This window comes from Hyperolius riggenbachi, chromosome 9 (assembly GCF_040937935.1).
Source record: "Hyperolius riggenbachi isolate aHypRig1 chromosome 9, aHypRig1.pri, whole genome shotgun sequence".
In the NCBI taxonomy this organism is placed as follows: domain Eukaryota; kingdom Metazoa; phylum Chordata; class Amphibia; order Anura; family Hyperoliidae; genus Hyperolius; species Hyperolius riggenbachi.
In genome coordinates, this window is record NC_090654.1 from 136,424,734 (window position 1) to 136,568,912 (window position 144,179).

General features: G+C 43.1%; 1 protein-coding gene across 1 annotated transcript; it reads left to right on the forward strand.

Moving 5' to 3' along the window:
* Positions 1–16,712: 16,712 nt before the first annotated feature.
* CRABP2 (cellular retinoic acid binding protein 2) lies at positions 16,713–93,904 on the forward strand. Its single transcript, XM_068253561.1, has 4 exons — positions 16,713–17,039; positions 63,971–64,149; positions 81,053–81,169; positions 91,602–93,904. Exons 1-4 carry the CDS (start codon positions 16,970–16,972, stop codon positions 91,650–91,652), a joined length of 417 nt encoding a protein of 138 aa, XP_068109662.1. The 5' UTR covers positions 16,713–16,969; the 3' UTR covers positions 91,653–93,904.
* The last annotated feature ends 50,275 nt before the right edge of the window (positions 93,905–144,179 follow it).

Here is a 144,179-nt window from a genome sequence, read left to right on the forward strand (position 1 = left end):
TGCATGGGGACAGCCGCCTCAGACTGAGTGGAGGCGGCTGCCTCCCCGTGCTCTGCCCTGCCGTGCGCGGAAAGAGCCGCCTGCTGCTGACTCATGGCGGCGGCTCTTCCACGCTTCATCACACCGACGGAGTGTTAAGTGGGGTGCCAGAATCAGAGCAGGAGGAAGAAGATATGTCCCGCTTCAGTGCGGAAGCTGAGGAAGATGAGGTGTTCTGTGTTAGTCAACGACATCCTGACAATATTGGGGGTTGATGGCACGTGCCTTCTTCTGAACACTGTACTTTGGTCGAGGGCCGCACAAAATCACGACAGCGCTACCTCGAACAGACACAGGTGCAGTGAAAAGGTGACTGCTGGTACAACAATGTGTGGTTACACAGGTGCAGTGAAAAGGTTGCAGTGACTGCTGGTACAACAATGTGCAGTCATACAGGCACAGTAAAAGGTATGCAGTGACTGCTGGTATATAATACAATGTGCGGTCAGTCACAGGTGCAGTTACAGGTATGCATGGACTGGTATTACGTAATACAATGTGCAGCTGTCACATACACAGGTGCATTAAAAGGTATGCAGTGACTGCTGGTATATAATACAATGTGCGGTCAGTCACAGGTGCAGTTACAGGTATGCACGGACTGGTATTACACAATACAATGTGCAGCTGTCACACACACAGGTGCAGTGAACAGTTATGCAATGACTGGTATTATATAACACTGCGTGCTGTCACGCAGGTGCAGTGAACATGAACAGGTATGCACGGTCGGACTGGTATTATAAATGTGCAGCTGTCACACACAGGTAGAGTGAAAAGGTAAGCACTGAATGTGCTGGGCCTTGCACAGTATAGCAATTAGCAAGGGACAGCTGTGACACACAGGGCTGTATAATGCAGTGTCAGTGGCACACACAAAAAAAAGGTGAGAGCAGCTCATTAAGGACCCGTTTCCACTACACGTGGTGCGGTGCGGCTACATAGACGCATCGCACCACGGCTGTACTGAAACCACTGCACTGCAGTGGTTTCCATTGTGTGTTGGTTATGCTGAGTGATTAGACAATTTGCAGCATGCTGCAGATTCTCGCACGGCCATATCCACCTGCACTGCAGTGGTTTCCATTGTGTGTTGGTTATGCTGAGTGATTAGACAATTTGCAGCATGCTGCAGATTCTCGCACGGCCATATCCACCTGCCATCTCCTCCTATACACTTCTGCATCAGGAGATGCAGAAGTGACGCAAACGGGAGCGGAAATGATGCAATGTGATGCAATAGTCGCATCGCATCCCTTCAGCCAGTGGAAAGGGGCCCTAAGTGTAAAAGGACCCTAAGTACTCAGTGGGACAGCATGTTTTTATCTGTGAAGAAGCCCTTTGATCAGGTGATTTTCAAATGAATCGCCTGGTCCAATACCATTAAAGAAGTGTGTATTTATGCACAATCATTTTAGCTTGTAATGATCTGACTTGATCATTATGGAGACATTAAAGGGGAATGGCGCTATTCACATGATACTCTGTTATAGCCGAACAGTGCCCACTGTTCAGTAGAGAGGGGAGGATGGACACACAGTGGAGCAACTTCCAGCAGGTCACAAGTGGGATAAGCTGAAGAATGATACACTCGTTCTTTGCTTGTTTGTCGGTGTAATTTAGAAATCTGATGCAGAACCGGATCATCCACAAGGCAAAACAAGGCACTTAGTGCCTGGAGAGAGTCTAGGAGCCTGGTGGACACTAGTCCCCACCAAATCTTACTAAAAAAAGGCAGGTGACCATCGGAGGTGGGCAAAAACTGCTATCTTGCCTTGGGCCCCATTTCTGATCTGATGTACCAGCGCCAGATTTCTTAAGGCCCATACAAACGGTGTACAAATGTCTGTACAGACGCGTGTTGAGCAACGGTTTGTGCGACGGTTTGTTCGTGTGGACACGGCAAGCGACAAAGACTGTCAGCAGACTATCTGCAGACACAGCCATGTTTGAGCGATTCAGCTGGTGCATTTCTTGTGACTTTTGTCTCACCAACCATCGCTTAGTCTGTTGGTGTCCTGTTGTGTGTACGAAAGTCTTCTACAGACAGCAGAGTCACTACCATAGTACTACTACTATATGTAGTCTGTGGCAGACATCTTCCGTCGTGTCTTCACTCTTTCTGTTGTTACGTGTGTACTACTGTCGCAAACTCGAATTGTTGCTGCCATAAATATGCTGTTGTCTCTTGTCTGTTTGTCGCTGCCTTACAACTACGGACAAATGTATGCCGTGTGTATTGGCCTTAGGTGATATCGTGGGACACACAGTATATACATACTGTATACTAGATTTCCCGCTGAGACAGCCCTAAAAGACAGCCTTAGCAAGGTTCCCTCTAGCATGTGCATGAGGCTAAAGTCACAACTTACATCATTTTCCCAAATCTAGATTCTTTAGCTTATTATTGTGAGTATCCTCTCTTTTTCTTTAGTGTAGTTTATGCTCTCTTTATCTTCAGTTCTTCAAACACCAAGCGTGCGCGCATTGTGACATTTGCTATGGATCTTATATTTAGAACTATTCCCTATCCTCCACTTCTGTTTAATTTTCTGGTTTTAGTTGAGCTAACAATCATTCCATTACCTACGTTCTTTACTATTTTTGTTTCATTATTATTGATTTACATATACCATTAAGATTCATCTTGTGTCACACTTTACAACTATATTTGGCTTATAGTTGTAGCATAATCATTATCTTTAATCTTAATAAAAAAAAAGTTTTGCGATAAAAATTACCTTACCAGAAACCCAGACACTGGCCACTTCTTGCACCATAAACTGTCATTGCTAAAGGCAGTAATATTACCAGAAAGGTTCAGTCTTTGCCTTTCCCACATTGAATTCTGAACAGCAAGATGATGCAATCAAGGCAGCAACAGCAGAATCACCCACAAAGCCTGAAAATGGACTTTCTTTACTCATTGCTTCTGGTAATATGACCCAAGATTCAAACAAGGTTTATAGTTCCAGAAGTCTTGTTTCACACAAAAAAGTACCATGTGAGCAATCTGATTACCAAGCTATTAGATGGTATTTTTAGATATGTGCCCGGAGGTAGGATTTAAACTAACTGGGCTTTCTTCTTTTAGCTCAGTTGCAATGTCTTCTGATTTGCCTTAGCAATTTGATGATTGCCCCTTCCTCTTTGCCTGGAGCTGCTGTTTCAGATTGGCATTTTCCGTTAGCAAAACTAACAGAGAAAATTAGTCTTGGAGGGAAAGCTTCAGCTAATGTGCTTGGAAGCATTTCCTGCTTGTAGTGGTTTATAAGAGGGGATTAGGTTTGACAGATTGTGTGACTATTGGGAACCGTTCACCCCGTATGACAGTGGTGTACACATGTTCCTTTCCCCGGGGATGTGTCTGGGCAGCACTCCATCATAACACAATGAACAGCCATCTCCCCGCAGCCGCTTCAAATATTTATATAGGATCCTCAAAGCCTGCTGAGGTTCAATGGGAATAAACTATTTTGGTGGGTTATCTCCAATTACCCCCCACCGCCTGTAGCCTTGGGACATGCTGCACATTAACCCTCTCATAGTTGTGATAGAAGCCTCTACTGAAAGACCCAGTGAGTTTAGATGTTAAAGGATAACTGGATGTTTACACAGTTAGATTTACTGAAAAAGAGACATGTATAAAGAAAAGGAAACACTTAATCCTGCGGCCTCATAGATGTCAAATAGGGATGGAAAAACTGTTGAAAAGAATGTGGCAATCTGCTTTAAAAGGGAAAAAATCTTCCCGACTCCACTTGGCAATTTAGGTACATTTCTGGGATAATTTTTTTACTGATCAGTGACGTCATTAGGCCAAAAGGTTTGGCTTAATTGCCTGCCTCCTCCTCCTCCTTAGTGTTATGGCCCATACTCACGAGGGACTTTTGTCGCCTCAACACGCGGCGCGCGCGTGTTGCGGCGACAGGTCGCCCGTGAGTGTGGGCCGCACGCACCCCGAACTGTCGCCCGCAACGTGCGCGCACCCCGAACTGTCGCCCGTCGCTGATGTCGCCAGGCGATTGAAAAGTTCAATCGCCTGGCGACAGTCGCCGCCGCAACTCCGCCGCAGCTGTCGCTAGTCCGCGTGAGTACGCGGACTAGCGACAGCAACCTCCATTGAGGTATGAAGAGCTTCCGGCGGAGGGAGGAGGAACGTCGGCGACAGCTTCCGTCATGCCGCTGGTCCCTCTTCCGCGTGTGTACGCGGAGGGACCTGGCGAGGAGCTGTCGCCGGCCTGTCGCCCACACGCTCACGTGTGCTGGCGACAGGCAACATTTGCTGCCCGTGAGTATGGGCCATTAGGCAGAAACAGATAGGGAGCGACAAAGTGCAGCTAACCAGGAGGTGGGCATACCTGATCCACCATCCCACACTGCTACGCTGCACTAGTGCAGAGCTACCATCTTATTCCTTCTCCACATGGTGTGCACTGCTGGTACTAGAGCCTTGTCCTAACCTGATGATGTGGCTGCTAAGAATATTTATCATCAGGACTATTACACAGAGGAACTGGACTACCCTTCAGTATATACAAGGTTATAAATACAACAGAAAAACAAACGTGTTATACAGGCCCAGTGTATAATAAAACATTTAAAACATAACTTTTAATGAGGTATCAATTATTTAGCAAAAGGACGGTATACATTATACTGTAAAATTGAGTCCATCATGGTTGAGTGTAGTGATGCTCATCTAAGCTTGGATATCCGAGATACTCGGATATCCTAGCTCTTTTTTCACTATTCGAGCTCGAATACCGAGCTCGAATAGTATTAGCTACCCGGGCTGTGCTATCAGAGCGCACTCGGATAGCAATCAACTATCCGGAGATATCCTAGCTATCCGAGCTCGGATAGCGTCATCCGCTCGGATAGCGTCACGTCACCTAGATTCCTCACAAGCGAATCAGAGGGCTCCAAGCCCTCTGACTGCAGCCAATCACAGAGGGGGAGCCTGGCCAAGCCCCCCTCTATAAATAGCGGATGCCATGTTGCCTCACTCGTCCTGCTTGCAACTTACTGACTGACTGTACTGAGAGATTGCTCCAGTGCTTTTTGTCTGTGCAAGTGCATTTATTGTTCAATACACCTAGCATTTTTACACTCCGACACTTGATATTCACCTTTATTGCTTTGTATTGTAGATAGATTGTATTTTAGGCAGTTTAATTTGTGTGATTAGGGACTAGGGAGGGAGACTGTCACTGGTGCTGCTGCAGCTGCAGCCAGCAGCTAGGCCCTGTGCCTAGGCAAGGCAGCCTGCCCTGCTCTGTGCTCTAGTCTCTAGTTACCTGTGCTCTCACCTGTCCTACTCTACTGTACTACTTCTGTGTTAGGCCTCTTGCACACTGCAAGTGATTCCGATTCCGCTTTTTTTTTTTTTAAAGATTCTTTTATTTAGAATTGTTTTTCAACATATAAACAGAGAATAAACAGTCAAATACAAAGAGTAATATCAAAGCACGAAAATGTCATAGCATGCATGGTAACACTGGGATACCCAATAGCAGTTAACATTTAACGGTGAGAATCGGTACAATAACATCCTTATGAGAAAAATAACATGGTCCAACCGCAGGCCTGCGCGGCTATGAGCGATCTTGTTAAGTACCTAAGATAAAATATAGGCAACGATAGGTTATAGCATGTATCTAAACTCTGGTGGGAACATCCATTATCCTCCAAGCTGTAAGAGGCAGGTAGCCCTGAGCCCAATGGGAACACACATCAGGAGCTACCTGGGAGCTTCATCATAGAGGAAGGGAGTGGACATAACCCCTATTATATAACCAGAACTTGGTGTTGCCAAGCTAAGCTTAGGTGTGAGATGTTGATATAGAAAGGACAGAGAGTCCCTATGGAGGGTAGGTATCTAGGTATCCCCTTAGGCTTTTGGGATATAAGAGGTATCCATGACCGTAAGAAAGTATCTAAGAAGAAGGAAGAGAGAAATAGCAAGATAGGGAAAGAAGGAATAGAAGTTAGAGAGCATGTCAGGAGATCCCCCCAAGAACCAGCCCACTCCCCCCGAACGCCAGTGGGGTAGGAATATGAGTACCGGATGGGAACTACCACGAAAGAGGGTAGATTGGTTTCCTGTGTTCCCAGTTTGCAGGCAAGTAAGGTCTCCCCGCATGTTTTATGTAGCGCCCTGGGAGTGCACAAGGGAACGATAGTGTTCAGACTCTTTGAACTCAAACCAGCCAAACCAAGTCTTCCAAAATTGTTCGTGTTTGTCGTGTATGGTTGCCGTGAGTTCTTCCATATATCTAGTTTGGTCCACTTCTCGTATCCACTCTATAATTGTAGGTGGATCCGGGGACTTCCACTCCGATTCCGCTTTTTAATCAGTTTTTACATCCGATTCAGATTCCGATTTGCAGTTTGCTCCCTGCACACTGCAAATCGGAATCTGAAGTAAAAACTGATAAAAAAGCGGACTCTGAATCGGAATCCCTTGGAGTGTGCAAGAGGCCTTAGATAGATTATTGTACTATTTTGTAGCTAGCAGGCCCAGCTTTACTGCTATACCTGTCCTGTATCTGCTCTCTGTAATCTAGTCACACCTGTTCTATTGTTTAGCTAGATTCTTCTATTGTTTAGTTAGTACTGTAGTACTGCAGTTAGTGCTAGTAGTTGTTAGAGTAGTAGTACTACTGTGTTAGCTTTCTACAGAACTGCTGTGCTGTGAGCAGTGCCAGTGTGACAGTTAGTGTGCACTAGTGTCTTCTCCTTTGCTGTCTGACTGGCACTTGGCACGTGCCACATCCGGCATGCTTCTGGCACACGTTACACCTGCTGCTGCTGCTGCATTGCCCTGCTTCTGCTGCCTGTGCAGCTCCCACCGCCAGGGTGCCACAGGCCACTGATACCACCTATATTTAACCCAAAACACAATTGCTGCGTAATTTTTTGGAGGTGTCTGGGGTGAAAACTGTCATGTCCCAGTTGTGCAGTTGGACTTTGGACACAATGTGGGCTGCATGACTGCTGTCTGGAACCTTTGGGGGGGGGGGGGGGGATTTTAAGTCCCCACATCATCAGTGTCCCCCTTTACAAAATAATGATGCTACATGCCTCACATACCCTAAAAACGTTTTTAAAGCAATTTAAAGGCCACTTCCGGTTTTTCTATCCGGATATCCGAATTTGCCCGGATAGCCCGGAGACTGTGGTCAGATATCCGATTTACATTTGGACGGAAAATTTTGAACTCGGATATCCGACCCGGATCGGATATCGGGGTATCCGGATCCGAATCGGATCCGGATTTTGAAAAGGGGTATCCGAGCATCACTAGTTGAGTGTGCACATATACAAAAAACAGCTTGACGCATGTTTCATGGCCTTGAAAAAGACACTTCCTCAGAGGCAGAAGCTTGCATTACATGGTCTGTGATGACAAGAATAAAAACACAACATCATAAGCATAACATGGCAACTGAACTGAATGTATCAATTATTTAGCAAAAGGACAGTATACATTATACTGTCAAATTAATAATAAAAACATAACACCATAAGTATTACATGGCAACCCCTGTGTTATGTTCAAGGTATCTCCAAAATGGTTCTTTACAACTGAATCCTAAATGACAGGAGTAAGGTTATCCAAATATGGTAGAGAGTAAGTCCTGAAGCATCCCGACCATTTGTGCTGATGAATCAGAGGTGGCCAAGTGTTACTGCCAAAGCAACAGTCAGGCATATACTGGCGCTACTGGCCAGAAGAAGCCTATTTGACCTCCTGCTTGCAGCATGAACCCAACATTGCAATGTGCCCCTTCAATGTGTGAGCCAGAGGGTGACAGCATGTGGCTGCTGAGAAGAACTGATGCAGCCCTGGATCGGGAAAATATTACACTGCTCCCTGTGTTGCCCTGCAACATGTAGAGTAAGTGCCAAGGGTAAATGAGGGGGAAACTATCATAACTTTAAGGAGGGAATCGGATCCTAGAGAGGGGGCCCCATCATGCTATTTTACCCTAGCTGAGGCCACATGTTCTAGCTACCCTCCTGTCTTGAAATATGCATTGAAAATGTTAAATACTGTAAATGTATAATGTGAAAGTCAACTCACTTTGATGCAATCGTTATAATGACACAAAAGACAATGTAGCATATGTACCAGAAACTGGGTTTATCCAGCCCAATCCTAGCATAATTATCTGGCCACACCCTATGTTCCTGTTTCATAGTTTAATGACATTAAGGGACTGTTAGTATCCTTAAGCTAGTTGGACTCTCTGACCCCAAATTATGAAGAGGCAGGTTCATTTCCACAGTTCCTGCAGGCCCACAAATACTTGGGCAGGATGCCATATTTCAAAACTACTAAGACACGTGAGCAGTCAGAATTAATGATAGAGCACATGCTGGGTGGCAAAATCAGGAATTTGGCATAAAAGTCTTTCAAATGAAGGTGCTGACTATTTGGAGGACCCTTATGAAGGTGTTTGATTAGTTGAAATAAGGTTACTTTAAGCCAAACCCAACAAAACACTTGCCATCTTCAATTCTCCCACAATACCTTCACTGACTTACTGGGCACTAGAGATGGTCACTGAGATGCAAATAAGTTCACCTAATATTCAAATTTCATGTAAATGATATGCAGCTTGAAATAGGACCAATACAAACTGGCAGGAAGTTATTCTGATTGGTCCAATTTCAAGCTGCATATAATTTACATGGAATTCGAATTTTAGGTGAACTTAGTTGCATCTCATTGACCATCTCTACTGGGCACACATTCTTTTTTTTCAGCTTATATGTTATGCCTACCCTTCAGCTTTGGAATTTCAGCATTTGAGTCATCCTGATTCATACTTTTACCATCTCTAACCTTCTGTTTTACATTTCTAGAACTCTACACTTCCTGCTTTAAGGTTCGTTCATCCCAGTTTTCCTGATTCAGAGTTCTGGCAGCCTGGGCCAGGGTTATAATACAGGCAAAGGGGGCAATTGCCCCAGGGCCCCAGAGTGCATAGAGCCTCTCAAGTGTATCCCATTAGCCCTCTCAAATTAAGTGTATCGCATATGGATTTGCAGTGTGTGGACCTTGTCAGGAGATAGGACAGAGCACTTGGCAACAGGCAGGGGAACATACATTACATGGATTCAATCTTGCGCCCATTCCTGCCTCCTGATCCAGCAGTGCGGTGATGACACAACCTGTTACCCTGGTTCCCTGGATGGCCACAGCTGCATTTTGTAAGTCAAGTGTGACCTTGTGCTCTGATGTGCTGACTATTCTCTGCTGCCTAGATGCAATTAGTTTATGCATGAGGGGGGAAGAGAGACACCAACCTCTGTTGCCATTATGCTGAGACCACTTGGCCTGCATGTGTCAGGGGGTAGGGGTGGGTGGGCCACTAGGCTTCCCGGGAATAAAATACTTTGGAGGGGATGGGTTTTACCATTAGGCTACAAGTTCACTAAATTAATACTGTGGGGGTGTGAGGGGGCACAAGACTTCCAGAGAATACTGTGGGGGGCACACTACTTTTAGCAAGTGTCATGTAGGGCCCCCTTCTTATTTTCTGTCCTAGGGCCCCATTTCACTTAGAACCGTTTCTGTTCGGGCCTAAAGCCAAAGAAAACCCTGGCTCAAACATCAAAATCCTTTTACACCATCCAGCCCAGCAACCAGCCAAAGTCTTCCATTGAAAAATATTTTACCACCAAGAAGCAAAGGACAAGCATCATCAATAATAGCCAAGGCTTATTTATAACTAATACAGTAATTGTGATTGTGTGCTGAAAGGCCAATAAACACAGGAGATCACATACAAAGGAAAAGGACTGGCCCTAAGAAGACTTGTTTAATTATGTTCATTATTGGGCCTTATATTACAGTGCAATTGTTTTTATGTTTTTATTCTTTATGTGATTACAATAAAGGCTTTCTACATTGTTAATACGGTTGTGGTGTGGTTTTCTTAGGGTCATTCCTTTTTTCTTTGTATGTGATTTACATTGAAAATTATACCTGCTATGTGTTTTCCAGACAGAAGTGTTTTCGGGAATCAAAAAATTGTTAAAGTCTAAGCAGATTTTTGGAAATGCTTCCATCAAGCTTTTTTAGTCAGCTCTGTTTCCAGCACTGCTTGCTGTGGCTCTGTCCCCAGCACCTTCTACAGTAGTCCAGCCTGCCTCTCTCAAGACCAGCTGCCCAGCGTAATTCTAAGTTCAAGCCCATTATCCACCCGAAAAGGAGGCCACACATCATACAATGTTTTATATTTCTTTTCAATCCAAGAATTACAATAATTGATTATATCATTTGAAAAATCTTACTAATTTATAACTCACATGATTATTTTTTCCCCACTGATTGAAAACTGGCCTATACCATTCACTTTTCATAAAAATTTACCAGAAAAACTATCCACTTTTGATTGACGTTTAGCAATAAAAACAGGAAAATAAGATTTCTCTTTCAAATAAAAAAAAAACGAAAAAAAACCCTACAGATCGTTTTTATCGAATTTCTGTAAAATTGAATCTTTTTATTGTAACGTGTGTGGCCACCTTTACTATGAGGAATCCAAGTACCCTGCCCAACCTTATTCTGAGGAATGTTACCTAACTAGCTTGCTGCCTAGCCTGACTTTAAGAAATCCAGTGCTACTACCCAGCCTGATTCTGTGGAAGTCTAAGCCCTTTCACAAGCTTGACTCTGTGGAGTTTAAGTCTGCTACCAGCCTGCCTCTGAAGGGTCTCAGTTGACTGGCCAGCACTTGTCCCCACCATCCTTTCTGAAACAGGTCTGTGTGCTTGCTGATGGTGGTTCCACAACTGTTTATGCAGCAACAACTAAACATTTGTAAAACGCTTTTCTCCCATAGGACCCAAAGCGCGTAAGCTTGTCTCAGATTAGTACATAGTGATGTGTAGCAGGAGAAAACGTTTGTGATTATAATTGCCAGACAAAATAGGTGGCTGTTCAATTTTGATTTAAACGCCTCCAGGGTTGGAGCTGTCTTTATTAGATGTGGCAAGGCATTCCAAAGGATAGGGGCAGCATGACAGAAGGTTCTGGACAAAGATTTTTAATTGGACTCTGGAGATGGTCAGGTTATGAGATCATTTATATTGGATAGGTTGTGGGAGTTGTGAAGCAGTTGCAACAAACCGTTTAGGTATTCGGGGACTAGCCAAGTCGTGTAGGGATTTGAATGTTAGTATGCCAATTTTAAGGAGGATTCTGTGTTATGTGCAGATTTGCCTGCTCCACCATCGATTTCTTCTTTACTTCACACTGATTTCTCCTTCACTTCAGTCTGTAACTTATCAACTCTGTGATTTGAAAAACTGCTTGAAAGTGTATGACCCCCAAGCTTTCTTCCAAACCAGTGGTTACCAGGTTAGTTACAGCACCAGCAGCAGCTCTGTTGTTGATTCCATGGCCAGTGGTTATCCAAAGACCTCAGTGGTATCTCTTGGATGTGTGCCATGAAAAAAAAATGAATTGACATGCAGGGTGCCTGTGGAGTTTCTAATGTACTTCAGGGACACATCTGAAAATATGTGAAGAAGGAATCTTTATTGCATTGCCTTTTGCAAACTCAGCTCTCATATTTGCTATCATCACCAGAATTGCTACATATGTTAAGCAGAATAGTGGGAATGAGTCAAAAAAAGACCTAGTCGTTTTTGAGAAAATAGATTTTAAAAGTGCAAAGGAAAAATGTTTTTTAAGCGTAATTTTTCTGAGTTTAAAAACCATTTATCTTTGCATTTTTAAAATCCATTTTCTCAAAAACTACAAGGTCTTTTTGAAAAATTATTTTTGTAACTTGTACCCACTATTCTCCTTAACATAAGGTGTCAATAGCATGTATGGGGGCTTTGCTATTCACTGCTAATGTCGGCACGGAATTATGAAATAGTACGTTAAAATTTACTTGAAATTACAAATTATTATACAAAATCAATTGAATTTACAAATTGTATTTACGCATAGGCATAATTGTGAAAATTTGCATGAAATTGTGCATCATCTTAATTAGCTGATTACTATCATTTCTAGTCATACTGCTAAGATTTTGTTGTGTTGCTGATAATAAAAGCCATGGACCTTTCTTTGAATCTGGTGTTCCATATTACAGTGAAATATTTAATAATAATTTTTAATGTTTCTGATTTACAGTTTCAATCTATACCAATATGACCTAAATCTCTTGTATGCCTTCCTTTAGGTGCAATTCCACATTCATCAATACCTACCTATCTAACACCAACCCAACCTTGCTTCGTCTCGTGATTTCTCCGGCTCTTAACCTGGATTCAATTGTGGTCTTCAGTTCGGTGTACAGTAAAACCTTGGAATGCAAGTAATTTGATTTAAAGGACACACGAGGTGACGTGACATGATGAGATAGACATGTGTATGTACAGTACCAAGCACATAATTAACTAGGCTCTGTTGCTTTTTTACTTTCTCTGCCTGAAAGAGTTAAAAATCAGGTATGCAAGTGACAGTTTCTGTCCGAGTCGGGACCGGGTTGGACTATAGCGTAACCCTCACTGATAAGGAATTACAGTCATAAAGCACGTTCCTGGCAGAAAATGGTTTCTGAGAACAGGAAATAGATAAAAAGGGGCAATAGTTCATAGATTTTAGCTCTGGCATACTTCAATTAATGTCAGTGAGAAGAGGCCATGAAACAGTAAAAACTTAAAAATTAGGTTTAAATTTAAAATAAGATTGTAGGATAGCTAAAAAAAAGTCCTTTTTAGGAGAAGGAGGAAAGATACAATTGTTTATCTCATCATTTTTTTTTTCACTTTGGATGTCCTTTAACCATTTCAGCCGCCCAGACGTGATCCTCACGTCTAGGCGGCTGCTCTGCCGCGGTGCCGCGCTTCGGTGCACTCATGGGCGTGCCCCCGTGCTTCCCCCCCCCCCCCGGTAGCCCTGGGATCAGTGAATGGGAACATGGTTCCCGTTCACCGATCCATGTCCCCAGCAGAAAAACTGATGCTCTCTTACCAGAGGCTGCAGTCTTTCTGCAACAAAAAGTTTCCCCATCCTCCTTGTGCTTACTGTTAGCGAGAAGCACAAGATCATTTTTGAAGGGAATTTACACAGATTTTAACATTTAAAATTAACTGTTTATTTCAATTACAATAAAAAAAAATAAAAAAAACATAAATAGTTACCTAAGGGTCTGAACTTTTTAAATATGCATGTGAAGGGGGTATACTACGAACATTTTTTAAATTATAAGCTTGTAAATAGTGATGGACACAAAATGGAAAAAATGCACCTCTATTTCCAAATAAAATATTGGCGCCATACATTGTGATAGGGACAAAATTTAAATAGTGTCATAACCGAGACAAACAGGCAAATAAAATACATAGGTTTTAATTATGGTAGCATGGGTTATTTTAAAGCTATAATGGATAAAAACTGAGAAATAATGATTTTTTTCCATTTTTTTCTTATTAATCCTGTTAAAATGCATTTATAAAAAAATAATTCTTAGCAAAATGTACCACCCAAAGAAAGCCTAATTAGTGCCGGAAAAAACAAGATATAGATCAATAACTTGTGATAAGTAATTATTAGCAAATGAATGGGAGGTGAAAACTGCTCTGATGCATAAGGTGAAAAATCCCAGCGGGCTGAAATGGTTAAGAACGCTTTGTAAGACTTGATAAGCAAGCAACATCTTCATATAAAAGAACTGAAGGTATACCAGCACCACATCATCACAACTGAACTGAGTCAATGGTTCTTCTTCTCTTCAATGCTGCACTTAATCTAAGTGTAGGGACTGTCACATTTTTTTTTACATTCTCAAAAGTAGTCAAAAGCAACTATCACTGAATACGTTCCTTGTTAAAGCCATTAAAATAAATAAAATAAATAGATAAAAAGGTTGTTGTGAGGCTTTCTTACTTTATACAATAATTTGTATTATTTTTATAAATGTTTTTGGATTGTGAAACAAATCATCTGAGTTTCCAATTTAATCCTTATAGGGAAATTTGCTTTGATATAAGAGTGCTGTGGATTACAAGCATGTTTCTGGAAGGAATTATGCTCGCAAACCAAGGTTCTGTTTGGAACTTTAAAACTCTGCCCAATGTAACTAAATTGGTGAGTCTGCTCTTTCAGTTTACTAGAACTGCAGTGAAAACTCCTGGAACCTGCTTTGAAAGATGCAAAGTGTTGTGGAATAAAGTGGCTGTAAATTTAGAACTTGTGTGTCTCTGCATCCTTGCTCACTGGTGGTAAGTGAAGCCCATGCATCTGTATGTTCAGTAAGGATGGATGGATTTACTGATTGTAGGTTGGCCTCATTAGCCTCACACCTCCTCCCTTTTAAGTTGGGAATACACGGGTCGATTATGCGCTGGCATTGAGCCAGCGGCTCGATACCGGCGCGTCCCCGCTCGTCCCTGCAGCTGCCCGGATTGATTCCCGCTCGTCCCCGCGGGCATTTCTTATCTACCGTACGTTTATTCTTTTTTTCTCCCTGCCGGTATCGAGCACGGAATCGATCCGGCGGGGTATCGGACAGGTCGGAAATTATTAATCGAGCCATCAGCGGCTCGATTAATAATTTCAAACGAACCGTGTATTCCCAGCATTAAACAATCCTTCAGTCTATATAAACATTTTACTATGTTGCCTGCTGCCTGCATTGACCTCAGCTTGCCTACCAATGGCTTTACTGGGGGACCTGGCTAAACTATACTGGGGAAACCTACCTAGCTAACCTATACTGGGGCAACCTACCTGGCTAACCTATACTGGGGGCCACTATACCTGGCTCTCTATACTGGGGGCAACTATACCTGGCTAACCTATACAGGGGGCACCTACCTGGCTAGCTTATACTGGGGGCAAATATACTTGGATATCTATACTGGTGGCAACTACCCCTGGCTAGTCTATACTTAGGGCAACTATACCTGGCTAGCTATATTGGTGGCAATTATACATGGTTAACCTATACAGGGGGCACCTACCTGGCTAACGTATAGGGGCAACAAGAGACAAGACAAGACAAATAACATTTATTGGGGAGGGGGGGAATCAGATAAAGTAGGCAATCTGTCTGATCCCCCACTTTTTTCCTGGCGGACTCAAAGTGCTTGAGCTGCAGCCACTAGGACAGGCTAAGTAGGCAGTAGCAGTGTTAGGGAGTTTAGCCCAAGGACTCCTTACTGAATAGGTGTTGGCTTGCAGAACAGGAAGAGACAGGATTTTAGCTCAGGTCGCCTATCGCATCCAGAGATGGTGTGTAGGGTGCCTACAGTTTATTAATAATAGTCATTAATTTTACTGAGTCATAAAAAAATGATTAGCATAACCACTCTAAGAGCAGAAATTATGCATTGTGGGAAAACCTTTTTCTCCCTGCAAGCAAAATCGCACCAGATGTGACAGCCCCTAGTAATGAATGGGCTGGTTTACAGGGGCGTAGCAATAGGGGTTGCAGAGGTAGCGACCGTATCGGGGCCCTTGGGCCAGAGGGGCCCCGAAGGGCCCTCCCTCAACTACAGTATTAGCTCTCTATTTGGTCCTGTGCTCAAAATAATAACTTCAATAGATACTTTGAATAGTGATAATCCTTAACAAACTGCTTCCCATCCTTTTCTTGCACCTCTGACACTGTAGTTGCCCTTGGCAGGTTTTGGTGCGCCGTATCAATTGTTACGTATAGAGTGCTTGGGGGGGCCCCATTGTAAAACTTGCATCGGGGCCCACCGCTCCTTAGCTACGCCACTGCTGGTTTACATCTAATGTGGCTCCTGCAGGCTGGAACAAAACTTGCTCAATGTAGCACATTGCACACTGTGTACGGTTCCTATTATGTGCTGGAGACAAAAAAAACATATTACAAACAAAACATCTTAGCAGAAAAATGCGGTCGTTTCTAGACAACATAAGTGTGAACCCTCCCTTTTCCACTTAGAAACGCAATATCGATATGATGACATCATGTTTCTTTGTAATATCCACCACCACAAGCCCACTGCGATTGGGCTGCAAACCATCAGGTGTATTGCGCAATTGTAGTGCATTTGCAGTACAAATGTTTTTGATTGCCAAATTATGGATAAGATTCCATAGCGATGCAATTGCTATAGAGTTTTCCTGCATTTCTATACAAAGTATAGGTGCTGAATGAAAACAAAAATGCAGCAGGATGATTGCATTCAGGCAAAAATCGCGTCACAAACGGATCACACTAATGGAAACGGTCACTGCAGTTTCAATTTGTTTTATTGTACCTAGCATTCTGGGGTCCGCAAGCCATCATAATTGGATAAAAAAAAACGCTGGTAGCGGAAATTGCTAATACTTTTCTGTTATAAAAAGTCACAGTTATGTTAAGCTACTTTATAAAAAGTCACAATTATGTTAAGCTACTTGAAGGTACATTCAAGTTTATATCTGGAGTGAGGCTTTAAGTTTATAGGCAGTTGTATTCTCTACAGTGAGTTGTTTTTTTGCTTTTACTTTGCAAGTTGGTGGTATGTGAGATAAAGGCTCAGGTGGGACATATGAAGGTTTTGTTGTAAGGCTCCTCCCAGGGGAAGCACAGAAGGGGGGTGTGAATAGTGGAGGAGGTTTGGGTTCCAGCAGCAGCAGCAGCAGCAGGAGGCGGTGAGTATATATAGCCAGGGCGCACACTGTAAATTGCATTAGCTTTAACCTGCAGAGATTGTGCAGAGAACTAGCACAGGGAGCTACTATTGTATGTGCAGTGGAGGAGCTTTCCCAGTGACACATTCAGACTTGGTTGAGCTCATCTAGACTTGAGCTGATTCATTCTTGCAGAGAGGTGACTGTACAGCCTGCGTGCTCTCCCTCTTCAGCCTCACAGGAATCACATACAATAAATAGTTGTATTCTTCTTTTCTCTTTCGTGTGATCCTCCGGTTTCATCCAAAGATGCCAAACTTTGCTGGAAATTGGAAGATGAAACATTCAGAGAATTTTGAGGAGTTGCTGAAGACTCTTGGTGAGTGACTGAACTGTGCTTTGCATTGATAGCTGGATATACAATGCTGTTTTAAGTTACAGTGTCTTTTAAGATTTTGAGCTTTTAATCCTGAAAGCCTACTGGTAAAGGTACCCATAAATGGGATTCTTTGCAAAGCCGAATTGGCGAGTACTGAGCTCTGCGCGCATTATCGTTTGCCACACCTGACAAGCAATCGTTATCTGCCAAAAACATAATCCATCAAGACAGATTGTTTTTTTTTTTTTGTAATATAAGAGTGGAGATAGCACCGTGTGTGTATAGCGACAACTGATACCGAATAGAATTCTTTCCCATTCACCACTTCACACTCAGCTGAAGTTTCCGCAGACTGTTTTCTGCAATGTCTGGTTAATTTGCAGATGGCAAGTTGGCCAAATGTGCTTGCCAGCCTGCCATCTGCAAGGTAAAGTATCAAGTCATTGGCTACCTACAGATGTAAGCTAGCAGAACACATTTTGATGTCTATCCTTACTACAAATCAACATTGCAAGAAAGATGAAACACTGCAGGATTGGGTTTTTTATTTAAGTGGACATGCAACTTTGTATGGAATGCTAAACTCTAATGGTGATAAATTCGGTGCAGTGGACTGGTTGCTTTAGTTTTGGTGTTCCTTTTAAACTGTATGGTATGCAAAAAAAAAAAACAACAATATGATATGCCTAACCTTGTTCTTTAAATATTCCGTAATATTTTAACTCTAGTCTTCCTAATTGAGTTGGTACTATTATATCCTACTAAGGAATGTCCACAAAAGATCATATCACCCAGATTGTTATGGTGATAACTGATCCTTTTCCATATACGGTAAATTGTTTTATCATAGTAGGGATGCACAGTTCCTGCACCTGGAGGCATTGTGGTAATATCAGCTAGTCCTATTTTCTGAGCATCTAGCAATCTTATTTTTTTTCTAGTGAAAGTTCTTACTGTTCATAGAACAATAGTTATAACAGGAGAAATAGTCATAAGTCTGACAAGCACTTAAAATACCCCAAAACAAAATGACAGTCATCACATCTGGTGACATTCAATGCAGTGTGGACAATGCCAGGCGAGTAACATTAAAGCAACATTTATCAGCAACGTGAAAATTGCTTTTGATCACACCTGTATGTTAATGCTTCATGGATAGTCTGATCACAACTATATGTTCATGCTTCATAGTAGACTGATCACACCTGTATGTTCATGCTTCATAGTAGTCTGATCACACCTATACAGTATATTCATGCTTTATAGTACTCTGATCACACCTGTATGTTCATGCTTCATGGATAGTCTGATCACACCTGTATGTTCATGCTTCATAGTAGTCTGATCACACATATACAGTATGTTAATGCTTCCTGGATAGTCTGATCACACCTGTATGTTCATGCTTCATAGTAGTCTGATCACACCTATACAGTATGTTCATGCTCCATAGTAGTCTGATCACACCTGTATGTTCATGCTTCATAGTAGTCTGATCACACCTATACAGTATGTTCATGCTTCATAGTAGTCTGATCACACATATACAGTATGTTCATGCTTCATGGATAGTTTGATCACCCCTGTATGATCATGCTTCATAGTAGTCTGATCACACCTATACAGTATGTTCATGCTTCATAGTAGTCTGATCACACCTATACAGTATGTTCATGCTTCATAGTAGTCTGGTCACACCTGTATGTTCATGCTTCATAGTAGTCTGATCACACCTATACAGTATGTTCATGCTTCATGGATAGCCTACAGTATATGTTCATGCTTCATAGTAGTCTGATCACACCTGTATGTTCATGCTTCATGTATAGTCTGATCACACCTATATGTTCATGCTTCATGGATAGTCTGATCACACCTATATGTTCATGCTTCATGGATAGTCTGATCACACCTGTATGATCATGCTTCATGGATAGTCTGATCACACCCATATGATCATGCTTCATAGTAGTCTGATCACACCTATATGATCATGCTTCATGGATAGTCTGATCACCCTGTATGTGCATTCTTCATGGATAGTCTGATCACACCTATATGTTCATGCTTCATAGTAGTCTGATCACACCTATATGATCATGCTTCATGGATAGTCTGATTACCCCTGTATGTTCATGCTTCATGGATAGTCTGATCACACCTATATGTTCATGCTTTATAGTAGTCTGATCACACCTATATGGTCATGCTTCGTGGATAGTCTGATCACCCCTGTATGTTCATGCTTCATGGATAGTCTGATCACCCCTGTATGTTCATGCTTCATGGATAGTCTGATCACCCCTGTATGTTCATGCTTCATGGATAGTCTGATCACACCTATATGTTCATGCTTTATAGTAGTCTGATCACCCCTATATGTTCATGCTTCATGGATAGTCTGATCACCCCTGTATGTTCATGTTCTATGGATCTGACCACACCTGTATGTTCATGCTTCATGGATGGTCTGATCACACCTGTATATTCGTGCTTCATGGATAGTCTGATCACACCTTATGTTCATGCTTCATGGATAGTCTGATCACACCTATATGTTCATGCTTCATGGATAGTCTGATCACACTTGTATGTTCATGCTTCATAGTAGTCTGATCACACCTGTATGTTCATGTTTCATGGATAGTCTGATCACACTTGTATGTTCATGTTTCATGGATAGTCTGATCACACCTGTATGTTCATGCTTCATGGATAGTCTGATCACACCTATATGTTCATGCTTCATGGATAGTCTGATCACACCTATATGTTCATGCTTCATGGATAGTCTGATCACACTTGTATGTTCATGCTTCATAGTAGTCTGATCACACCTGTATGTTCATGCTTCATGGATAGTCTGATCACACCTATATGTTCATGCTTCATGGATAGCCTGATCACACCTGTATGTTCATGCTTCATGGATAGTCTGATCACACCTGTATGTTCATGCTTCATGGATAGTCTGATCACACTTGTATGTTCATGCTTCATAGTAGTCTGATCACACCTGTATGTTCATGCTTCATGGATAGTCTGATCACACCTATATGTTCATGCTTCATGGATAGCCTGATCACACCTGTATGTTCATGCTTCATGGATAGTCTGATCACACCTGTATGTTCATGCTTCATGGATAGTCTGATCACACCTGTATGTTCATGCTTCATGGATAGTCTGATCACACCTGTATGTTCATGCTTCATGGATAGTCTGATCACACCTGTATGTTCATGCTCAGGGCTGTGGAGTCAGTACAAAAATCCTCTGACTCCAACTCCTCAGTTTAGGATTCCACTGACTCCGACTTCTTGACTCTTCTAATTTGCATATAACAATCTTGTTGATTGAAAGTATGTAACATAAAAGACATTTCATCACTGCCAAAGCTTAGGAATTTTAAAGCTCTATTAAGATGGCATCTGCTTTTAGGAACAAAAAGCCCATAGCCAGGAAGCTGACACTCTACCCTCTCTGCCATCCCGGCCTTTCATTGCAAATGTTAATGCCCCAGCATGTCATCTGTATATTAAGATTCACCAAACTGGAGCCCCATATCAGCCAGATTCCAGTGTGTAACCCTGCCACCTTGCAGAAAAAGGCCTCTGCCTTTTCTATAGCTGATAAAGGAAAGGCCATATTCTAGGGCTATTTTGTGTGGGAGAAAACCGTAGTGCCTGGAGGAAACTCACACAGACACAGGGAGAACATACAAACTGTAGTTCTAGTGCCCTGGCTGGGATTCAAACTGGGGGCTCAGGGCCCAGCGCTGCAAGGCAAGTGTGCTAACTACGCCACCATGCTGCCCATGCTCCATGGATTGCCTGAACACTCCTGTATGTTCATGTTCCATGGATCTGATCACACCTGTATGTTCATGTTCCATGAATTATCCGATGTATGTTCATTTTCCATGGATTGTTTGATCATGCCTGTATGTTCATGCTCCATGGATCTAATCACACCTGTATGTTCATGTTCCATGGATCTGATCACACATGTATGGTCATGTTCCATGGATAGTCTGATCACACCTCTATGTTTAAGCTCCATCTGACTTGTAAAGGTGGCATTTTTTTCTGCTGATTTCCTATTTTTGGGGGGCTTTAAAATTGATTGCAATTGAGTTATAGGGATGCAAAAGATTAGAGATAGTTTTAATCAAAATGATCAGTGTGTGCCAGTCTCAGTAATGATTGTGTGACACCTCTTGATGTAACTATTCGGTAACGGTCCTCCTGATACTTTTGTGAATAGTTCTGGCTGCTAACAATGGACATTTAACACTTCTTATTTCATTGTAATGAACAGGCCTGAAGATACACGTATAACCAAGTAGCATAATATTGTTGGCAGTTGGCTGATGGTGTAATGGTTAAGGGCTCTGCCTCTGACACAGGAGACCAGGGTTCGAATCTCGGCTCTGCCTGTTCAGTAAGCCTGCACTAATTCAGTAGGAGACCTTTGGCAAGTCTCCCTTACACTGCTACTGCCAATAGAGCGCGCCCTAGTGGCTGCTGCTCTGCTCTGGCGCTTTGAGTCCGCAAGGAGAAAAGCGCAATATAAATGTTATTTGTCTTGTCTTGTCTAATATTCATTTCTTTCTTATTCTAAAATAAATTTACACCTGTATTCTGTTATGTACACTATTATTTTACACACCACTAATCTGTACTCTATTATTCTGAACACTTGCCTGTTAGCAACGATATAATTTCTTCTCCAACAATAACATAATTGAGACATCCTTTATTATAATAAAACACCTGGTCTGGATTGGGAGTTATAAGGATTTCTCTGTCATGTCTCTGACAGGATTTATTTACATGACGCTCTCACACAAAGATGTTGAGAGACAGATGCCTCATGCTTTGTCTTATTATATACATATGGACCAGGGTTGAACTTAAACTTGTGTAATATTGAGATTTCAAACTATTGTTGGCCTGATATAGTAATGAAACTGTAAACTGATGTTCACTTAACAATCAGTCATATGAAATAAAACTTATTTTCATATACTTTCTTGTTCAAATGGTCTTGCCTATGATTGTTTACTAGAAGTTAACAGTGTAATTGTACTGCTCTCCACTGCCCATAAACCACCTCCATACTTTAGGTTCCTTTCATACTATGTCCGTTGTGTCGCAATGGACAATATAAACGCTTCCCAACGCGATGCCTATGGTACATTTACAATGGGGCATCAGCGGTGCAGTGGGTTTTGTCGGGATAATGAACAGCGTGTAGTGCATTTACAAGGAAATGCTTCACTGTATGCGTTATATCAGTGTTTCTCAACATTTCATTGGAATGTACCCCTTTTAAAACCCTGTACTCACCAAGTACCCCCTAGCATAGTAAAAATTACCACAAGTACCCCTTGACAAATATATGTTTAATCATAGTACATAATTGGTTCTAAACAATGTTGAAGCATTTACGATTGCTTTTAATTAGCTAAAACAGTAATTTGGTGTTGTTTAAATAAGAGGTATCATTTTCTAAAACTCTACATTTGTTATTCTTGGTTAAGTATATCAAGCCCGAGTACCCCCTGGAACCATCAGAAGTACCCCCTGGGGTACGCGTACCACACGTTGAGAACCTAGGCGTTATATCACACTTCTAACGTACCATGCAACTTTTTGGCAATGTTATGTTGCGGTCTTATTGCAATGCAACATGCATAGAGTGAAAGGAGCTACAGTCTCACTGGGTTTGTGTGAGTTTCTTTTCATTGCCCCAAAATACTCTGGTAGGGTAGTTGTTTTACCCTGACAGCGTCTTGTCTGCCTTCTGACTGGAAATAAATAAGGTAGTGATTGATTTTCTACCATATTGTCTGGAAATCAGTCAGGTAGTTGACCATTTACTGACAGACTGTTCTAAATTAGTAGGTAGTGATGGCTTCCTCCACAGTGTCCACTCAGTCTCAATTAGATATCAGCAGAAATGTTATTGAGAATCAGTCGAACTGGTAGCATGGTACTACGTGATGCAGTATAGAGCTATGCAGCCTCAATTCCTTGTAGCTTCTCCCCAAATATCAATCACCAAAATATCCAATCATCCTTTTAGTTGGTAAAGTGCCCAAACTGCTTGAAAGGTGATTTATCGGTCATAATGGAGCAGCAATTTTCTGACATATTCGATCAAATAAATCATGGCTGGAGAAAGCTTATATGAATATAGCTGATATTCATATAGTCAGTCATTGAGATAACGTAAGCATGCCCCTTATGTCACCAAAATAAAAGTCTGTACTAGATAGGCTATCTGTCTTAAAGGGAACCAGAGGTGAACCTGAGATGGGAAAATGAAAAAGATGTTATACATACCTGGGGCTTCCTCCAGCCCCATACGCTCTGATCGATCACACGCCGCCGTCCTCCGCTGCCTGCATCTACGAGAACCGGGTCCCGTCACTGACATCATCGGAGCCAGGCTACGCAGGAGAAGTGCGCCCTCTACGTATCTTTCCAGCGGCTGCTGCAGAGATATGCAAACAGCGCACTTCCCTTACACTTAGAATGGCAATTGGCGGGGAGGGGGTGGGGGGTGTTTGGTTTGATTAAGGCTAGGCATGGGAGGAGTTAAGGTTACGCATGGGAGGTGGTGGTTATGGTTAGGCATCAGGTAGGGTGTTTGTGTGTGGGGGGGCGGCAGTTATACTTAGGCTTCAGGAAGGCAGTCCATGTGTGTGTGTTTGTGGGAAGGGGGGGGGGGGTGCGTGGTTAGGCGTCAGGGGGGTGGGTTCTGTGCGAGAGAAGGGTTAAGTTTAGCTGTAGTAAAATATCTGTATTTAATACCAATGTTTTACGATCCTTCTTTACACTTCAATAGCAGAATATCGGTAAATTTACAGATATTCTAATATTGGCTTTCCTGGGCTCCCAAATGTCCAGGCGCCCTCTACACAGACATGGCCCTGCAATGTGTGTACAAGCCTTTATTTCAGATTGCCTTTCATTTTGCAGATATTAGGGGTGAGCAGCAAATAACTGCCGTCAGGCTAATGTCTGTTGATTTTTCTACAAACACGTAGGAGACCCCAGTCATTCTGTGTGACAGTATGTTACATAGTATGTAAAAGTATGTGCCTGTGCCACTCCAGCAGTGCACTGAATTGGAAATGACTCTGCCCATTTCTACTGTCATCAGGACACCTCTTGCTCATTCTTCCCTCTCTATGGGACAGAATAAGCCGCCTGGTAGAGGCATGTCTGCACAGGACAGCAAAGCGTTGTCACACAAAACAATCACAAGCAGAGGCGGGACAAGGTCCTCCAGCACCCAAGGCTGAGACACCAAAGTGCGCCCCTCCATCCCTGCCACCCCAGCCGTCACACACTGATTGCTATTAGACTAAGAGGTGCCACAGGGCCCACAACCTCCCCAACACCTTAATATCTAGTTATATGGCTTGCAGTCACTGCTATGTACCCCTTTTCTTATTTCTTTCTGCTTCAAACACAATTAGGAATGACAGCTGAATGAATTGTGCGCCCCCTCCTACACTGCGCCCTGAGGCTGGAGCCTCTCCAGCCTATGCCTCGGCCCGGCCCTGATCACAAGAGCCTCATTCAGGCACCAGAAATCTAGGTGTACTTTGCTTTACCTATAGACAGTACCCATAGACACTGTCTTCTGAAACAGGACCTACTGGCCTAACAAACTTCAGATTAAGCTGTTCTATACTTCAGTGAAGGCAGTCATCCATATGCTACCAGGCGACTTTGGCATTGACATAAAATTAATTCGGAGCTCAACTGAAATAATCCATTCAAGCACAACAAGTTTTCAGCCAAGAAATCATCATATGCTAAGCCAATAAAGATCTTTTAGTGGTTGATGTGTGTCCAAGATTGGGTGTATCTGCAAACCAAAGTATCATGCCCATGGGCACCTTCATACACAGACTGCTTCTCTCCATATACATAGCAGAGCTCACAGCTCCTCCTGCATTGTCATGTAATGTGCTTTCTCACCTCCACCTGAACAAAAGCTACTATGTTTTCGCACTGTTAAATTGCTAATGAGTTACATTGTCACAGAATTCACCCATGCTAATAGCACTGCCCCTCCCGCAGTCAGGAAAATCTGGATATGTACAAGGAACATTGTAAACATGTGGTGTCACATTCCCTGCACAGGAAGCTTGTGTCACTCCAGTACAATGCAGCATATCTTTCTCTGCACACACTGAGGGCCCTTTTCCCGTAGGTGCGACTGGATCTGAAAAATCCGATCGCGCCCCTTTTTCCGATTCCTTCTGCACCATAATTAACATGTAAAGGGCTTTTTTCATTGCAATTTGATTTTCTCTGAATCTCAATCGCCAGCTTGCAGCATTTTTTTGCGCTTTTGTGCTCCTATAATTTGTTAAAGAGCGCAGGAAAATCGGATAGCAATCGCGCTATTCGCCTGATAGTCAATTCAATATATTTTCCTGCAGGGATTTTTGTCCCTCCTATTGGAAAATGCAATTGTGCCACACACCAATCACATCCAATCCTGGGCAAATCAGGGTAGTGGAAATAGAAGGAAGCATGATCGCTTTGCGATTTTGCATGCAATCATGTTTCCTAGTGTCAAAGGGCCCAGAGATATGTTTAGTATGTACTCTGATGCAAAACTGCTGTAGGTGTATGCGGACTTTGTATTCAACTGCAAAAATCAGCCTCATAGACCACAAAGTGGCACATTTTAGCTGAAATTTTGCTAAATGTTTAGTAAGCGAAAATTAGCTACATCTTCAGAGTCAAGGTTGGGAATTTAGGCTGCTCGTGATGGTCTACTCTTTTAGCTCTTGGCAAATGATCTGTGGGCTAGCTTTTTCTCCTTTCTGCCCCTGCATTCTACCTAAATGCTTCTCCAGCAGCCAGGAGCGCGTTGTGCATGCGTATGACGCCACTACGTCATACGCATGATGTCATATGCATGTGCAGTGTGATCCTGGCCACAGGTGTGCGCTGTAGGACGCGCGCAGCATGGCCAGCACCTGCACAGTAGTGCCAGACTCCGGTGAGCTGAGAAGAGGCTGCTACAGGGGCATTTAGGCAGAATGCAGGGGCAGAAAGGAGAACGGGGGAGCGGTAGGCATCAGAACAGGTGACAGTATATGCCTGCTCCCCCTGTTTCTCTAGCTTGTTTCACATCTGGTATCCTTTACTAAGTGGAAAGAATTTTCAGCGAAAAATCGCCCAATCAGATAAATTGGAAATACAATGTCATAATATATCGATTAGTTCACCATTCACAAACCAATCTGTACTTTTCATCCACCACAACCGCTTATAAAAAAACGAAATAGTTGTCAAACCAGTAAAATTGTTCATAGTTCATTTGGAACATCATCAAGGATTATTTTCTGCCAAATTTATCACTTGGGCGATTCTTTGCTGAAAATTGTACAGAATTGTAATTTGTAAATTGTAATTGCCTGGCACACACCGTGCACATTTTCCATCAGGGTGATGGGAGATTTCCCATTGTTTGATCATTTCCAGCATGTCCGATCTGCTTCCGATCAAGAAAGGGATCGATTTTGTGCAGTACTAATCTGAAAATCGGAAGCAGTTCAGACATGCTGGACATTAGCAAACAATGCTAAATTTTCCGTCAATCTGATGGGAAATTGCATAGTGTGTACCAGGCATTAGGCCTCTTTCAGATGGGCAGCTGACAGACAGCGAATTTACCACCTGTCAGCTGCTCTCCTGTTCCGGCTGGGCGCTTGTTAATGCTCGGTACTGGCGATAGACAGATGGTTCCCTCCCACCTCCCCCCCTTCCTCATGGAGTCACATCTGAGAATGGCCAGACGCGCGTGGTGTTACAACCGCTGCAATTCGGCTGCATTTACAGGTGAAACTGAAAATTTAGGATATTGGGCAAAAGTTCATTTATTTCAGTAATTCAACTTACCGGTAAAAGGTGAAGCTAATATATAATAGGAACCTTTTGCAGGTGTTTTGGATTAATAACATGGTTAGAGTCTGTCACTTTGGGTTTGATTCACTAAGACAAATAGCGCACCTTATCAAAGTTAACATGCCTTATCAGAGTAGCGTAGCGAGCACTACGAACCTGCAGGGACTCAGGGCAGGACGAGTGGATTGTCAATTAGCAGGCATAAGTTCGTAGCGTTCGCTATGCTACTCTGATAAGGCGTGTTAACTTTGATAAGGCATGTTAATTTTGATAAGGCGTTGTATTTGTCTTAGTGAATCAAGCCCTTTGAGCCTAAAATATTGAATAATTACACTATATTTTAATATTCTGAGATTTTGATTTTGGGATTCTCATAAACTGTAAGCCATAATCATCAAAATTATAACAAATAAAGGCTTGAAATATATAGCTTTGCATGTAATGCAGGGGTCCCCAACCTTTTTCGGCCCGGGGACCGGTAACCGTCCAAAATTTTCTCTGGGGCCCGCGGGGGTTGGGGGGGGGGGGGGGATATTCGCGGCGGCACAGCAAGCACAGTTGTCCCAGTATAGGGAGCTAGTATAGAGACCCAGTATAGCTAATATAGTGCCCAGTGTGCCCCAGTATAGCTAGTATAGTGCCCCATGTGCCCCAGTATAGCTAGTATAGTGCCCCAGTATAGCTAGAATAGTGCCCCATGTGCCCCAGTATAGCTAGAATAGTGCCCCATGTGCCCCAGTATAGCTAGAATAGAGCCCCATGTGCCCCAGTATAGCTAGAATAGTGCCCCATGTGCCCCAGTATAGCTAGTATAGTGCCCCATGTGCCCCAGTATAGCTAGTATAGTGCCCCAGTATAGCTAGAATAGTGCCCCATGTGCCCCAGTATAGCTAGTATAGTGCCCCAGTATAGCTAGAATAGTGCCCCATGTGCCCCAGAATAGCTAGAATAGTGCCCCATGTGCCCCAGTATAGCTAGTATAGTGCCCCATGTGCCCCAGTATAGCTAGTATAGTGCCCCAGTATAGCTAGAATAGTGCCCCATGTGCCCCAGTATAGCTAGTATAGTGCCCCAGTATAGCTAGAATAGTGCCCCATGTGCCCCAGTATAGCTAGAATAGTGCCCCATGTGCCCCAGTATAGCTAGTACAGTGCCCCATGTGCCCCAGTATAGCTAGTATAGTGCCCCAGTCTAGCTAGAATAGTGCCCCATGTGCCCCAGTATAGCTAGAATAGTGCCCCATGTGCCCCAGTATAGCTAGAATAGTGCCCCATGTGCCCCAGTATAGCTAGTATAGTGCCCCATGTGCCCCAGTATAGCTAGTATAGTGCCCCATGTGCCCCAGTATAGCTAGTATAGTGCCCCAGTATAGCTAGAATAGTGCCCCATGTGCCCCAGTATAGCTAGAATAGTGCCCCATGTGCCCCAGTATAGCTAGAATAGTGCCCCATGTGCCCCAGTATAGCTAGAATAGTGCCCCAGTATAGCTAGAATAGTGCCCCATGTGCCGCAGTATAGCTAGAATAGTGCCCCATGTGCCCCAGTATAGCTAGAATAGTGCCCCATGTGCCCCAGTATAGCTAGAATAGTGCCCCAGTATAGCTAGAATAGTGCCCCATGTGCCCCAGTATAGCTAGAATAGTGCCCCATGTGCCCCAGTATAGCTAGAATAGTGCCCCATGTGCCCCAGTATAGCTAGTATAGTGCCCCATGTGCCCCAGTATAGCTAGAATAGTGCCCCATGTGCCCCAGTATAGCTAGAATAGTGCCCCATGTGCCCCGTATAGCTAGAATAGTGCCCCAGTATAGCTAGAATAGTGCCCCAGTGTAGCGCCCCATGTGCCCCAGTATAACCCCCCACGTGCCCCAGTGTAGGCCACCCTCCGCCCCGCGGCCGCCGCTCCTGTTACCTTATGAGCTGGCGGCCACTTCCTGTCACAGATTCCCGTAGCCGCTCTCCTCCGTACAGCATCTTCTATTTACAGCAGCGCGTGGCACGGCTGCTGTAAGGAGGGAAGGAGGCGGGCAGCGGTTCCCATGGTAACGGCGAACGCCACTACAGGAAGCCCCGGGCCCCGCCTCCTTCCCTCCTTACAGCAGCCGCACAGGAAGCGCTGCTGTAATAGGAGATGCTATACAGAGGACAGCAGCTACGGGGAATCAGTGACAGGAAGCGGCCGCCAGCTCATAAGATGACAGGAGCGGCGGCCGCGGGGGGAGGAGGGGCGAGAGGTCAGACTCGCCGCGGCCCAGCTGGCAACTGCCCACGGACCGGCAGTGGGCCGCGGCCCGGTGGTTGGGGACCCCTGATGTAATGGGCTTGATTCACTAAGACAAATAGCATGCCTTATCAAAGTTAACCCACAGCGTGATTGGTTAATTCCAATGGTGTGTACTATATAAAGAGATGAATGCATGATTTTTGTTAGACACTGACAGGAACTTGAGAAAGGAGGATCATCCTCCGAAACGTCGTTTTGCATGTCAAAGATGTCTTGCCAATAAATTTGAAGAGCTATTTATACTGGATGGTGCCGGTCTTCATCTTTCCTTTATCAAAGTTAACACGCCTTATCAAAGTTAACACGCCTTTTCAGAGTAGCATAGCGAGTGCTACGAACTTATGTCTGCTAATTGGCAATGACGAGAGCTCAACTCGTCTTGTCCTGAGCCCCTGCGGGTTCGTATATGCTACTCTGATAAGGTGTGTTAACTTTGATAAGGCGTGTTAACTTAAGCATGGTATTTGTCATAGTGAATCAAGCCCATTGAGTCTATTTCACATATTAGTTTCACCTTTTAAGTTGAATTACAAAAATAAATGAACTATTCACGATATTCACCTTTTTCTACTTTCACCTGTAAATTGCATCGGTATTGCACTGGCAGACAGCACACATCACCCTGAACTGCTTGGCAAGAGCGCAGTTCAGTCGTAAGTCTGAAAGAGGCCTCAGTAGACCAGTGACAGGAGCAGAGAAAATTAGGTAATTATCAGTTGGGAACTCATAACAGGGGCTCCATTAGAACAAGGAAGCAGGCTTTTTATGATCAAAGGTAAACCCTTGATTGCTTTAAGCAGGTTATATCAAATTCCTTTTGGCTGCCTTACATGTGAATACCAAGTCATTTTACAAGGTTTGGTTACTGGGAGTGATTGATTGCAAATATTAATATTCGTAACTCGCAAAGCTAGCTAGCTAGAATAATTAGCTAGAGGGATACATTTTTGTCAGGCTGCCTGGTGTTCAGCTTTAAATAAAGCTGATTTCATCGACACCTGCAAGTAATTGCTTCAAAAATTGTGTCCCTTCTTCCCTCTTTCACACTGAAATTATTATGACTTATCCTGAACTGGCCAGACTGCAGCTTCAGTAAATATTCAGAAGGTTTAAAGCGCTCCTAAAAGTCTTAGATATCAAAGGAAAGCGTACGTTTCATTTTAATAAGATTGTAAGAATTGGCAAGCTCAGGAAAGTGTCTGGGGGATTATGGGAAACTTCTGATCTTGGTTTACGGCTTGTCTGTCCTGCAAACTGTCTAATAACCTCGAGGCTAAGCCAATTCTTAAAACAGAATGAGAGCCTGGCATCATCATTGGCAGAGAATAGGAACAGAGCTGGCGTGCCTATAACATTAATCTTATGTCAAGACTTTACAATAGCTTGCAGAGGGTCACAAATCCAAAGCAACCTATCAAAAATCGGATTCAATACCTTGTGTGTAGTACGGTAGCTGGTATGTGATTGGCTGCTGTGGAGTAATGTACATAATTACACTCTTGGCAGCTAAAACCATGTTATGAATTTTATACTTTGCCTTGCTTTTTATAAATTCCACTGCAGCCAGAATAAATTGGGATACTAATAACTTTTTATAATTTTGTAAAGGATAAATTGAATTATAAAGAGAAATCAACCCCAGTTCAATTTGCCTCCTCATGATTAATACCATTATAATTCTAGGTTCACTGTGGAGCATTGTGGTGTGTGACACAGTCACACTGTAATGCAAAACCTACAGTACGCAATGTTTACAGTGCAGCTGATGCAATCTAACTGCATGCAGTGCGTTACCACATAACGCCCGTGTTAACATCGACATTGAAGCATAATTTCATTAACTGTATGCTCTACTGTATGCAGCCCCATTGTCAAATAATGTGCGGTGTGGCTTTTTCGTGCCGTTACATTGATGTGAACAGTGAACTTAGCCTAAAGCTTTACTGATTTAGCATTGCATTAAAGGGCACCTGAAGTAAGAAGAATATGGAGGTTGCCATATTTATTTCCTTTTAAATAATACTAGTTGCCTAGCAGCTCTGTTGAACTATGTGGCTGCAGGAGTGTCTCAATAACACCAGAAACAAGCATGCAGCTAATCTTGTCACATAATGTCAGAAACGCCTGATCTGCTGCATGCTTGTTCAGTGTCTAAGGCTTAAAGTATTAGAGGCAGAGGATCAGCAGGATAACCAGGCAACTGGTATTGCTTAAAAGAAAATAAATATGGCAGCCTTCATATCCCTCTCACTTCAGTTGTCCTTTAAGATATGTAAAAACGCCCAGGCAGCCTGAACTTCAATATATATCTCTCCTACCAGCTACATGCATCAACACTGCTTCCTAATGCTATTTTCACACTATAAGGGCCCTTTCGCACCAAGTCCATTGTGTTGCGTCACTCACAACGGACATATAATTGCAGTTATTAGTATTCATTTATAAAGCACCAACATATTCCATTTCAGTGTACAGAGTAAGAAACAAACATGAGGTACATAATATTGTAGACAATGCTATAAATTAAATATAGACATTTTTATGTAATATGGAATTGTAGACATAGTAATTACAGTGACAAATGTAACTTGATAAACAAATGTATAGCAAATTCCAAGACACAGAAAAATGAGACAGCCCTGCCCTTGTGAGCTTGCAATCTAAGGCAGGGGTCACACTTATGCAGATCTGCAGCATTTTGTCACAATGCAAAAACACATGTAATGCATTTCTACGTGGCCGCTGCATTTTCAGGAGCTATCTGCAATTCTGCAATGCCTTGAAAGATACAACCTGTCCTGTACTACTTTTCTGCTCAACGCATGCTTTACCTCATTGAAATCACTGGGTACTGTAAAAAAACGAATGCGTTAAAATGCAATGAAAATGCAAATATCGTGCAGCAAAACGAGCCGAGGGGGGCCAGGTAGTGCTTGAAGTGTTCAGTATTTAGGCCTCTTTTCCACAGGCAGTTAAACTGTGTGCTCAGCAAGCAGTCACCAGAAAGCAGTGAGCAGTTGCCAAGCAGCAGGGAGCAGTTGTGAGAGTTTGCAAGGCATTTAACTGCCTATCAACTGCGCCTGGAAAAGAGGCCCGAGGCCTCTTTTTCATGGACAGTTGAACTGTGTGCTCAGCAAGCAGTTGCCAGGCAGCAGTGAACCGTTGTGAGAGTTTGAGAGGCATTTCACTGCCTATCAACAGTCCGTGGAAAAGAGGCCTAACTCTGCAATTGTCTCAGTGCTCACTGACTATATGCAGTGTACATTGCATGAAAATGTAAATTGTTCAATTAACTTATCCATAGGATAGGGGACAGGAGACATTGCTCAAGACAAAAATACCTACTTCTGATGGCCCCATAAAAGTTTTTCTATGGGGCCCCATAATCTCTAGCTATGCCACTGTGGGTTGCGCATGCATAATGGTTTGTATGCATAGGACCCAATGCAATTAATTTTGATAAACTGACAGTGTGCAAGTTTTCTATCACCTGACATGACTCAGGTGATTGAGATACCAATTCATTTTGCCAGCTTCTACTGTGCGATGTGTGAGAAAGAAGATCCTCCCTCAGACTCATAAGATTCATTTGCCTGCGCGGTGCTAGTAACTGCTAGGCAACGTCAGATCAAGATTTTGTATAGGGCTGTCCTTCAGCACTACAACACTGCTACCTTGCGTTTGTGTAATTCGTAGCACCTCTGTTGGTCACTGCCACAGTGCCTGGTATGCCAATACTCTCCCGATGTGTCCCACTACTCTACTCAGCACCTCAACACTCTCCCGATGTCCACTGCTACTGTACTGGGCACCCCAACACACTCCCGATGTTCATTTCTACAGTGCTGGGCACCCTAACACTTTCCCAACGTTCACCACTACAGTGAAGGACATACCTTAATCGCTACAGTGCAAGGGACTTCAACACTTTCCAAGCCTCGGCTGCTACAGGTCAGAGCACCCCAACACTATCCCAACCTCCAACGCTACGGTGCAGGTCACTCTCCAATCCTCCACTGCAACTGTGCAAGGCACCCTAACACTTTACAAACCTCCACCACTACAGGTCAGAGCACCTAACACTCTTCCGATGACCACCGCTACAGTGCAGGACACTCTCTAAACCTCTGTCGCTACAGTGTAAGGCACCCTGACACTATCCAAGCCTCTGCTGCTACAGGTCAGAGCCCCCCAACACTATTCCGATAACCACCGCTACAGTGCAGGACACTCTCCAAACCTCTGCCATTACAGTGTTGGGCATCCTGGCACTTTCCAAACCTCCGCTGCTACAGTGCTGGGCACTCCAACACTCTCCCAACATCCACTGCTACCGTGATGGGCACCACAACACCCAACAATGTCTGCCTCTACAGTTCTGGTGAGCAGCAGTGCCTCAGCTGTGTCAACGGTGTAGGTACTGTGGGGCCAGGTAGTGACAATGCTGAGGGTGGTCGGCAGGGAGCGGCAAGTCTGTTGAGTTGGGGATGATTTCATTGGCCATGAAATGGGCAGTGCTTTGTTAATTTAAAGAAAAAAAACAAGACAAGTCCTGCAGCAGGTGAGCAATAAGGACGCTTCAAGCAGGTGATAGGTTGTTGCTCATTTACTTTTTTGTTTCCCAGCAGCGTGGCAACAGCAATTGCATAGGGGGAGGAAGAGCTTGCTCGGAGACAAAATCGTACAAGCACATTTTTATCTGTCCTGCCGTGTGAAAACTGCAAATGCATTAGGCAACAATTTTAGAGAGTTCTAGAATGGCATACTGTAGGTAGGGCCCAGTCTTACTGCTCAAAAAATAATGCCTGCATAAAAGAATAAGTGACGAGGGCACATATTAGGTGCAACATTTTCCATGCTTGTGTGTTATTTGCCCATTATTTAATGTGTTACATAGAATAGATGCAGTAAGACTTTACAAATGGAACTGTTGTACTGCTCATGGTCAGTGAACTAAAATAGTTTGTGCGAAGCAATGCGTTACAACATAAAGCTGCATTGTGAATCAACCCCAATAGCTGGTCAGATCTGTGCTGATCTGATGTATTGTGGGTGCTACATGGGGATGTTATTGTATTCTATGTTGTATTGTAATCTAGGGGACTGATTCAGAGAGCTATCACACGTTTACTTGATATAACAAAAATGTAACAGTGTTTGTCAGGCTATACAGATATTTCTCTGCAGTATTTATGAACTAGTCACAAGCACCAACAGCCAACATATCTGCAGAGTAAAGTTTCAAGTGTTTAACTTCCCTAAGGGTTGAACTGGTGTGTGAGTATAACCGAGCTGCTTGGAGCGTGTCATTAGCTAAGATGCACATGGCAATGAATCAGAAAATAAAGACTATGACAGCCATAGAAAATCCATTATATGCTGAGCATAGTTGCCTTTCCAGACTTTTTAATGCATGAGGCATTATATTAATACCATAACATATCACCCCTATCATCCTGTTTACGCCTGACAATGCACTACGACTCAATATCTGGGTCAGCCAGGTTGATTCTCCTTGCTGTTTTGAATGCTGCCAACTTACCCTGGTTAATGTGATGAATAAAATATTACCACAGGCATTCAATATTGAAATCTACACTTCCCTTCCCATGATTCCTTCCGAGAATATTTCTGTCACTAACCCCAGCGAACGCTGCCCAGCGTCTATCACGTTACGGATAACTCTGCATTGTTCTCCAGCAATTCTAGCCTCAATCTTTCTCCCTGGTGATAATTCTTTCACGTAATGCCTAGAGAGCAACACGGTGGCCATGTTGTTATGCTCTGGTCACTAAGCAGTATCTCTTTACCTCAGTCGTTTTCCCTCCGGAGGAAGCAGACGCTGTTCTCTGCCAGTAATAATTTTGGAAAATCTGTGATATTCTGATTTACTGCAGTATAAAGTTGTGTAACCCTAACTGTATGTATTTATTACAGCAGTGTATGCTTTCGTTCCTGGCATCCAGCTGGCTTTTTATGGGTTTAATTCCCTGGCTCTTAAAATAGCTATCTGAGGCTGTAAACTCCTACAGTACTTTATGTTCACCATTGAAATGTGCTGGGTTACTGTGAGGTAACTCGTAGCAGCCAATCAGACAGCAACTTTAATACAGACTTGAAGCCGAATAAAAGAAAAAGAGTTCGGCATATTGCAAAATCACAGTGGCAACAAGCTCCAAGTACATTATAAATATGCCATCTGATAACTTTTTCCTTTTTTATGTGAAGTGTGGCTCTTAAACCTAAAATTCCTGTTTTTAAAAATGTTGTTATAATGTGAAGGTGCTCAGTTGAAAGAGCTAATAGCAGGCTTCTGCTATTGTCTCAGATTGCATCAATATGCTGTGGGAGGGGCATACATGAATTATCTGAGAAGATCACAGCCTGAAGCTCTTAGATTCTAATGTCCTAAGTTCTGTGCACATACATTTTTGTCACAGTGTCTCTCCTTACTGTGTTGCAAGAAAATTAGTAAAAAAAATCAACTTCTTGATTGAGTGCAAAGCAGGGCAGTTCCATTCAATACAGGTTAATAGGTCCACCCCAGGGGTGTAGGGATAGCCATAGCAGACATAGCAACTGCTATGGTGCCCTCCACCACTAGGGGGCCCAGTTCCAACTGCAGAGGACTCCATTTTTATATAAGTAAAATGAATACTTAACAATAACCGTCTCCTTATACCCTCCCTCCGTCTCAAAACATGCAGCCATATGGACGCATCCCTCCCCCCCCCGTTGCCTTGCTAAGTGGAGCAGGCATGAAAATGGGGACTATTCCCACCAGTGGCATATGTATACCTCCCTGGACACGGTCACCCGACAATAAATCTACAGTTCCAGTGTTGTGTCTGATTACGCTGCCTGTGGATTTGCGCTGCCCCGCATGCGCAGTAGGAGACTGTGCAGCCACATTTCCTATTTCATAATGCTGCTGATGGTAACATAATAAATATCTCTGCTTCCACACATCCTACACTCCTCAAATTTTCAGGGTAGGGGGGGGATCCCCCGAACTACCTCTATACCAAATTGCAGCCCCCAGCCCCGTTGGTTCAGGAGATAGATTAGAGAAACCTATCTCGGGAACCAGTGGGGCTCGGGGGCTGCAATTTGCATAGAGGTAGTTCGGGGGATCCTCTCCCTTCCCTGAAAATTTGAGGAGTGTAGGATGTGTGGAAGCGGAGATATTTATTATGTTACCATCAGCAGTTTAATTAACTTCACACTGCGCATGTGTGCTAATCAGTGTGGAGGGGAGCTTCCGGGCAGCGCAATCAGACATTACACCGGCCAGGGAGGAGTGGCTGCTGCTGTGGCACTGCACTGTGCGGATCCAGGCAGCAGGATTCATGACAGCTCTTCCCCTTCCATAAGTTTCACTTTGTAGTTTGTTACTCTGCTCTCCTCATTTCACCTGCTAGATTATCTGGCAGCTAATAAACCCTTTCTGTGCACTGTGTCTTATCTCCTTTCCTCCATGGCAGCTATTCACCTTTTCACTGCTGCACTTTCTTTGATCTCCATGCTGTTTCTTCTGCCTGAGTAGTTTGCTGCATTTTCTTTTGCTAGTTTCCTTCTGGGTACATTTTTATTTCCTATTAACTCCTGCACCTCTAAATGTGAACCAGGTCTGATTGTTTTATGAACTTGGTTTCTCTCGTAAATTGCAATATGCACTTTTCTTTGTTTGAGTTTGCATTTTTCTTCTTATGCATTTGACTGTTTTTCTGTAGGAGAGCATTATACTGCAGCAAGTCATCTTAGTACATGCTTCATTCACTTTCTTTCTGCTTTATTATCTAGATGGTTTATATCTAGTGATTATTTTAGCTTGATTTGGTCAGGTCCCATGTTATTCATAGGATTCATGTACACTTGTCAGCGCTAGTCTACTTGAGAGGGGACCCACCACTTCTTCCAGCTCACAGCAGTCTGGTCACTATCCACACCTCTAACCAATAGGTTCAGAATAGTTGAGGGAGTGGAGATGGTAGCCAAGCAAGCGCTAATCCTGAGGTCCAGCGACCAGAGGCTGCATATGAGGGTCCTGTTGTGCAATTTTAGCTTTAGTGTTTAGCTTATAATGTTTGAACAAACCCCAGTGTATCTGGCAACTTATACTTTGGGGGGCTAATCTGGCTACCTATTCCTACCTATACTTATATTGGGGGCCCCTCTGCCTACCCATACTGGGAGTGCCTTTAGTGATACTGTGGCTATCTAATACTACCTGGGGCACGAAGGAGCTGTTATAATTTTTTCCCCAATCAAAATTTTGCTATGGGGCCCCATGATTTCTAGCTACGCCCCTGGTGCAGCATCACAATGTGGACAGCACTGTGCTCTTCAATGCAGATTTCAGGTAACAACAAGAAAGAGGATAGTCAAAGCTTGAGTGTCACTCTACAGTGCCCTAGATGGGAGTGAGCCCTCATTCTGATTTGTTGCTGTGTGCTCATACAGGCAGTGGTGCCTAATGGTGTACACGCTTGGACCAGCTGCTTCTGGTGTTGGAGTTCTGTACAAAGCAGCATAGCCACTTTCAATACAAATCAGTGGGTCTCAACAACTCAAAAATATGCACTCTTACACCATGGTTGGTGTGAATAGGGCCCTGTCAGTCATTGGGTTGTCCAGACAGAAGCAGAAAAGAGGCAGTACGAAGTTAAAGTGTACCTGAGATTGGGAAAAAAGTTGACTGTTACTTACCGTCTTCCAGCCCCCGTAGTCTTTCAGATCCCTTGGTGTCTTATGGCTCCCCTCTCTTGCGCTGCTGTCAACCCCGCAATCTGGCTGGATCATGCACTATGGCGCATGCTCTGTCCCAACCACATACCTTCTTGATCGTGCTCTCGTGCTGAAAGCATTCTGCGCATGTGCCGTAGTCCACTTTCCTTGCAGCAGCACAACCAAGGGGACCTGGAGGCCAACAGAGGACCTGCTGAAAACTATGGAGGCCTGGAAGCCCCAGGTAAGTAAAAAAGTCAACTTTTCCCCCCAGAATCAGATTTACTTTAAAAAACATCCAAGCTGAAGGGAAAAAGTTAAGTTTTATTTACTTGGGGCTTCTTACATCCCCTAACAGTCTGGTCTCTCGCTGCAGTTCCCCTGCCCTCCAGAGAACCGCTGGCTCCTCTGAAAGATCACCAACCACAGCTGTGGTCGTGGGCTTCTGCACATCCGAGTGAAACCATGCGCCTTTCCCCATCGTGTTTTTGTGACCAAGAGTTTTCTGCACTTGTGCTGTTTAAAGGCACCTAGGAACAGGAAAAAAAATGACATACTGTAGAACCTTCCCAAAAGGTAACTTCGTAACACTGAATACAGTGGGGGGGTTTGGGGGGTAGTGGAAAGTGCAATCGCAGAACGCTCCCGCCCATTTACAGTAGCTGCATTAGATTGCAGTTGAAAGGCACTCAGCAGATCTATTGCTGATTTGCATGCTAAGTCCCCAGTTCAGCCATCTGTGTGAACAAGCCCTTAGTGCGAACAAGCCCTTAGTGCGAATGAGCCCTTTAGTACGAACAAGCCCTTAGTGTGAACAAGCCCTTAGTGCGAACGAGCCCTTAGTGTGAACGAGCCCTTAGTGCGAACGAGCCCTTAGTGTGAACGAGCCCTTAGTGTGAACGAGCCCTTAGTGGGAACATGTCCTTAGTGTGAACATGCCCTTGGTGTAAGCAGGCCCTCACTTTTTTTTACAGCCTTGAAGTTCTTAAAAATCTTACAATATATGCACATCTATAACCATATAAAACGGACACATTCAGGGTAGGAACATACTAGGCAGAATCGCATTTGCATTTTCCACTATGTGCTATGAAAAACGCATATACGATTCTGCCTAGTGTGTTCCTACCCTCAAGAATTCCTGTAAAAGTTGACTGTGTATAAACTAGACAGGGGGATTTATATCTGTCTCCCATGAGGGTTGTGCTGTATCTGCACAACCATGACAGTTACAACTAACGTCTAGTGAAAGCGTGAATAAAAAAAAATCATTATCAACAAGCTGACAAGTGGAGACTGATGAGGGTAAAGTGCAATATATACCTGTCTGTAAGATTCTTTAAAGAGGCTCTGCTATCCAAATTTCAAAAACAGATCAAACTCACTGCTGCTGTTTTCATTCCTGTGGTATAAATCTTCTTCAAGGCTGTTGTAAAAGTAAGCGAGCATCCTGATCTGAATATAGAACCGCTAAACCCTAATTACACTTGTCATTGAGAATTCTGCATGCGATTTCTCACTTTAACAAATTTGCATTTGCAATTTTGGGGTCTTTTTTGAGGAAACTTTCTTGCACGTTTTTGTGATTTTTGTATGCACATTTTTACCAAAGAAGTTAATTTAAATGAAAATGTATCTAATTAACCTCAAAATTGTGCACAATTTTTTTACAAAAACAAACAATTTGTATGCGATTGTTATGCATACATACAGTAGTTACATAGTGTGATGAAAAAAAGACATAATTTCATCCAACCAGGAGAAAATAAATAAATACATGAATAAATGAACTTATATGTAAAAAGGTACATTTATGTCCTGCACCCTCACATATATCAGTTGCATTCCACTGGCTTGAAACAAAATGCAAATCGCACACGGGACACAAAAAAATTCAGAGCTGCTGTCCGCAATTAAAAGGCAGAAAAATCTCAAATGGCACACGAATGCCATTAAAATACATTAGATTACATTTTGGAAAATATGACCCCTGCCTTACCATGATAAATGTGATTTGTGGGAGAACTAAACCTTGAAACAGGTTTAAAACCTTATTTTAAAATATGATTGTACTATAAAGTGTAGCTGAATTTAGAGAAATAATTAGACACCTCAGTAGAGGAAAGCCTGTGGACAATCGGCTTCCCCCACCACCCTCCAGCTCGCCATTCCGGCACTGGTACCCTTTGAGCATATTTGACAAGGGCCAATGTTTGAGAGGCTGTGCTACCGTCCATGTACAAGCAGAAGAGGGTCCCAGCAAGAAGCAGTAAGCTCCAGGGATCAGAGAAGCCTCTGGACTGGACTGGAGCATCCCGAGTCCTCCCTCTACTGTGGTTAGTATATTTTTTTGTTTTTAAAAGAAATATATAAATTAACTAATTATCAATGATGCATATATGTTGCATAGTTGGCATGACACTTATGGGCAGGATGACAAATTTCTAATTAGACATTAAAGACTATTAGCCAAAGGTGCCACTATTGCAGGCTCTTGCCTAGATGAGCCATTAATGTAGGAGTGCCCATTACTAGGGTCTTCTCTGTTAAGTGGATCCGCACACTGTCTACTGTTACTGCAGGAATTGCTGCTGTTTTCTTATTATCTGTGCCACCAATAATGGTACATCTTGTTGCCCATCCCACTCTGTCACCTCTGACTTGTGCCGCTTACCCACCTATTTAGTTCTTTGTCAGCCTTTCACTGTACAGCATGCCAGCCGAAACAGTAAATGTGCTGTAGTGCCGCTCACTGTGTAAATTAGGCGCTGGCAATATCCGAAGTTCGAATTACATAAAGAAAGGCAATGGAGAGAAATTTTTGGAATAGGTTTTCAGTAGGGCAGTATATGAAATATTAGGTAGAAGCACAGTCCATTCTCAGAGCGGCCATCATATGGCTTCACCCTGCGCCCAAATTTTCCTGCGCTTTTTTCACATGTACGCATGCCAGCTGCTTGCTTACTCATTTACTGCAGTGCTTCACACATTATATTGTCTTGTCTGCTTGAATGGGGTGGGTGTGGTCTGGACTAAATATTTACTCTAATAGCTCGGTAACCAAAATGCTCCATTGTTAGAATTTTGTGTGAATCGAGGCTTGTGAAGCTAATAATCCTTTGTAGGACAAGGCAGAGGGAAACTTACGGTATGCTGGGAATACACCATGAGATATTTTGGCAGATAGTTCGATTCGATAATTTCCGACATGTCCGATCTTATTTTCTATCGTTTTTCTGATCGATTTCTCATAGAAGTTAATGGATATTCATAAGAAAAATGATCTGGAGATCGATCAGACAGATGGGCCTAGTGCACACCGGAGCGTTTCCGCTGCGGTTTGCGATCTGCTTGCGGGTGCGGATCTGCTAGGGTAATGCATTTCAATGGGGTGGTGCACACCAGAGCGGGTGGCGTTTTGCAGAAACGCATACTCCCGGGCTGCAGCAGATTTTGGATTGCGGATGCGTTTCTGCCTCAATGTTAAGTATAGGAAAAACGCAAACCGCTCTGAAAAACGGCACTTCAGAGCGGTTTGCCAGGCGTTTTTTGTTACAGTAGCTGTTCAGTAACAGCTTTACTGTAACAATACATGAAATCTACTACACCAAAAACGCTACACAAAACCGCAAAACGCTAGCTGAAACGCTGCAGAAAAATAAGAAAAAGCGTTTCAAAATCTGCTAGCATTTTGCGGATCTGCTAGCGGTTTTTGGTGTGCACCAGGCCATTGTGTTTTCCCAGCATAAGAAAGTGTAGGAACGGCACTTCTGGTGTACTGTAAGCAGTTCACAAGTGGCTGTGAGGTCAGAAGCACATGTTTGTAATCAGGGGCCAATCTGAAGTTTGTTTAGCAATTCTGTATGTACACTAATCCTTTATTGTGTCCAGTGAAAGATTTTTGCACTGACGGGGTTAATGTGATCACTTCCCGTAGTGTTTAGCAGAGGCCACACAGAACAGGTGCAGGGGCACAAATCAGCCACTCTCCTCGCTTCCCAGCGGCCGCACCCCCAGACACTGGGGCAGCCGGGGTGCTGGCAGAATCCTGACTGCGGCCCAGCAGAAGCCTGGCAGCTGCACAACGAGACTGTTTGAATTACCAGTTTGACACACATTCCCTGCCGTGAGGAAAAATAGAGATTTTTTCATCACCGGGCCTCTCCCGTGGCACAGAAATTAATGGGATTTAATTGTTCAGTGCAAGACACGGCATGAAGCTCACCATGGTGGAGGTCTGGTATCACTGCCCCCAGCTGTAAAAAATAACAGCAAGTTTATCAAAGAAAAACACCCCTCTTTTTTAATTAAGTTCTCTCTTGTCTTGGGGAAAATGTTACAGTGTTTCTTCCAAAGAGTGTGTTGCTGAGCGCATTGAGATAGCAATCCATGCATGCATTGCTTCTCTGCTGAGGTTGCTGTAACTTGCACTGCGCCGTATGTACCTGCCTGTTATTTTCTCACTAAATTGAATAGATGGAACTGGTGTGTTTATAAAAAGCAAAATATATACTGTATATACAGTAATATATCTATATATATAATAGACTAAGTGCCTCAACCTTCGAGCAAGAAGAAGAAGTACTTTGCATGAGAAAATTTATGCGTGCTCAAACACCAAGTTTAAGGCCTCTTTTCCACGGACTGTTGAGCTGTGTGCTCAGCAAGCAGTTACCAGGCAGCAGCAAGCAGTTACCAGGCAGCAGCAAGCAGTTACCAGGCAGCAGCAAGCAGTTACCAGGCAGCAGCAAGCAGTTACCAGGCAGCAGCAAGCAATTACCAGGCAGCAGCAAGCAATTACCAGGCAGCAGCAAGCAGTTACCAGGCAGCAGCAAGCAGTTACCAGGCAGCAGTGAGCAGTTATCATGCAGCAACCAGCAGTTATCATGCAGCAACCAGCAGTTACCAGGCAGCAGTGAGCAGATACCAGGCAGCAGCAAGCAGTTTCCAGGCAGCAGCAAGCAGTTTCCAGGCAGCAGCAAGCAGTTGTAAGAGTTTGAGAGGCATTTTACTGCCTATCAACTGTCCGTGGAAAAGAGGCCTACCCTAGCAAATCTGGCTTTGCAAATCTGGCTTAATTGGCTATTCATGAGGCAATGCTCATGCAAATTTGCTTTTGCATGCCAAACTATGCAGGGTCAAAAAACCAATACTGCAAAGCGGTCGCCCTTCTACATGCCAGTGATGAGCGAAAATGCAAAAATTTGTTTCGATAAATTTTTACCGAATTTTCGCCTAATTTTGTTTTGACAGGCAAATTTTCCATCTAATTTTTTCACGTTAATTTTCGCCTAATGCCAGTCATTTTCGCATTACTTGCGTATGATTGCGGACATTTTCCACATAAGGGCATTAGCGCCCGCATTCAGAGAAGTTTCTTGCGCATTATTGTGGGCATTTTTCCGTATAAACGTCCGCATAGATTGAATTTCCATGCGGATTATTGTGGACATTTTTCCGCATAAGGGCATAAGCATCCGCATACAATGAATTTTCGATGCTGGTCGAAAACACAAATATTTCTGAAGATTTTCGTGAAAATTCGCCAAAAAACGAAAACGGGATTTTCGAGGCGAAAATTCGCAAGCAACACTGCTACATGCCACATTAGCACTATCCAGGAGCACCACGGGGAGGATTCCCAATGCCCCCTTTTTATACAACCGGGGGGACCACAGGGTCCCAGGCTCTCTCACTGCCTGGGAACCACAGCGACACCCCCCCCAAGCGTGGCCAGCGTCGGGGAGAGCCGTCCACACCCACTTCCCAATATTAACCACTTCACCACTGAGGGGTTTTACCCCTTGAGCACCAGAGCAATTTTCACCTTTCAGCACTCCTTCCATTTATTCGTCTATAACTTTATCATTACTTATCGCAATGAAATGAACTATATCTTGTTTTTTTCGCCACCAATTAGGCTTTCTTTAGGTGGGACATTATGCCAAGAATTATTTTATTCTAAATGTGTTTTAATGGGAAAATAGGAAAAAATTTGGGAAAAATTATTGTTTTTCAGTTTTCGGCCATTATAGTTTTTAAATAATGCATGCTACTGTGATTAAAACTCATGAAATGTATTTTCCCATTTGTCCCGGTTATAAAACTGTTTAAATTATGTCCCTATAACAATGTTTGGCGCCAATATTTTATTTGGAAATAAAGGTGCATTTTTTTCAGTTTTGCATCCATCCCTAATTACAAGCCCATAGTTTATAAAGTAACAGTGTTATACCCTCCTGACATAAATATTTAAAAAGTTCAGTCCCTAAGGTAACTATTTATGTATATTTTTATAGTATTTTTTTTTTAATTACAAAAAAATAATAATTGGGGAGTGTAGGAGGTAATGAGTTAATTTATTGTGTAAAACTAATGTATTTGTATATGTAAAATGCTTTAGGGTGTAGTTTTACTATTTGGCCACAAGATGGCCACAGTGAGTCTGTTTACATGCGACCTGTAAACGTCCGGAAGGACGCTTACAGGAAGCAGAATGAGGCTGGGGAAATGACAATGATCGCGCTGTTTCTCAAAGAAGCAGCGGATCATTGCGGGGGCTTAGATCAACGAACGGGAATGGATTTTCCCGTTCATTGATCTCCGGGCGAGCGGGCGGCGGCGTGCACGAGCGGCGGGAGTGCGGACAGCGGCAGTACCGCGGAAGGTACGGATTTCTCCGTCCCTTGGTCTTTTAGGGGGGAAAAAAGGGACGGAGAAATCCGTACTGCGGGGGGTAAAGTGGTTAAAAACAGGCACTTACCTTAACATCCATTGCGTTCTGCTACATGCGCATTAACTTGGGGGCACCACATGAGAAAGGAGTGAAGCATGGGTCACCCCGAGCTTTAGAGCTCAGGGCTGGCTCACATACAGCACTCCAGAGGGGGGGAGGACAGGTGCAGACAACTCACTCCAGGGCTCACACCATCGGAGCAAGCCGTCCACCACCTGCCTCCAAAGGATACAAACTGCAAAAAATGCTTTCCATGAGAAAATTAATGCACATGTAGCAGAACGCAATGGGCGTTAAGGTAAGTGCCTGTTTTTAATATTGGGAGGTGGGTGCAGATGGCTCTCCCCGGCGCTGGCCACGCTTGGGGGGGGAAGAGTCGCCTGCGGCACCTAGCCTCCCCCTCCGGGGCGCCGCTGTGGTTCCCAGGCAGTGAGAGAGCCTGGGACCCCGCGGTCCCTCCGGTTGTATAAAAAGGGGGCATTGGGAATCCTCCCTGTGGCGCTCCTGGATAGTGCTAATGTAGCATGTAGAAGTCATTTTCGCATCGAAAATCCTGTTTTCGTTTTTTGGAGAATTTTCACGAAAATCTTCAGAAATATTTGCGTTTTCGACCAGCATCGAAAATTCATTGTATGCGGATGCTTATGCCCTTATGCGGAAAAATGTCCACAATAATCCGCATGGAAATATAGACTATGAATGTATTTTGTAGGTACTGATCTTTTGCAGGAACGGATCTTTTGCAGATACTGATCTGTTGCATGTGTGCAGCATCTTTGTGTGCATCATCTTGCAAATATTTCTATCTGATGGGGAGTGCAGCTCAATAGAATAGACTGTGTAGGTGTGGCTCTCATACTACATGGAAGGGGGTAAAAGTGGTCTGTGATCTTTGATTTTTCCAAAGACTTTTATCTGATGTGTGTACCCACCTTTATTCATTCTTGCTTCAAGGTTGAGGCACGTACTCTATTAGATAGATAGATAGAAGATGCGGCGTATGCTACGACGCGGGACGGCTAGTATATATATATATATATATATATATATATATATATATATATATATATATATATATATATATATATATATATATATATATATATATATATATATATATATATATATAGCAACTATTAATGGACTATTTTTTTATTTTTATTTTACGTGATTGTTTGATAGCTCGGGTGGAGGCTATGGAAGTAATTCACTGAATTTTTATTTTTTTTTAGATAAAATTGTGTGGTGTGTGTAATTTTAGTTTTCGCCACTAGGTAGCGCTAGAAACACTACCCTGCTTTTCCAGGAAGTGTTTAACTTTTTTTTTACTTTCATTTCATTACGTATTTTTGAATGGACATGGCCCCTGGTTAGGGCCGTGTCCATTCACTCTAGGCTCTGCGATTGGTCCAGGAAACCCTCGGTTCCCTTCCACAATTATCGCTTTGCCTCCGGTTAATAGTGGGGGTCGTGCGGACATGCATGTGCACCCACCGCTATAATACTGGACGCGTTTACGCATCCAGATAGTCCACAGCGTTGTCTATCTGGACAACAATAGTCGTCCAGATAGACTTAAGTAGTTAATGTGTGTTTTTGCGATTTTTGTATGGGTACAAAAGCAGGTTTTAATTTTGCGATTTTGTGAATGTACCTCATAAACCTTCAAAACTGCACCTAATTTTTCAAAAATTTTATTTTTATGCGATTTTTTTTCTGGTGATTTTGTTTGAATCGCTGTTGACTTACATTTATTCACAAATCACACATCACAAACGAAAAAGGTACACCCGTGGCCCTAATTTGAATTGTATAAAAATCACAAAACACAAATCATATAAAAATTGCAACACCATTAAAATACATTAGATGTGTGGCAATCGCTAATCGCTTGCAATTTCAAATAAGTGTGATCCCTGCCTAAGGGATATGACTTGGGGACAATTATCATAATAATCATTTATAAATATTAGTTTTTGGAATGCAATAAAATCTTTCTTGCCAGAGTAGCTACCCCAAAACCACTGTACCACTTTTACGAAGTCATAAGGTAACAAAGAGTCATTTGCACAGTGCTGAAGTAAATGAAGACAACTTTGTCCAGGGGCAGTTGTATCCTCAGTACTGCTTGTATATTATATTTTTGTAAAATTTTGAAAGTCTAACATACCCCAAACTGTAATTGGGCACCATGCTCTAAAAAGCTTTATTACTTTCCATATAAAATTTAAGAACATAGCAAACCTCCTAATTATTGCAACTTGCCTACGGTGTGCGACAATATGTACATAATATGTCTAGTGTAATTGCGCACCTCAATTCTGTGATTGAGTTATGTGGGTGCAGGGATACATTTATTTTTATAATTCTATTTTATGTTGTTAAATAAAGATGGTCATGTCTAGGAGAACTCATGGAGAAGCATGTGATCAGTTTGCTCAGGTGATGGATATGAAAGTCTCTGACTTGCTAGTCTTGGTCATGTGCTAAAGCAGAATGTGATCACAGCAAATCAGAGCTTTGCAAATCTATCAACTGATCAAACAAATCACATGCTTCTCCATGAGTTCTCCTAAACATGACTATCACTATTATTAAACTTTTTTTCTCCATTGCTGTTAGGAGCAGACATGTCCCCATGCAGCAGTGTGCATGACAGGTACTCTTTAGGGTACATCCTAACTCAGAATCTTGCTTCTGATGGCTCCAGTGGTAGTTAATGGTCATAACACTGGCAGTAACCCAAGTCATCACATCTGTTTCCAAAGAGAAGAAGAAGAGATGGTTATGGGCAGTGAAGTCCTGGAATGCCAAAGGGACATTTCTGCAGAAGACTAAGGGCCCGTTCACACTGCACGCGTTTCCAGCCGCGTTTTGGAAACGCGTGCAGGTGGCCGACACGCAGGACATCAGACATTGCATAGAGTGCAATGTCTGATGTTCACACTGCATGCGTTCCGGACCTGTGCGGTCCGGGAACGCATGCTGCACGCAGATTTTACAAAAACGCGCGGCTGTCCCATTCACTTTTCAGTGATGGGATCAGCCGCGCAACGCATACGAACGCGGATGGCGTGCGTTCGTACGCGTTGCGGTCCGCATGCGTGGCCGTCCGCATTTTGCAGTCTGAACGGGCCCTCACACTTCTGCAGTAGGGTGCTGAAGGAGGAGCAACAATATCACAGCAGGGAGGGGGCAGTGTACTCTATTTCAACATATAGCACAAGTGGTCAGGTGGCATTACTGTCACCCAATACACTCCAAAAGAGAGAGCTATCATCACAAACTGAAAGCAATCTCGAGGCTGCATTCACAGCCACAAGCTTATACTGTTTAGTATTTTATTAAAATTCAGCATTGCAGTCTAGATGTTTTTCAAAAATCCATGTTCTTCTGTCCATCTGTATTAATTTTTGCTTGATACCAGAATGCTCCCAGGGCAAAAGGTGACCATGACTACTGGCATCAGGACATGTGAATTTCCATTTAGACTTCCTAGTCCCAGACAAATGAGCCATCGGCAATGCATGGTGAGAAATTGATATCATCCCTGGTGAGCTGATATCAATTTCTTGCCAACAGCATGCGCTGTATGCGGTGAACACAGGAATTAACGGGCCTGCTAGTGGAGGATTGCGGCGGCTTAGGAGGACAGCAAGTGACCCAATAGCTTGAATAGCATAAACATGTTTCAGGAAGATTTAATGCATGAGATAAACAAGTAAGGAAGTGATAATCAATGAAATAAACAGATAAGGGGATTGAGTCACAAAATTATGTTAATACTGCTGTGAACAGACAGCACACAGCAGTATTACCTTATTTTCGGTCAAAAGTACAGAGAGTTACGCTATTAGTACATCCTGCTGTACTCGAGTAACAAGGCCGTTGCTACTGTAATGCTCTTTACTAATGGTAATGCTCATTAGTAATGCACGTTACCATAGCAATTCGAGTACTGCATGTCGCGCTAATAGCACAACTCGCAGTACTTGTGTCCGTAAATAAGGGTACTACTGCTATGTGCTGACTGTGCATTGCAGTATTATCGCAGTTTTGAGAATCAACCCTAAGAAGAGATAACCCACGAGCTAAATCAGTTAAGGAGTGATAAATCATCAGTTGTAATTTAAGGATAGATAAATTGTGAGTTAATAAGTAAGGTGAGATAAATCAACAGAAAAGCTTTGTGAATCAGCCCCAATGCCTGCTTACCTTGCACTGTGTATTCCACCCTATTTTCCTAAGGCATACACTCTCACTTTAGGGTGGTGTCTTCTCTTATGCAGATCTGCAGGATCACAGGTACATTCTTGGAAGCTCTGATGCTTTTCTTCTAACTTGAGGGTTTTTTTCCCCCCAGGTTTGAAAAGTATGTAATTCTATCACAGTCTTTATTAGCCAAGTTGTTTTTTTTTTAATACTTGTATGTAATGCTTTGGTACAGCTGCCAATCGGAGCTACGTCTCTGGTTTCTGTCTCCTGCAGCTTCGTCTGTCTCACTCACCTTCCCTGGCTGCCATCCACACAACACTGCTGCCAATATCCCCTTTACAGTGTTGTAATTGGCTGTCCTAGTTTCCTCACCTTATCAAAAGCAAGCTATAAAAAGCAGAGAATGAAATGGAAGATGCTGGTGCATGTAAAACTGGGTAGCGACTTGTTCTTCAGCAGTTCAGTCTGTTTATCTGTTTGTTGGTCTATGTGGCCCAATACAGGTCAATATTCCCAGTAGATTTAATTTGCTGGTGATCTGTTGACTCCTGTGAGCCTAAATGATAAACTTCTGATGGATTACACATAGCTGATTTATCAAAACTGTAATCAGGCGCAATTTTACTTGTCCATGGTGAATCAATAGCCATAGTTTTTTTTATTACACTGAGCAGTACAAAAAGATCTGGACAGCTACTTTAGTGGCCACCAGAGCCGGGCCAGGTCCTCCAGCACCCAAGGTTGAGACACCAAAGTGCGCCCCTCATCCCTCCCACTCCAGCTGTCACACAATGATTACTATTAGACTAAGAGGCACCCCAGGTCCCCCAAACCCCCATCACCTTAATCTCTAGTTATCTGGCTTGCAGTCACTGCTATGTATTCCCTTTTCTTCTTTCTCTTTGCTTCAAACACAATAGAAGAATGATAGCTGAGTGAGTTGTGCGCCCCTCCTACACTGCACCCTGAGGCTGGAGCCTCTCTCGCCTCTGCCTCAGCCCGGCCCTGGTGGCCACACTATGCGCAGCTGGTACAATAGATGCCATCATATGAGATTATGGTTCTCCCACTAATAGCACAAAATTGATAGCTTTTACCCACAAATTTCTTGTTGGATATTTACGGTATGTCTGTACTTGCCAATTTCACCAGAGGAATGATATTGACCAATACAATAAGCTTATCTATCTATCTACAGTATCTATCTATCTATCTATCTATCTATCTATCTATCTATCTATCTATCTATCTCGGGCACTACGGTGGCATAGTGTTTAACATGCTCGCCTTGAAGCTCTGGGTCCCTGGTTTGAGTCCCAGCCAGGGCACTACCTGCACAGTATTTGTATGTTCTCCCCAAGCTTGTGCAGGTTTGCTCCAGGCACTCCAATTTCCTCCCACATTCCAAAAATATACAGATAAGTTAATTGGCTTCCTCCTAAAATTGGCCCTAGACTATGATACATACACTACACTATACACACATAGACATATGACTATGGTAGGGGTTAGATTGTAAGCCTGGGACAGTTACGTGACACTATACTCTGTACAGCGCTGCAGAAGATGTCGGTGCTATATAAATACTAATAATTATCATCTATCTATCTATCTATCTATCTATCTATCTATCTATCTATCTATCTATCTATCTATCTATCTATCTCCCTTGTAAAGTTCAAAGAGAACCTCAGCCGAACCTAAAGATGAAAACTAGATAGTTACCTATGAAGAGGAAAGCCTCTGGATCTTCTGAAAAACTAAAAAAAAAGGAGGAGCGCTCCTAGTGTAACATCGCTTTATTAAAACAATTGCGCAAAATAAAAATTCACTTACTAGATGTAAGGTGAATACAAGCATGTAAAATCCTTTAAAAGTCCTTCCTTGGCGATCGCACCTCAGACTGCCGTGGCCATCGGAGTCGAGAGGGTCTGATGGAAAGTGACCCTGGATGCCCCAAGGAAAACCGTGTGCTGGCTGCGTTATAACGCGTTTCGGCGTTCCACGCCTTCATCAGATCTGAGGTGCGATCGCCAAGGAAGGACTTTTAAAGGATTTTACATGCTTGTATTCACCTTACATCTAGTAAGTGAATTTTTATTTTGCGCAATTGTTTTAATAAAGCGATGTTACACTAGGAGCGCTCCTCCTTCTTTTATTTTTTGTCTCTTATAACAAGCCTCTGACAGCCGGGCTCTAAGAGGAGCAGCTAAAGTGTGACGTCATTCGGCCACCCTTGACTACTGCCCTAGCAGCGCAAGATTTAACATTTTTTTCATCTTCCGAAAAACTGGCAAGGTAGATGCACTGCAATAAGGAGAGTATTCTTTGTCCTCATCCATCATTCAACTAGAGAGATGTTGTCCTAAATTAGGCACACATTATTTTATTTCTACAATTAAAACCAACTGCACATCCAATTTAATAAACAAATTGCTTTCCTGACCTTTCCCCGAAACCCAACAGGTCATTTTATTCTCTCACTTTACCCTTCATTTAACCCCAGCACTCTTGATTGTCACATCCCACATCAAACAAAATGAAGAACCACCTCCATTTTTTCCACCATGATTCCAGGCTTTACTCCAATTCAAAGGGTAGATAGTAGGCCTTGAAGTTTTACTGCTCTCTCTATTGTCACAGATGCCCACTCAGTATCTGTTAAAGGTTTTATTGCTTTATGGTTTATCACAACAGTGCCAAACATATTCTAGAAAGATCAAAGCTTGCTGTGTGTGTTCTGACTGCAGATGCAAAGATGCAAAGAGAGACTTGCAATTGCTTTGTCATTTTAACACCTCAGTTCAACCAGTTTTTTCTCTATGGACCAGAGGAAGAACCTGGCTTTGAAGTTTACTGTACTTACAATCAAGAAATTCAGTCTCAGCAGAAAAAAGATGGTGCCAGAACTTTGCAGCAATTCCTAAATTAATTTAATGTTCATTCCACTAATAATATGGTATAGCAATAAAGTAAATTTTATAGCGTGCAGATTGTTCATTTTATCTTTAATGAGGCGCCATTGTATTTCACAGCTCTGTACTATAAAAATGATGAATGTTAATTCCATAAAAGCATCCATAAGAATGTGCAAAATATAACATAGAAGAGAACTTTGTTCAGTTGAGTTTACAGTCATGCAGCATACACATGCTAGATTTTCATATAAGAGATAAAGGCAATTGAGAGATTGTCAGTTAATGGTTAATGATTTTCTTGGCCGAAAATCTAACAGAAGTGCAGTTGTCCTTCCCTTCAGCAGTTCACTGCATTGGATCACTCACACTCACTAATGTAGATCTATTCTAGGTCCTGCAGCAAGGAACCTCCCACTTTTCCTACCTCTCCCATCTTTATAGAGCAATACAGACAGCTGAGTAGAGAGTCAAACAGTATGTCTCTACATCAATCATTCCTAAAATGCCCTTATGCTGGGAATACACGGTACATTTTTGAGCCATTAAGATTGCTCGATTGATAATTTCCAACATGTCCGATCTCCCGCCCGATCGATTCCGCACTCGATTTCGCATAGGGAACAATGGTAAAAGATAAGAAAACGAATGGAAGATAAGAGAATCGGGCGCGAAATTGAGCTTGGAATCCCTCGGGCGGCAGAATTGAGCCGCAAAAAAACACCGTGTATTCCCAACATTAGATTGTAAGCATATTTGGCAGGGCAATCCTCCCTGTGTGCTCTTCTCTACCACCATATGGACTCAGTGACTTGTCTGCTATACTTATCCCTAGATTGGTGCATCTCTATTTTGTCCACCATAGTTGGAAGCTATTAAGTCCCTGTGTAACATTGTTTAATGTTGTAATGTCTCCCCTATCTATTGTGCAGCATGGCTTGATATGTTAGCACTTTATAAATAAAGTTTAATAATAATGTCATCTGAAACGAGCATAAAAATATCATTTTGGGGGGGACTTTAATCCAGCATCAGTATGTAGCTTAAAGGACATCCGAGGTGAAAATAAATTGCTGAGATAAACAGTTGTATCTATCCTCCTACACCTAAAAATGTTTTTTTTTAGATATTTCACAGTTTTATTTTATATTTAAATCTACTTTTTTCATTTTTACGGTTTTATTGTCTCTGCTCAATGACACCTTCATTGTAGTATGCCAGAGCTTAAATTTATGAACTATTAACCCTATTTATATCTCTCCTGCTCTCAGAAGACATTTACTGACAGGAAAGTGTTTTATGGCTGTAGTTACTTTTCAGTGATTGTTATGCTATTGTCCGACCCAGTCTCGACCCAGACAGAAACTGTCACTTGCATACCTGCGGTTTAACTCTTTCAGGCAGAGATTGAGAAAAAGGAACACAGCATAGTCTCATAATCTCATCATGTCACATCACCTCGGTTGTCCTTTAAGTGGTGGAATACTATAGTCTATAAATAATGAATAGAAAGTGTTTGGTTCTACAAACTACTGTGGACGGAAGAATATTTGTAGCATCCTGTTGTGGGGCCGATTCTCTGCAACAGGGACAGGGTGTACCGGTTAAGAATTGTTACTTGCCTCCCCTTGCTGCCTGTGCTGATTTCTGCAATGGCAGCGGAGTGTAACGATTGCTCATTTCACTCCAGCCGTCAGGTCCCACGCAGCTCCTCTGTCTCTGTCATGGCTGAGAGACGCCAGTCCGACTTCCTCCTTGGAGCTTACTTCCCCCTCTGTTGCTAGGCAGTAGGCACGCGTGTTAGCTCCCTTTTTGTGCAGTGGTCGGAGGCGGTATTGCACCTGTCCCTAATTGAGAGGCTGGCTATATAAGACCAGCACTCTCACTGTTTGGATGCTGTTGTATCCCTGGTCATCAGGCACGGTGTTCCGTCGCCGTTCCCCACCCAAGTCGTTTCCTTTTTGGCGATCCCTTGCTACCAGGATCTCCCCTCCAAGTTGTTCCCCTTTTTGGCTAATCCCTGTTGCTAAACCTGCCTGACTGTCAGTCACATGTCACCCTGCAGCCTAACACAGACAGGATCCCTGCCTGTAACCCTGCTTATCCGATCCCTTCCGTCAGCTACCTGTCCGCAGCACTCCTGGGATATCCCTCTGCCTGCTAGTTTCCTCTATGGAACTCTCCTATCACCTGCAGCCTCCCTGGGGATTCCCTCAGCCTGCGAGTTCCCTCTGGAGCTCTCCTGTTACCTGAAGCTTCCCTGGGGATTCCCTCAGCCTTCCAGTTCCCTCCAGGAGCTCTCCAGTTGCATGCAGCTTGCATGCATGGGGATTCCCTCAGCCTACCTGTTTCCTCCTGGGTTCCTAGCCTGTCAGCTCCCTTCCCAAAATGTACCTCTGACTGTCAGTATCTCTGGGACTTACCCTGTCAGTCAATACCCTTCCTGGGATTTTAGCTGTCAGCTTCTTATCTGGGATTCCCCCTGTCTGTCCGTTGCCTCCTGGGAACCAATCAGTCTGCTCCCTTCCTGGGTTTTCTCCTGCCTGCCAGTTCTTCCCTGGGATCCCTGTGGGTTAGGCCTTCCTGACCTGCTAGTCTGTCCTTGCCCTACGGTCCACTCCGCCAGTATCCCCTATATCCCGTCAGATACCCTCTGCTCTTTCCATCACTGGTGCGGTAGTCCTAGGGGTTGTGGCCTGGAGAGCACCAGGCAGCAAAATAGTCCGCCACCCACTAGGGGTGACGGACCATCATCCTTTTGCGGGGTGCGCTGGTGAAGACCCGTGCTCGCTTAGACCCACGCCCTTGATACCAGTGACAGGATCAACAGAACCCCAATGGTTTCAAGAACCCTGACAGAATCAAACCTGGGACTCTAGGGCTGCAAGGAAAGAGTGTTAATCCCTATGCTACATCGCTGCTCAAATAGTCAATATTTTACATTTTAACAATTAGAGGACAGGACAGAGTATCACTGAGCAGCAAGCCTAAGGGGAGAGCAGAACTGCATAGGAAAAAGCAGAATGTGGCAAACATCATATAGATTGGTAGCTCCCTGCAGCCAAGTATTCATGCTCAGTCCTATGTAGAAGTGGGTGAGAGGCTGTGAACCTACAGCTATTAGGAAATATAATTTAGATCAACTGGAAAAATCCAGCCAGGTAGGTCGGTAATACTTTTAGCAGGATTAATCTCAGAGAATGGACAAAGCTTGTATTAAGTTAATAGAATTGCTGACAATAACCTGTGAGGGGTAGGTTTACTGAGCATGCTTTATTTTATATTTGTGTCTCTGAAGCCTTGGGCTAAAATCCGAGACTAGGTACTGGAAACCGATATCAAGACTGAAATAACCTTATCTGCAACTGTACATTACAGGGCACACAGGCATCTGGGGTCAGAGTCCATGCAGGCCGGGCACAGAGGCTGGAGGGTTACAGCAGGCCATAGGTGACAGCAGAACATTATAATATGATGGTTTGGTGTGGTAGAAATGCCGGGAGGAACATGATTTGAAACGTTGCCAGCGTTGATTCCTTTGCCAGCCAAGCCCCAGAGCAAACAAGGCCCTCATTCTTTATTCATTCATTACAAACAAGATAGGTTTTATAGCAGAAAATGACAGCTCTCTCTCTCTCACATATTTTTATTCCGGATCATGCTCGTCTCCCTTACAGACGTGACCTGCTTTTCTGGCTCTTGGAAATCATATGTCTGCTGTAACCTCCTCATGCCTCTTGGGAAGGAAAAGACCTCACAAGACAGACCAGTCATCCCATTGTATGCTGCACTAATCACATCTCCTCACTTAGTTTGTTTGGCTCGCTGTACATAGCTCTGTACAATTCCTTTATTGTTGTTCTTCCAAGAATACCCAGACATTAACCTTCACAAAGTATTAGCCTCCACAGTCATAAGTTATTGTGCTGCTGTGGCATGTTCAGCATCTGCTCAATCACTGAGGCATGCCAGTCTGTCTGGCTATCTATCTATCTATCTATCTATCTATCTATCTATCTATCTATCTATCATTTTTCTCTCCCTCACATACCACTCTTGGGATCTTTCACTGATCGCTGCATGAAGATGATTGTCCGTCCAGCTGATAGCAGTATATAAATAGTTTCTGCCGTACTACCTACAAAGATATAATAAGATATTGCAGTGTATGTGTGCAGGAGCAGACATACATGTATAGAGTCCCTGTTTTAGAATCTGTAATCACTACAATGTTGCTATTAGAATAGTATACAACGTTTACCTATTCCAGAAATCCTCAATGCTAATGGTTCAGTTTTCGGAGTGTTCACTCGTTGGTTGTGGCATGATGTAATGTGGGGCAAATGGTGGGCAAGTGGTAAGCTGAAAGGGAGCTGGGAAAAAAGGGCGCATGCCGCTAGTGGACAAAAAGGGCGCCGCCATTCACTCCCATAATAAATAGCGTTTAATGGGCGCCGGGTAGGAAAAAAGGGCGCCGGAGCTAAATAAAGTTTATAAACGGCGCCAGGAGCTAAATAAAGTTTACAAACGGCGCCCGGAGCTGTTTAATGATTTATAACTGAACTTGTGGTGATTTACGTTTATAAAATGCACCCGTGCCGAATAACGTTTATGAAAATACTAAACATATTTATCTTATTTAAATAATTAAAACATTATTTAAAGTTTTATCCCTTACTGTTTGTAAAACATTATTATTCACAAAATAAAGCGATCAGTACGTAACGTAAATTGCAAAATATTTTTTTAATCCACAATTAGTAAAACATAATTATCCACATAATAAAGGGGGGTCTTAGGTTTAGGCACCAACAGGGGGGTCTTAGGTTTAGGCACCAACAGGGGGGTCTTAGGTTTAGGCATTAACAGGGGGGTCTTAGGTTTAGGCATTAACAGGGGGGTCTTAGGTTTAGGCACTAACAGGGGGGTCTTAGGTTTAGGCACTAACAGGGGGGTCTTAGGTTTAGGCACCAACAGGGGGGTCTTAGGTTTAGGCACCAACAGGGGGGTCTTAGGTTTAGGCACCAACAGGGGGGTCTTAGGTTTAGGCACCAAGAGGGGGGTCTAGGGGTTAGGGGTAGGTACAGGGAGGGTTACTTAGGCACCAACAGGGGGGTCTTAGGTTTAGGCACCAACAGGGGGGTCTTAGGTTTAGGCACCAACAGGGGGGTCTTAGGTTTAGGCACCAACAGGGGGGTCTTAGGTTTAGGCACCAACAGGGGGGGTCTTAGGTTTAGGCACCAACAGGGGGGTCTAGGGGTTAGGGGTAGGTACAGGGAGGGTTACTTAGGCACCAACAGGGGGGGTCTTAGGTTTAGGCACCAACAGGGGGGTCTTAGGTTTAGGCACCAACAGGGGAGTCTAGGGGTTAGGGATAGGTACAGGTAGGGTTCTGTGTAAGAGTAGGCTTAGGTATAGTTTTAGTAAAATTTTAGTAATAATTACTAATGTATTACAACACTTATTACGAACGTAGTTATATTTATATCATCTTTATAAACAATATTTTCAGATTTTATTATAAGAACAAACCATAAATGACGGTTATTCACAATAATATACAATTATAACAATTAAACATATATTATTGGTTTTTTTATAAACGTAATTATAAGTTTAACTTTTGAAACAGGGAAGATTAACGTTTTCACAATTTCCGATTTCATAGACATTATTTAATGATTTATAATTTTGTTAAACATTATTTGTAAACGAAATATAGCACACTATATTTATAAACCCTATTAATGATTAATTATTATTTAGAGTTTACACCCCGCGCCCTTTTTGTCCAGGCGCCCTTTTTGTACGTACGCAGCTGAAAGAGCTAATGCCTTTTGCTGTTTGGTGGTCTGAAGTTTTAGGGCTGGAAGGGTTCTTTTTGAATATTTACATTGTATCCTCTTTTGGGAATTTTTCTAGGACCCAAGAGTCTGTTAAGGGGCCCATACACTGGTCGATTTCAGCCATCGATTTCAGCGATCGGTTGGTTCTATGGAATTGATTGATCTAAAATGTATTCTATCAAATCTATCAATCGATCGATTTGATCTATCTGACAGGATGGAAAAACTAGGTCTATCTGCTGCTGGCAGTAGATCGACGTCCCATAGAGTTGCATTGGATCTAATAGTCCAATAATGCATTTAGATAGATTTCCAATAGATTTCATTCTGAAATCTATTGTAAATCTGTTCCTAGTGTGTGGCACACATCAGATAGATTCCTGTCAGAATCGACTTGACAGGCATCTGGAAAAAAAATCTATTTGATGGTCGAATCTGCTGCAAATCTATAGGTGTATGGCCACCTCCGAGCACCTCTCATAGGCATGCCTTTAAGACAGACGACTTCCAAAAAAGGCTTGCTATGACCTCTCTGGAGGAGCCTCTTGTAATGGCCATGCGTGCCACTTCCTCTTCATGCTTCATTCAGTGATGCACTTCTCTAACTGAGAAGACATGGGTGACCCGAAAGTTATAACATAGCCAAGATGGCAGCCGCGATTTTTAAATTTAAATCGAGCGAAAACTATTTGGTGTAGAATGGCGATTCAGGCATCAAATGAAAAAGGAGAGCACAAGCTACAGAAAGGTATGCATCTTAAAGTACTTTGCAGTACTGGTAGGAGTCTTAAAGGCATGCCCATGAGAGGTGCTCGGAGTCCCTTAAAGCGGATCCGAGCTGAAACACTAACTATAACAAGTAACTTGTCTACATATCTTATCTAAAGTTGATCTAGTTTACACAGCAAATCTAGCTGCAAACAGCTTCAACAGAATATGATTATTTCTTCTTGTGATACAATGACAGCAGCCATGTTGTTTGTAAACATTACACACAGGCAAGCTTATCTGCATCTTCAGCACTCAGCCTGTGAAAAAAAACCTAATCCCCCCTCCTCCTGCCTCCTCCCCTCTGCCTCTGAAATCTCTGGCTAGTAATACCTCCCCCTGCTCCTGCTCAGACTGAGCTCCCATGAGCCCTTGCTACTGTCTGAAAATGCCAAGGCTTTCTGAAAAGATGTGGGCGAGGCTTGTTTAGTTTATAGGGAATTAGAGTATTAAAACAAAAACAAAAAAGTGTTTGGCTTGAGGAATGCCCTATAAACAATAGGAAAGGAACCCAATTATGCAATGAGCAAAAGCTCATCTCGGATCCACTTTAAATATTTCCAAACTAACAGAAGGCCAGCATACCATGCTTTCCTCATCAAAGAGTTGTCTAAGTCAAGTGGGGTAGTTATCAATTACCAAACTTGTGTGGCCTAGCCAGCAGGCTTTTGCTTGGCATGCAACAGACATTCTTATCAGTGTTCCTATCCTGTATTCCCTGTCATCTGTTTATCTTTGTGATTTTGGCATTTTTCATTGAGCTGGTTTTGTGATGGAAGAGCAATAAAACCATTTGTCAAACTTTCTCCAAGACATTTTCATGGGGATCAATCTTTCCTTTACCACCACTTTTGCCTCAGCCTGTGTTCATTATTCATGCAAGCTCCCTCAAGGAAATAGCACAGTGACACAACTATGTCAGCTATTTTTTTCAGAAATATTAGAGATTTTGTGTTGAGAGTTTAAGAAAAGTTTTTCTAAAGCCTGACAGCAGGAATGCAGGTGCACTTCAGAGCAATCATCACTTCACCTTACTGTGTGTCACCATCACCTCCTACTCTTGCACGCCAACTGAAAGTGAAAGGTTTTGGTTCACTGAAAATTCCAGTGATGGCAATGTGTAAAGTTGTTTTGGGAAGAATATTGCCTCTTCCTGGTCATGTCATGGAGAAACACCTTAGCGTAAGGCAGACTGTTGTATATACAATGTAAAGTTGCCATTTTGAGGCATGAGACAATGAGCCCGACTTGTTAAGAGATCATTATATTTAAAGAGAAACTCCGACCAAGAATTGAACTTTATCCCAATCAGTAGCTGATACCCCCTTTTACATTAGAAATCTATTCCCTTTCACAAACAGACCATCAGGGGGCGCTGTATGACTGATGTTGTCATGAAACCCCTCCCACAAGAAACTCTGAGGACCGTGGTACTCCTGGCAGTTTCCTGTCTATGAACCTTGTTGCATTGTGGGAAATTGCTGTTTACAGCTGTTTCCAACTGCCAAAAAAGCATGCAGCAGCTACATCACCTGCCAACAGTAAAAATGTCACCATGTAATAAATGTCAGAATGTAAATTAGGGATTTAAAAAAATTACAATGGGCAAACACTGACTAATTCAGTTATACATAATTATTGTAAAAATGAAGCACTTTTTTATTACATTATTTTCACTGGAGTTCCTCTTAAAGTGATCATGCAAACCCAACCTGGCTTAACTACAGATTGTCCCCAAATGTCAGTGTTTTTCATAACAGATCCCGCTTGCACAATACCTTATGTTCAGCAGGAACTTCAAAAAATATTTTTAAAGCCAGGTGCCATTCAGGCCAATTCCCGATCAATTTCAACATGAAATCTCTCAGGAACTGCCCGAGCCCACCACGTTTGCCTCTCTGTATGTATTATGTAATGTACAAATATGCTGTAAGTGTGCGTTTATACATTACCTGTCTTGTATCGCATTGCTCTTCCGTCTTCCAACGTTCTTCAATTAGTTGCATCTGGTGCTGTTTGCTCCAAAATTGTGGCACATACTGTATGTAGCTATTTCAAATCCATGAATGAGGTCTCAGACCCCTGCCTATATTCCTTAATAGGTTACATAGTTATTTGGGTTGAAAAAAGACATACAGTACATCCATTGAGTTCAACCAGAGAATAAAGTACAACACTAGCCTGCACCCTCACATATCCCTGTTGATCCAGAGGAAGGAGAAAATCCCTTAGAAGGCATGGTTCAATTAGCCCCAAAAGGGAAAAAATCCTTTACTACTCCAGATGGCAATCAGATAAAATCCCTGGCTCAACACCACCGGTAATGACCTAGTAATTATAGCCATATCTTTCAATGCAAGGAAAGCATCTAATCCCCCCTTAAACGCAGATATAACATGAATTGGGAGTGTACTTGACCGATTGGTGACCCCTGAGCCGGAACAAAGTCCTCCAGCACCCAAGGCTCAAAGTGCGCCCCTCCATCCCTCCCACCCTAGCCGTCACACACTGATTGCTATTAGACTAAGAGGTGCCCCATGGCTCCCAACACCTTAATGTCTAGTTATCTGGCTTGCAGTCACTGCCATCTATCCCCTTTTTTTATTTTCTCTCTGCTTAAAATACAATAGGGGATTGATTGTATACAATGAACAGAGGCGCCAAAAGTATAAGATTAGTTTAAATGAGCTTAAAAACCAACTTAAATGGCAAAATTGAAGGAGGAAGTGGTGGTCTTACCTCCCTCAAGCAGACACGACAACGACTGCGATTCAGACAGTCAAACACATTTATTAGGAACTCCAAAAAGAAATGCAACGCGTTTCGCAGGTTCAACCCCGCTTCATCGGGCAATATAGGGAGGAGTATCAAACAATCTGCACAAGGATTCAAGTTAAGTGCCTCCACAGAGTTTTTAAGCTCATTTAATCTAATCTTATACTTTTGGCGCCTGTGTTCATTGTATACAATTTTGAGTCCACCCTTGGTGGAGGGTTGCTAACCTTTCTTCCTGTCTACAGAGAGCGACTTCTAAATCCTGAGTGGGGTCAGGACAATCTCCCCACCTGCCTTCACAGTGGTTGCCTGCTTTGTAGCCTGATGTGAAACCATATTGGAGAGAATGCTGGTTAATGAGAAGTTTTATTACATTCAGTTTTCAGAATTTTGTCCATTAAAGTAAATATCAAGAGATATTCCTCTAGAGTGGGATATACTGCTATTCAGCTGAATTGCAAACCGGTAAGGCGGTTGCCTTTGATGTAGGATTTGATTTGAGCCCTTGACCAATGTTTGAATCCTGGCCCAAAACAGTACTCAATACAGTAAGAAGTCTTTGGGCAAGGCTCCCTAATGATTCTGGTTACCTGTAGAGTGCGCCCTAAGTGGCTGTAACCAGCCCATCAGGAGAAAAGCGTGATATAAAAGTTCAGTGTCTTGTCTTCTTTTCACAGTGACAAAAAGGGTTGTGCTCTTGTCATGAGTTTAACTGGATTAAATAAAAATCAGGCTGTATTATTAATTAATCTGGTTATATAATTTAAAAAAATGGCTAAAAGCAGTATAGCTCCCCTTTACACAAGCCCATTGGAGACACTATGGGCAGGCTGAGGTGAACGGAACACTGTAATTGCAGGCAGCTGTGAGGAGGCCTTAGGAATGTGTCTGTCATGTTGTGTGGTGTAGGATTCCCTGACCATGATGACTGAAATCCTAATGACAAATGAGAATGGAATTTACTGTCTGGGGAACAGCATCTGCAGTCTGTCTCCTCTACCAAGCCACTGGTCAAGTTGACATTTTGTCACCCTTCTGTCTGACCTAAACCATTATCTGTAGCATCAGCTTAACAATACTATTTGGAGGACAAGTATACCTATAGCTATGCCAATACAAGCCCAGATTTTACCCAGACCAATAATGCAGTTATAATACATTATCACATCACACCTATCCCAAAAAGAGATCTGAACACCCCCCTGACTGTATGTTGTCTATATATTTCCTTTACCAGCAGCCTGTATACTGTGAACGCTGTACCCATGCAAACTTATATCTGTGATCTGTAGTCAGTTCTGATCTTCAATCTCTTTTCTGTTTCTGTCTGTGCCCAGGCAGCACTACAACATTGTGTGGTGAACATGTACAGACTACTGAGATGCACAAGCAGACAGCCAATGGGATACAGCCAAACTGTATTCTTTTTCAATACCTTTAATGTTTTAATTCTCATTTATTTATTGTATAAAGCACCAACATATTACGCAGCGCCGGACATTAGTTTACGTTACAGACAATATTTAGGGTGACATACAGCAATACGACAATACAGGAATGCAAGATAAATCAGATCACGAAGCACAGTATGAGTACAAGGTAATGCTTAGTTAGTCACTGCCTGGATAGGAGCATGAAGATTAGGCAAGTTGAGGTCACTAAAATGCATAGCATGGGTGCACAGTAATGGAGATGCATGATCAGGTAGGACACAAAAGGAGGAGGACTCTGCCTGAAGGCTTACAATCTAGAGGGAGAGGTAGGGACACGAAAAGTAGGGGACCAGTGTTCAGCTGTGGGTTTAAAGCACTTGTGAGGGGTGGTAGGCCAGAGTGAAAAGGTGAGTTTTGAGGGCCTTCTGGAAGATGTTGAAGAAGGGGGCTGCCCTAATGGGTGGAGGTAGGAAGTTCCATAGTGTTGAAGCAGCTCTTGAGAAGTCCTGGAGGCGTGCATGGGACTGGGTGATGTGGGGGTGGTCAGGCGAAGTTCATTGGAGGAGCGGAGTGAGCGGCTAGGTGTGCACCTCTGACTAAGATCGGAAATGTAGGTTGGACAGGTTTTGTGGACAAATTTGTAGGTCAGACACAGTATCTTGAATCTGATTCTGGACTGGATAGGAAGCCAGTGGAGGGATTCACGGCAGGGGAGCTGCCGTGGTGGAGCGATGGGAGGAGTGAATAATTGTGGATGCCGCATTCATGATGGACTGCAGCAGGGCAGTTCGGGTCATAGGGAGACCAGACAGAAGGGCACTGCAGTAGTCAAGATGGGAAATTATGAGGGCATGGATGAGGAGTTTGGTGGTGGCAGAGGTCAGGAAAGGGCGGATCTTGCAGATGTTATGAAGGTGGAAATTGCAGGACTTTGTGAGGTTTTGGATGTGGGGAGTGAAGGAGAGTGTGGAGTCCAGGGTGACACTCAGACAGCGGGCTTGAGAGGTAGGGCAAATTGTAGTGTATTCATTCATATGTTATTCCACAATCATTTGTACAGGGAATCTAAAGTGCTGCATTGTACAAAATGTCTGGAAATGGGCAAAAAATAGTAGCATTGCCCATAGCCACAATTATTAAGATATCAGATATTTGTTATGATTTTCTACTTGCAAAGCAATACAGGAATCTGATAAGTTCATGCAGATAACACAGATCGTTGTCTTGTCTCCTATTTCAAATTGAATTTATGTTGGCATGACTGATCCCATTTTAATGTCTTGTTCTTAGGAGTCAACATCATGCTTAGGAAAATTGCTGTGGCTGCTGCATCTAAACCAGCAGTGGAGATCAAACAGGACGATGAAACATTTTACATCAAAACTTCCACTACTGTCCGGACCACTGAGATTAACTTCAAAGTCGGAGAGGAGTTTGAAGAACAGACTGTGGATGGCCGTCCATGCAAGGTAAAGATCTGGATGCAAAGATGCTTTCCAAGGAACAAAATGACACAGGGCTGCTACTAGCAGCTGCAACTAGAGGTCAATACATTTAGATGGCGCTCCCAGCAATAGCAACTAGTTGCTAATTGTTAGCTAATATTAATGACCAGTTGCTTGCAATTCAGTCACTTACCGGTATGTATGCTTATGTAAGGCAGGTGACCTGAAAACTCAACGGCTGCAGGCATGAACAAGCTAATGCATTTTTCCTCTACCTCTACCTCAGAACAGGTATCATACCCCGCATTTTCTATACTCTATGTAAAGCAGATGATACTTATGACATAACTTTTATTGCCGCAAAGAACTTACAGAAATAAATTTTAAGCATTAAGTACAGAACTTTGTGCACAAAATAAAGTACAATGTAAAGCTATCGTGCCAAAAACTGAGACATCTACTATTCTCTATAAGAGAAGTTGGCCCTTATTCAATTCACTTTTTCTCATGTTTTCTCCCAGATGATATTTTCAAATCTTATCATGAAATGTCTTTTAAACCCCCAGCAAGCAAGAAAATACTCAGAATAATTGTGACAGTACATTTTCACCTACTTTTTGGCACTTTTTCAATTGCAGAGTGCTGAAAAGTTATTTTACACAGAAGATGGAAAAGTATCTCCTAGGAGAAAACTTAGAAGAAAAGGTGAATTGTCTCTGAGAAACCAGTGGAACAAAACACTATTGAAAACTGTTCCCTCTTCTCTCTAGTGTGTGTAAGGGGCTACAATGGTCCTAAAAGTCCATTTTAGGACCATTGTAGCCCCTTACACACTCCAATGAGTTCTGGGTCACCATGAGCTTGCTGGTTAGTCTGTACCTCTGGGTGTTTCAAGCCCTACTTCATAGAGCCAAATTAATCCATGCCATGCACTGATGAGGAACAACCAATCCGAAACAGTCTGTATGCATGTTGGATTATTATGGCACTGTACAAATTAACAAACTAACACATCATTGCATTCCAGCAGTTCTGGAGGTGTGTTTAGCATCTAAGGGTACAATGGTTAATTTGCATATATTCAGCAGTAATGCCTGGGAGACATCTCGAGCTCACTCCAACCTGAATTATCGCAAATTCTTTCTGTTTTAAGAAAGCAAACTTTTGTTCTCTCTAGTGTAGAGATAGTTAAAAAAAAAAAAAAAGAAGAAGGTGTTAAGGCCCGTACCCACCATGCGATTTTCAGACTATTTTTCCGACAAACAGTGTAAAGCATGGGTACAGGCACATGATCACACGAATGACATTTAGCAACGTGAACCGATAATGACCATCACGACGGATCAGATCTTTAAGATCCCCGACGACTCCACACAAAGTATCACCATCGCTTGTCTTGTTCGTGCCCGTCATGTGCTGTCGTGTAATGTTGCGTGACATCAAGAGCAGGGAGCGGAATCACTAAATGTTTGTCATCAAGGGGTCATCGCTGAACCTGTTGGGCTGGTGAGTATTCAGCTAAAGTCTGCATGTTGAACTTAGAGAAAACAATTAGGCTGTTCTCATTGATTGACTCCTAGCCGCACATTGAACAAGTATTTTCAGAACTCGGAGCAAAATACTTTTCTACTCTGGATCTTCAAACTACCTAACATCAACTTTTGCTGCATGAGAAAAGCAGAGATCTCACTGCATTTATTACTTGTTTAGGGCTGTGTCGTTTTATGTATGCACAGTTGGGTGCTATTTGGATGACAGAGTTGCCTATGGGCACTCTGGATCTTCATGACAAGTACATTAAATAGGTTCTGAATAAGATTTTGTCAAAAGAACTCAAACTAAATGTTTCTAAATGCCCCTTGAAACAAGCTTGCCATTTATTGGTCATATTATACCACAAATTAGACTACTTCTGAAACCTTAAAGAGACTCTGTAACAAAAATTGCATCCTGTTTTTTTATCATCCTACAAGTTCAAAAAGCTATTCTAATGTGTTCTGGCTTACTGCAGCATTTTCTACTATCACTGTCTCTGTAATAAATCAACTTATCTCTCTCTTGTCAGACTTGTCAGCCTGTGTCTGGAAGGCTGCCAAGTTCTTCAGTGTTGTGGTTCTGCTATGAACTCCCCCTTCCAGGCCCCTGTATGCACACTGCCTGTGTGTTATTTAGGATTAGAGAAGCTTCTATCTTCTCTCTTATCTTTTACAAGCTGGATAAATCGTCCTCTGAGCTGGCTGGGCTTTCACATACTTAGAAATTACAGACAAGGGCAAAGCTGTTTGCAGGAAGAAAAGAGCAGCCTGAAACTTCAGTGCATGAGAGATGCAGGGGGAAAGAAACACACAAATAATCTCTTGAGATTCAAAAGGAAGGCTGTATACAGCCTGCTTGTGTATGGATGTATTTTCTATGTGTGGACATACTGTACATCAACCTACTTCCTGTTTTGGTGGCCATTTTGTTTGTTTACAAACAAACTTTTAAAAACTGTTTTTAACCACTTTTAATGCGGCGAGGAGCGGCGAAATTGTGACAGAGGGTAATAGGAGATGTCCCCTAATGCACTGGTATGTTTACTTTTGTGCGATTTTAACAATACAGATTCTCTTTAATATTCGTTATACATGTTCCATCTGACTTCCAGGTATTACCTGCTTTTTTAGGTTTTACTTTATGGTATTCAAAATTCATGAGCCACAGCCAGGACTCGGATAGAGATTGCTCAGCACGGCTTTGAAACCATTAACGAGTTAACACAAACAGTCCAGCACTAGCGTTATTTTATCCTGCACTAGCAACTTATGTTACTACAGATGCTTATGACTACAGCCAAGGTGCTGTTCTTACACAAAGCTATGCAGATCATGTCAACAAAATGTTACCATTTGTGTCCACCTTTCACTTTCCTTCCTGTGGAAATAGACAATTTCCACTTATATAGGGAATAGGTGTTTTAAAGGAACAAATGACAAAAACACATTATAAAAGTACATGCTGTTCATTTTGGTCATTCAGACTCAATGGTCTATTTGTGGCAATAGCTCTAGAAATCCACATGGTTTTTTTCATCTCAGTAATTGTTGCTTTCTTGAACCACTGCAGGACCGGGAATTAGCAGTGCTATTATGTTTAATTTTGAATTACCAAGTTTATTTTTTTTTACCACTCTTTGCACATGCTTTAGTGACCACATGCAAAATTATCTTGCTTCCTCATATTTGTAAGCCAAATTTTTCCTTCAGTTTTATTTAAGTGCCCATTAACAGTACAATCTCCTGAATAATTGACCGTAGGATTGATTAAATTGGGTACCGGTCAATGACGAATGATCATTCTATCAATCATTCCATCAATCCAAATTTCAGAACAATTCTTTTAGTCTGACTGGACTGCTTATCAATGGGGAGGGGGTTAACGTTTGTATTTGATTGATCGCAACGATCGCACGGTTGAATATTTGGGAAATTCGATAGTTAATGGGTACCTTAACTCCTATTCTTATTTCTGACTATTAGATTTTTAATAGTAACTCCTTTCCTACAGCTCACCAGCAAGGAAGCTCTACACTCAAATTATTATTATCATTATATATTTATTTAGTGGAGACATGCTCTGCAGAGCTCAGTATATATAATCATGTTACTGAGGGCTGGTTCACACATGGGCACATGCATTTGGGGGAGTTTGCGATGTGTGATTCTCGTTCTGTTGAACGGGAATCACAATGCAAAATCGCAACACAAAATCGTGATCACAATTTGCGTTCCGACTGCGGACCGTCCCTAACCATCCCTCAGAGGAGCTCACAATCTAATCCCTAGCATACTTATGGCTGAATTTTTCCACCATAGGCTAATGCCAGTTTAAGAGGCGGGAAACCAGTTAACATATCAGTGTGGTTTTAGGGTGTTGGAGGAAACACATGCAGTCAGTGTCCTGTCTGAGGAATTAAACTGGGACTCCAGTGCAGAGTGGTGAGAGTGCCATCCTCTATGCCATTGTGCTGCCGTTATAATTTAATTTATTGAACAACATGCCAACAGTCCTGCACAACCTGTCTGATCATATTAGACATGTAAATTATGAAACAGAACTTTCTGTCTTACTCTTTGAGTTATATTTTCCACTTAGTAATAATTCTCTTGCTTTAAATCTCCAGTTTGCAATGCCCTAGTTTTTATGCTGGGTACACATGTTACGTCTTACCTCTCGATTTTCCCACCCGATCGTTTTTTCCGCTCGATTCTGCGCTCGATTCTCCTATTTTCGCTTGTTTTTCTTATCTTTTTCCATTCACTTCTATGAGAAATCAAGCGCAGAATCGATCGGAAGTACATGAGGTAATGTCAGATTTCTACTACCTACTGTAAGTGACAGCAACATAGGAGAAAAGTAATTTATGGCTCATTTTACTCTGGAAGAATTACATTTTAAGATTTTCACGACAGTTCCTCTTTAAGGATAGATTTCTGCTACATAAAAGGTCTTTGAGTAGTGGAGTAGGGCCACTAAACCAACTGAACATGTGCCAAAGGCACATAATAGCAGGGCATACTGTCTGTCCATCTGTGGTCTGGGACTCCTTTACTAGAGGTGGCTCACGAGTCAAGGTGCCTTGTGGATTTCCACAGCTAAGGCTATGAATGGTTTTATTCTGAAAAACTGAAAAGGACTACATAAGCTTTTCCGCGATTTGCTTCTGTAACACACCTATTCCCTATTTAAGTAGAGATTGCCTATTCTCACTACAGGCAATTACAGCAACTAAATTTAAATCTTGCATCACAGGACCAGTTCTAGAGAAATGGCCAAACCCTGAAAAAATATCATTGTTGATCTGTGATTTTGTACCAGGTTTAGTCATGAACTGTGACTGTCCTTGGCAGATGGCTGATTCCGAAGCTGTCTTTGGAGCTTTCCATTTACCGGTATCAGAGACCCTGGGAGAAAGACTGATACAACTTACATAGGAGAACCACAAAGGAATTGTACAAACAAAGCAAAGATTGCATAAAGTGTTCCAGTGGCCAAACAGGGATGCAAAAAGGGCTAACTGCCATTGCGTCTTTTAATATGTCATGAGAAACCTGCGCCAATCAGTACCTTTTCCTAATTTTGGGTGGAAAAAATTGCTATCAATATTGTTTGTCCTTTTATAAATGCACCTATAACCTGCCAGTTTCCAGTAACTTTAATAGACTATTACAGTAAGTTGGCAGAAAATACATTTGTTTCTCATGTAACATCTCCCCTCTTACTTATATTTCTGTCCACAATATTCAGCAGGTAAAGCAAATCAAAGGAATTAGTGTCAGACACTAGACCGTTATTTGTTCCATCTATGTCCATCTATGTTTAAAGCCTTCCTAAACAAGACATATCCTGCACAGAAAATCCATGGGCTCGATTCACAAAGCGGTGATAACCCAGTTAAAGACTTTAGACGTGATAACCATTTTATCGTGCCTAAACTCAGTTTAGGCATGATAAGTTTAGGCATGATAAGTTTAGGCATGATAAGTTTAGATAAGTTTAGATCGCGCGCAAAGTCCCGCACGCAAAGCAGCGCCATTAAACTCTATGCAAAGTGCACCAGACTTTGCTAGCGCAAAACTTTTGATCAGCTTTGCACTGTGGTGCTAACCCAGTTGGTGCTTAAACTTATCACGCCTAAAAACTTATCACACCTAAACTTATCACACCTAAACTTATCATGCCTAAACTGAGTTTAGGCGTGATAAAGGGCTTTTCACTAGCGTGCTAACTGTTAGCACCGCTTTGTGAATCAGGCCCCATGTCTTATCTGTATGTGGAAAAAGTGCATTACCCAAAAGCAAGTGGATAGCTTAAGAAGTTCAACAGGCACCGTAGGCCACCTTGTTCCTTCCACGTCTGAACCACTTTTTGCAGAATTGGAGTGATATGCATTTTCTTATAGAAAACCCATTTTGCTGTTTCTGACCCATTCAGCACAAAAAGGGGGAAACACCTTTCTGCAGTGACAACAAAAGTATAACAGTGGTTGGTTGTTATTGATTTGATGTGACGGATCACTATTAGCATTATGGGGCACTGGTCCTGAGGCTAGAAGAAAAATCATAATAACTTAAGATTCTTAGAAATGTAATTTGTTTGAATAGATAAATGAATATGCAAGCAATCAATATGGAGGAGTAAAGGAGAATTTGCATCATTAAAGTGCTCTGAGAACACTCCTAGGTAGTAGTTTTTCTCAGCTTTGCTATGGTCACATAATGATGATTTGGGTCGCACAATAAAGTATTTTAATTGTGGTTACCTTATGTAGTGAGAAGAAATGGGAAAAAATTGTGAACCTGTTCACACAAAAGTTTGTTTTGAAATGAGACGGCAAACTCAATTTTATTTTCAGCAGAAATCTATGGAGCATCTATGCACTGCATCCCACTTCCAACCACCACCGCTGCTGGGTCGCCCCCTCAAACTGACAATTTCCAGGAGCATTGAATTACCTCTGTGCATTGTCCGTTTCTCTCCTCATACTCCGGGCTCCACAATCACTCCTTGAATTTTGACTTTTTGCTGAAGTCAAATTTTCAGTCAGGGACAGGCAGGCTTGCAGCAAAGTGCCCCCCTATCACCCTCCAATTTCCTCCTCTTAAGAGAGGGAATGGGGCAGAGACAAGGACAGCATGGCAAGCCTAACGCTTCCTGTCTGAAAATTTGACTTTAACCAAAAGTCAAAGTTTTCAAGGAGTGATTACAGGGACCGAAGGGAACGAGGAGAACAGTGCACAGAGGTATGTGGACCTAATGTGGACATACCTCTGTGCTTAGCTTAAGTAGGTTTGTTTTGGGTCAGGTGTCTTTTGAAAAGACAAGATGCATAGGAATAAAGCAAATTGCTATAACTCATGGACAAAAATTTAAGAATGGGGATAGATCCTCTTAAATTCTAAGGCATGTCAAGATAATTAATAATGCTTAGCATGTTTTGTATATAGTAATTTCCACCCTGGCAAAGAAGACTCACTTTACGACTGAGTCATACGTGATCTAATCCTGATTTTTGCCAGGGAGTGTCAGAGGTATACCTATAGAATATTCATTTTGGATGCTTGAGCACAGGTGTGTGAAAAATAACACTTCATGTTTCAGTGGAAAGTGGGAAAAATATTTCCCTGCCATCCCAGAACCATTAAAACATGTACCAAAGCCTGATCGTGTTTTATGACCGCGTTGGAGATCTTTTATAACATATTAAAAGACAAGTGATGAATGAGCAGAAACAATCCATTTGACTTCCCTGTGCAGGCTAATGAGTCATAGTGCTATTTATTTAACACGTGTCGGTTTACACAGTTAACCCCAGACCAATTCTTGTGCCAAAGGCCTCTCCGGCGATCTTGCAGGAGAAACCATTAAAACTCATTACGTTTTCAAGCAGCTGCAAGAGATGAGAAGGCAGAAATTGAGATCTTTACACCTCCTGTGTTCCCCTCTCCCTGCATAGGCTATGGCTTTAGGCTTCTCCTTGGGGTTTGATGGGATAGTTTGTTGAATGCCAGCTTTTGAGGAGGAAATTACACTTGTGCCGGATGGTTTCCAACAAAGCAGTCTACATTTGGGTAAAATGAGGTTATGTTGTAACTTGGCCATAATGAAATTCGGCCCCACTATAAGGCTGTGCCCAATCTCAGACGCAGGGCCGGCGCTACCATAGAGGCAAAGGAGGCAGCTGCCCCAGGGCCCCAGAGCTTGTAGGGGCCCCCAGTGGCTACAAGAGGAAAAAAAAAAATTAAATTGGCCTTATAGTTTTTGAGAAAATCGATTTTAAAGTTTCAAAGGAAAAAAAATACACATTTAAAAACCTGCCGCTTTTAATGGTTAATAGCAAATCCACCTTAAATGCTAGAACCCCTAAATTTGCAGGATATGTTAAGGAGATCATTAGGAATAAGAGGAAAAAACAATTTTTAAAAAAGACCTTATAGTTTTTGAGAAAATTGATTTTAAAGTTTCAAAGGAAAAAAGTATACTTTTAAATGCGGTAAATGTAACTTTTAGTAGCAAACTTAACGGTAGTGTAATTTTACATGCATCAAACGAAAGCGCAATAAATTTCCTGACGGGGTTTCCAGGGGGTCTATACGCAGCCGCAGCGCTTTGGCCAGGGATAGCTATACAGCCGCAATATGGCTGTATGAAGATCCCTGGCATTTTTTCCTATTTTCCCCCCAAAAATTTTATGTTTAGAGTGTGGGATTTTTTTTTTTTAATTATGTGGGGTCCCCCCTCCTGAAACTTTTTAACCCCTTGTCCCCCATGCAGGCTGGGATAGCCAGAATGTGGAGCTCCGACCGATTGGGACTTCACACCCTGACTATACCAGCTGCAAGAAAGGTCCCCTAATGCCGATTTTTATTCCAGGGTATATGTTGGGGGGGCCCCCCAGGTTTATTTTGCCCTGGGGCCCCATTGTTGCTTAAACCGGCCCTGCTCAGACGCAATAAAAAATCCCAACATATCTAACTTATAAGAGATGTTTGATTGTGTGGTTATGGCAGGGAGTTCATTAAACTGAAACTCTAGTTTATGTGAGTAGTGAATAAATAATAAGTCAACTATATACAATGCAAGGATTTAAAGCAGAACTCCATGCAGCGGTCCAAACATATGTACAGATAGTTTAATTCCCCTACATCAGTAATCTAAGCATTACAATTAATCATTTAAAATGTGGGTCACATGAACCTTGGCTGCTGTCTTCTGTATAGAGTCATCTCTGGACAGGTAATGGCAGACAGCAGAGCTCAGTCAGTGGGCTGGGCAGAAACCCAGAACAATGTGCTGAAGCTGCACAGCTCAGACATTTTTGGGTTAGCTGCATAGGAAGTACTGGGAATAGTTGAAAATTATCAGGAACTATTTTTATGTTATGAAATGCTGGTGATCTTTTACAAAACAGACTTTTGACAGGCTCTTACATATTCTGTAAATATTATGCAGTCATGCCAGTCACTTGTTCTATCAACCCCACTGTGTGTTCCATTCACTCCTTTCTTGTCTGTCTTGACACTGCTTTCTTCAGCTTACTGTCGCCTGTCTTTAGGTTATTTATAGACAAAAATAAAACAGGCCTCTGTGACTGCTTCAGGGGACAGTTGACTTCCTAATCAGTGTAAGCTACCTGCCCAGCAGCGCATGTTGTTCTGTGGACAGGGGAGGGGTGGGACTTAAGGTGGCCCCACACCATACACATTTTTAAATATCTGTTCAATTCAAGAACTGCAATCAGTTTTTCTGACTGATTATAATATTTGAAAAATATGACCAATGTACCACACACATATGTTAAATTTTTCCCCAATTATGATAAAAATGATTGGAAACTCTGAAAAAATTGCTAGTGTGTGTATATTATTAAATTGGTAATCTAACACACACCATGCAATCTTCAGAAAATTGAAGAAAAATATCTGGAATTCCGGATCAATAAAAATCGAAAAAAAACGGGAAATCTGATCGGATTTTTCAGTCGAATGAAAAAAAAAAGCATTCAATTTTTTCAGGAGATCCGATTGTTTTTATCGAATTGCTGTAAAATCAGATCATTTTATTGTATCGTGTGTCGCCACCTTTACTTTTACACCCACACTGCATGCTCATCACCACCCAACTCACTTAGCTTGTGTAACTTTACAGTGTACTTCCCATCTATCCAACTGCTTCCACTGTGTACATTACAAATCTGTGCTCCCTTCCCTACCAACTAGTTCCATCTACCCCAGTGTATGCTCTCCCAATTTTCTCAGTTATCCCAACCCTTGCACTTCATTCCCCTTTCCATGCATAGTCACTTGACCTACCCCACCCCACCTCTGTATGTTCCACCCTCACCAATCCACAAGCCAACATCTGCTTCTCAGTACACATTCCTTATACTCCTGCTACTGTGTGCAAGCCCTGCCCCCCCCCCCCCCACCAATCTCACTCACCTGTCTTACTCCTTCTGGCTGTGTGTTAACCCCACCCTACTTTACTTATAAGTTCTATACTCTATGTGGTTCCCCCAAACTACTCACCTATTCTATTCCCCTACACTTATTGGTTTCCCTGATCAGCTGATTTGTCTTGTCTACCCTCAACATACCCTCATCAACCCCTTTGTTTACCTGACCTGGGCTCCCCTTTTCTGTGCTATTATTCCCACTGTATTCCCATCCCACCCTAATCACCCAGCACCGTGTGCTCCCCACTCACAACTCCAACTTATCCATACTGTTAGCCCTCCTTATCCATGCTAATCTAACCACCTCTCTAACATCATTCACCTGTCTTAATAATCTCCTCTTTCTAGCCATTGCCATACTAAAGGGGCGTCAATTTGTCAATATACATGTATTATAAATTGTACATAAACTATTCCTTTTTGTTCAGCCACAGCTGTAAGTACCCTCGTGATAGAGTATAAAAAGAAATATGACAGCTTAGTTGATCCCCAGTCTGTGGTAACAGGGCCGGCGCTACCATAGAGGCAAAGGAGGCAGCTGCCCCAGGGCCCCAGAGCTTGTAGGGGCCCCCAGTGGCTACAAGAGGAAAACATTTTTTTTCAAATCGGCCTTATAGTTTTTGAGAAAATCGATTTTAAAGTTTCAAAGGAAAAAAATACACATTTAAAAACCTGCCGACTTTAATGGTTAATAGCAAATCCACCTTAAATGCTAGAAACCCTAAATTTGCAGGATATGTTAAGGAGATCATTAGGAATAAGAGGGAAAAACTATTTTTCAAAAAGACCTTATAGTTTTTGAGAAAATCGATTTTAAAGTTTCGAAGGAAAAAAGTATACTTTTAAATGCGGTAAATGTAACTTTTAATAGCAAACCTAACGGTAGTGTAATTTTACATGCATCAAACGAAAGCGCAATAAATTTCCTGACGGGGTTTCCAGGGGGTCTATACGCAGCCACAGGGCTTTGGCCAGGGATCGCTATACAGCCGCAATATGGCTGTATGAAGATCCCTGGCATTTTTTTCCTATTTTCCCATTTTTTTTTTTATGTTTAGAGTGTGGGAATTAAAAAAAAAAAAAATTATGTGGGGTCCCCCTCCTGAAACTTTTGAACCCCTTGTCCCCCATGCGGGCTGGGATAGCCAGAATGTGGAGCTCCGACCGATTGGGACTTCACACCCTGACTATACCAGCTGCAAAAAAGGTCCCCTAATGCCGATTTTTGTTCCGGGGTATATGTTGGGGGGCCCCCCCAGGTTTATTTTGCCCTGGGGCTCCATTGTTGCTTAAACCGGCCCTGTGTGGTAAACTGGGCACTTTTAAGAATCTCATCTTATTGAGGTCATCAATTATGTGTGAATGATGAATATGAAACCCAGAAAAGCTCTGACAAAATATGATTCATCACTTTTTAATAAAAGGCCTGAGCAGAGTATGGCAGAGCGCCACCCATCACAAAAGGCCTGTGAAGAGTTCCCTGAAGCATGACGAGTCTGCAATGGGTCACACACTCTGTCTTCTCTACTCGAACATGATTTTGATCTCATTACCCGGTATCTGACTCTCTGGCCTCCTCAGCCAGGGTCTGCAGTCTTGCTTCACTGCCTTCTCTACAGATTAGTCCATGAATGGCTTCTTATCAGTACTAAATAATCTCCAAAAATCTTGTTTTGTTCTCTACAAATCTGCATTGATTTTTTTAAATAGATTATGAGAAGACTGAAGTATGTATTTAAAGTACACCTGAAGGCAGAGGGATATGGTGGCTGCCATATTTATTTCTTTTTAAACAATACCAGTTGCCTACCAGTCCTGCTAATCTCTTTGTAGTGTCTGAATCCCGCACCTGAAACAAGCATGTGGCTAATCCAGTCAGACTTCAGTCAGAAACACACAATCTGAATGCTTGTTTGAGGTCTATGGCAAGTGGCAATGCTACACTGGGGCATGGTGGGGCACTGCCCCTCCTGGGAATCACTGTGCCCCTCATCCCACTCAGTAACATACAGTTAACTGTCTCGAGGGTCCTGCAGCATACACTGAACAGAATAGGGTCTTTTAAAACTCTCCATGTCAGTCTGAGTCTAATAAATAGATAAAGCCAAGGGTTTATCTAGTTTCCATAAATACATCACAATCCTTGCAAGATCCCTTGTAATTAACCTATCTGAATGACACTTAAGGTCCGTACACACGCCGGACTTTAGGCAACGACGGGTCCGTCGTTGTCTCCCGCTGGGTGGGCGTGCCAGCGACAGTCCGGCGTGTGTACGCTCTGTCGTCAGACTGATACGGCTGTTTCTGAGCGATCCGCCCGGCGGATCGCTCAGAAACAGCCGTATCAGTCTGACGACAGAGCGTACACACGCCGGACTGTCGCTGGCACGCCCACCCAGCGGGAGGCAACGACGGACCCGTCGTTGCCTAAAGTCCGGCGTGTGTACGGACCTTAATTTGCAAAAAAATCTCTCTATCTCACTTCAATTGTATGTTCTAACATTGTCAGTCAACAAGAATAGAGTCTGAAGAATACTTACTTGCTGAAAGCTTACTGTTCTCTTTTAAAGTAGCCAATAAATGGTATTATCCTGATACAAAACTTCCTGTCTGTAAAATGCAATGCTGATCTGCAGCAATGCTTAGTTACTAAGATAAGGAATTACACACACAATGTTTATCTCCCTCCTGCCTCTTCCCCTCCCCTTGCTTGTAGGGGCTGAAATGATTCATCTGTGATCTGTCCACACAGAAGCAGCTTGCTATTAAGTAAGAATTAAAGCGGATCCGAGATGAAAAACTAACTATAACAAGTAACTTGTCTATATATCTTATCTAAAGTTTAGATAGTTTACACAGCAAGTCTGGCTGCATACAGCTTCAACAGTTTAAGATGATGTATTCCTGTGATACAATGAGAGCGGCCATGTTCTGTTTGTCATCATTACACAGGTAATCTGCATCTGCATCTCCACCCCTCACCCTGTGAAAAATTCACTCCCCCTCCCCTCTGCCTCTGAAATCTATGGCTAGTAACCTTCTCCTCCTCCTCCTGCCCAGACTGAGCTCCCATAAGCCCTTGCTACATGGGTCTGAGTGCCTTGGCGTTTTGGAGAAGCTGTGGGCGAGTTTATAGGGAATTACAACAACAACAAAAATTATTTGGTTTGAGGAATGCCCTACAAACTATATGTAAGGAACACAATTATGCAACGAATAAAAGTTCATCTCGGATCCACTTTAAAGCATGCCAGCCAACAAGCTAAGTACATCTGTAGGTAACTTTTCTTCTATAATAGCACCATCGTTTGGACAATCTGCTCTCCGCAAAAGCCTCTGAGTTCCGTTTGTAATGTTTACTGTTGATTCCTATCAATGCTGAAGTAGTTAGCCTTAATTTTATCAGTTAGGCAAAAAGCTCTAAAGCTTGCCATACAAGCACTGATTTTGATCACCCAAATGGACCCCACCAGCCAGCCATAGTGCTCCCACCCCCATCAAATTTGAAGCTAGAGCTGCCACTGTCTATGGCTAAAAGTATCAGAGACAGATAATCAGCAGGACAACCAGGCAATCTGCATTTCTTAAAGGGAACCTAAACTGAGAAGGGTATGGATTTTTCCTTTTGAAATAATACCAGTTGCCTGACTCTCCCGCTGATCCTATGTCTGTAATACTTTTAGCCACAGCCCCTCAACAAGCATGCAGATCAGGTGCTGTGACTGAAGTCAGACTGGATTAGCTGCATGCTTGTTTCAGCGTGTGACTCAGCCTCTACTGCAACTAAAGAGATTAGCAGGGCTGCCAGGCAACTGGTATTGTGTAAATGAAAACTTACATATCCCTCTCAGATAAGGTTTCCCTTTAAAGTGAACCTTAACTGAAAAAAAAAATACAAGAGTTTCACTTACCTGGGGATTCGACTAGCTCCCCGCAGCCGTCCTGTGTCCACGGTGTGCCGAACTGATCCTCCATTCCCCAGCCGTGGCTTACTTTCATTTCTGCCAACTGATCAGTCAGCGGTCCACTGCACCTGTGCGGCCCTTGCCATGCATTCACATCAGCAAACGCATCCTGCGCAGGCGTAGTAAGAGGTTCGCTCACGTGAACGCGTACGAGGATGCGCGTGGCAAGGGTCGCGCAGGCACAGTGGATCGCCAACTGATCATTAGACAGAAACGTAAATTAAGCCGTGGCAGGGGAACGGAGGACCGGTTTGGCATGCCGCAGGCACAGGACAGCTGCGGGGAGCTGATCGAATCCCGAAGATAAGTGTAACTCTTTATACTGTATTTTTTTTTCAGTTAAGGGTCATTTTAAAAGAAAATAAATATGTCAGCCTCCATATCCTCTAAGTTCAAGTGTGCTTTAAATTATTTTGATTATTTTAAATATACCACCTCAATGCGTAACAATTAGAGTATCAAAATGTTATCTTTGTACCAAACAAGGCAACTGCAGCTAGAAAATGAATTGTTTAAAAAATGTAGACCCATGACCTTAAGTGGGCTATTGCTGTTGCAGGTGCTTCTCTGGGCTCCATCATGCTGTGCTGTTAGTTTTCTAGGTACGGCGGCAAAGTACATATTAGGTATAGGCTTAGTTTAAAAAGGGTTTAGCATGGATTTCTGAAGGGCTAACATTACAGTTACTGATATATTACTAGACCATATGGGTGTTGGCTTCCAGAATTCTTCCTAGGGCATCAGGGTACTGGCATCCAGATTCCTTCCTAGGGCATCAGGGTACTGGCATCCAGATTCCTTCCTAGGGCATCAGGGTACTGGCATCCAGAATCCTTCCTAGGGCATCAGGGAATTGGCATCCAGAATCCTTCCTAGGGCATCAGACTTTTGGTATCCAGAGATATTTATTATTAGTGTACTTTCAAATTGTGGTCCTCCTGGAGTATCAAGGCACTGATACTTGGAGCAACAGGGTGTAGGTGACCAGGTGTTTTTCTAAAGAAGAAGGGTCCCAAAGGCTAGAGTTTTTTCAAGCGCAGCGTATCTCAAACCTGTCCTCAAGTCCCTCCAACCGTGCATATTCTACAGTTACGTTCACATATGCACAGGTGTGGTTATAAATCTTTAATCAATGTGGATTTAAGGACTCCTAAAGCATTTAAAAAATAAAAATTAGATACTTACCTTGGTAGAGGGAAGCCCCTGGATAGTGCAGTGGCTTCTTACACCCCACTGTGAAGGGTCTCTCTAAACTTATTTGACTTTGACTTCTTCCGGCTGTGCTCTCTGCCTTCTTCCGGCAGTGCTCTCTGCCTTCTTCCGGCCGTGCTCTCTGCCATGGAAAAGCACATGTATGAGTTACATGCCACTATGAGGTACATGCCCACTAGAAAAAAGCTGCTTGTGCAAGGCATTCAACCTCCATGCGTGAGCGCAGATCTTACTCACGCATACCCAGTCACGATGCGCTCGGCCACAACTGCTAGCGCGGCTGGAAGAAGCTTATTTGACCGGCTCTAGTCCAATAAATTTAGAGAGACTCTTCGCTGGAACCGTGTGGTATTACAAGATAAGGGTAGACTCTGGACCAGTGTTTTCCAACCATGTCCTCAAGGCCCACAAACAATGCATGTTATTATTATTATTATTTAGTATTTATATAGCACTGACATCTTCCACAGCGATGTACAAAATATAGTGTCTTGTCATTTAATTGTCCCTCAGAGGCGCTCACAATCTAATCCCTACCATAGATATATATTTATGTATGTATTGTAAAGTGTATGTATCGAAGTCTAGGGCCAATTTTAGGGCGAAGCCAATTAACTTATCTGTATGTTTTTGGGATGTGGGAGGAAATCTGTGTGCCAGGAGAAACCCACACAGACACAGGGAGAACATACAAACTCCTTGCAGATAGTGCCCTGGCTGGGACTCAAACCAGGGACCCAGCACTGCAAGGCAAGGGGACCCAGCACTGAAAGGCAAGAGTGCTAACCACTATGTCACCGTCCTCCCCATATTTTGTGCAAGTCCACATAGGTAGCTAATCACCTCTGCTGAGACTCTAATTATCTGTGAGAAACATGTACTGTTGGTGGGCATTGAGGACAGGGTTGTGGATCCCTGCTCTGGACTATACAGAGGCTTCCCACTGCTGAGGAAAGTAGAAAATTTTTATTTTTTAAAATGCACCAGGGGTACTTTCACGGTCTCTGGCGATATCCGCTAAATGTGAACTGGTGGTGTAACTGAGAAACTCTAGAGCATCAGGTTTGTCAGTGTACTGACAACCAAAAGTTTTTAAGTTGGTCTAGCGTAACATTTCAGCTTACTTAGTTGGAATCTGTTGCCCATGCATGTTTTCATGAAAACCTGCTGTTGGAAAAGCACTCATACATACAAACACATACCAGTTTGTTACCGCTTTAAATTGTAATTTGCATTGACGCTGTAATTTGATTTCTACTACAAATTTTTATTCTTGAAACAGAATGTTTTTGCAAGTTTTACATCAACATTGGCTTTGTGTCCTTTGTAACATGTAGCATTCTTTTATACACTAACATGGAAGATGCTGGCAGTGTGCGAATCATTAATATCTTTATTTCTCAGCATTGGATTTCTCTCAGCCCTAAAAGCATGCGCATAGAAAAGCTACTGTATGTAGTAGCAGCAGTCTCCATCCTCCAAAGGATAAATGATTAACTATCCTTTGTAGTCATCCTTAGTGATCCATATCCCTCCCCCTTCCAATAACTTCCCACAGCATGGAAGCTGCTGAGCTAGGAGAACCCACAAGAAAGGGTTAAGTGTTAGATTCCTCAGGGATGCATTTCCAATAGGAGACTGCTGTCTCCTCCTCATGATAGATTAGTGTCATAGTTTTAAGTGTCTTGTCTGGAGGGCTTGTTTGTTATTTAATGAAGTGACTACTTTTCTTGTTTTCCTCTTTGTTTCTATTCAGAGCCTGGCCAAATGGGAAAGTGAGAACAAAATGGTTTGTGAGCAGAGACTTTTGAAAGGGGAGGGACCCAAAACTTCCTGGTCCAGAGAACTAACCAACGATGGTGAACTTATCCTGGTAAGAAAAGCTGCATGTACTTTCTAATTATGTCACTCCAAATACAAATGTGTAGAATAAAAGTAAACTTGAGATGCTCCCTGTAGCCCATAAGCTGCCTCGTTGGTCATCTCCATCTTGCTGCCATCAGCCCTGGTAGTCCACGGCTGCTTGCCTCCTTGACTCCCATTGCTAGCAGCATTCTGTGCATGCGCTGTTAGTTAAGTCTTGTTACTGCACTTAACTAGAGGAGCGTGATCCAGGAAGCTGCACCAGTGCAGTATAATCATAATTAATTGTATTTAGAAAGCAGAAACATATTATGCAATGCTGGACAATAAATAGGGGTGTGCAATGTTAACATGGAATATCAGACAGAGAGGTAGCACATGGTTGTACAACGTAGCACAAGTTTATACTTACAAACACGGTATAAGATACATGCAATTCAAGTCTCAGTTTGTCCATGGGAAGGGGGTGGGATCACAAGATCAAGAGGACACACTGGGGAAGGGGAGGGTGACCCTGCTAAAGGCTTACAATCTAAAGAGGGGGAGGGACACTCTAGGTAGCGCTGCACTAGTCCCGACTGAGCTGAGTCGCGGACATTATCAGGACTGAAAGTGGCATAATGGAGGGGACTGGACAGACATTGATGGATTACAGGGGGTTGGAAGAAGCCTCAGGTAAGTATAAATCTTCTTCCCCAGTGACAGGTACACTTTCAGATAGCAAGAAGGCACATTCAGCTCAAGAGGATCCACGAAACATACACACTTGCATTGACACAGACTGCCTGTTCATTCTTATAGAAAGAAGAGCCCGGAGATGTCTTATCTCATGGGAACTTCTGGTATTACTTCCTCCACTGCATATAATTAACTTTAGCATGCTTGAAAAGTATCCTGCCAAAATATTCGAGCCTGCATTCAGACTTATTTTAGGAACATGGTGAAAGTAGTTACACAGGATACCTCGTTTTTTTGGAGAGCCACCAAGATTCTCTGTAGTGGACTAAGGAAAAGACATTACACCTGACACGTCCAAATGCAAGAACATAACGCATAATGTCACAGAAATCATGGCTGATTTCATTTCATCAGTTAAATTCAATCCATTATTAATTGGTGTAAAAAGAAGGTACAGAGCTATATTGATAGAAGTATTATACCAAAAGCAATAAATGGCGGTTAAACGTTTCAAGTACAGTGATACTGTAGGAGTCAGTAGGGTGGTGGCAAGGAGAGCAGCTATTCTATGCAGCACTTCAGCAAAAGCTCTTGTCAGTCATTAATATTAATTTTTTACTTGTGGCTCTTTTATGATACTTGGTTGTCTTTTATATCAGTCTTAAGGCCCGTAGCCACCACATGATTTTCCCGACAATTTTTCCGACTACCAGCGTTTTTTTTTAGCAACGAGCGGTCGTTTCCGTGATCTTGCAATGTGGGTTCAGGCGTGCGATCAGGACGTTTAGCAATGCATGCTAATAATTACCGTCACAGCGGATTGGATCTTCAGGATCCCCGACAACTGCGCCAAGTACCGTGATCGCTTAACTTCCTGTTCGCGTCCGTTGTGTGCTGTCATGTAACGCTGCGAGGAGGAAGAGGAATCCCCAAACGCTCATTGTCAAGGGGAGTTCACTGGACTTATCGGGTGGTGAATACTCAGCTTTAGGCCACATATACATATTGGACCCAGGTCCCACTTGCTGGGGCTTGTTATTCCTAGCAGGCGTGTATGAATAGGTGGTGTCAGAGTTAAATATGTTTGAGTACAGCTCCACTGGGACCTTTTAATTGATTTTAGCTGTTTAAGGCCACCATAACTGTCTATTGATTACAGTATATATTTGTATACTAATTACTTGAATAAAGATGTACATTACAGTGGTGCACACCCTTCATTTACTAGTGATCCCTTTCTATGTTTGTGTAATTTAAATTTCAAATAAAATAAAATAGTAACTCGCGCTAAAATTGAATCTTTTATTGTTCAAAGGAATTCTTAATCAAAGATTCCCAACATACTTTAATCACATAAAAACACACTGCTTCACCATACACTCCCAACACTCATATCCTTCACAAAAGGGCCCTTCAGAAAAAAACGAAAAAACAAAAATCAGACCGAATAATGCATAAAGCTTGAAATGGCTGTAGTGTTCCTAGATTTCATCAAAACCAATAAAATCATTAAAATCACCCCAAAAAACATGTGCAAAGAAAGGCAGAGTTTGTACTGTTTCCAGCATTAGGTCATATGGGCTAATCAACATTCCAGTTATTCTCAGGCTCCCACAATTGATTATACGGGTATCACTCACGTTTCCACAGTCTAATCCTTGCCTGGCACCACTCTTTGCCAGGCTTCTAGTCCGCTTACCGGTAATCTGTTGTACATAGACGGACCCCTCCTCAGTATTCATGTACTCGTTACCTCCGCTGTAGGCTTCTATTCGCAGCATACGTCACTTCCGGTTGTAAAGTCCAGAGTTCCGCTCGCCGCACATCCGTTCAGCTGATCTGATACACTTCGGTGACGTCACCTAAGACCTTAGGAACTTTGTATTTCTGGTCGCCGCTTAGCGGCTAACCAAGTTCAAGATCTTTGTAGCAGAGTGTTGCAAATTTCAAAGTAAACCTCAACGCGTTTCAGCCAATATCGTTGGCCCTCATCAGGAGGATTTAATCATACTGAGCTGCCGGCCATCCTTCCAGTGTATATAACTTGTAATCCACCATTCTGTTCCGCCCATATGCAAATTCCTTAAATGTCAACCTTTCTTAAAGTCGTAGTGCCTAAATTACACTACTCCCTTCATATATCCTGCATATTTCTGCATCAGTAGTGAATTGTCTCTTCCTAATTGTACATTCCTTTATCAAATAAAATATGGCCATAAAATATGAAAATAAAAATAGTATGCAAAAATATATGAAAATTACAAAAAATACAGAAATACAATGTGTGTTTACAATAACATTCACACTCATATCGTATCATACTTCATTTAAAAAAGGCAAAAAATTCCATTTCGCTATTTAAGCCCTTTGGTGCCATTGTATCCAATTGATAGATCCACTTGGACTCATTACGGGACATCTTGTCTATAAAGTTCCCTCCTCTTTTATTATGTTATATTATTTCTAACCCAAAAAAGATGGTACACCTTAAAATCCCACCATGGTTCTCTTTATAATGTTTGGACAGGGGATGACCTTCACTTTTATTTTCAATATTGTTGAAGTGTTCCCCTATCCTCCTTTGCAAACTCCTTTTTGTCCTTCCCACATACCTCTTATTGCAGGGACACTGAATACAATAGATCACCCCACAGGTAGTACATGTAATCTGATCCTTTATTTTATATACTGTAGACTCCGGTGCTTCAATCTCAACGATTTTCCCAGGATTCTTCGTTCTCCTACAATTTAAGCACAATCCACATCTGGTAAACCCCCCTCTACCCTGTTTACTACCCCCCATATGCTCGTCATCATTGTTCTTCTCAGTAGCAGCTGTAGCTATAAATAGTCCAACATTGGGGGCCTTCTTAAAAATTAATTTTGGTTCTACCGGTAATGATTCTCCCAAAACTTTATCCTCCTTCAGAACTTCCCAGTGCTTACGAATAATACCTGCTATTTTATTTGATTGTGCACTATATTGGAGAACCACACTAAAATCATTCCCCTCCCACTCTTCCTTATTCCTTTTAGTTAGTAGACCCTCACGTCCTGTTTGTCTGACTGCCACCTGCAATTTCTCCACGATCCCCTTAGGGTAACCCTTTTCCAGGAAGCACTTCACCAGTTTATCCGCCTCCATGTCATATTCTTCAACTTTAGTGCAGTTACGGCGTACCCTGGTGAACTGCCCCTTGGGGATATTGTTTAACCATCTAGGGAGGTGGCAGCTTGTATATAAGATGTAGCTGTTAACGTATCTACCAACTTCTGGAATGTCTTTGTACTGAGGGAATCTATACCCATATACAGTTCCAAATCCAAAAAAATGTACATTTTCCCTACTGATCTCCACTGTGAATTTGATACCCCAATCATTATCACTCACTTTTTCAATATATCTTTCCAAGGAGTGGGAATCACCCCTCCACATCAGTAGTATATCATCAATAAAACGACGCCATAGGGCCAGGTTCGCACCCGGGCCTCTCGCACCATACACATACTGTTCCTCCCAATAAGACATGAACAGATTTGCGTAGGCCGGGGCGAACCTGGTCCCCATGGCAGTCCCCCCAACCTGTAGGTACCATTTCCCATCATACTCAAAGTAATTATGCTCCAGGATGAATCTTATGGACCTAAGAATGAAACTCCTCTGTAACTGGCCTATTGATTCATCCTTCTCCAAATAAAATTGCACTGCTTCTAGTCCTCTTTCATGGTCAATTATGGTATATAGGGAGGCTACATCCATGGTACATAAGATCCAATTCTCTTCCCACTGCAAATCCCCCAATACATTCAGGACATGTTTTGTATCTTCTATATAAGCCTTAGTGTTTTTTACATACTTTTGCAAAAAAAGTGTCCACGTATTTGGAGAGATTTGCAGTCAAGGACCCCACTTCCGACACAATCGGTCTTCCCGGTGGGTTATTGATATCCTTGTGGACTTTCGGCAAATGATAAAACAGTGACCTTTTTGGAAATTTTATATCCAAAAAATCGTATTCCTTCTGGGTCAGGATGCCCTGCTCCAATCCCTCTTCCAGTAAAATGCTTAATTCCTTCATAAAGCGGAACGTTGGGTCTGAACTCAAGACGTGGTAAGTCTCTGAGTCCCCCAATAGCCTTTCCGCCTCGTGATGGTATACACTTGAAGGGATCCCCTTTGTAACGCGCAGCTGACATTCTAGTAGCTACTAAGCGCTAGTTGAGTTATAGACTTTCAATTGTTTTTGTTTCAACTAATTTCCTTAACAACATGGCAGCTGGTGGTAACCTATGGGAATTTACGAATCATCGGATTAGAGAGTTTTTTGGGGAAAAGGAAATAACTAGAAGTATGAATAAGGGTGATATGGTATCCCATTTAAGGGATTTGGAGAAATTACTTGTGAAGGAAACAAAGAACATTTGGGAGGGGAGAGGGAAGCACTTAAACAACTCCGTAACGACCCAGAAATTACGATCCGCCCGGCAGAGAAGGGCAGGGGTGTTGTGGTGCAAGATTCAAGTGTATACCATCACGAGGCGGAAAGGCTATTGGGGGACTCAGAGACTTACCACGTCTTGTTTGGGTGTCCCGAATTTCCTCTGCTAAATTTGTTGATTGGGCCTTCCTCGCGTCTATAATAAATTGTACCGTTTCCATTAAGAACACATGAAACATGTATTCCCATTTGGCCAATGTTTCATCATCTGCCAAATCATCCGACAATATTTTTGTGACCTCCAATCCAACCGGGGCTATTTCCCATTATTACTATTTTATTATTATTATTATTATTATTTAGTATTTATATAGCGCCAACATATTACGCAGTGCTGTACAGTGTATATATATATATATATCTTGTCACTAACTGTCCCTCAAAGGAGCTCACAATCTAATCCCTACCATTGCCATATGTCTATATTATGTAGTGTAAGTACTGTAGTCTAGGGCCAATTTTTTAAGGGGAGCCAATTAACTTATCTGTAGGTTTTTGGAATGTGGGAGGAAACCGGAGTGCCCGGAGGAAACCCACGCAGACACGGAGAGAACATACAAACTCTTTGCAGATAGTGCCCTGGCTGGGATTCGAACCAGGGACCCAGCGCTGCAAGGCGAGAGGGCTAACCACTACGCCACCGTGCTGCCCATTGCAAATATTTTTCCAAGGATGCCACCTCCCAAATGTTCTTTGTTTCCTTCACAAGTAATTTCTCCAAATGCCAAATTAATCCATGCCATGCACTGATGAGGATCAAACAATCCGAAACAGTCTGTATGCATGTTGGATTATTATGGCTCTGTACATATTAACAAGCTGACACATCATTGCATTCCAGCGGTTCTGGAGGTGTGTTTAGCTTCTAAGGGTACAATGGTTAATTTGCATATATTCAGCAGTGGTGCCTGGGAGACATCTCGAGCTCACTCCAACCTGAATTATCGCAAATTCTTTCTGTTTTAGGAAAGCAAACTTTTGTTTTTCCAAATGCCTTAAATGGGATACCAGATCACCCTTATTCATACTTCTAGTTATTTCCTTTTCCCCAAAAAACTCCCTAATACGGTCTGTCCGATGAGTCCTAAATTCCCATAGGTTACCACCAGCTGCCATGTTGTAAGGGAAATTAGTTGAAACAAAAACAATTGAAATTCTATAACTCAACTGGCGCCTAGTAGCTACTAGAATGTCAGCTGCGCGTTACAAAGGGGATCCCTTCAAGTGTATACCATCACGAGGCGGAAAGGCTATTAGGGGACTCAGAGACTTACCACGTCTTGAGTTCAGACCCAACGTTCCGCTTTATGAAGGAGTTAAGCATTTTACTGGAAGAGATATTGGAGCAGGGCATCCTGACCCAGAAGGAATATGATTTTTTGGATATAACATTTCCAAAAAGGCCACTGTTTTATCATTTGCCGAAAGTCCACAAGGATATCAATAACCCACCGGGAAGACCGATTGTGTCGGGAGTGGGGTTCTTGACTGCAAATCTCTCCAATCTATGTCAAAAACACTAAGGCTTATATAGAAGATACAAAACGTGTCCTGAATGTTTTGGGGGATTTGCAGTGGGAAGAGAATTGGATCTTATGTACCATGGATGTAGCCTCCCTATATACCATAATTGACCATGAAAGAGGGCTGGAAGCAGTGCAATTTTATTTGGAGAAGGATGAATCAATGGGCCAGTTACAGAGGAGTTTCATTCTTAGGTCCATAAGATTCATCCTGGAGCATAATTACTTTGAGTATGATGGGAAATGGTACCTACAGGTTGGGGGGACTGCCATGGGGATGAAGTTCACCCCGGGCTACGCAAATCTGTTCATGTCTTATTGGGAGGAACAGTATGTGTATTGTGCGAACCTGGCCCTATGGCATCGTTTTATTGATGATATACTACTAATATGGAGGGGTGATTCCCACTCCTTAGAAAGATATATTGAAAAAGTGAGTGATAATGATTGGGGTATCAAATTCACAGTGGAGATCAGTAGGGAAAATGTACATTTTTTGGATTTGGAACTGTATATGGGTATAGATTCCCTCAGTACAAAGACATTCCAGAAGTTGGTAGATACGTTAACAGCTACATCTTATATACAAGCTGCCACCTTCCTAGATGGTTAAACAATATCCCCAAGGGGCAGTTCACCAGGGTACGCCGTAACTGCACTAAAGTTGAAGAATATGCCGTGGAGGCGGATAAACTGGTGAAGTGCTTCCTGGAAAAGGGGTACCCTAAGGGGATGGTGGAGAAATCGAAGGTGGGAGTCAGACAAACAGGACATTAGGGTCTACTAACTAAAAGGAATAAGGAAGAGTGGGAGGGGAATGATTTTAGTGTGGTGCTCCAATATAGTGCACAATCAAATAAAATAGCAGGTATTATTCGTAAGCACTGGGAAGTTCTGAAGGAGGATAAAGTTTTGGGAGAATCATTGCCGGTAGAACCAAAATTAATTTTTAAGATGGCCCCCAATGTTGGACTATCTATAGCTACAGCTGCTACTGAGAAGAACAATGATGAGCGTATGGGGGGTAGTAAACAGGGTAGAGGGGGGTTTACCAGATGTGGATTGTGCTTAAATTGTAGGAGAACGAAGAATCCTGGGTAAATCGTTGAGATTGAAGCACCGGACTCTACAGTATATAAAATAAAGGATCAGATTACATGTACTACCTGTGGGGTGATCTATTGTATTCAGTGTCCCTGCAATAAGAGGTATGTGGGAAGGACAAAAAGGAGTTTGCAAAGGAGGATAGGGGAACACTTCAACAATATTGAAAATAAAAGTGAAGGTCATCCCCTGTCCAAACATTATAAAGAGAACCATGGTGGGATTTTAAGGGGTACCATCTTTTTTGGGTTAGAAATAATACACCATAATAAAAGAGGAGGGAACTTTATAGACAGATATCCCGTAATGAGTCCAAGTGGATCTATCAATTGGATACAATGGCACCAAAGGGCTTAAATAGCGAAATGGAATTTTTTGCCTTTTTTAAATGAAGTATGATACGATATGAGTGTGAATGTTATTGTAAACACACATTGTATTTCTGTATTTTTTGTAATTTTCATATATTTTTGCATACTCTTTATTTTCATATTTTATGGCCATATTTTATTTGATAAAGGAATGTACAATTAGGAAGAGACAATTCACTACTGATGCAGAAATATGCAGGATATATGAAGGAAGTAGTGTAATTTAGGCACTACGACTTTAAGAAAGGTTGACAATTAAGGAATTGAAGGATGGCCGGCAGCTCAGTATGATTAAATCCTCCTGATAAGGGCCAACGATATTGGCTAAAACCAGCAGGAGGAGACGTCCCCTGATCGTTTTTAAACTTACATGCGCTTTTTACACTTATGTTTGTGAGTACAATACTTGTTTTTTATAAATAAAACCGTGGGTTTTACACTATCAGAAGCCTTTCAGTTTTAGATGTGTGCTTGATATCGTGTTATAAGAAGGTGGAATATACCTGCAAGGATTGGGGTTGAGCCTGCACACCCAGTGAGTGAGGACAGCTGTCTGTGAGTGTGGGCAGCAGCAGCAAAGGGTGAGCAGGAGAATAATAGATGTGTTGCTATATGAAGTAGTTGGATTACAAACATACTTGCACTATGATATTTCTCTATTGGTTTGTTTGAGATTGGATATGACCTGATCGTTGGGAGGAGGTCGGTTAAACCTCAGAAAGTGCAGTTGCTGTCTGTAGGGCTGGGCAGCCTTACAAAAAGGTGAGCGTGCCAATTGTTGGCTGATGGTCACTCACACAGGGGTGAACCCGCAATAAAAGTCGCACAATCGGGCCCCATAGGGTGAAGGTCCCTGCGTTCTGATATTTACAGGATTGCACTATGATTGTTTTTTTCTTTTTGGTTTTCTCTCCATATATGTGAACTTTCATCACGGATACATATCCTGGAGTGTCCGGACAGTGGATGCTGAACAGCAAAGGAATTTGTTACAAGGACTGTTGGAACAGGTTTTGGACACTGGGAGGGGGTAGCGCACTCCGTTTGTGTAATTGATATTGGCTAAAACGCATTGAGGTTTACTTTGAAATTTGCAACACTCTGCTACAAAGATCTTGAACTTGGTTAGCCGCTAAGCGACGACCAGAAATACAAAGTTCCTAAGGTCTTAGGTGACGTCACCGAAGTGTATCAGATCAGCTGAACGGATGTGCGGCGAGCGGAACTCTGGACTTTACAACCGGAAGTGACGTGTGCCGCGAATAGAAGCCGACAGCGGAGGTAACGAGTACATGAATACTGAGGAGGGGTCCGTCTAGGTACAACAGATTACCGGTAAGCGGACTAGAAGCCGGGCAAGGACTGGTGCCAGGCAAGGATTGCACTGCGGAAACGTGAGTGATACCCGTATAATCAATTGTGGGAGCCTGAGAATAACTGGAATATTGATTAGCCCATATGACCTAATGCTGGAAACAGTACGAACTCTGCCTTTCTTTGCACATGTTTTTTGGACCGTTTTTGGGGTGATTTTAATGGTTTTATTGGTTTTGATGAAATCTAGGAACACTACAGCCATTTCAAGCTTTATGCATTATTCGGTCTGATTTTTGTTTTTTTGTTTTTTCTGAAGGGCCCTTCTGTGAAGGATATGAGTGTTGGGAGTGTATGGTGAAGCAGTGTGTTTTTATGTGATTAAAGTATGTTGGGAATCTTTGATAAGGAATTCCTTTGAACAATAAAAGGTTCAATTTTAGCGCGAGTTACTATTTTATTCGGTTGCTACTATTGTTTAAGGGTTGAAGGGATCCCCTTTGTAACGCACAGCTGACATTCTAGTAGCTACTAAGCGCCAGTTGAGTTATAGAATTTCAGTAATTTAAATTTCACCTTGAGTGTAGCACTCATTTGTTAGATCTTTTAGTGGTGTGGGTACCTGCTTGCATATTTCCTATGTGTGCATCCATTTTCTTCATACAGTACAGATACAAGGAAATAGCAATACAGCAATATGGTGAAACATTTGGGGAGAGGGTCCTGTATATGCAAGCTTATAATCTATGTCAATAAAGAGTTAGAACACAAAGGGAGTCAGTAAACTGTAAATAAGCTGGCATTTGTACATTGCATCTTTACGTAACTTTATTTGGCTGATAAAAGAGAAGACCCTTTTTAAGAAGACTGATTGTTATTTATCATCATATGTGTAGCATAATTTAGCCACAAAAATTTCTATTCTTACAATTTTTTATTTTATTTTAATACAGATAATGACAGCCGATGATGTTGTTTGCAAACGGATCTACATCAGAGAATAGATTAATTCTACCAACCACTGAAAAAAACAAACTAAAACATATGACCATGACCAGCCCATAATCTGGATTTTCATGATAACCATTTCTTCTACAGCAAAGATCATCTTGTTTACAGCACATCCATGCTCATCCTAAAGTGGCCAAAGCATTTGGTTGCTGTTTTAGGAAGAATTGTCCACTTTCTTATCTTGCCTTTGAGACTTTCTTCATTTGAGCCTGATGCCAAAATTGGGCAAACCCGGTGGTGATAACTGGACTATGTAGAGGAAGAGGGTAATATCTGAAGATACAAGATTTCTTAGATAAAGTTAAGAAAGAAATTATAAATTAGGATGTGTTAGTAAAGTAATTATCTAGCCTTGAACACCTAGGTTTGTGCCATCAAAAACCAGTTTATTTTTTTCCTTACTTCTAAAACCATGTTTGTTTTGTCTATGTATAAAAATGCTGGAAAATGCCTCTTTACTGAAGACACCAGTGTGAATTAAAATGGCTAGATATAACATAGTCAAGATAAGGGAGATAAGATCCACTTATTTTAAGATATTCTTGAGCAGCTGCTGGGTTTTTAGGCTGTACGTTTTCCAAATATTTGGCAACATTAGGTACAAATTACATTAAACAAAGCACTCTTCATATTCTAAGCACTCTAATAACTTAGAGTGTTATATATTTTCTACTAGAAAAACCATTCCAAGTGTTAAGCTCTTGGAAGCAGTTTGTTGGCCATGTTGAATGTACAGCCATCTTGTTTAGTGAGCGTTTTTAAGATAAGCAGTTAAACTACACGCGTCACATGGAAGACATGACTAAGCTGGGATAAAAGTTATGAAAGCAGCATAATAATTGTGGACAAGAATTGTAGTTGCAATACTTTTAACACTGTTAAAGCTGAAATTAAGTTGTTTTTTTCGAACACTTACTTCAAAGCATAAATCTTAAAGAGGAACTCCAGTGAAAATAATGTAATAAAAAAAGTGCTTCATTTTTACCATAATTATGTATAAATGATTTAGTCAGTGTTTGCCCATTGTAAAATCTTTCCTCTCCCAGATTCACATTCTGACATTTATTACATGGTGACATTGTTACTGTGGGCATGTTATGTATCTGTTTCTAGCTGTTCTGGCTGTTAGACAGTTGTAAACAGCCATTTCCTGTGTGTGAACATTGTTACAGTTGCCAGCAGTACCGCGGTATTCAGAGCCTCTAGTGGGAGTGGTTTCAGCACAAAATCAGTCACACAGCGCCCCCTGATGGTCTGTTTGTGAAAATCATTCTATTTCTCATGTAAAAGGGGGTATCAGCTACTGATTGGGATAAAGTTCAATTCTTGGTTGGAGTTTCTCTTTAAAGACTGCCCCTGGTCATTCTTCTTTTTTTTTAAGTGTTTTTTTTCTTGGAAATGTTCTAGATCTAGAAGACCCACGGGCACATAATAAAAATGATTGTAATCTTGACTTGTTCAGGAGCTCTTGACCTAATTTTCCATGTGAATACTGTAGACAGTGTTACAGTGAAGATTAATGTCTCACAGAAAGTTCTCAATGTTAACTCTTTATTAGACAAAATTTCAATTTAGGCATTTTTCACTGCCATTGAAATAAAACAAAAACAGGCCTCATTTATGAAAGAGTCTAAAAATAAACACCTCTATACTCAATTTAATGCAAAGAGCAAAGCATTATATGCGAGATCCCAGAGCAGCCAATAAGGATTCAATTTACTGACACTAGGTCAGGACAAGATGGCTGCAGATTGGCTGCTATGAGCACTGCACCATGCACTTAAGCTAGCCATACATAGTTCTATATTTTTTTGGCAGATTCAATCACCATGATTGATAGAATCTACCAGAGACCTAACTCCCCACCCCTAATTTGCTTATTGGTAAATTAATTTCCTCTTTTATGTTTAACATGTCTGAAAGTGTGTTGATTTCTGTGACCAGGGACATTCTGCTTTCTTTCATTCTCTAAGGTGATCTGATTGTTTTTGCCATGGTCACTTAACGCGCATACTTTGATAAATGAGGGCCTCAATTTACTTTTTTTGTTATTAGACTGGCTTCAGATATTTTATACATTTTGTATGTAACCGTATAGCTAGAGATTGTAGTCCTGCTAGCTTCATATGCTTCCTTTCTTGAGGTAGGAATTTCTCATGTTCCTGTCATTTTTCTAGTGTATGTGTTGTTCTGTATTTATTTGCCAATAATTTTTTTTTAAATAAAGAAAAAAAACTTGAAAATATTCCTTATGGTTTCATTTGTTTGTTATTCAAACTTCCCCTGGCTGAGTGAGCATAGTGTTGGGCGAACATCTAGATGTTCGGGTTCGGGCCGAACAGGCCGAACATGGCCGCGATGTTCGGGTGTTCGACCCGAACTCCGAACATAATGGAAGTCAATGGGGACCCGAACTTTTGTGCTTTGTAAAGCCTCCTTACATGCTACATACCCCAAATTTACAGGGTATGTGCACCTTGGGAGTGGGTACAAGAGGAAAAAAATTGTTAGCAAAAAGAGCTTATAGTTTTTGAGAAAATCGATTTTAAAGTTTCAAAGGGAAAACTGTCTTTTAAATGCGGGAAATGTCTGTTTTCTTTGCACAGGTAACATGCTTTTTGTTGGCATGCAGTCATAAATGTAATACATATAAGAGGTTCCAGGAAAAGGCTAACCCAGCAGCAGCACACGTGATGGAACAAGAGGAGGGTGGCGCAGGAGGAGAAGGCCACGCTTTGAGACACAACAACCCAGGCCTTGCATGAGGACAAGAAGCGTGCGGATAGCAATTTGCATTTTGTCGCCATGCAGTCATAAATGTAATACAGATGAGAGGTTCAATAAACAGGGACCGGAAACGCTAAACCATCACAGATGTTCATTGTTCATGTTACTTGGTTGGGGTCCGGGAGTGTTGCGTAGTCGTTTCCAATCCAGGATTGATTCATTTTAATTTGAGTCAGACGGTCTGCATTTTCTGTGGAGAGGCGGATACGCCGCCGATCTGTGACGATGCCTCCGGCAGCACTGAAACAGCGTTCCGACATAACGCTGGCTGCCGGGCAAGCCAGCACCTGTATTGCGTACATTGCCAGTTTGTGCCAGGTGTCTAGCTTCGATACCCAATAGTTGAAGGGTGCAGATGGATTGTTCAACACAGCTACGCCATCTGACATGTAGTCCTTGACCATCTTCTCCAGGCGATCAGTGTTGGAGGTGGATCTGCACGCTTGCTGTTCTGTGTGCTGCTGCATGGGTGTCAGAAAATTTTCCCACTCCAAGGACACTGCCGATACCATTCCCTTTTGGGCACTAGCTGCGGCTTGTGTTGTTTGCTGCCCTCCTGGTCGTCCTGGGTTTGCGGAAGTCAGTCTGTCGGCGTACAACTGGCTAGAGGAGGGGGAGGATGTCAATCTCCTCTCTAAAGTCTCCACAAGGGCCTGCTGGTATTCTTCCATTTTGACCTGTCTGGCTCTTTCTTCAAGCAGTTTTGGAACATTGTGTTTGTACCGTGGATCCAGAAGGGTATAAACCCAGTAATTGGTGTTGTCCAGAATGCGCACAATGCGTGGGTCGCGTTCAATGCAGTCCTAGGCCGAAGAGGTCATAGCCTAGGGTCACAAAACCTGTTTATTGGGCAATTTCAATGGTGGCGAGTCTGACGTACATAAATCGCAGCAATGGCCGTTAGCAAAGTCTGAATCTCACGAAATGTCTCATGCAGGTAGAAGACATATTGTTAGACTTGGGCTCCAAAGATGGGTTCCCTACATCTCTGCAAACCAGAGTTACAGGGCTCCAAATTTGGTAAAATCCCCCATAGGCTTTCATTGGGCCTCCTATTTACAGTTCCAAAATCTCACATCTTTTCAAAGGGCAATTACTCAGCAGTGGCAAATTTTCTAGCATTGTAGGGACCCTTAGGGGGAACATGACTGGTGAGTTTCGGGCCCCTAGGCCGAAGAGGTCATAGCCTAGGGTCACAAAAACCTGTTTATTGGGGCTATTTCAATGGTAGTGATGGTGACGTACATAAATCGCAGCAATGGCCGTTAGCAAAGTCTGAATCTCACGAAATGTCTCATGCAGGTAGAAGACATATTGTTAGACTTGGATTCCAAAGATGGGGTCCCTACATCTCTGCAAACCAGAGTTACAGGGGTCCAAAATTGGTAAAATCCCCCATAGGATTTCATTGGCTCCCTATTTCACTTTCCAAAATCTCACATCTTTTCAAAGGGCAATGGCTCAGCAGTACCAAATTTTCTAGCATTGTAGGGACCCTTAGGGGGAACATGACTGGTGAGTTTCGGGCCCCTAGGCCGAAGAGGTCATAGCCTAGGGTCACAAAAACCTGTTTATTGGGGCTATTTCAATGGTAGTGATGGTGACGTACATAAATCGCAGCAATGGCCGTTAGCAAAGTCTGAATCTCACGAAATGTGTCATGCATGTAGAAGACATATTGTTAGACTTGGATTCCAAAGATGGGGTCCCTACATCTCTGCAAACCAGAGTTACAGGGGTCCAAAATTGGTAAAATCCCCCATAGGATTTCATTGGCTCCCTATTTCACTTTCCAAAATCTCACATCTTTTCAAAGGGCAATGGCTCAGCAGTACCAAATTTTCTAGCATTGTAGGGACCCTTAGGGGGATCATGACTGGTGAGTTTTGCCACTGCTGAGCCATTGCCCTTTGAAATGGTGTGAGATTTTGGAACATTAAATAGGAGGCCCAATGAAAGCCTATGGGGGATTTTACCAATTTTGGACCCCTGTAACTCTGGTTTGCAGAGATGTAGGGACCCCATCTTTGGAATCTAAGTCTAACAATATGTCTTCTACCTGCATGAGACATTTCGTGAGATTCAGACTTTGCTAACGGCCATTGCTGCGATTTATGTACGTCACCATCACTACCATTGAAATAGCCCCAATAAACAGGTTTTTGTGACCCTAGGCTATGACCTCTTCGGCCTAGGGGCCCGAAACTCACCAGTCATGTTCCCCCTAAGGGTCCCTACAATGCTAGAAAATTTGGTACTGCTGAGCCATTGCCCTTTGAAAAGATGTGAGATTTTGGAAAGTGAAATAGGGAGCCAATAAAATCCTATGGGGGATTTTACCAATTTTGGACCCCTGTAACTCTGGTTTGCAGAGATGTAGGGACCCCATCTTTGGAATCCAAGTCTAACAATATGTCTTCTACATGCATGACACATTTCGTGAGATTCAGACTTTGCTAACGGCCATTGCTGCGATTTATGTACGTCACCATCACTACCATTGAAATAGCCCCAATAAACAGGTTTTTGTGACCCTAGGCTATGACCTCTTCGGCCTAGGGGCCCGAAACTCACCAGTCATGTTCCCCCTAAGGGTCCCTACAATGCTAGAAAATTTGGTACTGCTGAGCCATTGCCCTTTGAAAAGATGTGAGATTTTGGAAAGTGAGGGAGCCAATGAAATCCTATGGGGGATTTTACCAATTTTGGACCCCTGTAACTCTGGTTTGCAGAGATGTAGGGACCCCATCTTTGGAATCCAAGTCTAACAATATGTCTTCTACCTGCATGAGACATTTCGTGAGATTCAGACTTTGCTAACGGCCATTGCTGCGATTTATGTACGTCACCATCACTACCATTGAAATAACCCCAATAAACATGTTTTTGTGACCCTAGGCTATGACCTCTTCGGCCTAGGGGCCCGAAACTCACCAGTCATGTTCCCCCTAAGGGTCCTACAATGCTAGAAAATTTGGTACTGCTGAGCCATTGCCCTTTGAAAAGATGTGAGATTTTGGAAAGTGAAATAGGGAGCCAATGAAATCCTATGGGGGATTTTACCAATTTTGGACCCCTGTAACTCTGGTTTGCAGAGATGTAGGGACCCCATCTTTGGAATCCAAGTCTAACAATATGTCTTCTACCTGCATGAGACATTTCGTGAGATTCAGACTTTGCTAACGGCCATTGCTGCGATTTATGTACGTCACCATCACTACCATTGAAATAGCCCCAATAAACAGGTTTTTGTGACCCTAGGCTATGACCTCTTCGGCCTAGGGGCCCGAAACTCACCAGTCATGTTCCCCCTAAGGGTCCCTACAATGCTAGAAAATTTGGTACTGCTGAGCCATTGCCCTTTGAAAAGATGTGAGATTTTGGAAAGTGAAATAGGGAGCCAATGAAATCCTATGGGGGATTTTACCAATTTTGGACCCCTGTAACTCTGGTTTGCAGAGATGTAGGGAACCCATCTTTGGAGCCCAAGTCTAACAATATGTCTTCTACCTGCATGAGACATTTCGTGAGATTCAGACGTTGCTAACGGCCATTGCTGCGATTTATGTACGTCACCATCACTACCATTGAAATAGCCCCAATAAACAGGTTTTTGTGACCCTAGGCTATGACCTCTTCGGCCTAGGACTGCATTGAACGCGACCCACGCATTGTGCGCATTCTGGACAACACCAATTACTGGGTTTATACCCTTCTGGATCCACGGTACAAACACAATGTTCCAAAACTGCTTGAAGAAAGAGCCAGACAGGTCAAAATGGAAGAATACCAGCAGGCCCTTGTGGAGACTTTAGAGAGGAGATTGACATCCTCCCCCTCCTCTAGCCAGTTGTACGCCGACAGACTGACTTCCGCAAACCCAGGATGACCAGGAGGGCAGCAAACAACACAAGCCGCAGCTAGTGCCCAAAAGGGAATGGTATCGGCAGTGTCCTTGGAGTGGGAAAATTTTCTGACACCCATGCAGCAGCACACAGAACAGCAAGCGTGCAGATCCACCTCCAACACCGATCGCCTGGAGAAGATGGTCAAGGACTACATGTCAGATGGCGTAGCTGTGTTGAACAATCCATCTGCACCCTTCAACTATTGGGTATCGAAGCTAGACACCTGGCACAAACTGGCAATGTACGCAATAGAGGTGCTGGCTTGCCCGGCAGCCAGCGTTATGTCGGAACGCTGTTTCAGTGCTGCCGGAGGCATCGTCACAGATCGGCGGCGTATCCGCCTCTCCACAGAAAATGCAGACCGTCTGACTCAAATTAAAATGAATCAATCCTGGATTGGAAACGACTACGCAACACTCCCAGACCCCAACCAAGTAACATGAACAATGAACATCTGTGATGGGTTAGCGTTTCCGGTCCCTGTTTATTGAACCTCTCATCTGTATTACATTTATGACTGCATGGCGACAAAATGCAAATTGCTATCCGCACGCTTCTTGTCCTCATGCAAGGCCTGGGTTGTTGTGTCTCAAAGCGTGGCCTTCTCCTCCTGCGCCACCCTCCTCTTGTTCCATCACGTGTGCTGCTGCTGGGTTAGCGTTACCGGTCCCTTTTCCTGGAACCTCTTATATGTATTACATTTATGACTGCATGCCGACAAAAAGCATGTTACCTGTGCAAAGAAAACAGACATTTCCCGCATTTAAAAGACAGTTTTCCCTTTGAAACTTTAAAATCGATTTTCTCAAAAACTATAAGCTCTTTTTGCTAAATTTTTTTTCCTCTTGTACCCACTCCCAAGGTGCACATACCCTGTAAATTTGGGGTATGTAGCATGTAAGGAGGCTTTACAAAGCACGAAAGTTCGGGTCCCCATTGACTTCCATTATGTTCGGAGTTCGGCCATGTTCGGCCCGAACCCGAACATCTAGATGTTCGCCCAACACTACACGTGACCCGTTCGGCCAATCACAGCGCTAGCCGAACGTTCGGGTAACGTTCGGCCATGCGCTCTTAGTTCGGCCATATGGCCGAACAGTTTGGCCGAACACCATCAGGTGTTCGGCCGAACCCGAACATCACCCGAACAGGGTGATGTTCTGCAGAACCCGAACAGTGGCGAACACTGTTCGCCCAACACTAAGTGAGCAGTGTAACAATCCGCAGTATTTGGGGTTAGACCTTTATATTAAGAGATACACAATATAGAAAGTGATATCTGGCACTGTTCCTTCATATCAATAAAACCGCTTTATTTTAAACATGTTTTGTTTTCCCAATCCCAACACCACATATAAAAGTCATCTTAAGTAGGAGACATACCAGATAATGTGACCAGCTGTGGGGCAGCGTGGCAGTAAGGGTCCGCCTGACAATTGTTTCGCTGTAGCGTGTCTTCAGAGGCTATGTGGCACTATACCTATGCAGACACACTACAGCGAAACAATTGTCAGGCGGACCCTTACTGCCACGCTGCCCCACAGCTGGTCACATCATCTGGTATGTCTCCTGCTTAAAGAGAACCCGAGGTGGGAATTACTTTTACTATTGGGGCACAGAGGCTGGTTGTGCGCACTAAGACCAGCCTCTGTTGCCCCATCGTGTGTCTCCATGTCCCCCCTGCTCGCCGCTATACCCCCCGCATTGCTGGCGACACGCAGCGTGTCGCCAGCTCAATGTTTACCTTGCGCTGTCAGTCAGCGCTGCTCCCCTGCCTCCTCCGCATCGGCGCACCCGCCCGTGTCCCTTCCCTCCCGCTGATAGGAGGGAAGTGACGCGGCGGGTGGCGCCGATGCGGAGGAGGCGGGGGAGCGGCGCTGACTGACAGCGCAAGGTAAACATTGAGCTGGCGACACAGCCAGCAATGCGGGGGGTATAGCGGCGAGCAGGGGGGACATGGAGGCACACGATGGGGCAACAGAGGCTGGTCTTAGTGCGCACAACCAGCCTCTGTGCCCCAATAGTAAAAGTAATTCCCACCTCGGGTTCTCTTTAAGATGACTTTTCACGTTCTGCCCCAAGAAGAGGAGACATATCTAGGGGAGCTCCCTGGAATGCTGTATACATTCCTAACCCCATTACTTTGGTGACACTAACTGTATTGCCAGTTCTACGTTACTTTTAAGTATATATTAAGAGATACCCTTATGTTAATTTGGGTATTTGTAAAGGGTACATATAGTCTGAGTACCATTCATTTGGTCACCAGCTTGGAGATTCGGCTATGCAGTGGTATTTTTGGTGGCACTTTTGTTGGTTCTTTCCTCAATTACTCATTATCAATTCGCAAAATGAAGTACTTCCTCTCACACTTAGCTTTAACCTTTCTCTTCTACAGTAACATCTTCCCATTAATGGGTCCTTGAACAGATCTTCCCCTAATAAATAGTAATGGAGACTACATAGCTCTGATATGTGAACACTTGCCTTCATTGTATAACTAACAGATAGTGAGACATTACTGATTTTTACGGGAACCTGCCTTGCCTTTTGTTGCTATACCTAGCACACCTTACTATCTCATATTTATGTGATCGACATAAAGTGAAAGGGGAGAAGAGAGAAAAAAAAATAGGGTTCAGCCTCCAGCCTGGCCAGTGATGAGTCCTCTATGGAAAGGTATTCTAATGTGATCCAGGGGTCCCGTATCCTGAGATACTTATTTCAGCTTGATATTAAGGTACAATATACTCTGGTATTCTAATCACACCTTCTAATCAAAACTATTCAAAATATTTGCTACAGTTTCCTAATGTTAAACTCCTGGAGGATTTCAATTTCGTTTTTGACATACAGCTGGACACTCAAAATCAAATCAGGACACATCAAAATAAAGAGTCCAATAAATTGATGCAGATATTTTCTACACATTTGTCTGTTATGGATGCATGAAACCCCACTGCAAAGGAGGACTACACTTGTTTACCTGCTGCACACAAAACCCTCTCCCATACAGACTATGAGCTTGATTCACAAAAGAGTGCTTACTGTTAGCACGGGCGTTTTCGCGCGAATTTTCGCAGTGCGAACATTTGCGTTTGCGCGCAAAAACGTTATTGATTCGCACAAATAATTGCGATCGCGCGCAATACGAAAATTCGGGCGGAAACGCCCGTGCTAACAGTTAGCACTCTTTTGTGAATCAAGCCCTATGTGCTTACTTCTAGTAATTTATGAGAAGGTAAAAATATTACTATAAAACCAATTATAATTTTGGACTATGCTCCAATAGTGTTTGATTTCAAATGAATGGACCTACACACCACATATAGATCATGGGGATTTCCATAATTTCTTTACCAGACAGAAAATTCAAAGATATCCAAACAACAACATTCCCCCATGCTCTTCTGGTCCACTGCAAAATCGGCCATATATGCTATACCAGTAAACTTAATAGAGATCAAAAGAAAAAGCACAAAGATTTATATTCTGAGGTTACTAGATTATATAATGGCTACAGGAAATACCCTTTGAAACAAATAGAAAGGAGTGGGTATAAACTGTTTCATTACTAAACTCTTTAGCTGGGGTAATAAAACAGGAGCTCTGTTAGCAAAAATGGTAACACCTAGAACCCCCACAACACACATGCTACTAATTAAAGATACAGAAATGGGGCAAATCCTAAAAACAACCTCACAAATGATTAATTGTTTTGCAAGATATTCCATTACCCTATATAGGGCAGAGGAGTTTGAGCATCCAACATTAGATTCCCTAGTGGAAAGAGCAACATTAGATAAAATAACTCCCCAACATAGAGAGCTTTTGAATGATTTAATATCTTGGGAAATTACAATAGTAATCAAAACCATGACCAACTATAAATCCCCTGCACCAGATGGTTACTCAGCCGAGTTCCAGTACAATACAGTATCCCAAACCATTCAAGAAATATATAATACAATCATGACTTATTATCTGAACATACACTATTTATACTGATGCCTTCACCTCATTAATTTTAAAGGGATACTGTAGGGAGGTCGGGGGAAAATGAGCTGAACTTACCCGGGGCTTCTAAAGGTCCCCCACAGACATCCTGTGTTGGCGCAGCCACTCCCCAATGCTCCGGCCCCGCCTCCAGTTCACTTCTGAAATTTCTGACTTTAAAGTCAGAAAACCACTGCGCCTGCGTTGCCGTGTCCTCGCTCCCGCTGATGTCACCAGGAGCGTACTGCGCAGACACAGACCATACTGGGCCTGCGCTGTGCGCTCTTGATGACATCAGCGGGATCGAGGACACGGCAACGCAGGCGCAGTGGTTTTCAGACTTTAAAGTCTGAAATTCCAGAAGTGAACCGGAGGCGGGGCCGGAGTATCGGTGAGCGGCTGCGCGGGCACAGGATGTCTGCGGGGGACCGTTAGAAGCCCCGGGTAAGTTCAACTCATTTTCCCCTGACCCCCCTACAGTATCCCTTTAAAACCTCACAAACATGCATAAGAAATTGGCTCATATAGACCAATTGCGCTTCTTAATGCGAACTACAAAATCTTGACAGATTACAGTATATCCTGACTAAAATGCAACTAGACCAGGGGGAGGGAGGGATACGTATCACAATGGGAATAAGGACTGCATTAGCAATCATTATAAAAAATGAAATACAAAAGGGATGTTTTTGAGCTTAGATGTGGAAAAAGCATTCAATAAAATATTGTGGCCTATCTTGAATGCAGTTTCAGCAGAATGAGGCTTAGGACAAGCTTTTATCTGCTTCATCCAGTGGATCTACCAGGAACCTAAAACTAGGCTTTTAATAAATGCACAAATATCATCTCCCATATTAAGGGAATGAGGCACAGTACATGACAGGGTATCCCCATTTCCCTTACTTTTTAACCTTGCCCCTCCATTAGTTTAGGCTGTGTTTCCAAATATAGGGTAAATAGCGAATAATATATTGCCCTGTATTTAGATAGTATGTACAAACAATGCAATTTAAATGGGGGAAAAAAATCAAAATACAATCAGTCAGTTATACCATTGGGTCAGTTGAAAAGTAATGACGACTCAGGAAATTGTCTTTCCTTCAATAAAAATTATTTTGAAAAAAAAAAAGTTGGTTGTTCAATCAATAAAGTAATGTTTTGGAATTGGATGCTAATAATACGGTTTCATTTCTTTGATTATATAACAAGCCTGGATTAAAGGATACCTGAACTGTATAGCTGAGACAAATATAAGGGCTGCCATCCTTAAAGTGAACCCGAGGTGAGAATGATATGGAGGCTGCCATATTTGTTTCCTTTTAAACAATACCAGTTACCTGGTAGCCATGCTGATCTATTTTACACGCTCGCCCTGGGAGAATTAAGGCCTTTCTTTGTATTGAATTCAATACAATAACCTGATTCAGAAGATGGATGGGCACAAAGTGGTGGGTGACAGGTAATCTATAAATAAAGGACTTCGGAACAGGCCGCTTTGCAGCAAAACGGAGGCTGACGCAGGGGAATGGGAAATGCGGTAAGCTTCTGCACCACTCCCTACACACACAGTAGGCGTAATTTTTGCCATATTTTAAGCACAAAGTTATGCTTTAAGTAACACCTATAAAATAAAAAAATAAAAATACTATACAGGACTAGGTAAACCTTTGTGCTCGATGTTACATTTTTAAAATACTGTACACACAAAAGTCTAAGTTCACCTCCAGCTTAGACAGCCTTTTTTAAGCAAAAGCATACTCTTCTACACACTAAGATTTAAGGTTCTAAATGCAATGATGCAGACAGAGTTAATTAGATTTTAGAGCAGACTCAGATCTCCAACATTCACTTATAATCTTTTGCTAATTCCCGCTGGTGGAGAGTCGGCTTGCAGTCTGCTACTTCAAAGGAGCGTCAGCCTGCCGCTCACGCATTTTGAATCAAAAGAAAAGTCTTGGTATTAAATAATCATTAGCACAGCTTACCAAAGTATTACGAGGCTGTCTGTTTACAGGGAATGCTTCCCAAGGATGAAAGTAGGTCATGAGAATGAGAACCTGTGAATCTGGAAACAAAGTTAATAGAAGTTATAAACAGTTTTCTGTGTCTAAACTGTACAACTTGACTTAGGAAGAACAATCAATTGGGCACATAATGAAATAATCAGTGATGGCAGCAACTAGCTGCCCTATTCGTATGTGACCATGACCAAATCTTGAGAGGCAGCATATCCAGCCTGACCCTCAAGTCTATGAGGATAATAGGATAACAGAGGCGCCAATAGGATAAAAAACACTAAAAGAACTTAAAGCGGAACTGTAAAGTTATTTTAGACACATAGTTTAACTTACCTGGGGCTTCCCTAAGCCCCCAGCAGCCGTCCTGTCCCGCGCCGCTCCTGCCCGAGCCGCTGTTCTCCCGCCACCAGCTCCGTTCTGTGCCGTAGACTTCTAAGTCGACGCCAGCGCAGCCCTGCCACGCGTATGTTTTCATCGTGTTCCCCTCTGCAATAGCGGGGATGCGAAGAAAGGATACGCGTGGCAGGGCTGCGCTGGCGTCGACTTACAAGTCTACGGCACGGAACGGAGCTGGCAGCGGGAGAACGGAGGCTCGGGCAGGACCGGCGCGGGACAGGGCGGCTGCTGGGGGCTTAGGGAAGCCGTAGGTAAGTGAAACTATGTGTCTAAATTAAGTTTACAGTTCCGCTTTAAAAACCCATCTTGGTAATAGAGGAGGCAGTGGTGGAGTCACCCCCTCCAAGCAGAACACACGACTGTGGATTTGCAGTCAAAACAATTTTATTGGATACTCCAAATAAAGTGCAACGCTTTTCACGGGATGCAAACCCGCTTCATCAGGCAATAACAGATAGGAGTAAACAGCATCTGCCAGTATCATCAACACTGAGCGCCATCACAGAGGCGCTCAGTGTTGATGATACTGGCAAATGCTGTTTACTCCTATCTGTTATTGCCTGATGAAGCGGGTTTTCATCCCGTGAAACGCGTTGCACTTTATTTGGAGTATCCAATAAAATTGTTTTGACTGAAAATCCACAGTCGTGTGTTCTGCTTGGAGGGGGTGAGTCCACCACTGCCTCCTCTATTACCAAGATGGGTTTTTAAGTTCTTTTAGTGTTTTTTATCCTATTGGCGCCTATGTTATCCTATTATCTACATCAAGTCCACCCTTGGTGGAGGGTTGCACTCTTCCTTCTTCAACTACAGAGAGCGACTTTTTAATCCTGAGTGGGGTCAGGACAATCTCCCCACCTGCTTTGACAGTGGTTGCCTACTTGGTAACCCTGGTTTGTGAGTATTAAATTAATATTATTACTCTATCAATTATACCTTACCAGTACATACTACACTATATTGGGCTCTTGGTGTTCTCTCTTTTTCTCAAGTCTATGAGGCCTGTGTATAATGCTGACTGCTGTGTAACAGTTGATCCTCATTGTTAGCACTGAGTGGGTATTTTTTATATATTCCAGAGTCATGTTCCTCACCTGTTACTTTTTCATAGCATGTTTCAGTTAAAGCTATGAACCATAGTATAAAGCAGGGATTTTCAATCTCTTCACTAATTGTACCACTTTTATCACCTGAAACTTTAAAAGTACCACCCATGGGCCTGCGCAGTGGAGCGGACCCGATCAGGCTCGGCTGTTTCCACCAGAATCCAAGTGGAGAACTGCAACTGCGTATGCAGGTATGCTGACAAGGAGATCTTTGGGCATCCTATCGCTGGATCCCCTCTACTGTGGAGAAAGGGGGAAGCCTCTTTAGCCTCCAAGGTCCTCGCCGTGCTGCCCTTCAGAATAGTTCAGACCTCAGCTCAGCAGTAACCCGACTGCCAATGTGCACCATTCGCCTGTGTCTCTTCACCACTGATCTGAGTTCTGAGTTCTGAAGTATGCTGCAGGGCAGCACAGTGAGGAACCAGCGAGGGGGAGCTGAACTTTATGGAGGCAGGATGGGACCAGGACAAGTGGCAGGCAAACCTGGTGTGTACCACCTGGCCAACAGCAAAGTACCACTGGTGGTACGCGTACCACAGGTTGAAAAGCCCTGGTAAAGGATGGTAAAGAGTCTTGCTTTGGACTAACTTGCTTTGGAAAATTCAGTTTCTTATTAATGGTTAGACCACTGTCATTTTACAAAAACTGGCCACAGCTATTTTATGAACAGACAGATGTCAGGACTATGTGACAGAGCCATAGGGGCCATGTTAAACAGACTATACTTTCGGAGTTTCTCTTAGTATATTCCATCTTTCTAGTGCCTTGAGTGGTAGATGCCAGATTTGCATGTGCAGAAGACCATGACTGGCACAACTGAGACAGTTACTGGGGCTGATTGCGGCTGAACAGCAGACCATGGGTGGGCGGGCATGGACTCAGATGTGCTTATGGGGCTGGAGGAAGCCCCAGGTAAGTACCAAATCTGTAGTTTAAACCATCTCTGGTTTTCTTTAAACTTTATACTATAGAGTATAGAAGTAACGTGATCATACCTCTATCAATGAACAAACCATACGGGTACTGGCCCGCTTCCTCATGTCAATAACAAAGTGCCTAAGTCTGCAGCAGTCGCGAATGTGGACGCCCACATTTTCCCGTAGGCTCTGTCGGTGGTTGCAGGAGTGCAACCCGCCCTTGTGTGTATATTTAACTACTGTATCCTTACCTCTTTTAATAATAATCTGAAAATTTGTATAGCGCTTTTCTCCTGTCAGACTCAAAGCGCTCAAGAGCTGCAGCCACTGGGACACGCTCAAGAGTGTTAGGGAGTATTGCCTTAAACTCCTTACTGAATGGGTACTGACTCTAGCCAGTGCCCTTAACCAGTACACTATCCTTCCACTTTCTTTAGCTAGCAATACTGCCTAATTGGGCTCCTGGTCCCTCTCATTACAGAAGCTTGGCGGTTAGAAGCAAAACCACCAAGAATCATCCCATAATCTATCCAGTGACCATATGAAGTATATTCCAGCTTTCTGGTGACCCTGGATTTACATTTATCCAGAGACCCTCTGTAGTGTATTCCAGCAAGAAATGATTAACTCTATGCTCCCTCCAAACCCAAATACAATCCTAACAAGAGCCCAGATAAAGCACACTGGAAAAAACACTGTGAGCAAAAAACCCTTGAGGATGAGAATCACTTCCTGCTACACTGCCCCAAATATAGTGCAAGCAGGGAAACCTTCTTTAAGAATTTGATGGAACTATTTCCAGACTTTCAGACATTAGAGAATAACAGAAATCTTTACATTCTACTAGGAGAAGATGAATCCACAGTGATAATCACTGCACACAGCATGCCACGGACTGAGGGGAGCATAAATGAACTGTCTGTATACCTAAAATGTCTATGAACTGCTTACCCATTGTACCCCTACCCCACCACCTTCCATGTCCCCCATTTCCCCCTACTTTGGCAATGCCTATATGAATTTGATCATGCCACTCACTGGCACACGGAAGGGGTGTTCCGGGTGTCTGGAACACCCCCCCTGCACCGAGACCGGAAGTGGAGTGTCTCATGAGCAGGGTCTCATGAGCAGGCCTCATGCTGCGGGGGGCCTCGCTTGCTGCTGGCGGGTGGCGGCGGGCAGCAGGCGTATGGGCACCAGGCAGAACTGCGGGGAGAGAGAAGACTTTCCACTTACAGTGCCTGGATCCTGCGCAGCTTCTATGTACTTCCTGTCCCGGCCGGCGTCTGTCGCTATGGTAACAGCACCCCCAGTGATGACGTTACCGCATGTCATCACAGGGGGAGCTCTTACCGATGCGACGCGCGCCGGGAGAGGCTGAAGATAGAAGCTGCATGCAGGATGAAGGCAGGTAAGTGGAAACGCCTCTCTCCCCGCAGCTCTCCCAGCTCCCCCCCCCCCCCCCCCTGCCTAACTAACTTATACTGGGGCATATACCTATCTAATCTATACTGGGGGACATATACCTATCTAACTTATACTGGGGGACATATACCTATCTAACTTATACTGGGGGACATATGCCTATCTAATCTATACTGGGGGACATATGCCTATCTATACTTGGCATATACCTATCTAACCTATACTGGGCATATACCTATCTAACCTATACTGGGCATATACCTATCTAACCTATACTGGGCATATACCTATCTAACCTATACTGGGCATATGCCTATCTAACCTATACTGGACATATACCTATCTAACTTATACTGGGGGACATATGCCTATCTAATCTATACTGGGCATATGCCTATCTAATCTATACTGGGCATATACCTATATCTAACCTATACTGAGCATATACCCATCTAGCCTATACTGGGCATATACCTATCTAACCTATACTGGGCATATACCTATCTAACCTATACTGGGCATATACCTATCTAACCTATACTGGGCATATACCTATCTAACCTATATTGGGGGACATATACCTATCTAATCTATACTGGGGGACATATACCTATATAATCTATACTGGGGGCATATACCTATCTAAATCTATACTGGGCATATACCTATCTAACCTATACTGGGGGACATATACCTATCTAACCTATACTGGGGGCATATACCTATCTAACCTATACTGGGGGCATATACCTATCTAATCTATACTGGGGCATATACCTATCTAACCTATACTGCGGACACATACCTATCTAAGCTATACTGGGGGATTATACCTATCTAACCTATACTGGGGGCAACTATATGGGCTACCTATACTGGGGTGGGGACCTATAGCTGGCTACCTATACTGCGGGCACCTATACCTGTCTCCATGTTGGGGGCGCATTTTACGCCCTCGTCCTGGGTGCAATTTAGCCTAGGAACTGCTAGTATTTGGCTCCACCCACACCATGTTTTGGCCACGCCCGCACGCCGCTTTCAGGAATCCTCCCCTTGGAAATCCTGGATTTGCCCCTGCCACTATAGCTATCTTTGATTTGAGAGAGCAGTGCAATGTAAGAGCGAGAAAGTGGCAACCTTGTGTGAAGTGAGGAGGGGATCCTGCATTGCTCCTACCCTGTCAATTGCCAGACACAGTAAAGTGCTCACAAGCAGCCTGGGCTTATATATGCACCTAATGTTATATATGAGAGCGAGTGGGACAGTAAAAGATCATATGTGATTGATCGTTCCAGGATCCTGAACTTTTGCACACAGACACTTCTATTAACCTCCTGAGCGGTATGGACGAGCTCAGCTCGTCCATCACCGCCGGAGGCTGCCGCTCAGGCCCTGCTGGGCCAATTTTCTTCAAATAAAAAGCAGCACACGCAGCCGGCACTTTGCCAGCCGCGTGTGCTGCCTGATCGCCACCGCTCTGCGGCGATCCGCCGCGAGCAGCGGCGAAAGAGGGTCCCCCCAGCCGCCCGAGCCCTGCGCAGCCGGACCAATCAGTTCCGGCCAGCGCTAAGGGCTGGATCGGAGGCGGCTGACGTCAGGACGTCGGCTGACGTCCATGACGTCACTCCGCTCGTCGCCATGGCGACGAGGAAAGCCAAACAAGGCAGGCTGCTCATTGCAGCCTTCCTTGTTACTTATGCTTGCCGGAGGCGATCAGAAGAACGCCTCCGGAGCGCCCTCTAGTGGGCTTTCATGCAGCCAACTTTCAGTTGGCTGCATGAAATAGATTTTTTTTTATTAAAAAAAAAACCCTCCCGCAGCCTCCCTGGCGATCTCAATAGAACGCCGGGGAGGTTAAAATGGACCTAAACATGCAAACATCTTTGTTTTTCTTTTGATAGACCTATACCAAGATTATACTGCGGTTATTCTGAATACCATTAGCGGTTATTTTAGGTGACACTGTGCCGGCAAATATCATTATTATTATTTTATTATTATTTCTTTATATGTCAAAAAGTTGTTCTGTGGATTATCAAAGGAAACCATCTTAGGGCAAACCCTCCTAGCCTCCCTACCCCTAACAGCAGTGAACATCTGTTATTGAGTCTACCCCTTTTCTCAGCTAACTAGAGACTAAAGGGGACCACTCAGTGGTGGCTTCAGCTTCAGATTTTTGGGGGGCTCAAGGGCTGGCAGGTGGGGCTTACAGGGGGGAATTTGCGCCGCGGCGAGAAGAGGGGGTGTGGCCATGACATCATGTGGACTGGGCTAACTGTAATGTAGTTGTAACAGCTAATGTAGTTACATAAAAAAAAATGAAGTAAATGCACATAATGACAGACAGCGTTTCACCAGTAAATGCACATAAGAGACAGCTTTTCACCAGTAAATGAACATAAGAGACAGGTTTTCACCAGTTAATGCATGTAATGACATATAGCGTTTCCCCAGTAAATGCACATAAGAGACAGCTTTTCACCAGTAAATGCACATAATGACAGACAGCGTTTCCTCAGTAAATGCATGTAATGAGAGACAGCATTTCACCAGTTAATGCACATAATGACAGACAGCCAGTGTCCCCAGGTGTATAGATGTCCCCAGTATATGTAGTCAGGCTAGTGATGGTGGACTGGGGGCCCTAGGGCACCTCAAGCTTGGCTGGTGGTGGGCTGGAGGCCTCAGACCTGGCTGGTGGTGGTGGGCTAAGGGCCCCAGGGCAGCTCAGGCCTGGGTGGTGGTGGGCTGGGGACCCCCAGGGCAGCTCAGGCCTGGTAGGTGGTGGGCTGGGGGCCCCAGCCCAGGGCAGCTCAGGCCTAGCTGGTGGTGGGCTGAAGGCCTCAGGCCTTGGTGGTGGTGGTAGGTTGGGGGCCCCAGGGCAGCTAAGGCATGGCTGGTGGTGGTGGGCTGGGGGCCACAGCGCAGCTCAGGCCTGGCTGGTGGTGGGAAGGCCTCAGGCCTGGCTGGTGGTGGGTGGGCTGGACCCCCCCAGGGGGGTGCTCAGAGTCAGGCTTGTTGGTTGGTAGTGGTGCCTGCTGAGCAGCCCTAGGCCTGGGTGGCTGCCTGGTGCACAGTTGCAAAAAAAAATTTGGCAGTTGGCTGGCTGGAGTAAACAGGACAGCACACCCCGACCCACCACACCCACCTTGTCGGAGTTGTGACTCCCAAGTCCTGTTGGCTGTCTAGCTGACTGACTGGCTCGGCTCCAGAGTCCAGCCTCCAGCCCGTCGTCACTCACTGCCACTGGGTGTGACTGAGTGCTGCTGACTAGAAGTCAGTGACGCTGCCGCAGTCTGTACTGTCTCCTGTCGGCAGAAACTAGCTGGGCGGGCAAGGAGAGCGGGCGCGCTGCATGTGTCAAGTGACGTGATGCCGGACGTCGTCACGTGACACATTTTTATACTGTAGCTACCAGTGCGTACCCTTGCGGGGTGGGCCGCTCTGCGTGGCTGAGCCTGCACCTGGGCCAGGGCGGTGACTGACCGCTGGTGGGTGGTGACACAGTCAGTCAGCGCCCGCCCAAGCCCTCCTCCCAGCCAGGCTCAGCTCCTTCTGTGCAGGTCGGGTCAGACTCGGAAGTTCTGGGAACTTGTGGCGGGGGGGGCTTTAAGGGGGGCTAATGAGTCGCCAGCTGGGGCTGAAGCCTGGGTAAGCCCCAGAGTGGCGCCGCCACTGGGACCACCCCATCTCTTTCCTTACTGAGGTGTATCAGAGGAGGACAGAGCTGTCCATTACCTTATGGAACGGTCATCCACATCTGAATGGTGGTGGCACCTTTTTACCACTGGACATTGGATGGTTGAGAGGTCTTCAGGGGATAACACAGTGGTTTCTGTTTCTGACTAACTGCATTCAAAATAATTATTGTGCTTGGTTTAGAGCACTACAGCAAACACTTGTTCCCTTGCCTTCTGGGGTCACTTAAAACATCTGCCTTGTGAATTACAAAATAGAGCACTTCAACTTCAAAGAGCACTTCAAAGGGTCTGATCACTGCCAATCTTACTGGTTTTAATTTTGTCACTGTCCAGTAGTTTAGGTAGAGCATTTTATAGTTCAGTTATGCCCTTTTTATGTATTTCACTAATAATAACCTTCTTAGTTTTTATTGACCTGGTGGAACTAGTCCCTCTAATTCCATTTTTCTCAAGCCCCAGTGTGAATGACCAGCTACTAGAATCTCTCCCTCTCTATTTCTGTAGACATTTTGTTTTATTTTATGTATATTCTGTTTAACAATATTTTCTCAACACAGGGCCTATTTTATTGTGATAATATAAGCCCTTTTTCTGTCATTGGCGTTTGAGTTTCTTACAGGGTAAGTGTAAATTAAGGAACTAGTGTAAGGGAACCCAACCAAACCAGCCCCTCCTATCGGGGTGATGCTATATGTTTGATTTTACATGTTTTCTGTGTATGTGAAGATGGTAAGTGAGGTCAACCAAGAGGTCAGTCACAACCATGTAATCTGCCAAACCAACCAGTCTTGCATACAAACAGTATTGGGTGGAAACTTTGAAGAGGTGTGGCCAGATGCCCCTGGCCTTAAAGGGTATGTCCAGGCAAAATCAAAAATCCAATTACCTGGGGCTTCCTCCAGCCCCTCGCACCCATCCGGTGCCCTCGCCGCAGCTCCGGTGGCTCCCGGTCTTCTCCGCTGCAGTGGGTTGGCTTCTCATGTGCTCCACTGCTGACATCATCAGTGCTGCACTGTGCAGGGAGCCACTGGAGCTGCGGTGATAGCACAGGGCGGCTGCGAGGGGCTGGAGGAAGCCCCAAGTAAGTGGATTTTTGATTTTGAAAACCCTGTCCTTTTTCATATTTCCTCCAGGTGGTTGTCAGGCACCGGATCTTACTGCTGTCATTTACAAGATTGCTGACCTATGAAGACAAACATCTGGATCAGATGACTGCACTTTCATAACTATGCCCAGTTTTGACATTTTTGATAATATCCTTTACAGAATTTTCCAGTTTTGGGCAGAGATTTAAAGAGAATCTGTATTGTTAAAATCGCACAAAAGTAAACATACCAGTGTGTTAGGGGACATCTCCTATTACCCTCTGTCACAATTTTGCCGCTCCTCGCCGCATTAAAAGTGGTTAAAAACAGTTTTAAAAAGTTTGTTTATAAACAAACAAAATGGCCACCAAAACAGGAAGTAGGTTGATGTACTGTATGTCCACACATAGAAAATACATCCATACACAAGCAGGCTGTATACAGCCTTCCTTTTGAATCTCAAGAGATCATTTGTGTGTTTCTTTCTCCCTGCAGTTCTCATGCACTGAAGTTTCAGGCTGCTCTTTTTTCTCCTGCAAACAGCTTTGCCCTTGTCTGTAATTCTTCAGTATGTGAAAGCCCAGCCAGCTCAGAGGACGATTTATCCAGCTTGTAAAAGATAAGAGAGAAGAGAGAAGCTGCTCTAATCTAAATAATACACAGGCCGTGTGCATAGATGGGCCTGGAATGGGGAATTCATAGCAGAACCACAACACTGAAGAACTTGGCAGCCTTCCAGACACAGGCTGACAAGTCTGACAGGGGAAAGATACATTGATTTATTACAGAGACTGTGATAGCAGAAAGTGCTGCAGTAAGCCAGAACACATTAGAATAGCTTTTGGAACTTGTAGGATGATAAAAAACAGGATGCAATTTTTGTTACGGAGTCTCTTTAAAGGATGTGTCCATGTAAAACTGATCTTGGCCTCTTTTGACCATTATTACGTTTTCTTATACATTTCAAGATTACCCAACATTCAACACCCATGGCAGCCATTGCCTCATTTCCACAATCTTCCACAACAAGCCTTGGGGTGGAGTCAAAACCTTCATGGAAACCTACCAATTAATACTGAAACGTGTAATCCTTATAGATGTAGCAATAACCACCCTCTTCTGATAAATCTGTTTACATTTCCTCAGTGAATAACCTGTAGTTGCAAGGTCTGAAAATGATTCATGTTTCTCACCCTTGAATTGCTGGCATACATGCAAGCCCTTAGGCCAGTTACAGGTTGTCTATTGTATGACAAGCAGGGCAGATCTCTTAGCAATACAAATATATATCACCAACAATTGCTCTTGTTGTTCTCCGCCAGAGAAACATTTTAGATGGCGACACGTATCGTGGTGACGGAACCCTGAAGTAACTTTGGAGTATTTCTATTGTTTCTAATTCACAGAGTTGCGCGAGTCGTTTGACTGCCAGTTTATTGGGTGCAGTCTTTTATTAGTTTATGTAGCTGTCATAAGCTTATTCTTAAAGTCTTTGTAGTTTAATAAATCTGTTAGTGTCAAGCCTTCTTGCCGGCATCATACGGGTCTCCAATAAGTATATCGCACTAATATTATAAATGCAAAAAGTTTGGATGTTTGGATATTTGTTATTCAATCACACAACAATGGCTGAACGGATTTGAATGAAATTTGGCGCACACATAGAACATTACCTGGAATAACATAAGGGGTTACTTTTTATCCCCATAACCAAAAAGTGGGTGGAGACAAATACACATTTTACTGGGAAAATGTAGTACACTGTTAACCATTTCTGCTGCCTGGACGCGAAGCCCACGTCTGGGCGGCTGCTCTGCTGCGGTGCCGAGCTTGCGCTTTGGCGTGCTCCTGCGCTCGATCGCGGGTGTGCCCCCATGCTGTCCCCCGGTAGCCCTGGGATCAGTGAGCGAGAACATAGTTCCCGATCACCGATCCATGTCCCCAGCAGAAAAACCGAAGCGCACTTACTAGAGGCTTCTGTCTTTCTGCAAGTAAAAATTTCCGCATCCCCCTTGTGCTTCCGCTTAGCGAGAAGCACAAGGAGAAAAAAATAAACTCAAGGTGGCCATCTTGTGGCTAAATAGTAAAACTACATCTACATATTTTTTACATTACAATTTACACATGTAATAACATTAAAAATTAACTGTTTATTTCCCACACCAAAATATTACCCAAATAAAATTTTTAATGGAAAAAAAAATTACAATAAAAAAAAAAAAGACATAAATAGTTACCTAAGGGTCTGAACTTTTTAAATATGCATTTGAAGGGAGTATACTACGAACATTTTTTTAAATTATAAGCTTGTAAATAGTGATGGACGCAAAATGGGAAAAATGCACCTTTACTTCCAAATAAAATATTGTTGCCATACATTGTGATAGGGACAAAATGTAAATGGTCTCATAACCGAGACAAACGGGCAAATAAAATACATAGCTTTTAATTATGGTAGCGTGGATTATTTTAAAGCTATAATGGCCAAAAATTGAGAAATAATGATTTTTTTTCCATTTTTTTCTTATTAATCCTGTTAAGATGCACCACCCAAAGAAAGCCTAATTAGTGGCGGAAAAAACAAGATATAGATCAATAAATTGTGATAAGTAGTGATAAAGTTATTAGCGATTGAATGGCAGGTAAAAATTGCTCTGATGCATAAGGCGAAAAATCCCCGTGGGCTGAAATGGTTAATGGTAGGGTTCTTAAATTTTGCACAGTTGGTCACTGGGTGACTGTGATTCATATTCAGAAAAGTGGGTGGAGCCTACAAAAGCCAATAAAACTTCACCTATTGATTTTCAAGGGGAATATTTAATTGCTGCCATTCTTGCACTATTAATGGCACAGGCCTCAAACCTGGTACAGTTGGTCATTGGGTGACTGGGGTTCAAATTCAGAAAAGGGGGTGGAGCAACAAACAGCCAATCAGATTTGTTTCATTTCAATGCAAATTATTGATGCCAAAGACCGCAAAGCTCACAAACTAGATCATGGAGAAATTGTGTGTTAGGGTTAGAAAAAGTGGGTGGAGCCAACACCTGCCAAATTCAGTACATACCCGGGCAACGCCGGGCCATTAGCTAGTGTATATACTGTGGGTTGCAAAAGTATTCGGCCCCCTTGAAGTTTTCCACATTTTGTCACATTACTGCCACAAACATGCATCAATTTTATTGGAATTCCACATGAAAGACCAATACAAAGTGGTGTACATGTGAGAAGTGGATCGAAAATCATACATGATTCCAAACATTTTTTACAAATAAATAACTGCAAAGTGGGGTGTGTGTAATTATTCGGCCCCCTGAGTCAATACTTTGTAGAACCACCTTTTGCTGCAATTACAGCTGCCAGTCTTTTAGGGTATGTCTCTACCAGCTTTGCACATCTAGAGACTGAAATCCTTGCCCATTTTTCTTTGCAAAAGAGCTCCAGCTTAGTCAGATTAGATGGACAGCGTTTGTGAACAGCAGTTTTGAGATCTTGCCACAGATTCTCGATTGGATTTAGATCTGGACTTTGACTGGGCCATTCTAACACATAGATATGTTTTGTTTTAAACCATTCCATTGTTGTCCTGGCTTTATGTTTAGGGTCATTGTCCTGCTGGAAGGTGAACTTCCGCCCCAGTCTCAAGTCCTTTGCAGTCTCCAAGAGGTTTTCTTCCAAGTTTGCCCTGTATTTGGCTCCATCCATCTTCCCATCAACTCTGACCAGCTTCCCTGTCCCTGCTGAAGAGATGCACCTCCCCGAGCATGATGCTGCCACCACCATATTTGACAGTGTGGATGGTGTGTTCAGAGTGATGTGCAGTGTTAGTTTTCTGCAACACATAGCGTTTTGCATTTTGGCCAAAAAGTTCCATTTTGGTCTCATCTGACCAGAGCACCTTCCTTCACATGGTTGCTGTGTCCCCCACATGGCTTGTGGCAAACTGCAAACGGGACTTCTTATGCTTTCTGTTAACAATGCCTTTCTTCTTGCCACTCTTCCATAAAGGCCAACTTTGTACAGTGCATGACTAATAGTTGTCCTATGGACAGAGTCTCCCACCTGAGCTGTAGATCTCTGCAGCTCGTCCAGAGTCACCATGGGCCTCTTGACTGCATTTCTGATCAGCGCTCTCCTTGTTCGGCCTTTGAGTTTAGGTGGATGGCCTTGTCTTGGTAGGTGTACAGTTGTGTCATATGTCAGGAATATATTGGGGTGCTGATGCTGTTAAGGATAATACAGTAATATATTTTCATTTTCCCATTTTTATATCTGCTGTGGTATGTCAAAGGTGTAGATATGCAGGCTAGATCTTGGACTGTTCATGTATTTGTGTGGGTGGGTCACTAGACCTACATTTGCATCTAAAGAGGTCTTCAGTGAATAAGACCAGTCACCTTGAATAGGCAAGGAAGCGGCTCATTAGGCCACTAGCAGTCACTTTTGATCTGCTGTCCCAGGTGTGATTGTCTGCGTCTGTCTACAGGCAATTACAGGCAAACTGCTACCTGTAACCAAAATTCAATCTTTTCATGTATGTGCTAAAATACACTTTAACCAAGGAAATAATGTGGAGGAAGCTTTTTGATGTCTGGTAGGATACAATCTCACCTATTGAATTCTGCAAACTTCAAGAAGCTAAAACAGGAACCCCTTTGAAGTTTGCATATCACAAGAAAGATTATGACAAGCGTTCGGTGATGTCACAAACGGGGAAACTGCATTCGTTCCTGGGGGCTGGACATTAAATGCCCCAGGGGACACTTCAGAGTATAAAAAGCAGAGACAGATACCTAGTGATCATCTTCTCTTGGAGATAGCGCATAGCTAGAGATGATCTCGACTTCTGGTCGAACAAGCGGCATGCTCCTGCTGACAACGTTGAGACCTTCAAGTTGGTAACGTTTTTAATCCCCATTTTTATTTTTACGCAATATCCGTGTGTGTATCTTTGTAACCTCTTATTTTTGTAACTTTTATCGTGTAACATTTTTACTGTGTCTTTTTGTAATCTTTTGTATATATTAAGTTCTGCATTGTTCTATGTTTTATGGAATATTAAATCATTATTTAATAAGCTTGACTTCTGCTGTACTAAACTAACACTCATAGCCTAGAGGAGACTGCAGTGTAGCTGTGTATAAGTCCGTGCCTAATTGTATGCTTGAGCAACACTACCATATGAAATCGCAATTGCATTGTGTGTGTGTGGCACTTCCGCGCTCGACAGCCGAGTGGGAAGTCTAACAGTATCGTTCGGAACGACTGTTAGTGGTTTTGCTGCACGACAGTGTAACTTGCATTACAAATCATTGTCTGATTGTGCTGTGTTACTGTACAACTGTACTGTGTGTGTGGGTGCATGGCGTTCTCGTATTCGGCCTAAGCGCAAAGCTGACCCAAATACGAAAACGCAGATTGTGTGTTTAGCCCTCGACAGCTGAGGGGACGTGTCTAGCAACGCTAGTGGTGGCAGTGGGAAGTGTTTGAGGGGTTCCAGCCTTGTTTGTAGCTTAAATAAGGCTGTTCCCCGCTTAATCTGATCAAACCCGCGGTCGGGAACCGTATACGCAGGCGTGCCGCGGGCCGGTTCCTGACACCATACTCCTTCAATTTCTGAATGATCACTTGAACAGTGCTCCGTGGGATGTTCAAGGCTTTGGAAATCTTTTTGTAGCCTAAGCCTGCTTTAAATTTCTCAATAACTTTATCCCTGACCTGTCTTGTGTGTTCTTTGGACTTCATGGTGTTGTTGCTCGCAATATTCTCTTAGACAACCTCTGAGGCCATCACAGAGCAGCTGTATTTGTACTGACATTAGATTACACACAGGTGCACTCTATTTAGTCATTAGCACTCACCAGGCAATGTCTATAGGCAACTGACTGCACTCAGATCAAAGGGGGCCGAATAATTATGCACACCCCACTTTGCAGTTATTTATTTGTAAAAAATGTTTGGAATCATGTATGATTTTCGTTCCACTTCTCATGTGTACACCACTTTGTGTTGGTCTTTCACGTGAAATTCCAATAAAATTGATTCACGTTTGTGGCAGTAAGACGACAAAATGTGGAAAACTTCAAGGGGGCCGAATACTTTTGCAACCCACTGTATATATATATATATATATATATATATATATATATATATATATATATATACACACACATAATATATATATATATATATATATATATATATATATACAGTATATATATATATATATATATATATATATATATATATATATATATAAATACCGAGGGGCTGAAGCACACAGCAGGAAAACAGTGACAGAGGCTCTTGGTTACGCCTTAACGCGCTTAAGCTCACCAACTGCGCTAAAGTCTGGTGAGTCCTACTCTAACCATGCAAAAATGCTAGTTTTTATTAGCTTTTTAGTGGGAACTATTCCAAAAGCCCAAGAGTCAACTAAAGAGTTTCATTTAGTTGACGCTTGGGCTTTTTTAAACAAGTGATCGTCACCAGATAATCTGACAGAACCGTGTGGCAGTTTCTGCTACAAACACCATTAGAATGGCTGTTTTTCAAAGGGAATCTGAAGTGAAAATAAACTTATGATATAATGAAATGTATGTGTAGTACAGGAAAGAAATATAACTTTAGTAGCAAAGGTATGAGTCTCATATTATTTCCAGTACAGGAAGAGTTAAGAAACGTCAGTAGTTATCTATGAAAGAGAGCTTCTCTGAGCTCTCTGACCAAACTTGGTCGGCTACAGTGCTATTTTCTGAAGCCGTTATAAATCAAAGAAACAGTGAAAGACAACTTCAGATAAGATCTTACTGCAGAGAAGTTCAGAGGGTCATTAGCTCTGCTCTGTTTCATAGTTTAAAATGCAGAATGTAGTGTCTAAACCAGTGGCATAGCTAGAAACCTCTGGGCCCCGATGCGGAATCTGGATGTGGGCCCCCCCCCTCCTGGCAACAACAGCCCCCCCCCCCTCGCAACACCCGAAGCACACACATATCCAAATTCCCATAGCTGTGCATGGCATGGCTATATCAATTCCGCTTTCCAGCAGCATGGCTGCCACGTTCAATTTGCAGACATACGCAGCACCCAGAGGAAATAGGGCAATTAGTAGCAAGATGCCAGTCTGAAGGAAAATAATCGTTATGTGCGCAGCATTCACCCGATAATAATCATTATGTGTTCGCAGCATTCACCAGATAATAATCATTATGTGCGCAGCATTCACCAGATAATAATTGTTATGTGCGCAGCATTCACCAGATAATAATTGTTATGTGCGCAGCATTCACCAGAAAATAATCGTTATGTGCGCAGCATTCACCAGATAATAATTGTTATGTGCGCAGCATTCACCAGAAAATCGTTATGTGCGCAGCATTCACCAGAAAATAATCGTTATGTGCGCAGCATTCACCAGAAAATAATCGCAATGTGGGAGCATTCACCAGAAAATAATCGCAATGTGGGAGCTTTCACCAGAAAATAAACACAATGTGGGGGCATTCACCAGAATATAAACGCAATGTGAGGGCATTCACCAGAATATAAACACAATGTGAGGGCATTCACCAGAAAATAAACGCAATGTGGGGGCAGTCACCAGAAAATAATCGTTATGTGGGGGCAGTCACCAGAAAATAATCACAATGTGGGAGCATTCACCAGAAAATAATCGCAATGTGGGAGCATTCACCAGAAAATAAACGCAATGTGGGGGCAGTCACCAGAAAATAATCGTTATGTGGGGGCAGTCACCAGAAAATAATCGTTATGTGGGGGCAGTCACCAGAAAATAATCGCAATGTGGGAGCATTCACCAGAAAATAATCGCAATGTGGGAGCATTCACCAGAAAATAAACGCAATGTGGGAGCTTTCACCAGAAAAAAAACGCTATGTGGGGAGCAGTCACCAGAAAATAAATGCTATGTGGGGAGCAGTCACCAGAAAATAAATGCTATGTGGGGAGCAGTCACCAGAAAATAAACGCTATGTGGGGACAGTCACCAGAAAATAATCGTTATGTGGGGAGCAGTCACCAGAAAATAAACGCTATGTGGGGAGCGGTCACCAGAAAAAAAACGCTATGTGGGGAGCGGTCACCAGAAAAAAAACGCTATGTGGGGAGCAGTCACCAGAAAATAAATGCTATGTAGTGATGGGCGAACACCTGGATGTTCGGGTTCGGGAAAGTTCGCCGAACATGGCCGAGATGTTCGGCATGTTCGGGCCGAACCCCGAACTTTCCGAACATCCAGCTTTTGGGGGCCATATGGGGTCGCAGGCATAAGGGGGGAGCATGCCCCGATCGCGGGGGGGGTCGGAAATTCCCCCCACCCCCTCCGCTAGCGCTCCCCCCTCTGCCCGCTTCCCCATTCAAAAGTTTAAGCAAAGTACCTGTAGTGGATGGCCTGGCAGTGGGCGGCACTGTGGAGTGAAGAGGAGGAGTCCGGAGAGTGACGAGTTGAGGGAGGCCGGGCAGCGGGCGTGAGGTCAGAGAAAGGGCGGAAGTACCACAAGGGTACTTCCGCTGAACCGCCCGCTGCCCGGCCTCCCTCAACTCGTCACTCTCCGGACTCCTCCTCCTCACTCCACAGTGCCGCCCACTGCCAGGCCATCCACTACAGGTACTTTGCTTAAACTTTTGAATGGGGAAGCGGGCAGAGGGGGGAGCGCTAGCGGAGGGGGTGGGGGGAATTTCCGACCCCCCCCGCGATCGGGACATGCTCCCCCCTTATGCCTGCGACCCCATAGGGGGGCAGTATTCGGCCGAACAGGGCCCTGTTCGGCCGAACAGGGGCCCTGTTCGGCCCTGTTCGGCGGCCATTAGAAGTTCGGGGCGAACCCGAACTTAAAAGGCCGAACACCATCAGGTGTTCGGCCGAACGCGAACATCACCCGAACAGGGTGATGTTCTGCAGAACCCGAACAGTGGCGAACACTGTTCGCCCAACACTAATGCTATGTGGGGAGCAGTCACCAGAAAATAAACGCTATGTGGGGACAGTCACCAGAAAATAATCGTTATGTGGGGAGCAGTCACCAGAAAAAAAAACGCTATGTGGGGAGCAGTCACCAGAAAATAAACGCTATGTGGGGAGCAGTCACCTGAAAAAAAAACGCTATGTGGGGAGCAGTCATCAGAAAATAAACGCTATGTGGGGAGCAGTCACCAGAAAATAAACGCTATGTGGGGACAGTCACCAGAAAATAAACGCTATGTGGGGACAGTCACCAGAAAATAATCGTTATGTGGGGACAGTCACCAGAAAATAAACGCTATGTGTGGAGCACTGCAGTCACCAGAAAATAAACACGATGTGGGGAGCAGTCACCAGAAAAAAACCGCTACGTGGGGAGCAGTCACCAGAAAAAAAACTCTATGTGGGGAGCAGTCACCAGAAAAAAAAAACGCTATGTGGGGAGCAGTAACCAGAAAAAAATAACGCTACGTGGGGAGCAGTCACCAGAAAAAAAACGCTACGTGGGGAGCAGTCACCAGAAAAAAAAACGCTATGTGGGGAGCAGTCACCAGAAAAAAAACGCTACGTGGGGAGCAGTCACCAGAAAAAAAACGCTACGTGGGGAGCAGTCACCAGAAAAAAAACGCTATGTGGGGAGCAGTCACCAGAAAAAAAACGCTATGTGGGGAGCATTCACCAGAAAAAAAAACCTGTACAAGTAAAAAAAAAATTTACTCACCTGGCCAGCCTCTGACGTGAGCTCCCCGACGTGCAGCCAGCCTCCCCCGTGCAGCTCCTCAGTGACGATCCTCTCCTGCAGCCAGTTTCTCCCGCGCTGACAGGCAGAGTGCAGGGCTACGGGAAGATGGCGCCCGAAGCCCTGTACTGGAGACACAAATAGTCTCTAGTGCAGGACTTCGGCAGCCATCTTGCCGTAGCCCTGCTCTGCCTCCGGGAGCCAGTCCCCGCAGTGAGCTGCGGGGATTTCAACACCTGGGGGGTCCAGTCCCCCGGGCCCCTCCCCCGCCTCTTTAGGAGGCGGGCCCGGTCGCCACGGCGACCCCTGCGGCCACGGGCCCTACGCCCATGGTCTAAACTGCAAATATTAGAGAATGATGCAATGTTATATAAAAAAGCTATATAGCTGTCAATTAAAATATGAAACTCTTTTCTTTGCTACTAATGTTCTATTAATTATCCGTACTACACATACAATTCATCATATATATATATATATATATATATATATATATTTTTTTTTTGCCTCAGTGTCACTTTAAATGCACATGAAAACCAAGGAAGCAAGCTGAAACGATGTTTGCCACCACTCCTTGCACTGCATTGAGGTGTATCAAAGGGATTCTCTTTATCTTAGCAATCATTGAATTTCACAACCTAATGGTGCCCATACATGGTACAATTTTTTCAATTGTTTTTCGATTAGATAAATTCGTTTGATTATCCCGTTAGATTGAAAAAAATTGCATAGTTGTTGTCGAGGTACCATACATGATCGTTTGATTAGGCTGAAAATCCGGGAAAAATGATCAAATATGCTGAAAAATCAAACTGAGAAAAAAGATTGACATAAAAAAGAAAGTATTCGATCTAATGGTTTATTCAATCAGAAGTGACTTTTTTGAACCGGAATCTCTTTTTTTTGTTTTAGCTCGAGCTGTATTTTACCTCAGATAGTGAACCCAGATGGCACTTGTAGCTCAATGAGCTTGATTCACAAAGAGGTGCAAACTGTTTAGCACGGGTGTGCTAAACAGCTAGCACGTGAAGTGTTTTTTGTGGACTTTTGCACGACTAAAGTGCCGCGATTCGTGCGATCGCGGACTTTTGCGCACGCAATTTGCCGAGATCCGCGGCAAATTGCGCGCGCAAAAGTCCGCGATCGCGCGAATCGTGGCACTTTGCACGCGCAAAAGTCCGCGAAAAGCACTTCACGTGCTAACTGTTTAGCACACCCGTGCTAAACAGTTTGCACCGCTTTGTGAATCAAGCCCAAAGTGTCTATTGAGCTGTATTTTTCCTCTGAGCAGTTCAATTTACTTATTGTGAAGTTAATATTACCCCAGAGCAACTATATAGGTGTGTTTTACCTCACAGTGTTTTTTTGTTTTGTTTTTTCGTGCTGAGAGAATTTTTACCACAGAGCCATTACAAATGGCTCTATTAACTAACAGGAAAAAGGCCAAAATTGCATTTGCATTGTACCTGTGGACTCTCCTTGATGAGGACAAACTTACTTTACTATAGTAAAAAAATATATAATTATAATAAAATGATAATAATCATACATACATACTTCAATATTTAATCTTGTTATGAAGACAATGCAAATAAAGATTACAGTCTTTGAAACAATTCTTACAATTAGGATCTAAAAAATCTTTCCATACAATTTAACATACATGATACAATTACAACACACAATCATCAAAATTTTTCCAGCATGTCCGATCAGATTTTTCTCGAAAAAACAGGGAAATCTTTCAAATTTATTGATCGAAAAAAAACCTATTCTTTTCAACTTTCATTCCATTTGATCGTTTAGATTGAATAAACGGGAAAATCGAACGTTTTTATTGTACCGTGTATGGGCACCATAATGCCTAGTACACACCATACAATTTTCTGTTAGATTTTCTGTAATTAGATTATTTTCTGTAAAGTACTGGTAGAGACTGATCATTATAGGTGCGTACACACGCACTACAGCCGCCAACGACGGGTCCGTCAGACCCTCCCGCTGGGCGGACTTTTATGCGACAGTCAGCAGACTGATAAGGCTGTTTCTGAGCGATCCGCCCGGCGTTATTTGCTGCTGAGTAGAACAATGCCTAATTGCTCGGCAGATAGATGGTTAGATAGATAATTTCCAACATAACATGTTGGAAATTATCTATCTGGCAGGTAAATCTAACAGAAAATCTTCTGCTGGGATTACACTGTATGTTTTTTGTGTTCGATTAGGTGTGTGATCTATTAGCCATTCGATTTTCTGCTCGATTCTCTTATCTTCCACTCGTATTTCTTTTCTTTTTTTCCATTGACGGAAACGAATCGAGCGGAACATCGGACAAGTCGGAATCTTATCATCGAAGGCATCTATCGGAACAATTCTTACAAAAAAAGTACCGTGTAATCCCAGCATTACAGAAAATTGTATGGTGTGTACTAGGCATTACACTTCCTTGAATAAAAAATAAATAAATAACAATTTCTGCACTACACAAAGGGCCTGGTTAACAAAGTTGCAGTTTGCAATCAATTGGTTGGTTTTCTAAGTGATGCAGTGCATCCTGCCCAGTGGGAAATATTGCATGCAATATGCATGCTTGGACATTTGCAAACCCTTTGAAATTTCCTTTATTTGTATATGAATGTGATCTAAAACATTGGGCTCGATTCACAAAGTGGTACTATCCCAGTTAGAGACTTTAGGCGTGATAACCATTGCACCACGCTGGTGAAAAGCCAGTTTAGGCGTGATAAGTTCTAGTGCCTAGTCCTAGGTCTAGTGCACACCAAAACTTTAAAAGCAATTGCTAGCGCTTAGGGATTGCGATTTTGTGAAGCGTTTTGTGAATATATGAGCATTTTTGCTCATTCATTCAAGCAAAATTGCTCAAAAAAATGCAACATGCAGTAGTACCGTAGCTGCAGACCTCTGTGTCTCAATATAAAAACAGGAGGGCATTCCTCATCCACCTCATGTCATACTTCAGTAACTACCTCCCTCCTCCTTTCACCCAGATAATTGTATTAGGAAACCATGTCTGGCCCCAGATAGCAGTAATAGGCATCTGAGTGTGCCCCCCAAAACTAGTATTAGGTAACCATTTGAGGCCCCCCAGATAGCAGTATTAGGTATTTATGTGACACCCCCCAAGGAAGTAATATTAGGTACCCTTTGTGCCCCTTAGATAACAGTATTAGGTAGCCTTTGAGCACCTCAGGTAGTATTAGGTTATGCCTCTCAGATAGCAGTATCAGTAGAGTGTTGTACCGTGTTAGTCATCAGTAAAAGCAAGAAGTTTTGATTCAGGATGGTACAATTTTTTGGTTAACTTTGAAGAAAGAGTAAGCTTACTCTTTTTCTTCTAAATTAGCCAATAAATAGTATCATCCTGATTCAAAACGTCTTGCTTATAGCAGTATCCAGTAATGCCCCTTGGATAGCAGTATTAGTTAATGTCCCTCAAATGCTAATATTAGTTAGTCCCCTTAGTTAGCAGAACTAGGTGAGACCCCCTCTTTTGTCCAACACATAGCAGAAGGCCATGTGAGATGAAATGAGACTGCAGTGCCATGGAGATGGGATTCCGACCAGAGGAGTTAGGAGGATTGTGCTGGTGGACAGGTAGGGCCTGGTGCACACCAGAGGAGTTTTTCTGAGCGTTTTGAGTTTTTAAATCTGCTGCTAATGTTATCCTATGTGTCTGTGCACACTGGAGCAATGAGGTTTTGTAAAAGGCCCCATAGCATTACATTGGGAAGAGCTTTTGAAACCTCTAAAAGCTCTTCCCAATGTAATGCTATGGGGTTTTTTACAAAACCTCATTGCTCCAGTGTGCACAGACACATAGGATAACATTAGCAGCAGATTTAAAAACTCAAAACGCTCAGAAAAACTCCTCTGGTGTGCACCAGGCCTAGGTCATACTCTGCTGCCTACTTTGCATTTTGGGGACTTACAAAAGCTCCTACAGGAGTACAGGCCCAGTTGCAGTTGTGACCTCTGTGACCGTTGCTTCTATGCCACTAAGTGGAATGCTGATTTGATCTATGCCTTTTAAGTAGTTTTTTTCATTATCGCATTTAGTCACACACAGGGAGAACTTTTCTCTTTCCAGATCCCTCTCTTTTGTTTTTAAATTACATACAGTACACATCTTTGGGGTTACAGCTGCACACCTGTTAAAGACTCACACAAGGTCATTAAGTAAGGCTCCCCTAAATCATATAGGGGTATATTGTCATAAATAGTTTGAACAATGAGTTTTTAACACACAATTTTTTGTGAGACAACAAAGAAGCTTTTGAGTACTTACCTTACTAAGTCTTCAGATGGTATATATAAATCTCAGCTTGGAAATGAACTTTAACCACTTGACGACCACAGTGCTAACCCCCCCTAAAGGCCATTTTTTGCAGTACTAGGCTGTGCAGGTTTTTCAGCCTCCTGCACAGCCCAGCTATGGAGCCCAGTGATTGGACTCACCTCCTTTTTTTGTCCGTAAGGGGACATGCCGCCGGAGGGGTACGATCGCTGCGGCTGTTTGTTTATTTTTTTTCCCCAGCCTCTATGAGGCTCTCACTCCCTCCCTCCCCTTCCCTCCTCCCCTCCATCATCAGAATTGGAACAGGACGGTGATCCGTCCTGTTCCGCCTCTCACAGGCATCAGCCTATGAGAGGACGGCGCTCCCCGGCCAATCAGAGGCCGGGGATCACCGATCTCGTACAGCACTGCCGGGGACCGCAGCGCTGTACAGTTGTAAACAAAGGGGATTTCTTTCCCCTTTCGTTTACAAACAGCCTGCTAGCCGCAATTGGCGGCTAGCAGGCTAATCATGGAACTCTGTTCCGTGAAGTGGCAGGGAACGATCGCGCATACGCGCTGCCATTCCCTGTGAAACTGCAGCCCCAGGACTGGTGTAAAGGATAGCGGAGATACCGCCGCATGGCCAAGCGGCATGGCGGCTATCTCCGCGGATCTGCCGGCGGCCTCTGCCGCGCAGCTATATGCTGCTGCTTTGCCTGGTCCTTCTAGTGCACATAGATTGAGAGCTACGCGCGCGCACGCCAGGTGACAGGACCTTTATGCAAGTAAAAGAGGAGTCAGCTGATCAGTCGGTCAGCTGACTCCAGTAGTGCTCCGGATTGGCTGAGTGACTGGGGCGGTGCTGTGGAGCGCTCTGAGTATATATAGGACCTGCTTGTCAGTTGCTGGTTGTCTGCTGTTGCAAACGCTAACGTGCTAGCGCTCAGACCTTAGTCAGATCTTACAGTGTGTTACAACCAGCTGGAGCTAGGAATTCACACTTAGCCAGTTTCCATTGATAGCTTAAAGTACTTATTGCATTGTGATATCTGTGTACTATTCTTTAGTCTAGATCCCAGGTGTTGAAACCAAGGACTTCACACCTAGACTAGGATATTGCTATATTGCTACAATTTATCTGTTATGATCTTCTGCCTTCCTGACTACTCTCCTGCTTGCTGATTCAGTACTTCTGCCTATCTGATTACTGTTGCCGACACTGCCTGTACCTTACTCTGAATCAGCCTTCCGTCTTTGTACCTTATCTGTCCGTACGTTGCTGACCCTGCTTGTCTGACCTTCCTATCCTCACTAGTGGGTCTAGCCATTAGTGAGGAATTTCTGAGAGCTGTCACCTACTCCCTAGGTCAGGGGTCGGGAACCTATGGCTCGCGAGCCATATATGGCTCTTTTGAACTCCGCATATGGCTCTCTGGCTCGCTAAAACACGTGTGACGGAGCGGCCAGAGAGACTTTGTTTACTTTTAAATTCAGTGTGCGCCGCCGCCTCCTCCTGCCCCCCGGGCTTCATTTACATATCCACCTCCCGCCTTCCCTCACATGCGTGCTGAGCGCCGCCTCCTCCACCCGCCGCGGCCAGCGTACTGTAGCTCCGCCCCCATGGTGACGTGGCATGCAGGGACTGGAGGCCGGAGTGAGTTGTGGCCAGTGATTGTCAGCCGAGCCCGCGCTGTGGAACTCCGGTGAAGCTGACTAGAAGCTGGTGAGTGTTAGCATTATTAAGCCTGCCACCCAGCGCCTCACCTGTTTCCCCCATCCAGCCACCCACCAAGCGCTATTAGCTGCCTGTCCAGCACCTCACATGTTTCCCCACCCACTCACCAAGCAATATCACCTACCTACCCAGCACCTCACCTGTTTCCCCACCACCACCCACCAAGCAATATCACCTACCCACCCAGCACCTCACCTGTTTCCACCCCACCACCCACCAAGCAATATCATCTACCCACCCAGCACCTCACCTGTTTCCCCCCACCCACCAAGCAATATCAGCTGCCTGTCCAGCACCTCACCTGTTTCCCCCACCCACCCTCCAAGTAATATCACATACCCACCCAGCACTTCACCTGTTTCCCCCCACCCACCCACCATGCAATATCACCTACCAACCCAGCACCTCAGCTGTTTCCCCCACCCACCCTCCAAGCAATATCACCTACCCACCCAGCACTTCAGCTGTTTCCCCCATCCACCCACCAAGCAATATCACCTACCCACCCAGCACCTCACCTGTTTACCCCCCACCAACCACCAAGCAATATCACCTACCCACCCTGCACACTGCCAACCCAGCACCTCACTACCCCCCCCCCCCCAGCAAGAAATATTACCTACCCACCCAGCACCTCACCATCCCCCCCCCCAACAAGCAATATCACCTGCCCACCCAGCACCTTGACCTACCTCTCCACACCCTAACCTGCCGCTCCCATTATTTGGTGAATGCTGCCCACATTGCGATTATTTTCTGGTCACTGCTGCCCACTTTACGATTATTTTATGGTGAAATGCTCCCCGCTTTATGATTATTTTATGGCGAAATGCTGCCCACTTTACGATTATTTTATGGTGAAATGCTGCCCACTTTATGATTAATTTCTGGTAAAGTGCTGCCCACTTTACAATTAATTTCTGGTAAAATGCTGCCCACTTTACGATTAATTTCTGGTGAAACATTGCTGCATTAGGTAAACAATAAGTCTCTGAATTCTTTTTAATAATGTTGTTATGCAGTTGCTAACCGTTAGCAACAGCATAACAACGTTATTAAAAATAATTCAGACACTTATTGCACTTTAAACTGTTGGTTTTGCATAAAATGCACACATTTTCTTGTATTTAGTTATTGTATGGCTCTCACGGAATTACATTTTAAAATATGTCGTGTTTATGGCTCTCTCAGCCAAAAAGGTTCCCTACCCCTGCCCTAGGTAATCAGTCTTTGCAGCACTGTCTGCAACACTTGCTCCTCAAGTGTCTGCTAGCTGCAGTAGTGTCTTAATCACCCGCTCCTCGGGTGATCATCCTTGCAGCTCAGTCAGTGGTCCCTGCTCCTCAGGTGTCCACTGGCTGCAGTACAGTCTGAATCCCCTGCTCCTCAGGGGATCCCTGGATGTAGTATAGTCTTTATAACCTGCTCCTCAGGTGAACATCCTTACAGTACAGTCAGTGGTCCCTGCTCCTCAGGTGTCCACTGACTGCAGTACAGTCTGAATCCCCTGCTCCTCAGGGGATCCCTGGGTGTAGTATAGTCTTTATCACCTGCTCCTCAGGTGATCATCCTTACAGTACAGTCAGTGGTCCCTGCTCCTCAGGTGTCCACTGGCTGCAGTACAGTCAGTGGTTCCTGCTCCTCAGGTGCTCACTGGCTGCAGTGCAGTCTGAATTCCCTGCCCCTCAGGGAATTCTTGGCTGCAGTATTGTCTGAATCTCCCGCTTCTCGGGAGATCTCCTCTTTCATTACTGTCGCACCAAAACACAATTCCACATTGGTTGTCCTGTGTCTAGCTATACTAGTATTATTGGTGATTCTGCAGGTCACCACATAATCAGGTATAGCATCTGTATTATTGGTGATTCTGCAGATCACCAATAATCAGAAAAATCTGTGTTGCTGACACCAATCGTTACAACTGGATTGGCGTTAGGCGGTCTTCAAGTAGTTAAAATGAAATTGCTTTTTAGCTAGTTTTGTCATATTAAAGAGCAAGCTTTCCAGCTTACCATAGTTGGATAAACTTCAACCCAAGTCCTCATCCCCTCTGACCTTTTACCATGTTCCATTCAGTTTCTTAACAGTAGACAAACTCTTCATCGCCCCATGCTGCCTCTTGCCAAGGATGAAAAATGCTGACAAGACCGTGAAAAATAAGATTCTGTCTTTTTCCCCTCTGTTCAATGTTTCCTCAAAAGAGGAGTCAGCCGACTGAAAATGAGGGATGACTAAAAAATGGATGAATGGGGAAAGCAGGAATGTGTGAATGCTTCCTGTCCACATGAATGGAAACCTTTAATTATTAATAGCTTACATACACCTCCCATACATGGCCATTTTCCTCTCCCCTGTTCCACATGATGGATAACATCGATGTCCAATATGAAAATGGAGTTGAGTCTTACAAAGCGCAGTCCAAGTTCTCACAGACACACAAGGCCCAGGGTTTTGTACTCTTTCTAAAGCATGTTTTTGTGGTAATAAAGGATTTTGGTGAGCAGATGCTTTCTTTTTTATGTAGAGACAGAGTCTGAAATAGTCTCATTCTTCATGGCTCCAAAACAACGGGATGAAAGGATGGCCATCTGAAGCTGTTTGGAGACACCAAGAATGATTAGCAACATTATACGTTAACTGTAACTACAAGGCTGACCGAAAGGCTCAAAATGAGCCTAGGTTTGTTGTTATAAGCGTATTCTATTCAGCAGAAAGTTGTCTAACAAATTGATAGCATCATTTCTTAATATTTTTTTATAGATTTCTACACATAAATTGACCTCTAAAAAGCCACAGTCATTTCAGTGTTTTACAAATGGGCTCTTGTATCTGATTTTTTCTGTATCAACATGGCAGAGAGGATTTAACACTAAAGTCTAATCAGGAACATGATCATCTCAGAAAACAGTTTCCTTCTCTATACAGCAGTCCCCTTTTGGTAAGATTTTTATTGCATTTGTTTGCAGTGACCTGCAGACAAAGGAGTCTTCTCCATTACCAATTCCTTGCTGCTTGGCTGAGAGTCAAACATTAATGTCTGTACAGCGATAGCTGAATAACTTGAAAGGTGGCCATACACTGGCCCGATTTGCGGCAGTTTCGACAGCAGATTCGATCACTGGGATCGAATCTGCTGCCAATCGTTCGCGCAACACGCACCCGCCGATCCGATTTCCTCCCGAAATCGGATCGGTCCGTCGATCGCGCCGTGCGGGAAATTACCCTCGATCGCCCGCGGGTAGGGAGCGCGTCGCTAGCGGCGGCCGATCCGATCAGGTATACATTACCTGAGGCTGGCTCGCGGGCATCCCGTCCGTCACTGCTCCCGTCATGGCACCTCCGGCATCCTCGTATAACTTCCGCTGTCATGCCAGTGACAGCGGAAGTACAACTAGAGGGCGCTCTATTTGAACTTCCGCTGTCACTGGTGTGATAGCTTAAGTTCTATGCGGATGCCGGAGCCGGAGGTGCCACATGACGGGGACATCACGCCCGGGAGCCAGCCTCAGGTAATGTATACCGGCGGGGGGAGCGGCGGCAGCACCACCACAACAGATTGTGATCGGTTTCAGGCTGAAATCGATTCACAATCTGTTTGCAGGAAAGGCAGCCATACGATCCCTCTCTGATCAGATTCGATCAGATAGGGATCTGTCAGCTGGTCGATCTGATGGCACATCGACCAGTGTATGGCTGCCTGAAGACTGGTGATTGGATTATGGACAACTGTGATTACAAGTCTGTGCTTAGTTAAATTAGAAAACAATGGGCTGAAGTAAGGTTTCAGCAGATCATGCCACACACACAGAACCAAACATGAGCAATCTTATTGTTCGTGGCAACTGAAAACTTCCGCAAGGAAAAATGCATATAACTGCAGCAAGGGTACCCCCATATCACTTCAGGGAAGCAAAATCAGTATGCATTTCAGCTGCATTACCTTCTTCTACCAGTATGTGGGCAGTTGTTACAACAAAATTGATACGTGGGATGGAAGGTCTCGCTTACCAAGAAAGGTTAGATAAACTGGGTTTATTTAGTCTAGAGAAAAGACGCCTTAGAGATCTAATTAACATGTATAAATACATCATAGGGCAATATAATAGCTTGGCGGATGAGCTTTTTGTCCCTAGGCCTTCTCAAAGGACTAGAGGACATGATCTACGCATGGAGGAAAAACATTTTAGCCATTTATTTAGGAAAGGGTTCTTTACAGTAAGAGTGATTAAGATGTGGAATGCATTGCCACAGGAAGTCGTTATGGCAAACTCTATACCTGCATTTAAAGGGGGCTTAGATGCTTTCCTTGCGTTGAAAGACATCCATGGCTACAATTACTAGGTAATGCCTAATGATGTTGATCCAGGGATTTTATCTGATTGCCATCTGGAGTCGGGAAGGAATTTTTCCCTTTTGGGGCTAATTGGACCATGCCTTGTAAGGGTTTTTTCACCTTCCTCTGGATCAACAGGGATATGTGAGGGAGCAGGCTGGAGTTGTACTTTGTACTGGTTGAACTCGATGGACGTATGTCTTTTTTCAACCAAAATAACTATGTAACTATATAGCAGACCATTTTACTCCTAGATTGCCAGTTACTGAATAGATACATACTCACAAAAAAAACCTGCTCACAATCAGATGCCATTTTTTTGGCTAGAAGGCTCTTTGTAATTATTATGGAATGGTCTAGAAGTACAATTCAATTATTGTATTCTTAGATGTGGTCATGTGTGTGTCTGCCCACTCTAGCCATAGTTTGCACAGCTCAGCAGTCAAGAACTTGACCTCATGACTGCAAAAAATAAAGCTGAGGATTATTAGGGGCTGCATCGTGATGTCTTTTCAGAAGTCAACCATGGTGCTTGACATAACTATTAACTATGCCTTGGCCTAGAATGGAAGGACTGAGGAGCAGATCCCCCAACCTGACAGACTGCGCCCCTCCTTTCATCTCAGAGGACAAAACTTCCTTGTTTGTCTTCTCTATCCTGAGCTATGGCAGCCATGTGAGAATTGTATTAGCACCCACTCTATCACTGACATGAGGGTCAGAGGCCGAAAGGGACCCATTCCTCTAGCCTCTTAATGTGTGTGGGATTTCTGCCCCCTCTTATTATTACATGACTTGTTCTTTCCTCCCCCACCTCACACTATCCATCAGTTTGAATCATGAAAGTGTGTCTAAAAAGTCTCCCCTGTCCAAAGTTTAGATTTGCCTTTCGCAGGTTGATATTAAGACTGGGTTTATTTCAACCCTGAAGTTTACTAGTAACTTTATTTATACAGGTCTAAGAATAGATTGAACACTGTGGAATCGCAACTTGTACAAGATTTGGTAATAAAGAAAACAGCACAAGCAGATGAAAGTGAAATATTGTATATTTTTGGGGAAAAAAATCAAAGTCTGATTAAAGAAAGCATGGTAAAGAGAAACACTAATCTGGAAGTGGCTGTGCTTGTGACTAATTGTGTCTGATTTTTTAATGTTAGCCTGGACTGGGGAACATGGAGAGCAGTGATCAGACCTGATATACAGATCACCAATGTGTGGTTTTACACAAGGATTGACAGCAGTGGGACTCTTTAGCTATAACAAACAATGCAAGTATAGTTGTAAAGTAGACCAGGAAAGAAGCAGAAGGTTGGCACTACATACGTGCGAGGTTTTTTAACATGCAGTGAGTGGGGATGAATTTCAAGACGTGCCTCTTCTTAGATATACCTCTTCAGCGTGCTCTTGCCGTGAAGTACAAATGGCAATCAAAAAGAATGAAGGGAAAGGCTGGCAATGCTGCAGATGGATTATTTATTGCATCAAGTATCAAAAGTGCAAAAAGTAAAAAATTGCAAAATTGGTGAACATACCAGGCGAGAGGAGGCACAAGTGGTGGTGGGTGCAGGGCACAGGATGTCTGACGGCTATTTCACGCTAAACAGCACTTCTACGGAGGCTAGGTAGAAGTGCTGTTTAGCGTAGCAACAGAAAGCATCACTAGACTGCAGGCTATTGACGTATCTGTACAACCTCAACCCTGCAATGTCGCCTGAGGGATTGTGTCCTGATTCCTGCCAGGCCACATTCCTTGTACGTATGTATGAGGCTTTACAGTCTGTCAAATTGGGAGGATCTATATTCATGTCAATCATCCAATCAGTGCATATGAGAAAAATAACTCAAAAGACTTCCTGTTTTAAGCAGCTGGATATTCAGGCAAGAAAAGGAAATATTTATGCTGTCTGTATTGAAACACAAAGTACAGATGTCAGGTTAGAAAATAAATGCAGTTTGTGCTTTTGGCTTATTTTTGAAATTTTAGCTGGCTGTAGATTGAGATGGAAAAGTAATTTTAAATAAGTATAAACTGCAGAGACATTTTTGCAGGACTGATCTGCGTTTATGGAAATATTGCAGCAAGAGTGATGCATTTTAAGCTAAGCTGACAATTTACTCCTGAATTGAGGATAATGGTAAAGGAAAAAGTAACAGAGGAATCTGGATCTAAGACCGCACAGGATTCTGGGAACTGTGATTTAGTTCTTGCAGTAGCGGTGGCCTTGTCTTATGGTGCGGATGCTAAGGTCTCTGGGGTCAAAGGGTGTCTCTGAACCATAGACTCTGTCAGAAGGAAAACTCATTAATGTCAGACAGTTTGCACAGGAGAGTTACAATGCATTTGAAGAATGTTTTTTTAAAAGCTTATCTCAGTAGGAGTTTTCAATGCTGGACCACATTCATGACAGGCATGAGGCCTCTCCTGCAGTCTCTAGGTCAAGGATGTGTCACTGTTTATTATTGGATGATTAAGTGCTTAGCATACAAAGTATGGCAGACAGGTGACTATATTTTCACAGTCCGTTACATTCCTCAGCAACAGACTGTAATCTTTAATAACACAGACAGCTGAGGTAATAGATTAATGATTTTACTCATTTATCATCAGGAAGTTATTAATGGGCCATTGTTCATTTTACAGATAAATGCTTACCTCACTGGAAGCAAGTCATTACAGGAGGACATGTTCACTGACTGTGCATCAATATTACTGACCAATTCACACACTCCACTATAGACTTCGAAAAGGAATAAGAACCAGTCAAGAGGAAGCATTAGCAGAAGGAGTACATTTATAACAATCATGGGGGAAATCTGATGTGAGAAATTAGCAATATTCAATATCAGTAATATCTACACTTTCTCCCTTCCTTTACTTCAACTAACATCTGATAATATGCCTGAAGAAGGGGACTAGATCCTAGAAAGATTGCATAATTTAACTTTATCAGTTAGCCCAGGGGTAGGGAACCTATGGTTCGGGAGCCAGATGTGGCTCTTTTGATGGCTACATCTGGCTCACAGACAAATCAGTAGGGGTTGATTCACTAAGCTACACTGCTCAAGCAGAGCAGCTTAGTGTGGCAGTGCAAGTCAAATTTTCAAAGTAGTCACGCTGCTGCTGTAGAGTGCGCTACTAACTTGCACTCCCCCCAAAACTAACAGCTGCTCCAATTGTCCCACCCTGGACCCTGTCAGGTCCAGTGACTTTGTAGCATGAGATCCCCACACTTTGATTGGCCCAATTGGCTGCCTGTCACTTGACAGGCAGCCTATTGGGCCAAACTGCGGGGATCTCATCCTACAAAGTGAATCATTCCCCAAGTCAGCTAGCTAATTGTACAAGCCGTTAGTCCAGGCATGGGCAAACTTGGCCCTCCAGCTGTTAAGGAACTACAAATCCCACAATGCATTTGCCTTTGAGTCATGACTGTGGCTGTCAGACTCCTGCAATGCATTGTGGGACTTGTAGTTCCTCAACAGCTGGAGGGCCAAGTTTGCCCATGCCTGTGTTAGTCTGTATTTTTCCTGTCTGGTTCTCAGCTGTTGCTGAAACCCAAGAGAAGCTGAAGACGTGTCTGACACATCTGCTGCCCGGTGGATCAAGTGTGTACACATCACCATGGCAATAGGGACGTGAGCCCTCTGCTGCGCATGCGCACAGTCCCAGTTTGAAACGTATTGTATGGCTCTCACGGAAATACATTGTACAAACTGTTAGTCAGTATTTCACCTGTCTTACTCTCAGGGAAATTGCTGATGTTGCTGAAACCCAAGAGAAGCTGAAGACCTGTCTGACACTTCCGCTGCCCGAATCAACTGTATACACATAACCATAGCAACAGGGAGGTGAGCCCTCTGCTGCGCATGCACACTGTCCCAGTTTGAAACATATTGTATGGCTCACACAGAATTACATTTTAAAATATGGGGCGTTTATGGCTCTCTCAGCCAAAAAGGTTCCTGACCCCTGAGTTAGCCATTAAAAGGTATTACTTTTACAAAATTTAGTTTTTTTCTACCTACATAATTTGTTTGGCTAGCACGGTACAAAAACTTTTTTGCTACTCAGAATCAGAATCAGGCTTTATTCGCTGAGTACAATGGGTTGCCGTACCCAGAATTGATTGCAGTACACGTCATTGGCATACAGAACAGATAGGCATTTGACAAACAAAAACAGCAGTACAACAGCAACAACAGTAGAAGTATACAAACAAACAGACGTGCAGACAATCATTTGCAACATTGTGAGGAATATACTGAACTGGCAGCAATATGGGGGTGGTTTAGGCAGAGTTCAGCAGGAGGATCGCCTGAGGGAAGAAGGTGCTCCAGTGCCTGGTGGTTCTAGAGGGGATGGTCCTATACTGCTGGCCCGATCGGAGGAGCTCAAAGAACCGATTGCCCGGGTGGGAGGGGTCACGCGAGGTCTTAGTTGTTCTTGTCATAATTCTCACCATAGGCAGGAGATCGAGAGGTGGCAGGGTCAATCCAATGATTTTCTCTGCAGAGCTGATAACTCTTGCAGTTTGTACCTGTTGCTGGTGCTTGCACCTACATACCAAAATATAATGGATGAGCAGAGGATGGATTCTATGGTAGCGGTGTAAAAGTTGGTCAGCAGCTCGCGTGGCTTACCAAAGTTGGTTGATTTGACAGTAGAACTCATTTAGCTCCTCAGCCAGATGGATGCTTGGGGCCACGTGTTGAGGAGTAGCTTTGAAGTTCGTGGCTACCCTAAGGCCTTTCCATACCTCCCATGGGTTTTTGGACTGGAGGCTGAGTCCCAGTTTCTCAGAGTAAGCCCTTTTTTGCGATTCTCAGTTCAGGTAATTTCAAGCTACCCTGAACTCTTCCATGGACCCGGATCTTCCGGAGCCACTGCAGTTTGCCGTTAAACCAGGGCTTGTTGTTGGGAAAGACTTTGATGGTCTTGGATGGGATACATAACTCCTCGCAGAAACTGATGTAGGAGGTTATGTTCTCTGTCCATTCATCTAGAGCAGGTGCCACCAGGGCAGACCAGTCAGTGCTATCAAAGCATGTCGGGAGTTCCGGCTTGACCTCTTCCGTCACCCTCTTAACTGTCCTGATTGGCTGGTTTGGTTGTCTCCAGCTGTCTCCAGTAGGTGGGGATCAAGTGGACTAGATTGTGGTCAGAGGTCCCCAGAGCAGCCCTTGGGGGGCCTTGTATGCATTCTTGAGGACATTGTAGCAGTGGTGCAGGGTGTTGCTGTTCCTGGTAGGGCAGATAGTATGTTGTTTGTAGTGATGAAACTCAGGTTAGCTTTGTTGAAGCCCTCCAGCATGATGAAGAGGGCCTCGGGTAGGGTGGATTCCCACCTTCCTCAGACTAACTCTACCCCCCCCCCCCCCCCAAACACCTAACCCTCCCCTATCTATGCCTAACACTAACCTTCCCTCTCCAGCTTGAAAGTGTACCTGAGGTGAACCTTGGGTCAAAAAAACAGATACTTACCTAAGAAGAAGGAAGCCTCTGGATCCTGTAGAGCAGTGTTTCTGAAACCTGTCCTTTTGACTCTCCAACTGGTAATTAGTGTCTCAGCTAGATGGCGTCCATGTAGCTGAGACACTAATTACCCCACTTGTGCATAGGTGAGGTTGCCTGCAAAACATGCACCACTGCGGAGTCAAAAGAACAGGTTTCAGAAACACTGCTGTAGAGGTTTGTCACAATGTCCTCTGGACCACCTTTTCTGCTTGGGCACCCCTGAAAGGAATCAGATTGGGGCCACGCTCCTCTTCATGCATGAGCGTAGCTATACTGCATCTTTCTGATGAACTGCTAGTGGTAATTAGAACTCTTTGCCTGCTAAGCTATAAGATGGTGTATTTAGAATTATACTTGAAACTGGGATTTAAAGCGATACTGCAGTTTAGCACAAAAATCTACTTAGCATATATAATCACTATACTACTCAATTTGTGATAGAATGACATTAAATCTTTTAACTTCAGCTAGTATTGTATATATCTGAATATAAACCTATCTACAAACTACAATTTTATATACATTAGTATATATGTTTTACGATTCCATTGTTCTGCAGTGCATGCTGGTGTGTATAAGAACGCCAGCTCCAACACTCCTATATAATCTCTGCACAGCTGTGTATGTAATTGTTCTGTTTTACCTTCTCCCCAGTGTTAAGCTACAAACTCACCTGAAGATTTTCGTCTGAGCTCTGTTGCCCAAGGCAACCCATACCGATTTCTTCCAGGCAAGATAGCAGTCACGATGCTGTACATATGCACCATCAACCTCAAGAACAATGGTGTCATGCGGTGCTCAGGCGTTGCTAAAGATCTGACATGATGATCTTTAGGGCTTGTTTCCATTTAAGCAAAGTGGGAGCCATGCGTCAGCGCGGCTCTGTGTTGCACGTGACTCCCCCGGGGGCGGCACTTGTGATCCCATCCAGTATAATGAATGGGATCATGGGCGCAATCGCCCCAAAATGCAGGCAACCTTGCGCTGCGATTCAGTGGTGAATCGCAGCGCATGTATAGAAACATTAAAGAGTGCAGTCTATGCACTCTCTGATGTCCCTGCGATTGCATTTCCATAAGCACGGCTGAAAGCACGCATATGGAAACAAGCCCTCAGGGATTGACGTGTGGTGACTGTTACCCACCCAATGATACAGTGTTGGACTGGGATGTGGGAAATCTGAGGAAATACACTTGCTGGCCAAGCAGCAGTAATCAGGTGTTGCCGCTCACAGTGAAGACTTCCTCAGACTTCCTGGATTTTCTCAGTTTTTCCAGCTCCCAGTCCAACACTGCACTGATATTACTGGATACTGTACTCCATTGAGACGCATCGCACCCGATGCACTCTGAATGATGTATACACTTACTATTGCAGTGTGACTTTATGTGATAGTTGCCTCCACTGTGAACTTAGCCTTAAAGAGAATCTGTACTCTAAAATTCTTACAATAAAAAGCATACCATTCTATTCCTTATGTTCTCCTGGGCCCCTCTGTGCTGTTTCTGCCACTCCCTGCTGCAATCCTGGCTTGTAATTGGCATTTTTATGCAGTGTTTACAAACAAAAAACATGGCTTCTAACCAAAGTGAGAACAACTCACTGTGTGACTCATGCAGAGCTTGGAGAGGGTGTGTATAGCTTCCGCCAATGACAAGCAGTGCTGCACATTCCGCACATTCCAGCCTGAGCCCGACAGAGCCGACAGAGGAAAGAAGATAAGATTTATTACAGAGACAGTGCAACTAGAAAAGGCTGCAGTAAGACAGACCACATTAGAACAGGTATAGGAACTTATAGGATAGAAGAAATAAGGCTCAAAATTTTGTTACAGAGTCTCTTTAAGTTATGCAAGGAAAATATAAGATTCCAGTAAGACTAGCCATAGGTAATTATGTTTCAATAGGTTTTTATTGAACAGTTTTTGAAAAATTTTTACAATAACAGACTTCAGTAATAAGTCATATAACTTTACAGAAAGGTAGTATACTTTACATACATTTTGTACATACTTAATAAAATAAAAACAGTATCTCTTGTTTTTAAGATAGAAAAATTAACTAATACACATATATGTGTCTGTTTGGATTGTACTTCCGTAGGATTATCTATATGCAGTCCAGAACACCAAGATGTTAAATAAAGCAGGTCTATGAATGGGTTCAGCTCAACCTGGGAAATGGGGGATTAAAACCACCCTACAGAGATCCCAGGGAACCGAAACCATTTTCTGTAGTGTTAAATGTCCCACTATGAACCTAGTTGTCCCTATTAGGTAACTTACCAGCAGCTACCCAGCTAGGGCCCTAAATTATTTTTGTCTGTGAAGAGAACAGTGGGACAGGTGGACTAGGCCACACAGTATATACAGTTATATGGAAATCTAGCCTATATTAATCTATTAGACAAATAACTAAAACAAAAATGATCTAAATCTTATCTTATTCTTTATCCATGTGTTTTTAAAGAAAAACAGAATATTAATAGCATCAAGTTGTATAAAGAAAGAAAAACCAGAACTAGAAGCATGAAGTTTTCCGTATAATTCCTATTATCTCTTACAATGTGAGAGGAAAAAGATGAATATTTAAACACCAGACAGTATTCCCATAATCCTACATACCTATATACTATTACTGCTAAAAAAGATCAAAAATCAAGAATTTCAGTCTCTGGATAAAGTATAGGCCAGGATTGTATCTTTTTCATAAAGGATTCCAGTATCCCTGTGTTCATTGCCCATTTCTTTTCAGCAGATAAGTTAAAGTTAACTCTTTTAATGATCTCTCCAACTTCAGGTATGTATTTGGTTTTCCAGTTTTCTGCCAACAGGATTCTAGTAGTTACAAAGATATGATCATATAATATACGTTCCCTTGGAGGGAGATCAGCAATATTTAGGTGCAGTAAAGCCATTTTTGGTGGTATGTGGGATAAACTTACTGGTAGTTTTTTCAATATTAAAGTAATTTCATCCCACATTTTCTGTAGTTTAGGGCATTCCCAGAAAATGTGTTCCAAGGTACCCTCTCCACCACATTCTCTCCAACATAAGGGTGAAGCATTGGAGTCAAACTTGGAGATCTTGCTCGGAGTCATATACCATCTCCACAACATTTTCAATAGGTTCTCATGGTGTGAGACACAGTGGGAGGATTTTTTGAGTGATTTTATAGTTCTCACCCAGTCTTCCTGTTCTATATCCTCTTTAAGGTATTCCTGCCATTTCTTAAGTTGCCTTTGGGGAGAGTCACCTTTGGCTGTTAATAAGGTTCTGTAGAATAAGGCAGTACCTTTTAGGTAGTGTTGATCTGGGGATAATATTTTGACTATTGGGGGAGGTAGCAATATAGGATTGGGAAAATGGGTTTTGAAAATTTTTTGAATCTTTAGGTATTTGAATTCATCAGATTGGGGTATATCATATTCTGTCACAATATCATTAAAAGTTTTCAGCTTTGAGTCTTGGAGTAATCTATCCACAGATGTAATTCCTTTGTCAACCCAATTATCAATAGATATCTTTTTTATTACATTGTGGATATTAATAAATGGGATAGATAACTGTTTAGTAGATAGGGGATGTTTGGAACAACGTTTTATAAAATCTTTCCATACTTTGATTGTGTTAGCTGTAACTGGATTGGGGATTTTTAATGTGGATTTCCACAACAGTTTGGTTTCTATTAGGCCTTTATATGAGCCACTAGAATTAAATACTTGCTCCAATGTTACCCATTGTTTGTTGGACTCAGCCCAAATTTCTCTGGATTGTTCCAGAATTGTGGCTCTATAGTATAGACCTATATCAGGTACTCCAAGACCCAAGTCTGTAGTATGTAGTGTGAGAATATCATAGGAAAATCTAGGTGACTTATTGCATAGAACGAATTTGTTGATCATTCTTTGAATTGGAGTAAAAAAAATTTGAGGGACCTTGATAGGAAGATTTCTAAATAGGTATAATAATCTGGGGAGTATCATCATTTTTATCGCCGCCACTCTTCCCAACCATGAGAACTCTAGCTTTGTTAATGAGTCCAATTGAGTCATAAGGCCATATATCCATGGCTCATAGTTGGTTTTATAGATTTGTGATATGGTGGGGGGGATATATATACCTAAATATTTGAAGGATTTTTCATTCCACGTATATTGGCTTGTTTTTTTTAGGGATAATATTGTGGTAGGGTCTAAATTACAGGGGAGGATCACAGTTTTACTTTTGTTTAGTTTGTAATATGAGATTTTTGAGAAGAGACTCAATTCGGATTCTAAGTGTGTAAGTGATATTTTAGGATCTTGCAAATATAGCAATATGTCATCTGCATATAGGCCTATCTTTATCTCTTGGTCACCAAGTTTGACTCCTTGTATGAGCTTGTTATTTCTAATTTTTTGGGCTAATGGTTCCAATGTTAATATAAAAATTGAGGGAGAGAGTGGGCATCCCTGTCGAGTACCATTTGTTATATTGAATGGATCAGAAAGGGAACCTGAGGACAGTACTCTGGCTGAGGGAGTGGTATATAGGGCCATTATGGCTTTGTGTAGGAAGCCATCACAACCAAACTTGAGCAATACCTTTGATAAATAGGACCAGTTTACTCTATCAAAGGCCTTCTCTGCGTCTAAAGAGACCAGCAGAGAGGGCCTTTTACTACATTCAATCTCATGTAGGACTGTCAAAACTTTCCTGGTGGCATCACTAGTCATTCTATTCCTAACAAAACCTACCTGATCTAAATGTATTAAGTCTGGGATTAGGGGGTCTATTCTATTAGCTATTATCTTTGCATATATTTGTAGGTCTACATTTAAAAGAGAAATGGGTCTGTAGCTACTTGGGTCACTTAAATCTTTATCCTCTTTGGGTATCAATTAAATTATGGCTTCTAATGACTCTCTAGGGAAACTACCTGATTTAGCTACCTCATTATATAATTCTGTTAAAGGGGCTTTTAGTAAGTGGATGTGTTTTAAATAATATTCTCCTAGGAAACCATCTATACCTGGGGATTTGTATCTTTTAAGGGATTTTATTGCTCTTTCAACTTCATTTATATGGAAGGGGATATTGATTTGTTTTTTTTCATATTCATCTAGTGAGGGGAGGTTTACACTGTCTAAGTAGTTCTCAATCTCTATTGGGGTGGGTTGATGTGCTTCAGGGTCTATTTTCAAATTATATAAGGATTCATAATAAGTTGCTAATGCATCTACAATTTCTTTTGGGTGGTGTACCATTATATTGTTTTTGGGGTGTTTTATCTTTAAAATTCTATGTGCTATCCTTCTTCCTTTAATTTTCCTAGCCATCATTTTGCCAGCCTTGTCTCTGTCTGAGTACCAGTTCTCTTTCATGATACACTGCCACTTATCATATTGGCAATATAGCATTTCACTAAGCTCTTTCCGTTTCTCCTCAACTTTGGGTATTAAAGACAGATCTTTTTTATCATAAATCTCCCTTTCCATTTTTTTTATGTCTTTTAAAATATTTTCATATTTTTCCCTTCTCTTCCTTTTCTCTATTGATCCTTGCTGAATAAACACACCTCTTATAAAGGCCTTATGTGCGT

Excerpts from the sequence above, each read along its gene's own strand:
- CRABP2 (XM_068253561.1), top strand. The coding sequence starts at position 16,970 with ATGCCAAACTTTGCTGGAAATTGGAAGATGAAACATTCAGAGAATTTT. Across the intron at positions 64,150-81,052 it reads TGGATGGCCGTCCATGCAAG|AGCCTGGCCAAATGGGAAAG; the intron begins GTAAAGATCTGG and ends GTTTCTATTCAG. Across the intron at positions 81,170-91,601 it reads ACGATGGTGAACTTATCCTG|ATAATGACAGCCGATGATGT; the intron begins GTAAGAAAAGCT and ends ATTTTAATACAG.